We start from the raw sequence: 144179 nt of genomic DNA, 5'->3' as shown, positions 1-144179 counted from the left end.
ATCATTTTTACCTTTTTTTTCACTTTTGCTTATGCTTTGGTGAGCTTTGTGATTTGCTTGTCAAGTTATTGTATCCGTCACCAACTAAGCTATCTCTTTCTATATTTTCAGTTTTTAGAACAATCATTTCACTTGCATCCAAAAGTCTTTTACCCAAACCTTGCTCGTAGGTAATGAGTGAGCCAATCAAATTATCAATAGAATAATCATTCAAATCTTTTGATTCATAAATAGCAACTACTTTGGCATTAAACTAATCCAGTAGACAACGAAGAATTTTGTTAACTTTCTCGAAATTTAAAAATTCTTTTCCTAAAGCATGCAATGAGTTTACAATTTGAATGAATCTGGTATACATGTCTAAGATCATTTCATAAGGTTTCATGAAAAATAATTCAAAATCATACATTAACAAATTCAACTTGCATTTCTTGATTTCATTAGTGCCTTTGTATATGGTATGTAGTTTATACCAAACTTCATTACCAGTAGTGCAAGTAGATATTAACATGAAATCTTTAGAATTTAAAGCACAGAAAAAACAATTTAAAGATTTTGTATTCAGTTGAGCATACAGTTGTTCTTCCTTTTTCCATTAATTAAAAGGAATATCAGTTTTAACTCCATTAATAATATGAGACGGTGATGAAAAACCAGTTAAAATCATATGCCACATGCAAAAATCAATCGATTGCAAGAAAGTAGTCATGCAAATTTTCCAAAAATCAAAATGAATATTTTCAAATAAAGATGGTCTCGTGATTGAATAACCTTCCGCAATAGTATGATTTGAAAAATTAGTCATGGATCAAAATTCAAAAAGTTTTAAAACTTAATTTTATGAATCCAGCTCTAATACCACTTGAAAGTTCGTTAGGGATGTTAAGCCCTATAGAACTTGCCCAAGGCTAAATAAAGAGAGCGGTGAATTGGTAAAGAAGCAACTTTAAGCAAAGTACAAACCAAAATCACCACAAATAAAACAAATGTGGAAATAAAATGCGGAAGCAAATAATAAGAAAGAACACACCAAATTTATAGTGGTTCGGTCAAACCTTGACCTACGTCCACTCCTTGCAGGCACCCTCCAAGTATTGCACTAAAATAAGTGTCTCTCCTTTAGCCCCCACAGCTAGGCGGATAAGCCTTTACAAAATAACTTCCACCTTCCCCGGTGTGGCGAAGTTGCAAGGTCCTTTGACACCAAAGTGAACTTCTTCTTTGGTGAACTTCCCTCGAGACAAGCCTTGAATCTGACTGTATTAAGATGCAAGCCTGTCGGAGCAACCGTGTGGAATCCCCCTCCACACTTCCTTGAGTCCCCCCTCACAGGATCTTCTCCCTCTCTCAGACTTCACCCGTTCCTCACTCCCTTTCATGCTTTCTCTTCAAGTTTGCCCCATAAGAATGAAGCTATAATGGCTGTCAAAGACACTTACAAAGTGCCTTATCATAGCTTAAATAGAAGAGCTAAAAACGAGCTCATTAATGCAAGTTGCCAACTTTATCGTTTAGGATGATAGACATATCGTCCTGGCCAATTAGTTCAAATATGAAAACAATCGTCCTGAATATCGCCCTGAAATGAAGCTGGCCGATGTCTAATCGGCCCGGACGATCTTGCGATCGGCCCGGATGAAATCACCATTAATTGCTTTCCAAAATTGCCAGAGAAATTTTGATAAAATTTTCATAGATCGTCCTGGCCGATATTTTATAGTCCGGGCCAATCCACCAGGCCGATATCCAAAAATAAGAATTTCCTAAGTAGATCTGGCGGTAGATTCTTTCTGAATTGAGCCTATCGTCCTGGCCGATACAAAATCTTCTAGGACGATGTGTTTTGCATAAAGATGGCTGCTTTAATGAGGATGCCATAATTAGAGTTTCTGCTTTTAGACAAATCGTCCAGGCCAATATAAATATCGTCCTGGATAATGTTACCAAAAATAGTAAACTCTAGGAAACAGTTAGAAAATTTTCCAAGTTACAAAACATCAAGAGCCACACCAAATACAATAGACTCAAGAAAAGAAAAAGTGTACAAACTGACTCAGACCTAGTCTACCCAATCTTGAGCTAGTTCCAAATTGCAGTCCAATCGTGTGAACCTGAAATGTCAGTACATAAGGCAGTCGTGGAGAAATAAGAATGTTTGCTATCATCAAAATCATAAACCATTGATCTGCAATAAAATTCATTTGTGAGGAAGGAACGAACCCTAGGACCTTCAGTGGATAGCCCAATATAGTGGGCGATGTCGGCTCTAGTGATTTCTATGTTTTGACGACAAACAAATGAGTGAAAAGTTGTATTGTCGATAGTGTATGTGAGATTTGCTAGAAATTCTAATAAAAGTTTGGAGTTGTAGGGAAAGGCCAGGGTGAGGAGGAACTGAAAGGTGGTGGAAGCAAAGAGGTTCAATACCTTGAAATTCAGGGCAGCCTGATTGAGCATTTTGGAAGGGATAATTTTGTAGGCTTTATACTTATGGTAGGCTTCCTCATTTTTAGCACTCAGGAATCGAGCACTGTGACGGCTAGAAGAAGATGAACTTCCAGTTGCCAATTGACCTCTCTTGATGGAGCTAGACATCATGTAGATACTGAGTGAAATGTGAGAAGGACTAGGTGTGAGTGAAGTGAGGAAGGTGTGAGTGAAAACAACTGCCTAGCCGGGCAATTTATAGAGTTTTCCCAACATCGTATAGTACGATCATGTTTCATTCAGTACGATATGGTATTAATTGTTCTAACGGATCGTTTTGGGAAAAGGTGGTGAAAGCGTAATGTACGATAGATATCGTACAATACGATCAGAAGAATATCGATCGTCCCGAGGGTCGTCAGTACGACTTTTGACCAAAAATTCGTACTGTACGAACAGGTGTATCGTACAGTACGAATGACATTTATATCATACCAGACTCCTTTATGTCATTCTTATTCGTTTGCTGAGGTGGATCGTACCGTACGATATGTAGGTATCGTACAGTACGAACAACAATAATGTCATACCAAATCGAGTTACGTCATCCCAATCCGTTCGCGACGTGGCTTGTACAGTACGAAGTGTAGGTATCATACCGTACAAAGCTCAATAATGTCATGCCAGACGAACTTGAATGACTGCTAGCTGTATCGTATAGTACGATCAACAGAGGCGAAATTAGCTTATGGTTATTTTTGTTCAGATTTAGATGTATCATACAGTACGATAGTGAATCGTACAGTACGATGATTCAATGTAAAATTTGGTTGTTCTGTGTGGTGAGTGAGTGTGTGATGATCAAGAGCAACCCCTTTTTTTCATACATTAATGTCAATGACACCTAGTCTAGTTCTCAATATGATGAAGGTGTTAAATGCTAGTGGTTTTGTGAATATGTCAGCCAATTGATCATCTGTAGTGATATGATGCAATTCTATATCTCCCTTAGTAACATTATATCTTATGAAATGGTGTCTAATCTCAATGTGTTTCGTTCGAGAGTGTTGTATTGGGTTCTTAGAGATGCAAATTGCACTTGTATTGTCACACATGATTGAAATGGTTCCTACAGGTAGGCCAAGATCAAGAATTTGTTATTTTAACCATAGTACTTGTGAAACGCAACTTCTTACTGCAATATATTCTGCCTTGGCTGTGGAAAGGGCTACTGAGTTTTGCTTCCTACTGAACCAAGACACTAATGATTATCCTATGAATTGGCAGGTACCAAAGGTGTTTTTTCTATCTATCCTACATCCTACAAAATCAGAATCTGAGTACCCTAAGATTTCAAAGGATGTGCTGTGCCTATGATACCAAATTCCTAAGTTTGGGGTGCCTAGATATCTAAGAATTCTCTTGACAGTAGTTAAGTGAGACCCTTTAGGATCGGCTTGAAACGGGCACAGAGGCACACACTAAATATTATGTCCGGTCTACTGACAGTTAGGTAAAGAAGTGATCCAATCATTCCTCTATACTTTTTTTGATCTATAGACTTTCCACTGGGATCTTTGTCTAATTGAATTATTGAAATCATTGGGGTGTTTAGGGGTTTTGCATTATCCATTTTGTATTTTTTCAAAATATCTTTAATGTACATTGCCTAGCTAAGAAATGTTCATTTCTCCATTTGTTTTACATAAAATCCAAGAAAGTAATTTAGTTCTCACATTATGCTCATTTCAAACTCATTACTCATTATTTTTGAAAATTCATCACACAAGTTTTTATCCAAAGATCCAAACAAGATGTCATCCACGTAAATTTGAATAATGAGAATTTCTTCTTTAATTTTTTGTAGAAAGAATGTAGTGTCTACACTACCTTTTAGTAATCCTCTATCCAGTAAAAATGAGCTAAGTCTTTCATACCAGGCTCTAGGTGCTTGCTTTAATCCATGAAGTGCCTTTTTTAATTTGAAAACATGATTTAGAAATATTGAACTTTCAAATCATGAGGGTTATTCAATAATAAACATCTTCCTTAATTACCCCGTTCAGAAACGCACTCTTTACATCCATTTGATATAATTTAAAGTTCTTGAAGCAAGCAAAAGCTAAGAGCACTCTTATGGCTTCTAGTCTAGCAACAGGGGCAAAGGTTTCTTCAAAGTCTATTCTCTCAATTTGGTTGTACCCCTTAGCTACTAATATGGCTTTATTCCTTATTATTGTTCCTGAATCATTCACCTTATTCTTGAAAAGCCATTTTGTTCCAACAACACTTTGTTCTTTAGGTCTCTTGACTAACCCAAACATCATTCCTGGTGAATTGGTTCAGCTCTTCTTGTATTGCTAAAATCCAGAATTCATCTCCTAAGGCTTGATCTATACTTGTAGGTTCCATCATAGAGATAAATGCTGAATGACTAACCTCCTTCCTAAGTCCATGCCTAAGTCTTGCACCTTCTGAAGGGTCTCCTAAAATTAACTCTTTAGGATGACTAGAAGAATATCTCCATTCTCTAGGCAAGTTTTCCTGAGGTTCTACTCTTTCTCCTAAGGTTATAGTCTCTACTCATTGAATTACCTCTATTTCATCATCTTCAATTTTATATTCTGAGGGCTTATCTGATTCATAAAATACTACATGGGTGGACTCTTATACTACTAGGGTTCTCTTATTAAAGATTCTATAGGCCTTACCTACATATGAATAACTTAAGAAGACACCCTCATCAGACATGGGATCGAATTTTCCTAAGGGATGTTTATCATTATTCAAGACGAAGCACTTGCACCCAAATACATGTAAGTGTGAAAGGTTTGGTGTCCTACCCTTAAGGAGTTCATAAGGAGTTTTGTACAGCTTTAATCTAATATTCACCCTATTCAAAATATAGCACGCTATGTTGACTGCTTCTGCCTAAAAGTATCTAGGAAGGGTGTACTCTGCTAACATTTCTCTAGCAGCTTCTACCAAGGTTCTATTCTTCCTTTCTGCTATACTATTTTGTTGAGTTATTCTAGGGGCTGATAAATTATGTTCTATTCCTATCTCTTGATAGAATGATTCAAATTTATCATTTTGAAACTCTCCACCATGATCAATATGGATTGTTGAGATCTCACAACCTAATTTTTGTTGAATCCATATGGAGAATACCTTAAATTTCTCAAAAGACTCATTCTTATGTGCTAGGAATCTTACCCAAGTGAAGCTAGTGAAGTCATCTACAATCACAAATCCATAATTTTTTTCACATAGGCTGGCTGTACTAACGGGTCCAAATAGGTCCATGTGTAGGATTTCTAATGGCCTAGAGGTGATCACATCTCTGATTGAATGAAAGGATGATTTGACTTATTTTCCTAGTTGGCAAGCATCACATAAATGGTCCTTTGTGAAATCTAACATAGGTACGCCTCTAACTAGATTTTTCTGAGTGATGTTTCTAAGAGTTTTCATACTAGCATGGCATAGTCTCCTATGCCATAGCCATGAGTCATCAACTATTATTTTCAAACAAAATGAATTTGAACTATCAATGCAATCAAGATCTAACATGTAAACATTGTTCATTCATTTTCCTTCTAAAATTAGTTTATTATTTAAACTAATCATGCATTTATCAGATAAAAATTTAATATCAAAACCTTTGTCACACAGTTGACTAATGCTAAGTAAGTTATGCTTCAAACCATCAACTAATAAAACTATTTCAATTAAAAAAATTTTAGCATTACCAATAGTACCTGAGCCTATCACTTTCCTGATAGTGTTGTCTCCCAACGTTACTTTGCCTCTAGTTCTGGTCTCTAGTAGGATGAACTTCTCCATATCTCTAGTCATGTGTTGCGAGCAGTCACTATCCAGGTATCACATACTCTCACTAGGTCTTTTGTGAGAGCATCCATACAATTTCATTCAGAGGTTAGATTTGGGAACCCAAGTGAGTTTGGGTTCCTCCTTATGCTTGCATGAATGAGATGTATGCATGTTATGCTATGATGGATACAGTTTAGGTCTCCATATTAAGTGTGTCCTATGGTGAATTGTGCATGTGCGGGCTATGTGACCTAGCATGCCACAAGAGAAGCACCTAACACTAGAAAATGGGTTTACTAATCTATGTAGGTGGTGGTGCCTCTTCCTAAAATTATGTGATGCATACTGTATTGGGGTTGACTAGGTTGGGCTGATGTGAGTGATGCAATTTCTTTTTCTAATTCTTTGATTCTTTATTAAAAAGTGTTGTTTTTGATATGTCAATCCAAAAACTTATATTTTTAATAAATGCTCAATGTGATCTACTTCTAATGCAAGTTTGTCTAATCTATGAAAAGCCTCTTCTAATTCAACATGAGTGGTTTTCAAGGTTTCATGTGTTTCAGTTAGTTCAATATGCTTCGTATTTAATGCATCTTACTCATCAAGAAGTAGCATATGATCATGATCTAAATCGGAATTTTCTTTAAACAACTTAGCATGCTTGATTTGTAAGGAACTAAATTCAATATTAAGCTTGACATGCATCTTTTTCAACTTCCTATACGAGTCATGGATATTCTCAGAAATAAGTAACAATTCTTCATATGAAATTGACATACCTCATCTTGATCCAGTTGATCAAGTTTATCATTAGTCATAAGACACAAATTTGTTACCTCCTCCTCTACTTCTTCTTCTGACGATTCTGAGGCAGAGTCGGCTCAAAAAGCTTTTTGTGTCTTCATCTTTCCTTTCTTGTATTTGGCTTTATCATCACCTTTCTCCTTAACTGGTTGGCTCTTTAGATTGGGGCAATCGGCTCGAAGGTGACCTGGCTTCCTGCACTCAAAATAGATTGTATCAGATAAAGCTTTATTAGACTTCAAGCTTTTACCTTTATTCCAGCTGTTCTGATGACGCTTTTATTTTCTTTTCAGGAAGTTCTTAAACTGTCGGGTCATCAGTGCTATCTCATCCTCTTCCTCCCCTACAAAGCTTTCACATTCTGAGTTGTTTACTTTTAATGCTACCGTTCGCTCCTTTTTCTTTTCACCTGCATCACTTTGTCTCTGACTCACTCCTTGCTCGTATGCAATGAGTAACCTAAGGAGATTATCAATAGAATAAATGTTAAGGTATTTAGATTCAGTGATAGCAGTTATCTTTGCATCATAGAAACTAGGTAAGCATCTAAGAATTTTATTAACTTTCTCAGAATTTGAAATCTCTCTACCTAATGCATGCAAGGATGTCACGATTTGGGTAAACCTAGTGTACATGTTAGATATTGTTTCGCTAGGTTTCATACGGAAGAGTTCATAATCGTGTAATAAAATGTTAAGCCTAGACTGTTTTACTTCACTTAATCCTTCGTATGTAATGCACAGTCTATCCCAAATCTTCTTACCAGTGGCACAGGTAGAAACTCTCATATAATCTTCAGACTTTAATGCATAGAAAGAGTAATTTAAGCACTTAGCATTCAATTGGGCTAATTCCCTATCCTCATTGCTCCATTCATTAAAAGGTACAGGAGTTTTCAATCCATTGACAGTTTTAAAAGGTGCAACATATCCATCATTCACTAACATCCACATGCGGTAATCAATAGACTGTAAAAAAGTAGACATTCAAATTTTTAAGAAATAAAATAGAATGTTATCAAAAAGTGGTGGACGGGTTATTGAATAACCCTCCGTGGTGTTACGATTACCAAAATGAAAAATGCACGCAAGAATAAAAATGATAAGGAAAATGGACACCGGATTTTTATAGTGGTTCGGTCAAACCATGACCTACGACCACTCCCCGGAGTCCTTCTCTCCAGGAATTTCACTTCAAGCAATAGCTCTCCTTTTTCCCCCCTTGGCAAGGCAGAGAAGCCATTACAATACTCCCTTTCACCAACTCGGCATGGCGAAGTGTCAAACTCTATTTTCACCCTCCTGGAAACGGTAAAGAACCTTCTTGTTTTTCTCCCTCCTGGAGAAGGCAGAGTACCTCAAGGTCACGGATATAGAAGAGCCTTCCCCTTGGAGATCCTCTCACAAATTCTTCTAGGGTCACAGGAGGAGCAAGATGTAGTAAGCTTGGAGCAACTGTGATCTCCCTCACACCTTTTCTCACTCACAATGCTCACCTTCTCTTTCCTCTCTCAAACCCTAAAGAACTTCTCAAGAGCTCTCTCCCTTGGAATCCCTCTCTAACCACATTCTCCTCTCTGATTCACACACTAAAAACATAACTATTTTGACACCTTAAAATGGGCTCCAAAATCCCCGAAAGTTCAAAGTAGCCGTTACTATCGTACAATATGGTTTATAATCGTACAATATGATATGTATATCAAGCTTCATCCTGGTACGAAGATATACAAACAGTTCAAAATAAATTGTACAGTACGATAATGAATCGTACGGTACGCTAATCAACATTACTGATCGTACAGGACGATAGCCGGGACGATCAAATGTCATCTCTGTTCATCGTATTATACGATATTTATCATACAGTACAAATGGTCAAAAATCAAAGCATCGTCCAGGATGAATTCTGGGATGATCTAGATTCATCTCTGTTCATCATATAGTACAATCTACATCGTACTGTACGACGAGGATAAACAAATGGATCATCCAGGATGATATCCAGGACGATAAGAATTCGTCTCTATTCATCATATTGTACGAACTGGATCGTACAGTATAATATTCTATTTTAAATTGAGCCTTGGATTATTCCACTAATCATGGGTTAATTTAAGTAAGTATTAAAAATAAATCGTACAGTATGAATCACTTTGTATAGTACGAACGGCGGAGAAAATACTTAAGTTAATTTGACGGCTAGGATTTTGGATTCGAACATATCGTACAATATGATGTGTATTCGTACGGTACGATCTATTCACAGAATCGTCCTACAAGCTCAGATCGTACAGTACGAAATAAATTCGTATAGTATGATCTACAGAGAAAGAAAATCTCTAAATTTTTCTTTTAAAAAACCCTCTCCCCCTATGTGTGTGCATGGTTGCTCAGACTTTTATGCATTTTGTGGCCAGACTCAAGAAAATAAAAATGAAATAAATAAAAATACATTATTAGACTCATACTCATAATCTATCCATTCTTAAGTCTTCCTGTCGTCCTGAGTAGGTTACGATCTTCCTGAAATGTTAGTAATTGCAAATAAAATAATATTCATTGAATAGATAATTCAGACGACATTATTTGTCATCATCAAAATCTCAAACTCGGGGTCATGGGTTGCAACAAAAATGAGACCACAAAAGACAAACTTATTTCTCTTTGAAACTTTTAAAAAATTTTAGAAGAATTCATGGGTTACTTGATATCTTTTAAATGCTTGATTTTAAATTCCATGATTGAGACAAATTACTTTGGTATATTATTTTATAAGATATTTTCTCTTGAACCAAGTTTTGAACATATCTTTTTTCTTATCCAATTATTTTATTCTGAGTTAGGTCTTTTATTTTTCAAAGATGATTTTGCCCTAAAATAAGTCTGAGCTAGGGTTAACATGATTGGATATTCTACCGTTTTCAAATTTCGACATTGTTAACTTATTGGTCTTACAAATCTTTTAAATTCAATTACTTGGAGCATTTATCATAGTCATACCTTGCTAAAACTAAAAAAAAAAAAATTTTGTTTTTTTGTTTTTTGTTGTGTTTTTGTCCTTTTTTGTGTGTCCTTTTTGTTGTTGTTAATTTTCTTAGGCTTTGTCCGATCATCTCCATCCATCCTCTGATTCTCAAATTTTTGTTCACATCGTCCCAGTCAATACCCCTATCGGCCAGGACAATCCGATCAATTTACTCTGAAAACTCCCCTCTGCCAACTGATTTGATTTTCTGCTTCAGATCGGCCTGGACGATCCATAATCGGCCTGGATGATCTGATCATCTTCTATTTCATTCATTTTTTATTGGCCTGGCCGATAGGTTTTTCAGCCTGGATGATGTTCTTTTCTTTATGGAAAATCAGCCTGACTGATCCACGTGTTTGTCATGGACAATACACGTGAATATACATTTAAAATCTTTAAAATTGACTGGGATAATCCATTTTTGGAAAATGGGCCTGGACGATCCACCTGTTCAGCCCGATCGATACACGTGGCACATGATTTAAATGTTTTAAATTTAGCTGGTATGATCCACCGAAGTGTCCTAGACGATCTGCTTTTTCATCGGTCGTCCGGCTTGACTCCTCGGGATGATCGCCTGTGTCTAATCATCCCGGCCAATATCTGATCGGACCACCTTTTTGACCAATCGGCCTGTACATAATTATTGAACCTTATCGACTTGGATGATCCTACGATCGGCCTGGCCAATAAGGTCGATCCTTTAAATTCAGAGCCTTCCAGCCATTTTTCTTCACTCAAGCTTTCTCAAACTCCTTGTATTCTTGCTCTAGTGCTCTATTCTCTGATAATGGTAGGAGGGAAGCGCTCACGTCATCCTTCTAGCAGTTCCTCGAGGGCCACTCTAGACCCTCAATTTTTGGAGGCGGATGCTCAAGCTGCCTACCAGCACTATAAGGAGGCTGGAATCACAGTCTCTTGGACTGTTAATTCAGATTATCTCTCTTATCTGGTACTTGACTTATTTGCCCATACCTCCTTGTGCTTTCTTTTGACTCTAGTTGTCCCCTTTAATTTTGAACTTTTGTTTAAATTCTTTGTAAGCCTTAGAATTAATTCTTCCTACACTGCTCTTACCTCATATATGAATCGACGCACCATCGAGATCACATATCAGGATTGCCAAGAACTTCTACAACTTTCCACTATAGGGGGCAAACTCCATACCCTGTGTCATGATCCTTATTATGACTGAGCTCCGGCCTATCACTTCCTTCGGAACACCACAGCCCACTTTCATGTTAAAGAGACTAGCTCTTTACTCAAAGATGCTAGGACTGTTCAATATGTCCTTCGCACCTCTATAATCCCAAAGGCTAGTGATCGTTTTCATATTACTCATCTTCTTTCGATCACCACTTTTTTACATTTTAGCCCATCATGAATTTGTTAAGAGAGTTGTTATTTGCATGCTTTACATTCTTGCAACTTCTATAGTTTTGATGATTTCAAATATTATTGTTTTATGTATAGTTATCTCCTAACACTTTTTAGAAAAGTCATTTTTGCTCTTGTGTGTACTAACATTTCGAGAAAATCAAACTCCAGACTACAAAGACTTCAAATCAAATTCAGCATGAGATACTTTGTGGATTTAAAACTTCTATTTTTTCTTTGAATTAAGTTTTCAAAAGGAGTGATTGTAATTGAGTGAATACACACACACACTTAAGGAGATCTTGAGAAATTTGTACTGATCGTACGGGACAAACATAATTCGTGCAGGACGATCAAGTCAGTTATCTATTCATAAGAGCAATGGAATCAGTAGGAGTCAAAGGAAATTTTTCTAAGTTCTGATTATCCAGGACAAAGTGTATTCGTCACAGGACGAAATATTCTCTAGAAAATTATTGTTCAAAAATGAAGTGTATTTGTTCCAAGACGAGTTGCTCTCTGGATTGCTATCGTTCAGGATGAAGTGTATTCGTCACAAGATAATTTTTTCTTTGTAAAACTTTCATCTGGAGGAACCTTAACTTTGTACCAGGATGAAGTGAACCGACTCTAAAAATTAAGTGTCGTTCTACAGCTTTTGGGAACCGACATATGGAATAACCGTTCGTACGGGATGATGTGTGTGTACAAAATTATTTTGTACCCATATAGATTAGGTTCGTTTCCAATGCACTTAAGTAAAATCGTCCAAGATGATCCACGATCGTACAGGACGATCCAATTCGTATTAACTTGAAAATTTGAAATTTTTTGACAGTGTTTTGTATCTTTCCTATAAATAGTCCAAACTAAACTGGCACATAATCCTTTTGCCCATTGAACTTCATGCCTATTGAAAGAAGAGTCAATGAGAGAGTGTGAGAGAGCATTCGAAAGAAGATTCTTACTACTGGAGCGAGAAGGCTTCACTTGGTGATTAAAGGTAAGAGTCTATACTTTTGATTTGAAATTATTTCACTCTTTTTTTTCTTCCTTCTAGATTTCTTGTGAGAAGATCTGTCAAGGAGATCCGGCTCTCTACCGACACTAGGAGAGTGTAAACAGCCGAAGGGTTCTCTGCCGACACTAGTAGAGTGTGAACAGCCTAAGGGTTCTCTGCCTATATTAGGAGAGTGTGAATAGCCGAAGAGTTCTCTGCCCACACTAGGAGAGTGTGAAAGAAAGGATGGTTCTCTGCCAACATTGGGGAGAGTGTAAAAGGATGACGGTACTCTGCCGCACCGGGTAGTGGTGGAAAGAGTTTTTGTAAGGCTTATCTGCCTTGCTATGGGTGCAAAAGGAGAGTCACTATTGGTATTAGTGCAATACTCGGAGGGTGCCTCCGGGGAGTGGATTTATGTCTGGTTTTGACTGAACCACTATAAATTTAGTGTTCTTTATTTTTTCACTGTTTTTATTTTAACGTTTACAACTTGTGGTTGAAAAATCTATTTCTATAAAACTCACTAAAGTTAGTTTTCATTTCCAAATTTTAAGATGGTAAAAAAATTTTTAATTACCAATTCACCCCCTCTCTTGGTTAGCCGTGGGACATAAGCTTAGGTTTAACAAACTAATTCTTAGTGAACGAGTTTCAACAAGTGGTATCAGAGCTTTGTTTCAAAATTATAAGTTTAGACTACTTTTTGATTAACGTAGATAGCTACATTAGGAAACTGAAATACACATGAGGGTTACTCTTTAACTAGACCTCAACTTTTCAACAATATACCTTTTAATTTTTTGAAAACACGCATGTCTATATTTTTACAATCACTAATTATCGTAGGTAGAACTTAGTTCAAGAAGGGTATAGAAAACCAACTAGATTAGTTGATGGACTTAGAGTTGAAACCCCTTTTACAGACTGGACAGTATAAGAACGTGACTTAGCACAACTAAATGTCAAATGCTTGAATAGTTTCTTTTGTGCTTTAAAATTAGAAGACTACATGCGGGTTTTCACTTACAAAAGTGGGAATGACATATGAGATAGACTTTTTATAATTTATGAGGGGACTAATGAGGTTAAGCAATTTAGTATAACTTTATATAATTGTTTCACATGAAACCAAATGAATCCATTTCTGATATATACACAAGATTCACACAAATAGTTAACTCTTTGCTTGCACTAGATAGGGAACTAACGAATACTGAAATAGTTAACAAAATTCTTCATTGTTTGCCTACTACTTATGATGCTAAAATTACTGCAATTACAGAGTCTAAAAATCTAAACATTTACTCTATTGACAATCTTCTTGGTTCGCTAATTGCTTACAAGCAAGGAGTTAGCAAAAAAAAGATTGATGTAGGTGAACCACGAAGGGAGAAGAACATAGAACTAAATATGGAAGAGTCTGAGAGTGAACACTCACAACCTGAGGATGAAGACGACATCACATTGATGACTAGATAATTCCGAAACTTCCTAAAGAGGAAGCAGAAGAGACGCCAGCATTGGAATAGAGGTAAATTTAATAGAAATGCCAAAGTTTCAAATGAAGTGATTTGCTATGAGTGCAGAAAACCTGGTCATATCAAGACTGATTGCCCCAAACTCAAAGCCACTCACAGCAATGAGAAGGTTGAGGAGAAACCAATTGTAAAGAAGGGCAAGAAGAAGTTTCAAAGAGCTTTCTGGGCGGATTCAGCTTCAGATTCATCATAGACTGAGAAGGAAGAGGAAGTCACAAATATGTGCTTAATGGCCAATAATCTTGGTCAGTCAGATCAAGAAGAGGTATGTGACTTAACCTATGATGAACTTTTTAAAGTTTTTGAACACATGCATGATGCATATAGGAAAATGAAGAAAATGCATGCTAGTCTAAGTGTAGAATTTGAAGAATTACAAAAGAAACATGAAATCCTTAGGAAAGATCATGCTTTAATTGATTACAACTACATAAAATTATTTGATGAATTTGATGACTTGAATAAAAAATATAAAAATTTAAAATCATCCTATGCTGAACTTGAAAAAGATTTTAAAAATTTTAAGGATGAATCAGAGAGCAAAATTTATAGATCAAATTATACAAATCAAATTTTGGAAGATATGAATTCATTTTATAAATTAACAATAAAAGCTCTTAAGGATAATAGGATACCCCTAAACTTGAAGATTTTACTAATCCTATTATGTATCCTAAATTTATGCAATCCCTGACTAGACGGATGAATGGTAGAAGACTTAGGAAACTATTTCCAAAAATAAAATGTAAATGGATTGTTTGGACATATAGAACACACCTGTACTTTGAAGATAAAAACTTATTTGGTGTGAAAATCTAAGATGCATAAACCTCGACATATCATACATGCATCTTATTATAAATTGCCAAAAGGTGAACCCAAACTTGTTTGGGTTCTCAGGTCTAACGTTTGATATTTTTGCAGGGACGCTCTCACATAAGACCTCGTGAGAGCATATGGTACCTGAACAGCGGATGTTCAAAGCATATGACTGGAGATACCATATAATTCATATCGCTGGAAGCCAAGAGTAGAGGCAAGGTTACACTTGGAGATAACACCACAAGGAAGGTGGTTGGATCAGGTATGATTGGAAATCTTAATAAATATTATATTGAGAATGTGTTATTATTAGAAGGCTTAAAGCATAACCTGTTAAGTATAAGCGAGCTATGTGATAAAGGATATTGTGTGAAATTTTTTCCTACTAGCTGCATATTAAGCCAAAAAGGTCAAGATGTTTTGAATGGTAAAAGAGTAAATAATGTGTATATGCTAGACTTGAATCATATTCAATCTCCTTCTACTTTTTGTTTGAAAACTGTAACTGATGAGTCATGGCTTTGGCATAGGAGACTTTGTCATTCTAGCATGAAAAACCTTAGAAGGATTACCCAAAAGAATTTAGTTAGAGGAATACCAAAACTAGACTTTACTAAGGACCACATTTGTGATGCATGTCAATTAGAAAAGCAAGTGAAGTCCTCTTTTCAGTCCAATAAGGATCTTAGAACTAGTAAACCTTTAGAGATTTTTCATATGGATCTTTTTGGACCTGTTGGTACTGTGAGTTTAGGAGGGAAGGTATACGAATTTGTGATTGTGGATGATTACTCAAGATTCACATGGGTTAGATTTTTATTTCATAAGAGTTAATCATTTGAGGAATTTAGAAATTTTTTGACTTGGATTCAAAGAAAACTAGGGTGTGAAATTATTTATATACAAAGTGATCATGGAGGAGAATTTGAGAATGAAAAATTTGAGGAATTTTGTAAGGAGAAAGGAATTTTTCACAACTTTTCTGCACCTAGAATCCCTCAACAGAATGGGATAGTCGAAAGAAAAAATAGAACATTAATAGAAGCCGCTCGAGCAATGTTGACAGAATACTCACTTCCTAAATATTTTTGGGCTGAGCCGGTTAGCACTGCATGTTATATTCTGAATAGGGTGAATATGAGACTAAAATTAAATAAAATACCCTATGAGTTGCTAAAAGGAAGAACACCTAATTTATCATATTTGCATATTTTTGGTTGCAATGTGTTCATTCATAACAATGGAAAATCTACCTTAAGAAAATTTGATCCAAAATCTGATAAAGGAATTTTTGTTGGATACTCAAGTGTTGGAAAATCTTATAGAGTATTCAATAGAAGAACTTTGATAATTGAGAAGACCACACATATTGTATTTGATGAATCTGGAAATATAGAATAGCCAAATGTTGAAGAAGATGAAATTGAGATTAACTTCCAAAAGATTGATAAAATGAATTTGGAAGAAAATTTGAAAGAAAACCCTTTTCCTAGAGATTTGAGATTTTCTAAAAACCACCCAAGGGAATTGATTATAGGTGAACCAAGTGACGGTGTAAGGACTAGGCGTGGATTAAACAAAGAAGTTAATCATTCAGCCTTCGTTTCAACTATAGAACCCATTAATATTGATCAAGCACTTTTTGATGAATTTTGGATTTTGGCCATGCAAGAAGAGGTGAATCAATTTGTAAGAAATAAAGTTTGGGAATTAACTACAAGGCCAAATAATCAAAGTGTGGTTGGAACTAAGTGGGTATTTAAAAACAAAATGAATGACTCAGGTGTAGTCATTCGAAATCAGGGTAGATTAATTACTAAGGGGTATAATCAGATTGAAGTGATTGATTTTGAGGAGACTTTTGCCCCTATAGCTAGACTTGAAGCAATTAGGGTTTTGCTAGCCTTTGCCTGTTTTAGAGGATTCAAATTATATCAAATGGATGTCAAAAGTATCTTTTTAAATGGGATAATTCAAGAGGATATTTTCGTAGAATAACTTCTAGGTTTTGAAAATTCTAAATATCTAAATCATATTTTCAAGTTAAAAAAGGCATTATATAGATTGAAACAGACACCTAGGGCATGGTATGTGAGGTTGAGCACCTTCCTACTTGAAAGATCTTTTGTAAAAGGAAGTATGAATACAACTCTTTTTTTGAAGAAATGTTGAAATGATATACTCATTGTTCAAATTTATATAGATAATATCATTTTTGGATCTTCAAATAAAAATCTTTATGATGATTTTTCTAAAATAATGAGTAGTGAATTTGATATGAGTTTAATGGGAGATTTGAGTTACATTTCTTAGTTAGTCAAATTATGTTAAGGATATTCTTAAAAAGTATGAAATGAACAATGCTAAACCTGTTAGTACACCAATGAGTTCCTCAGTTCAGTTGGATAAGGACCCTAAGGGAAAATATGTTGATCAAAAGAAATTTAGAGGGATAATTGGATCTTTGTTTTACTTGACACCTAGCCGCCCCGATATCATGTTTAGTGTCTGTTTGTGTGCTAGATTTCAATCAGATTCAAAAGAATCACATTTGACAGTAGTGAAAAGGATTTTAAGATATCTGTTAGGAACTCAGAACTTATGAATCTGGTACCCTAAGTTTAGCTCTTCATTTGAAATAATTTGTTATTCAGATTCTGACTTTGCAGGTTGTATGGTGGATAGAAAGAGCACTTCTGGAACTTGTCAATTTATTGGAAATTCACTAGTCTCTTAGTCCAGTAGAAAATAAAATTCAGTAGCCCTATCTACTATAGAAGCTGAATACATTGCATTAGGAAGTTGTGTGGCATAAATACTTTGGCTAAAACAATAGTTGATTGATTTAGGATTGACAATAGGCACTATTCCAATTTATTATGATAACACTAGTGCTATTTGTATTTCTAAAAATCCTATTCAACATTCAAGAATCAAACATATAGACATAAGGCATCATTTCATAAGAAATCATTTATTCAAAGTAGAAATTGAACTCACTCATATTTCTACTGAAAATCAACTTGCAGACATTTTTACAAAACCTTTAGCCTTTAATACTTTCAGTGCATTCAGAATAAGGCTTGGTGTGATTGATTTGAATACTTAAATAAAAATATTTTTACAACATTGATGTTTGTTTACTAGTTAAATGTGTTTGTGTTTTTATGTGTTCATGAACTTGTTTGTGCGATTTTTTTTTATTTGGAGTTTGTGTTTTTAGTGTGTTTGTGTTTATGTTTTTTGATTGAGAACAAAAATTTGAAAATTTTGAGTGACAATCATCCAGGATGAAATGTTTTCGTACGGGACGATGTATGTAATGTGACAAACTATCGGATTTTGAACCGTTTGAGTGCAGTTTTCAGTGTTTTATTATCACTTCGTCTGTACGATCGTCACGATCGTTCGGGATGAAATATTTTTTAAATGACGGGATGAATGAATAAAGAAGTTGAATGGATAAGGTTGTTTTTAATACGAACTTCGTACGTACAAACTTTTGGTTCGTCTGGACGAACACATGTCGGTTCTATGTAGGGGACGATTTCAACTGCCATTAAAACGATATAAGTTCTGATCGTCCCAAGACGAACACGTGTTCATCTGTACGATCAGACTAGTCAAAAGTCTGTATGAAAGGACACTTCGTAAGTTATGTTGATTACGAAAACTCGTCTTATTTTGACGCTTTGGATCGTCCAAACAAAATTTTTTTGTACAGGACGAATTAAAAATTTTGTACGGGACGATATGTTTTCGTCTGGTACGAACGTATCGTTTTCAATAAATAGAACAGATTTTAAACTTAATAGTCACACTCAAAACTTCACTTTCAATCTCTTTCGTACTCTAGATCCTCTTCGAAATGGCGAGTTCAAGCAAGAGATAAAAGATTCTGGCAAAGAAACCACATCGAAATTCCTCTAAAAATTTCATTTCTAAAGCAAATGATGAATCTTTTCCTAGGTTTGCCTCTGCAAAGATCATACCCTCAAGAATCCTAATCCAAGAAAAACTTACCTTTTAGGTAATGAACTTATTTGCCTCAACACAGTTTGATTTTATCCTTACCCTCGTTCATCTCTACAATAAGGAAACCTTCCACTTCTTCCTTGCCAACATGTCTTTTAATTCTGACCACTCTATAATCTGTTCCTTTGTCTTCAAATAAAAAGTTGAAATCACCAAGCAAGACTTAGGAGTCTTTTTGAATTTAAGGATAGAGGGAGCCAGAGCCCATCACTTGATCAACACTCATGATTATTCATGGTTTGAAATTAATAATTTGATGAGAGAGAACAATGTGAATGAGTATGTGGCTAAAGTATCCAGTCTAGTTTGTAATGCATGAATCATCCAGCATGTCCTTAGAACTTCCATAATTCCTAAAGCTGGTGATAAGATCAACATTACCCCTCTTCTTACTATGGTGACTTTCTTGATCATGACTAAAGAACCTATAGATGAAGCCCAACTTATCCTTGACTATCTTTATGGGTTGTTTGAAATTGGACATATATAGCATAAGAGAAACAAGAACATCGCCTTAGGACATCTTGTTTCCTATATTCTGGAGAAGAAATAAAATTTAGTTCATACTGATCAAGAGTTTGAAGAATCGCTCTACTACAATGATGGATCATTTAGAGCAATCTTCAAATAATAACCAAGTAAAACTCTTGTCATTAGTGATACAGAGGAAGAACCAGAAGCTGCACCTGCACCTGCTAATCAACCAAATTAGCAGGATTTGGTTCAAAGATTTGATCAATTAGAGACTCATTTTGATCAACGCTTTGATCAAATTGAGACTCATCTTCAGCAGTAGGCCGCACAGTATCAGCATGACATGAATTTTATGAGAGATCAGATGAATGATATCAGTACCAATATGCTTATGATGAGTACTTACTTTAATATCTTTGGTGCTACACCTCCTCCTCCTCCACCAGATCAGGGTCCTTCTCAGTGATTGTAGCACTTAGTTTTATGTATTTTCTCTAGTTTATTTTTTAGATGTGTTTTCAGTAAGTTTGTTGTATTTTCTTTTCTTTAACTATTTTGTTTATGTATTGATATCCTAACCGTAAATTGTAATATCTTCATAGTGATATCAATTTATGTTCATGTGTTTTGGATTTAATTGTAATGAAATGTGTGTTAGCCTTTATGACAATCATTAGATTTTTTAATCTAAATAGTGTTATACTTTGAAGTGCAAGTCTAAATTAAATTCATTCGAAAATCAATTTTTTTCTAAATTTAAGTTCTGCATATAACTTGATATAATTAAAATTCTCAATTTCATGTCTCTTATTTAGACTACATTAATTCTAATATTATTATTGCAAATATGATATTTTCTTATTTTATATTTCACTATCAATAAATATTTATGCACTTATACAAATTTAAAAATTTTTATTATTGATTTTAGAAATATCAAAATTACTCTTGAAAAATTGTACAAATGTACAAAAATTAAAAGAAATGTGCAATGGTTCACACGTAGAAAAAAAGGTACAAAATAAGCCCAAAAATAAAAAGATGCATAAAAATGTGCCAATAATTTGAAAAAGATGTGCAAAGTGCCACATGTAGTAATTATTTCTTTTCATTATCTTTTAATCTCTTAATTCAAATTGATCTATTTTATATTTATATTATGTATTGACATTTGAAATATACAAATTTTTGTATTCATCCTATTTGCAATAATTTTCTTTATCTTAGTGTCTAAATTGACTCATGCTTTTGATATATTCTTTCTATTATCAATGTTATATCTTTTCTTAAATTCTATGAATTAATATGATTTGTCTAATGTTTTAATTTTATTTACATAACATATTTTAATCCCTTTCAAGATTGACTTATCAAATATCTGCTTGCATTTCAAGTATCTGCTTACATTTCAAGTCTTTTTCTTCTTTACTTTTTGATGTTGTCAAAAAGGGACAGAAATTGTTTGTATCATGGTTTTTGGTTTTGTTGATTCATATTATATGTGTGTGTGTCTGTTTTTTATTTTATTTAGGGTTTTGTGTATGTTGTATTTTTGTTATTGTGTGTCGATTTTTTTATTTTGTTTAGGATTTTGTGTATGTTGTATTTTTGTGTATGTTGTATGTTGTATTTTTATTATTTATTTCTAGAAAAAATGCCTCCTTATTTACACGTGTTCATCAATTTAGGGGGAGTTTAGGAGATTTTTTAAATTTGAAAATTATACAAATAATAATTATTTTGTCATAAAAAAAGGGGGAGATTGTTAAGAGAGTTGTTATTTGCATGTTTTACATTCTTGCAACTTTTATAGTTTTGATGATTTCAAATATTATTGTTTTATGTATAGTTATCTCCTAACATTTTTTGAAAAAGTTATTTTTGCTCTTGTGTGTACTAACATTTCAAGAAAATCAAACTCCAGACTACAAAGACTTCAAATCAAATTCAGCATGAGATACTTTGTGGATTTAAAACTTCTATTTTTTCTTTGAATTAAGTTTTAAACGGGAGTGATTGTAATTGAGTGAATACACACACACACACACACTTAAGGAGATCTTCAAAAATTTGTACTGATTGTACAGGACGAACATAGTTTGTACGGGACGATCAAGTCAGTTACCTCCTCATAAGAGCAATGGAACAAGTAGGAGTCGAAGGAAATTTTTCTAAGTCCTGATCGTCCAGGATGAAGTGTATTCGTCCCAGGACGAAATGTTCTCTGGAAAATTATCATTCAAAAACAAAGTGTATTCGTTCCAGGATGAGTTGCTCTCTGGATTTCTATCGTCCAGGATGAAGTGTATTCATCCTAGGACGATTTGTTTTCTGTAAAAATTTCGTTCTGATGAACCTTAACTTCGTACCAGGACGAAGTGAACTGACTCTGAAAATTAAGTGTCGTTCTACAGTTTTTGGGAACCAACCTATGGAATAACCATTCGTACCGGACGAACCTAGTTCGTACGGGATGATGTGTGTGTATAAAATCATTTCGTACCCATATACATTAGGTTCGTTTCCAACGCATTTAAGTAAAATCGTCCAGGACGATCCACGATCGTACGGGACGATCCAACTCGTATTGACTTAAAAATTTGCAGTTTTTGGACGGTTTTTTGTGTCTTTCCTATAAATAGTCAAAACTAAACTGCCACATAATCTTTTTGCACATTTATCTTCGTGCCTATTGAAAGAAGAGTCAATGAGAGAGTGTGAGAGAGCATTCGTAAGAAGATTCTTGCTACTGCAGCGAGAAGGCTTCACTTGGTGGTTAAAGGTAAGAGTCTATACTTTTGATTTGGAATTATTTCACTTTTTTCTTTCTTCCTTCTAAATTTCTTGTGAGAAGATATGTCAAGGAGATCCGGTTCTCTGCCGACACTAGGAGAGTGTGAACAGCAGAAGGGTTCTTTGACCATACTAGGAGAGTGTGAACAGCAGAAGGGTTCTCTACCCACACTAGGAGAGTGTGAAAGAAAGGACGGTTCTCTGCCAACACTAAGGATAGTGTAAAAGGACGATGGTTCTCTACCACACTGGGTAGTGGTGGAAAGAGTTTTTGTAAAGGCTTCTCCGCCTTGCTGTAGGTGCAAAAAGAGAGTCAGTATTTGTATTAGTGCAATACTCGGAGGGTGCCTCCAGGGAGTGGATGTAGGTCTGATTTTGACTGAACCACTATAAATTTGGTATTCTTTATTTTTCCGCTTGTTTTATTTTAAAGTTTAAGACTTGTGGTTGAAAAATCTATTTCTATAAAACTCACTTAAGTTATTTTTCATTTCTAATTTTTAAGAGGGTAACAATTTTTTTAATTACCAATTCCCCCCCCCCCCCCCGTCTTGGTTAGTCGTGGGACATAAGCTTTGGTTTAACAACATAATTCTTAGTGAACGAGTTTCAACAGAATTTAATGTAACTGACCTGATCTTTTGCTATATCGATCACTTGACTACAATTCGAGATGCAGGTCATAGGAGAAAATGAAATCTTGCCCTAGGATATCTCATTGCATATGTTCTAGAAACAAAATATAACCTCCAATATCCTGCTCCACCATATCTCCCCACTACTTTCTACTTAAACATTTCCTTTCAAACTCTTCATGGTACTCATCTCCACTGGGGGATGGGGAAGCTCATGCCGAGGAGAAAGATCCCGCTCCTGTTCCTGAACCTGTCCCGCTCCACCAGAACTCTCAGCTGCATCTGTTGGTGGAGCGATTCGACCAGTGGGAACTTCTCTTTGAGGGATACGTTGCTGCACATGAGCAGCAACATGCTGAAGACTTAACCCATTTTGACGCCTATATTGCACATCAGCAGCAGCAACAAGACCAGGATATGGCTTGATTTGGATCTCAGTTTGCCGTGATGACTAGTTACTTTCAGCAACCTCCACCACCACCACCTCCACCTTCAGATGATCAGGGCCCATCATTTTTCTAGTCTTTCTTTTGTTGTAGTTTATTTCTATTTTTATGTTGGTAGTTTTTATTTTCTATTTTACTTTTCCCCCTCCTTTTTGTGATGTTAAAAACGGGAGTGATTTGTTGTACTACTAGTTGCTTTGTACTTTGTACTTTGATAATTGACTTGTGTTCTTTTCCTTCACACTATCTTTAGTAAACTAACTGAACTCCTTAGATTTTTTCTTGTGTGTTTTCCATCATCAAAAGGGGGAGATTATTAGGTATCTATTTTTTAGAAATAGAATTTTGATGATTGCAAACACTTCTATTTTACTTTGACTACCTTGCCTACTGACATTTCAGGACCACAAGATCAGAGGGCAATCAAAACCAGCTCAATATTGGGTAGACTAGGTCTGAGTCATTTATAATATACTTTTTCCCTTTCTTGAGTCAATTGTAATCTTTGAAGTGTCTGATGCTAAGTAATCCTACACACACACACACACACTTGAGTGATTTTTTCAGTCTGAATTTAGAGTTTTTTTATTTTTCTCACATCGACTAGAATGATATTTATATTGGCCTGAACGATCAGTTCAAAAATAAAAACCCTAATCAGGGCATCATGGTTAAGGCAATCGTTATTAAGGCGATTGGCCTAGATGATATTGTATCAACTGGGATGATATGATCAAATCAGAAAGAATCAACTGCCACGATCTATTTAGGAATTATTTATTTTAGGACATCGGCCAGGATGATATCCTATTGTCCTAGACGATGCAGCACAATTATGCCTAAATTAATTAGGTAATTATGGAAAGCAATTAAGGCTAATTGCACAATCACATCGGCCGGGATGATGGCATGGACGATTGACATTGGACTACTTCAATTCAGGGCAATGTCCAGGATGATTTGGCTCGGATTTAAACTAATCAGCCAGGATGATATCCTATCGGCCTGGACAATGTAAACAAAATTACTCTAATCATCCCAAATAGACTGGGCTGATTGAGTGAAATTTACGCTAATCGGCTAGGCTGATACCTCTATCGGCATAGACAATAAAGTCGATTTGTATAAAATAAGAGATATTCTGAAGCTCTTATATTTAAGATCTCTTATTCTACCTTATAGGAGATCTTTTGCTGTTATCTTGACCTGAGAAAGCCTAGAGGAGAGGGAGAGAGAGGGAGAGAGAGAGGATTTTGTGAGGGGGAGCTTGTGAGGGGGATTCACAAGGGTTGCTCTAAGCATTGTTCCATTTCTTCTTCCACTAGAGTCTCTTATCCTTATAAGGGTTGAGAGAGGTGAGCTTAAGCAATCGATCAAGGTTCTTTGCCTACTTCAAGAGGAAGCAAAAGGAGTTAGGTTCTCTTCCTCGCTGGGGTTGGTGGAAAGGAGTTTTTGTGAGGGCTTCTACGTCTTGCTGTGGGAGCAAAAGAAGAGTCACTTTTGTAGTGCAATACTTAGAGGGTGTCTCCAGGGAGTGGACGTAGGTCGAGTTGATCGAACCACTATAAATTCTTGTATTTTTTTTCTACTTCTTCTGCATTTAATTTTCTGCACTTTGATTTACGTTGTGGTGAATCTTGGTTTGAGTTTTGTGTTTTAATTGTAAGAATTTTTAAAATACCAAAGAAATTTTTAAAAACCCAATTCCCCCCCCCCCCCCCCCCTCTTGATTAGTCTTGGGCCAGTTCATAGGGCTTAACATCCCTAACGAACTTTCAATAAGGTTGGAGTAACTCTAGTGGAAGATAAGATTAGAGAGAGTCTCTTTACATGGTTTTGTCACATTAAACAGAGGCCTTTTGATGACCTGGTAAGGAAAGTTGAGGTATTAGATTTGACTTATGTTAAGAAAGGTAGAGATAGACCTAAGCATCCTCATCTCTACAACACTTAACTCCTTTCTTTTCAAGAACTCTCCATAGCACTTCTATTGGAACTTTATCATATGCTTTCTCTAAATCAATAAATATCATATGAGATGGTTGTGAGACCTACAATGCATTCCAATTCAAGTAAAGCACACTTGTTCGAAAGTATAGCACGTACAGTTGTTAAGGGTGCATATCTTCTAATAATTGTTTTTATAATTATGTAGGGGAAAGTTTGCTTCAACGTCCAAATGACTATCCAAGAAGAGAGATATTGGATGTATAACAGATTATTACCGAGTCGAAAAGGATTGATAGATGAATTTATACAGGGAGTTGAGACTTTAATTCAAGTTGCATCTCAATTGTCATCATTTAAGTTTGATAAAATGTTTAGAAGTCCATATTCGAAATATAAAAATCAAGCATTCTCAAGCCTGATGATGTGAAGCTTGATTTATATCATAGGGGATTTCTTCCATACTACTGAATTTGGACATCACATAGCGAGTACGAGCCACACAGAGAAACTCATGCCGGTTCATCCACAGTTTATGAAATATTTAATGAAGATCAAATGAGTAGACCGTATGAATAACTTATTTTTTGATGTAGCATGTCCTAACTTAAGGGCTAGTGTGGAAGAGTCATCAAATGCAAAAATTCAAAAATTATTTGAGTTACTACATGTAGCTCAAAAACCAATTTGGGACGGTTGCAATACTCATTCAGAATTGTCGATTACAATGAGGATGATAAGTATTAAAACTAAGTATAACATTCCTTATGAATATTTCAAAGACTTCATTGGTCTTCTCATGGAAACTAATCCAACGGATAATTTAATTCCCTCAGATTTATACCGAACGAAAAAATTAGTATCCAAGTTGGGTCTCACTGCTACAAAAATTGATTGTTGTATCAATAAATATATGTTATACTACAAGGATGATGCAACAGAAGTTTATTGTCGCACCTACAATGCTCCTTGGTTTAAGCCAAACTCGGGAAAACAACCTCATCAAAAGAAAGATGTTTCATATTCTCATTTATTTTATTTACTGATTATTTCAAGACTTCAGCGACTCTATGCATCAATAAGTTCAGCAGGCCATATGAGATGGCATAAGAAGAAATTAGCAAAAAATAGTATTTTTTCCTCAATCATCATATACTAAAGCATGGAAATATTTTGATCGAGTGCATGCTTCATTTGCTGTTGAACCCCGCAACATAATACTAGGATTATGTGCTGTTGATTTTATCCCATATAGTCAAGCAGCTACATCGTACTCTGGTTGGCTAGTTATATTAACACCATACAACCTTCCACCAGACATGGACGGAGGGAAGGGGAAGCAAGCGAGGGCACGTGTCCCCCCCCCCCTAAAAAAAATTAGAGATAAAATCAAGTTGGAAACTTCAAAAATTAAATCGGAGACCATTTGAACTCCGATTTCAACAAACTTACAATCGTACTAAACGTCTCAAAAATTCAAACCCAACGACACCAAATTCGACTCAATCCGAACCCAAATGACTCAAAATCAAAGACTCGAAGCATATTTGGAAGGTTTAAACTATAATTTGGATTAATAAATGATTTCTAAACATATAATGCTTATAGTCGAATTGAGCGGCTAGACAAGACAAATCTAATGAACCCAGGATTGTTGAATTATGATATCACTAAGACATTTAAATGCCTAATAAATGATCCACGATCAAGAGATTTAACATTGGTCGTCCATTCAAATCACTCTAAGTTTAATTTTCTATTCATTTACATTTTTTTCTTGGTTGATATTAGCTTAATCCTGTATTGATTAGATCTTAAAGAGATTTTATGATATATTTTTCTATAATGAGATTTTTAATATCACGTATTTAGTTAATATATTGAATCTGTTCTAGTAGTAATCAAGTGATTTAATGATTATAAGTCATTTTGTGAAGAAAAAAAATAAACTAATTCACTATCAAAGTTTTATCATTTTTAAAATTGACTATATTCGTCCAAGGCCGGATGTAAAAAGTTGAAGAAAATTTTTTTATAAAAAATTAGGCCCCCCTAAAAAAATTTTCTAGCTCCGCCACTATCATCAGAGATGTATATGACTACTCTGTACATGTTCTTAACTCTTATAATACATGGACCACATAATTCAAATGCAAAAATTGATATTTTTTTGCAACCATTAATTGATGATCTCAAGTTATTATGGGAAGGAGTTCTCACATATGACATATCAACAAAATAAATTTTTTTTCTTTCGAACTACATTGTTGTGGATCATTAGTGATTTTTCAGCTTATGGTATCTTGTCTGGTTAGAGCACATCAGAAAAATTTGCTTGTCCTTACTACATGGAGAATACTAAGGCTTTCACACTAAAACATAGAGGGAAAAATATTTGATTTGATTGTCATCGTATGTTTCTACCTGCTGATCATATATTTTGGAGGAATAAAGAAGCATTCGTTAAAAATAGAGTTGAGAGATCGCATTTTCCACACATATTAAGTGGTAATGATGTACTACAGAGACTTTCTAACTTTCCAATAATTTTTGAATTTCCAATGTTATCAGAGTCTAAATATCCGGGATATGGTATTCAATATAATTAGATTAAAAAAAGTATTTTCTGGACATTACCATATTGGAGAACTAATTTGATAAGGCATAATCTGGATGTTATGTACATTGAGAAGAACTTTATGCATAATATTTTTAATACAATTATAAATGTTAAAGGTAAGAGTAAAGATAATGTCAAAGCAATGATGGACATTAAAGCGTACTGCCGACAAAAAAATTTGGAGTTAGTAACAACAACCGACGACAAAAGAATGAAGCCCAAAGCACCTTACTCTTTCACGTTAGAGTAAAAAAAAAATATGTCAGTAGTTTAAAGGTTTAAAAATGTCTGATGGCTATGGATCAAATATAAGCCGATATTTTGACTTGAAATCTACGAGATTATTTTGACTAAAAAGTCATGATTATCACATAATTATGGAGGTTCTTCTTTTGATCATATTATATATGTTACCAAATTATATATCAAATTCGTTGACTGAGCTTAGCATTTTCTTCAAAGACCTATGTTCATCTAAACTAAGCAAAGATGCTTTACGGAGGAGCGAGGATAACATACCAATCATCCTCTACAGGTTAGAAAAGAATCTTCTAGTTCATCTACCTTACGAAGCTAGAGTTAGTAGACCTGTACAATATTATTGGATGTATCCTTTCGAGAGGTAAAACATATTTTTATTAAGTCTCTAATATTTTTGAATAAGTTGAGAGAACATATGTTTATTAACTTGATATTTGTAATTGTTTAATAGATATTTAAATAAGTTGAATAAATATGTTAAGAATAAATATAATGTTCCTTACATATCATGGAAGAAGATCCCAAAGGAAATTAGGGATATGTGGTTTGGAGAATTTCAGGTAAACTTATTTGGCATGAATTCAAATATTTGATTTAATTTGTATTAATATTTTTTTGTTATGCCTATATTTTTTTACAGAAAAAATTTAGGTGGTACACTGAGCATAACACGTTGATCAGAACAAATTTTGAGAGAAGAGGAGCGACCCGTCTTAGGGACATTTCATGAATATTAAAAAGTCCAGGCAGCATCCAATATGGATTGGAGAGGGCGTATGGGTAGATCTGAGTAGAGCTTGGGTGACTCTTAAGCTTACAAAAATAATAGAGCAAAATAAGCAGAACAGAGCATCTGATTGTGGGGGTTTAGGAAGCTCTCTTCATACTGATGGATCTATTCCTCATACGAAACATAGACGATGACTGGTAAAATCTTTAAATTAGTTTATTAAATATATTTACTTTATTATAACTATATCTTATATTTTCAAAAAGAATTTCTTGGTCGGGAGCCAACACCGCTGGAGTTGCATATGAGAACTCATCAACATCAAGCTGATCATAAATGGGTTGATGAAAAGGCTAAAAAGGCTCATGTGAGTATAATTTTTTAGAGTTTGGGAAGAGAAATTTATTATAATAAAACTAATTCTAGTTTCAATATATTTTATGGATTTATTCTCGCAGGATGATTTTGTACGAGCTCGGGAAAGTTGTCAGTCCACTGGTTAAGGATCATCTTCAAGATCAACCCAGATTTTTAAATATCATACATGGTCAGATATTGTTGGAGGAAGGCAGAGGGGAAGGGTATATGGCTTGGGTTCGCAAGGATATGCTTATGAGGGCAGTACATCCACCTCAGCATTTTATGATCCTAGTGGAGTCGAAAAAAGTGTAAGCTAGAGGGTTGTAGCGCTGACAAGAGAGATAGAAGAGATGAGAAAGGTTCAAAATGAGATGCAGGCAGAGCTGTGAACATACGAGATGAAAATCAAAAGAAGAAAGAGTAAGAGCAAGAGCAACCACATGTATCACCAGGCAGCGAGGATATGGATGAGGATTAGTACTCTTTTTTGTTCGATGAACTTATGATGAAGTTATTATAAACTTATTTGGTTTCTTCTTAGTTATGAATTTATTTGGTTGAACTTATGAATTTAGTTATGAAATAGTTTGATTTCACTTATTGTTTTATTTTAATGAATATCTTTGTGATAATTATTGTGATTGACTATAGTGATGTGTTACCCAAAATTGCGAACATTGCTGTATTTTTTGTGCAGGTTTAGAGTTTATGGTGAAAATCCCTCAAATAGAGGAGTGGTTGTCAATTTTTATTTTCAAATGCTACAGGTTTCTGTCAGCTAACCGACGATTTGGCTACTAGAAACTTCAGTATCTGACGACAAATTAACACTATCAGAAAACTTTTAACCGGCGGTCGCACCAACGGCTTTGCTGCCGGTGTTAACCGTCGGTAAAAAAATCGGCGGTCACCGGCGCTTAGAAAGCCGGAAGCTAACTGGCAGTTGACTGGCCGGTGCGCCGTCGGTAATAAAACTGGCGGTCACCGGCGCTTTGACCGACGGAATATAGTCAGCGATATTAACCGCCGGTAACACACCACAGAAAAGGTTTTTGGTGCCATTTTTCCAGCAGTTTTTGAACAAATGAGAAGCCATCGATTTTTTACCAAACCATTGGAAAATAAGTAGTAACTGCCGGTAATGAGTGAATTTCCTGTAGTGAGTATACTTATCTATATTGCAGCCACCAATCAATGTCGTCTTCATTATCATCATAATTGGCAACATCATCGACGTTTATATGTGTCACCATATAAACAACATTCATATTTATGGCATTATTTATTTCTTTTATTCCTTCTTTCATTTATTCTTCCCCTTCTATATATTATTCTTCTACATTTCCTTCTTCTTCTTCTATGTTTTCTTCCCTTCCCCTTTGAGTACTTGGATCTCCGAGTGGCAATGCCACTGAATCTCTGGTTCTTTATTAGGCAAGGGGATTTCTTTGACCAGTGGACTGCAGTCGAAGTTAGTCTCTTCCTTTAGAGGGGATGGCGAGTGATGAGATTCCATAGAGGATTCTCTAAGGTGTCGACCGTCTAGAGGGGTGTCGTCGTATGTCTTCTTTGGGACTCATTTCTGGCGTTCTTTGTAGATGGGGGTGGATCTCTAGAAAACTATACTGGATGTCACACCCAAATCAGTTCTTCTATCCCTTCTATCTTCTCTGCGAGGCTTTGCCCTCTAGATTCGCTTTCCTTTCCATCGGGACCTTTCAATGGCAGATCCCTAAACCTAAGGTTCAGGTGTCATGCCCTGATGCTCATCGTGCTAGACATATTTTCTTTCCTTTCTCTCCATCTCAATAGATAACCATTCACTTGGTGGTGTCCTATTTTTGACCACCAATGGTCATTAGAACTTCTTCTTTTTTAGTCATTTCTCCTTCACAGTCTTCAAGACTCTATAAACTCTGGTCGATAATGTATCAGGCTCCTTCTTCAAAGGGATTGGGGCTTTGGGTCGTTGATCCCAGAATGACTTCTTTAGCTCCCCAATAGAGCTATTTCTTTTAACCCATTTCAGGTTTGTGAATCCATTCCTGGTAGGAATATTAGCTTCATGCTCTAGAGGAGGCTGGTTCGATGGATGGATTGGAAATTGTTATTGAGCCTGAAGTTCAGCATTTTTCTTTCTTCTCTGCCTTTTGGTAAGCCTTCCTCCATGAGGAGGCCTCAGCATCATTCCTACTAGGTGGAGTAATCTCTCTAGGTAGGGTGGTGTTATTATCAGTCACCATAGAGATTCCTCCATCAACCACAATCCTCTTGGTGGATGGGGTCCCAGGCTGTGATAGCCTTTTGAAAATAAAATTCTGTTTATGAGGATTCTCAGCAACAGGTCGTGGTGCTGGCAGATGCACACTACGGGTAGGGGCTTTAGTATAGTGGGGCCTAGTGGTGTAAATTAGTTGAGTCGAGTCGAGTATTTTCCTTATCAATCTTGGCTCATTAAATCCTTAATGAGCTTGAGCTCGAGCTCGAGCTCGAGTTCGAGCTCGATTGGTGGGCTCGAGATCGACTCATTTAGAATATATCAAGCTCGAGCTCGACTCGAAAGCTCGAACTCATTTGAAAAGCTCGAGCTCATTTGAAAAGCTCGAGCTCAAGATCGAGCTCGTTTGATATTAGAAAAAAATAAACTATCAAATATTCTAAATATATATAGATTTCGTCCTCATTTTGCGAGGACTTTATGATATGATTTCTGGTTTACTATAGGCGCAAACCCCTATAGTTAATTACCCCTCCTGATAACGAGAGAGAACTTTCGATTAAGTCTAGTCATCAATAAAATATGCAGAGATATGTAGTATCTGGCATATAGTAGATGCAATGGGCATTTAAAATTTAAAGGGTTCGATATTTAAAATGAAAATTTCACCATCTTGTACTTAAAGTGGATAGTAGGGGATTGGATGATGGACCGGATCAAGATCCTATGGTTCCGTCATCCTGGGTAATCGTGTTCCCTTGTCTACTTAGTCATAGGAGGTAGTCGACCCAACCTGATAAAAGGATCCTTGTCGGCAGCCATGGGTTGCTTTGTCCAAGGGGACCTTGAAGACCCAGGGTGAGTGTTTATCAAAGGGGGAAAATTTGAATCTACCTTAGCTAATAGAGGGATTTGTGCCCTATCTATCATATCATATTGATTCATATCTCAAGAATTTGATGTCACTAAGGAACATATTGGCTCTATCCATAAACGGTATTTTGTGGTGCTATTTGGCGGTCAAACCACACGGTTCAGAGGGCCCGGGTCATAACTGTTTATCTTATGGTGTCATTTAACGGCAAAACCTCTTGTTAGAGGACACATACTATGTCTTTATTAGCAAGAGATTATTTGAGAATGAATCATAGTGATATTTTTGACTATGCATTAACTCCATGTGAGTTGAAGTAAATTTTAATTTGTCTACCTCAGCAAACTGTTGGGTGGGATGAATGGATTTTATTTTAAGTGTTGATGGATTTATTTCAATTTTAAATATTTTTTTTGAATTTTGGGATTTCTGGTATTTTAGATTTTCAAGAATTTGAGTGGCATTTGAAAGTATTTGAAATTAACCCCTCCGGTTGAGATTCACATTCAACATAGCCATCATCGGGATAACTTTTAGGTCACTTTAAAATATTTAAATTTTGTAGAAGTTTGAGAGCATTTTGAAATATTTGGAATTAACCCCTCTCGTTGAGATCTGCCTTCAACACAACCATCATCGAGGTGATGGGGTCTTTTCTATTTGTAGATTGAACCTTGTCGACTCCGTCAAGTTATCAACAGAGCATGGTTTAAAATTACGCAATATGAGGCTCGCCTTGAGGCCCATCTTTGCATAATTCCAGTAAAAAATGCCTCGATGCTTATGCCTCGAATTTTTTTAAGAGGTTTGCGTCTCAACTTAGTTGAGACCTGCCTTGAGGCCTGCCTCGCCTCACTGGCATGAGACTTACACCTCACGCTATATATATTCAAACTTACATAAATCTTAAAGTAAATGCCTGACATTGGACTCTATAGGAGAGGAGGAAGGGGAGAAAGCAGTTCATCATAATGATGATTCAAATGAAGAACCACTAAGTGATGACAGTGCTGATGACTTATGAGTTCTTATGTGATATGTCATTGCTATTTATTTTTGGAAATTGGAATTTTATGTTAATGAAAAGAATACTGGAAATTTGAAAAGATAGAATTTTGAGTTGAACTATATTTCATGTTGTCTTATTATTGAGATATTTTGATTTCACTTCATATCTTATGATTTTTAATGTTTTATATTATTGACTCATTAGTATATAAAAAATTATCATTTTATGTTTACGCAATCTTTTGATTTTGAGGCTTACGCCTCACCTCACGAATGAAAAATGCCTCAACACCGAAGACGCAATTTTAAACATTGCAACAGAGGATCGGGTTCGTGATCTTTATGTATTTATTAGTGAATTATCATTGATATAGGCCTTAAAGGCGTAATATGAATGTATTAAGACAAATATACCAGTTGTCGCAATTGAATATTTATTTGATGGTTTGAACCCTTTCAATTCCTATTGATCTGCATAGAATGATTGGATTCAAACTTGAATTCACTTATTGACTCGCGCACATCTTTAGATATCACGTGTGTATTTATAACACATTTGTCGGGGCCCATGTGGGTACTTAATTGTATAACCCCTTTTGTGTACCTATGTCTATATAAATTATGTTGCATGTGTGGGAGTATTTTAAGATATTTATAAGCACTTTCTGTCTGCTTCTATTAATATTGCGGATCCGATGGCATAGTATAACAGCTTCTGGATTGAGTTATTTGCTGCTTTATATAGGTAGACTGTTGTACGCTACTTATTTCTTTCTGTAGGTGGATCATAGTACACTAACAAATCTCCTGCTTTCACCAGTAGGTTTTTCTATCTACTGTAATTCCCATGCATTCTTCTTATAGATGGAATGTTAAGTGCATAATGGAGTTCCTACATAAGCTCATAGGCACTTGCATTTGTCGCATTCTTTTCGTGTTTTTCTTTTTGATAATATCCTGGATGTTTATCCATGTTCACCCTTTTATCGGTATTTGTAGCCGGTATATATTCTCCAGTGCAACTCCTTTATTTGTATTAGTGGGAGCTTCTTCATGCTTAACTCATATTGTTTTTGGCCACTTATAGAAGTTTGAGATGTTGTTACACTCATTCTCTCTCTTTCTTTTGTGTGTTGATTGGTGAATCACTACATTTGTATGTCGATCATCATCGCTTGCAAATGATACGTTGTTGCATTCACCAATATTCTCTTTGTGCATATTAGCTAGCAGATTGTCGTGCACCTCCTACACTATTTTTCAGTTCTTATAGGAAGTTGTAGCTTTCATTTGCTAACTAACTAATGTTGGTTGACGATGTGTCATAATACTCACTACATGTCGACTCCCTTCTCCTGCAGAAAATTTGCGCTTTTGCTAAATACCTTATTGGCAAGGATGTCTTTGCGATCACTACGAACTTACTATCATCATTTGCAAGAGCTCAGTGCATTTATATATATATCTAAGTGGTATCATCCGTTTGTAGACTATTACATTTGCTGCACATCACAGAAGATCAATGCATTTTCTTGTATATCAACCTTCATTGTTTGTGGGGAATTATACATTGTCGCTTATTTGAATTTCCTACAAAAGTTCCTTACGCATTCTATTGTCACTAAATTTCTAAGTTCAAGCTCTTTATGCTTGTAGGGTATAGGAATGTATGCTTGCCACGATGGTCACAAGTGATATGGACAATCACTGTAGGCTTTTATGTTCACCATACCCATTATAGAGATGTTATTAGATCTCTAAATTTTTTTTATGAGTGTATCACTTCGCTACTCATGGAGGAATCATTGCATGCACTTGAGAATCTTGCTCTCACTTTACATTTGCATACTGTATGTGAAATCTCACAGTTCAGCTTACAAGTTCAAAACTTGAGTTTCTTATGATCATCAATATTTAGTCAAACTTAAGTTTCATGTGATTTGTGTATTTGTTAAATCAAAGTTTGATTCCATGTTGTCCATGCAAGTCCAAGCCTGAGTTCAAAGTAGACTCAAATAAAATCTTCACTTGAGTCTAAATCGTTCAAATCATGTTCAAATTATGCTTGATTAGTGTACAAATTAGTCTCAAGTTAATGTTCAAATTTGAGTTCACCGTCAACTTAGATTAAATTTACGATCGTGTTCAAGTTCTTTATGATCCTCTGCATTGCTCTTTCAAGCTCAAATCAAGTCCAAATCAAAGTCTTTATTTGATGTTATAGTCTTGTTCAAGTCCCCAGCTGTTCACAATTGATTCAAGCCTTTGTGATCATTTTAAGCTCAACTTTTCTTCGCCGGATTTGATTTAAGCCTTTTGCTTGTTTATTAGAGTTTAGTTCATTTTATTGTCCAAATCACTGTTCAAATAAAGTCCAAGTCCTTTGCATCTTCAGGCAAAATTTCGACAACCTCCGACGTCTCCCTCATTTAGGGAAAAAATCAAGAGGCAGCCTTCCCCTCCACGCTACATGAGCACTTCAGGTAGATGTCAGGGGACATCATCGCTGTACTTTTTTCAATCCCTACTATGCTACATGAGCGCGTATGGGTCTTTGGCATCTGTTGAAAAGAGTATTGATTTCCCCACGTAAGATACTTATTTTTTTTGTCCCCCTTAAGCTACATGAGCGTTCCAGGGATTACCCGCCTCGTCCCAAGCATCGCACTGGCTTCCCTTCCTACTACACTACGTGAGCGCATAAAGGGTTTGCCGGCTCGTCACAAATGTCGAGTGCAAGATTTAAGTTAGACATTTATACATTCGCAAATGGATCAGCGATGAAGTTGGCACATATATCAAGGGAAGATCTTTGCTTTTTTAATTAACTACAATTGATTACATTTAATAATAATAAATTATAATTTAAAAATAATTATTTATAATCACAATGATTAACCACAATCAGTTACAATCAATAATAATTAGTTAAAATTAAATAGCTAATTTTAATTAATTTTTATTTAATTATAGTTAATTATTGATAATAATAATTAACCTTAATTAAAAAAATTAATTACAACTAATTTTAATGAATTATAACTAATTATTATTAATAACATTCAAATATAATTAAAACACTTAATTATAATTAATTTTAATTAATTAATAGTAATAATAATCGACTGTAATTAAAAATAATTAAATTTAATTAATAAAATACAAAGAATTTATGCAGGATTAGTAGGATTTAAGCAGGATTTAACCAACTATTTAATGTCACAGTGAGCTAAATCCAACCTTTCCTTCTCTTCTCTGTTCGGCGGTTTTATGTGATTTGGCGAAAAAAAGCCACGAAAGGATGGTTACCTTTGAAACGAGCGAGCTCGCATTTTACTTCCCATCAAAATGTCGTGACTTCCGAATCTAAAGGGAGGGAAGGTTGTGGAAGGAGGAGGAGAAGGGTTTCGGTACAGGTAGGTAGAAATGGCTTTTATCTCTCTCTCTCTCTCTCTCTCGACCAAAAGGATTAGAATGCTAGGGCGGCAAAGATCAGCTACAGATGAGTGGCAGGAAATGGAGTGAGTTGGGTTCGGCCGTGAGGTGGTTCCGATAGGTTGGGATTTTGGTTTGAGATTCCGATTGTAAGGTGAGGAGGAGGCGTCGGAGGCTTTGGCAGTCGGATATGTCGGGGGATGGGAAGGTGGAGTCGTCTGCAGGATGGAGGTCGGGTCAAGGAAGAGGGGGATACGGGTGGCTACAAGGATTCGGTTCCAGGGGCTAAGTGCGATTGGAGCGAGAGGTTCTGGAGGCAAGTGGATCACTCCGCTTCGGGAGCTTTCGCGAGTGGGGAGGATTCAAAGAAGAAATGTAGTGGGAGTTTGGCCGTGGGAAGTAGCAAACGAGAGAAGGAAGTTTCGCTCTCGTTTTAACGACGCGAGGGGAGGGGAGGTTCGTATCCAAGCATGCGCGAATGGACGTCTTCGGCGCTGTTTGCAGAGGTATGGGGCAATTGTCGCAAGATTTGGGCAGCAGGATTTGCGGCAAAGCTTCTCACGGGTAATCTTTTTTTTTTTGCCTTTTTTTATTTCTTTTGTCTATTCTCCTTTGGTTGTAGAGTGGAGGTCAAAAGAATTATATTATTTCTCCTATGCATAGGAAGATAATCCAAAAGCATATCACTTAATTTACATGGTTGTTTGCTAAATCAAACTGCTTACATGTTGGTGATGCGGTGCAGTCAAACTATAGGAATAAGTGATAACTTACACCTCTTGCACATGCCACTAGCAAGCTATCACTATCAGACTGTTATTCCCACTATGATGCCAGTTTTTATCATTATTAGTACTTATGCACTTTTTTACCATAGGTTTTAGTTTAATTACAATACTACCAGCACTATATGAATGATGTTCTTTTTGGAAAACAACGGAAAAGAAATAGAAACAGAGCTCAATTTTCTACTGTTCCATTGCTTGTTTGCCTTGGCTGCCGGTTTCTTTGCAGGTTCTGTGCTGGAGTCACACCAGTTGGTATTAGAGCCACACCTGGGCCGGTGTTGATGGCAGAATGTAACCGACGAGCTGCTTTTGACAATGATCAAAGCTTAGACGCACTATGGGCGTAGCTAACCATAATTTCCAATCAGCTCACTACTCTGACCTCTAACCGCCAACATTAAACAACTCGCTTTGGAAGTCCTAAGAGACCGTCCAAATCGAGAGGTTGATCCGAACCTGCTGCGAGCACCAGTGGAGCTCCATTTGGGACGGATGAGTGGCGATGCTGAACATATGGGGTGGAGGAACACAGCTGCGGTACCTGATTTTTCCGATTCATAAGATGAGCACACTCAGCAGCGACCAATCACACGGTCCGATTCAAAGGAAGGCGAACTCAGATATCCTTATCAAATCAGACGAGGAAGATATCCGCACCCCCAACCTCATCAAGAGTTTCACTTTAAACTTGATATTCCTTTCTTTGAGGGGCGCTTGCACATTGAAGACTACTTGGATTGGGAACGATCGGTTGAGACTTTTTTTGATTATATGGACATCAGTCCAAGAAACCAAGTGAAGTATGTTGCATGCAGACTTAAGGGAGGAGCGAGCGCGTGGTGGATGCAAGTTATGCAAAACAGGCGGCGAGAGGGAAAAGGAGTCATTCGCAACTGGGCCAAATTGAAACAGATGATGAGATCGCATATCCTCCCGACCGATTATGAGCAGCTCCTTTATGTTAGGTATCAACACTGTACTCAAGGCCATAGAATTGTCAATGAGTACACTGAAGAGTTCTATAAACTCAGTGCACGTAACAAATTATACGAGTCGGAGACTCAACTCATTGTCTGCTATATCAGAGGCTTGAGGGAAGCTATACAGGACAAACTGAAACTCCATTCCGTTTGGACGCTATCACAAGCGGTCAATTTCGCCCTTAAGGCAGAACTTCAGTTGAATCGTCCATCTCGTAGCTCCAATTATCAGAGACATTCATTTGAACAACAGTCAGAATGTGAAGACAAGTCCGGCTCAATCTTCAGCGACGAACACCAGCATCGAAAATGCATTTGATCCTAAGTTACCATCCAAGCCCAAATTGCCCGTCAAAGAAAACCCGTATATGAGTCCTTCTACCTTGAAATGTTTCCGATATTTCCAAATAGGTCACAAATCCAACGAATGTCCTACCCGACCTCAAGTTCAAATTATCGAAGGGGAAGCGAAAGAGAAGGCTGTGGAACAAATGGGAGATATGGATCAAGAAACAGAGGACTTAGTGGCAGATGAGGGGGAACTTGTTTTATGTGTTATGGAGAGCCTATTGTTAGCTCCAAGGATGTCTAACACTTCCCAACGCAATGCAATTTTTCGTACCAGATGCACCATTAACGGCAAGGTTTGCGACCTGCTCATAGATAACAGGTGTACGAAAAACATTGTGTCTCGCTCATTGGTGCATGAACTTCAATTAAAGACAACTAGAAATCCGCATCCCTACAAATTAAGCTGGGTGAAGAAAGGGACTGAGGTGTTAGTAACTGAAATGTGCAGGGTCGTATTCTCCATTGGCAAGAACTACACGTGTGAAATTCTCTGTGATGTCCTCGAGATGGACGTATGCCATGTCATTCTAGGTCGGCCTTGGCAATATGATAATGGGGTTGTCTATGATGGGCGCCTCAACACCTATTCGCTCGACTAGAAAGGAAGGAGGCTGCGATTGTTACCACACCATAACTCAAGTGCCATTCAGTCTAATAAGGATAAAGCAGTATTTCACCTTGTGACGAGTACTGTCCTGTTGGCACAAAGAGCTAAAAATGAGCTTTATGCCATAGTGATGAATCACATTCCAGCACAGGCCGTTGATACCATTCTACCGAACACTATTGTTTCCGTGCTCAAACAATTTGCATATTTACTGCCCACCGAACACCCTTCCGGCTTGCCCAAGGTCCGTAGTATCCAACACCAGATAGATTTGGCTCCGGGAATCAATCTACCAAATCTACCGCATTACAAGATGAGCCCAAAGGAGCACGAGATCCTACAAGAAATGGTTCAAGAGATTTTAGATAAACAACTCATCCAGCCCCTGCTTGAGCCCCTGTGCCATTCCGATGCTACTTGTTCCTAAAAAAGATAACAGATGAAGGATGTGCATAGACAGTTGAGCTATCAATAAAATCACAACCAAATTTTGTTTTCCTATCCCGCGCCTGGAAGAGCTGCAGGACAAGCTGGCGGGTGACAAGTATTTCTCCAAATTGGACCTACGCAACGAGTATCATCAAATTCGAGTCAGGCCTGGCGATGAATGGAAGACCACCTTTAAAACTAGCTCTGGTTTATACGAATGGCGTGTAATGCCATTTGGCCACTGCAATGCCCCGGTGACGTTCATGTGCATGATGAATGAGGTACTCAAACATTATTTTAACAACTTTTGTGTTGTTTATTTCGATGACATCTTAATTTATAGCAAATCCCTGGAAGAACATACACAACACCTCACTTTGATTTTGCAAACTCTCCAAGACAACCAATTATTCCTGAATCCTGGTAAATGTGAATTTGCTTCTACCAAAGTTTATTTTTTGGTATTTATCATTTCGGCTGAGGGCATCAAAACAGATCCGCATAAGGTGGAAGCCGTAATAAATTGGTCGCAGCCACGTTCATTGTTTGATGTTAGAAGCTTTCATGGCCTTGTAAATTTTTATCGTCGCTTTATCCGTGGCTTTAGTATCTTGATGGAACCTCTCACGGACTACTTGAAGGCCAAACACTTTTCATGGGATGACAACAAATAGAGAAGCTGGGACTCCATCAAGCAAGCCCTCACCACGGCACCTGTTCTAGCATTGCCGAACTTTGATGTCCCTTTCAAGTGGATTCAGATGCCTCCGCAATTGGCGTCGGAGTAGTATTATCGCAACTAGACAAGCCCGTGGAATACTTTAGTGAGAAATTAAGTCTAGCTCGACAGTGATGGATCGTTTACGAGCAGGAGTAATATGCCGTAGTCTGAGCTCTCAAGCATTGGGAGCACTACTTGTTGCATAGAGATTTTGTACTCTGCAACGATCATAGAGCCTTACAATTTATCAACACACAGAAAACTATCAATCGTATGCATGTAAGGTGGGTGCCCTTTCTTCAAAAGTTTACTTTTGTTCTAAAGCACAAGTCCTGCAGTCAAAATCGTGTTGCCGACGCACTCAGCCGGCGGACAGCATTGCTCACCCAGCTACAAACAGAAATCACCAGACTCGAATCCCTACATGAGCTTTATCCCACTGACCCCGATTTTGCAAGGATTTGGAAGGCTTGTTCTGAAGGCCAATCTCAATGTGATTACTCTTCGCCATGGATATATGTTCAAAAACAACACACTTTGCATTCCTTCATCATTATGGAGACATCAATTGATACTTGAAGCTCATTATGGGGGCTTGGAAGCAAATCTTAGTCATGATAAGAACTTAAGCCAACTTTATAGTCTTTTTTTTTTTGCCAAAGCTCCATCGCGACGTCTGCCGATTAGTCGAATGATGTTCGGTCTGCCAAGAGTATAAAGGCATTCAGCATAACACGAGGCTATATACACCTCTGCCCATTCATGAGTCTATATGGGAAGATATCAGCATTGATTTCATCTTAGGGCTTCCGCAAACAAAACGGGGTTGCGATTCCATTACGGTTGTGATGGATCATTTTTAAAAAATGGCACATTTTGTCGTCTGAAAAAAAAAAATTTCTTGATGTTGTACACATCGCTCGTTTGTTCTTCCATCAAGTAGTCCGCCTCCATGGACTACCCTGGAGCATCACGTCCGATCGTGACGTAAAGTTTATAAGCCATTTCTGGCGAGAACTATGGAAGCGTCTCCATACAGCTATTAACCTTAGCTTGGCCTATCACCCGTAGTCTGACGGCCAAACTGAGGTTGTCAACCATACTTTGGGCAACATGCTACGCTGCTTAGTCCAAGGCCATCCGAAGCAATGGGAAGATTTCTTGGGGCAGGCGGAGTTCGCTTACAACTCTATGCCTAACCGTTCTACAGGTAAATGCCCTTTTCAAATCGTATATACTAAAAGCCCTAATCATCTCTTTGATATCGTTGTGATGCTCAAGTGTTCGAACAAAACAACAACTCAACTATCGGACCAATACCACGATGTGCTAACGGAAGTTTGCAACAAATTGGTCACTTTCAATGCATATTACAAAGCCGTCACTGATCTTCACCGCCGTCAGCAAGTGTTCCAACCAGGTGATTTAGTCATGGTCCATGTGCGTAAAGAGCGCTTCACCTCTGATACATATTCTAAATTCAGTACCCATAAAATAGGGTTGGTTTCCATTGTTCAACGTATTAACGATAATGCATACATTATCAAATTTCTACCTCATATCCATACTTCTGCAACTTTTAATGTTGCGGATATTGCTTATCATCCACCGAACGACGCCAATATTCATGTGGACGCTGAAATTTTCAGGAGCAGGAGGGAACTGATGAGGTGCAGTCACACTATAAGAATAATGGATAACTTACACCTACATGCCACTAGCAAGCTATCACTATCAAACTGTTAGTCCCATTATGCTGTCAGTTTTTATCATTATTATTACTTATGCTCTTTTACCATAGGTATTTATTTTAATTACAATACTACCAGCACTATATGAACGATGTTCTTTTTGAAAAACATCAGAAAAGAAAAAGAAACATAGCTCAATTTTCTACTGTTCCATTGCTTGTTTGCCTTGGCTGCCGGTTTCTTTGCAAGTTGTGTGCTGGAGTCACACCAGTACCCCTCACAATTCTCTTCATGGAATTTTGATGTTAGAAAAATGAAAATTTTTCTTATTTAAAATAATTAACACATTTAAGGTGAGGGAGATTTAAAACTTCTTTTTGAATTTTTTTATTATTTTATCCATTAAAAGCTCATGTATTAATGCAATTTTATCACATATGACCCAATAAGTTTGACGTCATTATAAGTCTCATGTCATTTCTACTAGTTCAAACTAATGCAAGCTTATATAACTTGTTATGGTGGAAGTCAGCCAATGACAAACCACTCCTTAGAGTGGAAACAAAAGTGATGGCCAAATCATCCCTTATGATAGAAGCTAGAGTAGATGGCGTATCACCCTTTAAAAGGAACCAAAAGTTGACAGACACCCCTTAAAATTGAAGCCAAAAGTTGACAGACACCCCTTCATTAAACTAGAAGCTCAATTAATGAGAGCAGCCTTTGACGATATATTATCCTTACAGGTGAAAGTTGAAGATAAAAATGCATCACCTTTATGGTAGAAACTGAAGTTGATACCATATCACCCCTTAGACTGAGGCCAAAACCAAAATAATTTATTAACCCATGCAATCTTGTCTCAACAGATTATTTTGTCCTTACATAGTGTAAGGAGGTCATAACAAGCTGGGCAGCTGAAATGAACGATAGCAATGTATTAAAAATAGATAATATTAAATATTAAATAGCACTAAAAAAAACATTAAATAGCAATTTTTTAGCCATTCATATTGAATAAAATGCTTATTGTTCCCATGATTGTTAGGACACATTTATCGGTAGTGGAGTTATAGGAAAAGAAACATGTCACAACCAAGCTTTTCATAAATTATTTGAGCTGATCATTTGATGACTAGCACAAAAAACAATTAACATCTATTATAGACTAGAAGTAAAAGCTAAAGCTTTCAGAATCCAATACATAATTATTGATTTAAAAAAATAGAAAGCCGATTAGCCGTATCCATTGAAGCTGAAGTACCCCAGCTTCACTTTAAGGCATTGACTTCGAAATGTAAGTAACCACTATAAGAAAAGTAGCATGATTTGAATGCTAAAATTACAATTGAATTCATATTTTTTTACTTCGCCAACTATCATGCAGTTGTTACAGAAGATAGGGAGCAAAATATTTCAAAACCTCCTCATACACAGGTTTCTTGAAGCCCACTGCCTGTTAATATAACAATAGGCAAGAAGTATTAATTACTTTTTAAACAGAATGAGTGTTAAGATCACTTACTAATTCAATCACTTGTTTTGGAGTCATCCATGACCATTCACCAAACTCTGGTTTCTCAGTTCCATTCCAGCTAAGATTTATCTCCTCCTCCCTCCCAACGAATCTAAAACAAAACCTACATTTTATATCTGCATCCATCAGCAACTAACACATTCCATTGGTTAATCAGTTACAGTTAATATCTCGCTATTTTGATTGGCTAAAATATTTCAGCACAAAAAATATGAAACCGACACCACCACTTAAATCCAAGGCCATCAGATAGCAAAGAAATAAATAAAAATAATAAAGAAAAAAGCTGGTCAATTAGAATTGATGTTCTCTTTAGTTTGAAAAAAATTTAAAACTGATGGTATAAAAAAGGAGATAGCTACTGAATAAAAATATTATAAATTTCACCCAAGTAGTGGTAGAGGTGCTAGCTTTCGTCTTACTTTATTTGGACATTTGTATACAACTCATTCGAGTTTTTTTTTTTTTTCCTTTTTTTTAATGAAAAAGGATGATAGTTTTAAAATATATATGATTTTTATGTGAGAATTTTTTCATAAAAGCACAATATGGAAAGTATATTTTTTCTCAAGAAAATAAATATATTTAAATAAAAAGTAACTATTGATCTATTGATAATAAAATTATTTTAAATTAAAAATTCAAAAAATTTAAGTTGACAATTTAATATAATAAATTATTTAAATTCATTTCTATGAAAAACATGTAAAAAATTGTATTATTAATGCTTTATAAATATTAAATTTTCAATCAAACAATATATAACTAATAAGAAAATTATAATGTTTTGAAATATGTCTACTGTATTAAAGGATTCTTGTCATAATTATTCCACAAGTTTTACACTAAATGTCGGCTACCTAACGTATCCCACTACTTTTATCTTCAAGTACTAGGGATTTGGCAACGACAATATTAAAAATGGTGTATTTTATGGTGCTGAATGTTGACCATTAAAAGAGAACCATAAAATTAAGTTAAGTGTTGCATAGATGATGCTTAATGGATGAGTGGCTTTACTCTTAGAGACAGAATGTGAAATGAGCATACACATGAAAAGGTTGGAGTAGCTCCAATGGCAGATAAGATTAGAGAGAGTCACCTTAGATGGTTTGGTCACATATAACGTTGGTGTTCCGAAGATCCGATTAGGAGAGTAGATGTATTATATTTGACCTATGTTAAGAAAGCTAAACGTAGACTTAAAATGACTTGGTTAGAAAATATTAGAATTGATAATTTTTTATTAGATTTAAATAAGAATTTGACTCTTAACAGGACACAATGTAGAAAAAGGATTCATATAGTCAATCCTGCGTAGTAGAATAAAGGCATGATATTGTTGTTGTCATTGAAATACATCTAATATTTTATTCATCAAGTGTTTAAATTTGAGACAATAAATGATTAATCCCAAGGATGCATAAATCTAGAAAAAAATTGCTTAGAAACATGGGAACAATAAAGTAGACAAGCAGAAAAATGCCAATGAAGTTATTATGTCAATCATCTCCAAGCCCATCAAACCGGCCATCTAACATTCATCTATTTCCATATTAAAATAAATATACAAAAAACATATCATGCATTAGTTCATTTAAACCAAAAAAAATTTGAATTGAATCAAAACAAACAAATTTAATTTATTTGGTTTTGAATTTTGGTTTGGAAGCAAGGTTCTTCGGATTTCAATTATTGGTTTGATTTAAGAAAAAATTTGGTTCGACCAAAAACTGAAATATAATGAATAAATAGCAAATATCATTAAAATATAACTATAAAATCAATACTTTTTTAAATTAAATTTTCTTTGAGCTTAGATTTCAAAATTCGATTGAATCAAAAATCGTAACAAATAAACTAAATCATATTGCGCTTCAGCTTATTGATTCTACTCATAATTTGGTCGGTTCATTTTATTCTTATAATTTATTTCAGCTTAACTTGGTTTAATGAATTTGTCAACCGGTTCATCTGAACTGACTGAATGCACACAACTAATTAGGTCTATTCCAAATTTTTTTTATTAATTTTATTCAATTTAAAAAATAAAAAATCAGATCTATTTTTATTTTTTGGCCCTAAAAAAATTAAATCAAGAAAGATCTTTAATTCGTAAGCAATTTGTAAGATGTCCATTGCTATGTCATTAATCTAAGAGTGAAGGGGATGCTACCCCATTATTGCTACAGCTGCCATGCCATCTTTCGCAGCCCATCAACTATAAGTGCTCTTTAAAATCAACCTTTAGGTAGCCCGACGTTAGTCATCCACTCAAATACCATCAATATGAATTATTTCTATTATGATCCAAGAAGAGAAGATAGCCTCTTTAGCACTGCCCCTCAAGGTGATTTGTACCCATCCAACAACGAAGCTTATCGCTCAATTTTTTAAATATGAATCTAGCCAATCTTTTATTCAGAATTTTGACAATTTGACTTAAGGGGAAATAAATCTCTCTCTTTATTCCAGTTTTGATCTATCTCCACATATTTAGCACGATCATGATGAACAGGATTGTGTGATATAATAACATCTTTACCATCACAATATAATATTATAGGAGTCTCTTGAGTTACCTAAATTTCTTCTAGAGTTGTTTAAGCCAGATTAATTCATTGATACCACTAGCCAAAGTATATAAATTCTAATGCACAACTCCATTTCACCACATTTTAGTTTATGTTTCTCTAAGCTTAAAGGTTCCCCAAGCATATATGCGATATGAAGAATTGAAACTTTCTTTTTTTTGACAATGTGTTCAACACTGTTATGAAGAATTGAAACTTCTATCAAATATAAACCAAGCCCAACCAACATCAATATAAACTTCTGTATTTGTGGATTCTCCTTTTTAAAATTAAAATCCTCTCCTAAGGCTTCCTTTTAAGTAGTTCAGAATTCTAGTTATAGCATTCATGAACTGACTTACCAAACTAACAGAAAAGACTATATCCAAATCGATGAGTTTCACCACCAAGCTTTGATATTTTTTTTATCCATTAGAATATTGGTGTTAACATCATTATCTTATTATCAACTAGAGTGTCAACTAGCTTGCTTCCAATGAAGCAAATTTCTTTTTAAGACATCTATAACATATTATCTTTGAGAGATGATGACATCATATTTATTCCAAGAGATTTCTATAAAGAGAGAAAACCTGAGATACCTAAGTTTTTTTATTTCCAACTCTTCTCTCAATTTTTTCTTTAGGGTAATTATCTCCAAATCTTGATCTCCTATAATGATAATGTCATCACCATATACAATTAATATGGACTTACCATTCTTTTGTTTGTAGAGCACGGTGTGTGTTGACCTTCATATCAAACAAAAGTTTATCTTCCCTCGTTGAATGCTTTTTTTTTTTTTACTATTGTCTTGTTTATTAAAGTATTAATAACTACTGCTTGCAAAACACATATATATAATACAATAACAGTACATAATTACAAAGTTTGTAGCATATCTCCAGCATTCGAAATATATGATCTTAAGAGCAAGATATGGAAGAAGAGAGATGTTTGGGATAATGAATTCTTTTTCAAGATAGAAGGATACAATGAATTCTTTTTCAACGCATATGCAGGTGATTTTTCCGAAAGTTTGGGACACAACCTTCTCCAACATACAAAGTTTTTAAAGGTCAGAAAAGAAACTTTTGTGACTACACACTCCAACAAGTTTAAGCAGAATAGCTTGAAGTCTTTCAACAGCATGAAGTTTAAGGTCCGAATGGGTATAAGAGGACGGATTCAACAAGCCCAAATATGACCAAATCGTTGGCTGCTCTGTCTACTCAACATGCCACAAAAAGGTCATAGTAACGGAACCCTCACTTCGTCAACCCGTTAGTATGGACTTTAAGAAGCACGAAGGGTAACTCGACTCAACAAGTTCAAATAGTCGTAGACCATAAGATTCTTCTAATTAACTAGAGAATCAAAAGTTCAAGTGGAAAGGAGTCACGAGAAACTACCGGATGTGCGTAGGCTACAAATCTTCAACCACAAAGGATGATCGCAAATCTATCAACTTCAGTAAAATCAACATTGGGATGCGCATTTCCCATAACTCAAGTATGAAGTTTGAATGAGTGTAAAAGGCCGGATCTAACACGCCCAAATACTACCGGATCGCCGGTAGCACCATCTACTAAACACGCCATAAGAAAGGCTGCACTAGAGGAACTCTCATTTTAGCAACCAGAGGATGAAAAACTGTCAAATCTAAGCTCACATAATCCGAAGAACTCAAGTGACTCGGATTGAGTCTCCTCAACTTGTTAAGGATTAAGATACTATCTATATTTGGTATTATCCACTAAATCTGAAACCTGCAAATCCTTCAACAAATCCACAAAGCATCAAACGCGGATCAAAGAAATTTTTCCTCAATAAGTTCGCAAAAGTATAAAGCAAAGGATCGAAGAAAAAATCCCAAAGTTTATATAAGAGAATTTCATCATCAACAAGTCTGTTATGCACAAAGCTCTAGATGATGATGACTCACCACCGATCTGATATAAACCTAAAAGATTATAGTTCATTGGCATTTACTCCTTCATCAAGTCCACCAAAGCAATAAGCATAGAGCTAAAGTGTTGACCTGCACTGGGTAGTGTCTTATCTACAAACCCATCTGCCTTCCAAAATTTACCTCGGAACTTAGTTCGTTAAAACTCCCTCGTCAAATAAGAAGAAAGAGCGAGCGGAGGCCGGGGCCGAATTTTCGGAGCCCACATAAAGGTACACAAATCTTCTGATAAGTCGGTAGTGGCAAATCAGATAATCATTCACCTATGTCCGCAGCACTAAGCATAGAGCAGAAGGAACCAAAATCTTAAGACCCAAGCTAAAGCTACGAAAAGAAGCATCCTAAATGACATCTACAAATGTCCCTAAAGATTGGGAGCATTTTAAATATGTATTTGGGTCAACATCACATCGCATGCCAAGATCCCAATAAATATTTAAAATTTCTTACCAAAATGCAGCTAAAGGAGGGAAAATGAAATATCATTAGTAAACTGAATGTACCATCAACAAAAAGTATAATTTGAGCAAGATAGAATCAGTACAAGAGACAACAAAGTCCCAACAGCTGATGAATCTGCAAAATTCAGATAAATCTTGAACAATATCAGCAATACACAACAGAAATATTACATCTATACATGATTGCGATAGAGAAAGATGTTGAGCTGTTATTAAAATACTAGAAACTAAGGTGACAGTGGTGTCGAAAAAGAACAAGTGGCAATGCTATTTACTATCGTCTATCAACAAAGTAACACTCTAGGGATCTGATTGTGAAGTGCTATGCTACCATCCTATGGATCTCTACTTGATTAAATTCAACATGTCAATCAAATAATTGACTATGAGTGCATTCAAAGATCTATGAAAACACTGATATAGACTCTTGGAGATCTACATGATGAAAATCTTAACGTGACATCCAAACAAGCTTATGAAAATCTGTAAAATAAAGCTGTTAGCGTGACATCCAAACAAGCTTTTGAAGATTCGCAAAATAAAAACCTTTGTGTGACATCCAATGCAAATATCAGGAAATCCTCAGGGTCAAGCAGCATGCAACAAACGTGATTCGCTCTAGACGCGTATCACATTTGTTGGTGGGCATTTACTAACCTTCATATCCGACAAAAGTATCTTCCCTCAATGTTAAATTCTTTTTTTTTTCTACTATTGTCTTGTTTATTAAAGTATTAATAACTACTGCTTGAAAAAAACATATATATAATACAATAACAATACATAATTACAAAGTTTGTAGCATATCTCCAGCATTTGAAATATCTGATCTTAAGAGGAAGATATGGAAGAAGAGAGACATTTGTTTTGTTGGAGAGTATGGGATTCAAGACAGGTTAACCTGTTGTTGAAGATTTGGAAGACCTTTATTTTGGCTGTTGTTGACCTCCATATCAAACAAAAAGCAAACTATAACAACAACAACATCAAGCCTTTATCCCATTGCATGGGGTCGGGGTCGTCTACATAAATCCTTTTTCTCCATTATGTCTTATTAAAAATCAAATTCTCGTTTAAATCTTATAAAGAAAGGTCATTCATAATATTTTATAACCAAGTCTTTTTAGGTCTACCTCTACCTTTCTTAACATAAATCAAATCTAATACCTCTACTCTCCTAACCGGGTCATCAAAAGGCCGCCGTTTTATGTGACCAAATCATCTAAGGCAACTCTCTCTAATCTTATCTTCTACTGGAACTACTCCAACCTTTTCACGTATATGCTCATTTTGTATCCTATCTCTAAGGATAAAGCCACTCATCCACCTGAGCATTCTCATCTCTGTCACACTTAACTTAGTAATATGCTTCTCTTTTAATGGCCAATATTTGGCACCATAAAGCATTGCAGGCCTCACTACCATCTTATAGAATTTTCCCTTAAGTTTGAAGGGTACTTTTCTATCACATAACAAGCCCGATGCATTCCTCCACTTCAACCATCCAACTTGAATTCTGTTGATAATATTTTCATTTATTTCACTATCACTCTGAACAATATATCCAATATATCTAAAACGTGTACTCTTATTAATGACTTGATCGCCCAAAGTCACAATCCCCTCACTAGGTCAAATACTACTAAAATTACACTCCATATATTCCGTTTAGATTCTAAGGTTGACCTCCATAATTCAAGTTTACCTTCAACTCCCTCTCTAGTCTTATCAATAAGAAGCAACCATTAAAAAAGCAGACAAGGCATCCGCATTGAGTCGTGCCTCAAGTCGAGGTGGAAGTCATGCGTATCGGGGCTTACGCCTCAAACCATCCAGCAAAGTCTACGATTTTTTCGCACGAGGTGTACACATCAAAGCGTAACGCCTCGAGGCAGTACGAGGCACGGCTTCAAAATTTTTTCTTCGATATATATGTAAATACGATGCAGCTGATTCATGTTCGCGTATTCGTGTATAGGATTAGGGCTTCCTGTGAGAATTGAAAGGCGAACTGGAGGCAAAGCTGTGAGGGAAAGAGACGAAGTCGTGAGGGAAGGAGACGAAGCCGTGAGTGCAGGAGACGAAGTCGGAAGGAGACGACGCAGGAAACGAAGCCGAAAGCAATAACGGTTACGAAAGCAGGAAACAAAGCCGAAGTTGTGAGTGCAAGAAACGTTCAGGCCCCAATTAGGTCGGAAGAGCAAGTGAGCGGTGTTGTGGGCCTTGATTTTGACGTGTAGTAACGAAAGCTTGAATAACTCCTGATTCGACTTTCTTTCATTCGTCCGCTCAGTACATGCTCGATACTGCTAGGTATCGCTAGGTACCGAGCAAGTATATGCTCAATACTGAACGGTACATGCTCGGTACCACTAGGTACATGCTCGGTACCGAGCCAGTATCGCTCGGTACCGAGCAAGTATATGCTCGGTACTAAGCGGTACATGCTCGGTACCACTAGGTACATGCTCGGTACCGAGCCAGTATCGCTCGATACCGAGCAGTATATGCTCGGTACCGATCGATACATGCTCAGTACCGTTAGGTACATGCTCGACACCGCTCGGTATCTTTCCATACAAACAATTTATGAACTTTAAAAACAAGTAGAATTTCAAAATTACCCTGGCAGGTCGAACCCCGCCAGGGGGCAGCGCCCCTTGGACCCCCGGCAGACCGGTATATTATTGTATTCATGTTGTCCCATTGTTGATTTTTTTGTTGATTATTTAATATTTCTATAAATTATTAGCATGACTAGTGGCACAAGAAGGAAAGATCCTGTATGGAAATATGGAACTCAAGTTGAAGTGTCCAAGAAGGGATATGTTTACATAAAAAGTAATTTCTATGAGAAACGCATAACTTGTGGAGTCAAGAGGTTGAAAGATCATCTAACCTGCACTCATGTCAATGTGGGACCATGTGCAAAAGTATACGATGAGTGAAAAAGGAATGTACAGATTATTTAAAGAAGTTTACCACCATAAAGGAGGTCACACAAAGAAATATGGAAGAGATGATACGAAACTCTTCTTACTATGGATCACAGCATGAAGGTTCCAGTATTGGAAGCCATCTAGTTTCTTCTGACCGAGGCAGACGGGGGCCCATGGATAGATTTATGCTAAATATTAATAACGAGAAAAACATAAATACTCAGTATATTCAGCCTCCTACAGCTATAAAAGAACTTAGGAACAGAGTTTGTTTGGATATCACCAGATTCATTTATGAAAATGGGATTCCATTTAATGTTGTTAGGAGTCCATCATGGATCAATATGTTACGATCTGTTGGAAGCTATGGAAGAGGACTACAACTTCCAAACATGTATGAGCTGAGGACTTGGATGCTGAATGAGGAGGTTAAGACAACTTCAAAAAAAGTAGATGATGTTAAGAAGACTTAGATTGAGACAGGAGTGACAAAAATATCAGATGGTTTGTCAGATATTCGACATAGAAGTATTATTAATTTGTTGGTCAACAATCCATATGGAATAGTTTTTCTCAAATCAGTAGATGCTTCAAGTTTTGTAAAGGATGCACAATTATTATTTGAAATGTTAGATGAAGTTGTGAAGGAAGTGGGAGATGCCTTAGTAGTACAGGTTGTTACTGATAATGCAAGTGCATACAAAGTTGCATGGAGAATGTCACTGGAGAAGAGGCCTCACCTTTACTGGACTCCTTGTGATGAGTATTGACTTGATGCTTGAGAGGTTGGGACAGTTGCCTCAACATAAATCAGCCATATTGAAGGACAAATTCGTTAGTAAGTTTATATACAATCATTCTTGGGTACTCACCTTGATGAGAAAATTCACTGACAAGAAAATTATTAGACATGTTGTTACAAGATTTGTTACTGTATATTTAACATTACAAAGATTCAATGAGTTAAGACAACCTTAGGAAGCAATATTTGTTTCTGAAGAGTGGGATAAAAGTTCATGGGCCAAAAAACAATAAGGAAAACAAGTTAAAAAGCTTGTTATGAAAGACGGTTCATTTTGGCGCAGTACAAATTATGCTTTGAAAACAACATGACCATTAGTAAAGGTGCTTAGAATGGTTGATTGTGAGAGGGCCCGGCTATGGGATTTATTTATGAAGTAATGAATAAGGCTAAAGAAGACATTGCAAAAGAATTGCGAGGTCAAGAGAGTGCCTACAAAGAAATATGAGATAATATAGATGAAAAGTGGGATCGGCAATTACACCAACACTTACATGCTGATGCGTACTATTTAAACCCCCAATTTCATTATGATAAGGATTTTCATGTTGACAAAGAGGTGAAAATTGATTTGTATGCATGTATGGACAAACCCATTTCTGAAGAAGACTGCCTCAAAGTGAATGATCAACTTGAGAATTTTCATTTGAAGAAGGGAATGTTTGGATTTAGAGCAACACAAGCATGCTACAAAACACGATCTCCTGATATGTTTATAGTTTATATATTTATAATTTTAATGTTAATATTTATGTTCAAGTCTTCTACTTCAACCAATATTCATAAAATATTATGTTTGTCTTCATGTAGAACGTTGGTGGACTCAGTTTGGAGATGATGATCCTGAATTGAAAGCTTTTGCAGTTAAAGTTCTTAGCCTAACGTGTTCGGCTTCTGCATGCGAGCGTAATTGGAGCATCTTCAATCAAATTCATACAAAGAGAAGAAATCGATTGGCGGCAGATCGAATGAACAAACTAGTTTATGTTATGTTTAATAAAAAACTGAGAGATAGACATCTCAAATTGCAGAATCAAGGAAATATTGAGAATGAAATTGACCATTTGCTTGTTGATGAGTTACAATATGATAATGAATGGGTTACTCCTAAGAATGCTTATGTTTTTGAAGTTAAAGCAGAAGGAGAAACTCATGCCAATGAAGAAGACAATGAAGAAATTACCCAAGTATATAAAAGAAAGAAACAAAGTGAGATTGGAGCTTCAAAAAAATTCAAAAATATTCTTAAATATAATGAAATATTTTGTATCTTACTATTGTTTCATTTTAGAGCTAATGAAATATTAACTGATATATGAGATAAATGAAAAAATGTTATAGATAAAGATGAGTTTGAGGATGACTTTGACATTAATTATGAAGAATCTTCTGAAGACAATCAAAGTGATGATGAGACTACTTTCGGTCTTGATCTTAAGGGGATGTTTTATTTTTAAGTGAGTTTATTTTAAATCTTATATTCTAGTAATATTATCTTGAAATAAATCTTCAAATTCATAGTTGACATAATATTTTATTATTTTTTATCTTTATTTATAATTTTAAATTAATTTATTTTAATCATTTTGAGGCTTACGCCTCGATCCGCCTCGAGGTTTACGCCTCGCCTCGCTTAGAAAAAATGCCTCGATTCCTGATTTCGCCTTTTAAAACCTTGACAAGAAGAATATCATCAGCAAAAAGTATACACCAAGGTACATCCTCTTGCAAATGTCTAGTGAGAACATCCATGACTAAAGCAAAAAGATATGGTCTTAAGGATGATCCTTGATGTAACCCAACCGAAATAGGGAAATACTTGGTCAAACCACCTTGTGTTTGAACACAAGTAATAGCTCCTGCATACATATCTTTAATGATTTGAATATAAACATTATTGACTCCTTTCTTTTCAAGAACTCTCCATAACACTTCTCTTGGAACTTTATCATATGCTTTTTCTAAATCAATAAATATCATAGGTAGATTCTCCTTATTTTCTCTATATTTCTCCATCAAACCTCTTAATAAATGTATGGCTTCCATAGTCGACCTACCCGGTGTGAATCCAAATTGATTAATATGTTAAAAAATTGTTTAGTTTAGTTAAGGTATTGGTTGGAGAGAGAAAAAATTGTGAATCAAACAAAAAGCAAAGAATAAAAAAATGGTACAAGCCTGGTTAAAATCTCTATCAAATCCCCAATAAAAGGGTTGCACAGCTGTTGACCTTTAAAGCCACAACCAAATTGAAACGGGCAAGAGAAATAAAAAAATATATGCAAAATCATTACCTGTAGCCGACGACCCATCCCGTATCTAGCCAGAAATCCCGCAATAGTGCCTTATCCGCTGCGATTCGGCGCCGAAATGTCCCGTCTCACATCTTCTCACAAGAGTTCTGCTCAGATCGTGTGCCTCTATTCTTATTATAAGAAGAAGAGCAGAGGAGGCATTCGTCTTGGACACACGCAAAAGCTCTACAGCCGCTCCAAATCCCCTTACTCAACCTCTTCTTCTTCGTCTCCCCACGCACGAGCCCCTTCCCATTCGCAATCTCCCTCACGACCGAAACCCTCAGCTCCCTTCTTCCTCCATACCGCAAGCTTCCAAGCCCTCACCTCCACCCCAACACTAGTTCCAGTCCAAACCAAAGCTCCGACTCCTGCTTCCTTTAAGCCGAAGCAAGCCCCAAGCTCCCACCTTGCCATCTCCCTCTCTAACCTGCTACGACCAAGACCCGATCTCTTTGGTCGGAGAGAAATAGAGAGAGAGAGAGAGAGAGAGAGAGAGAGAGAGAGAGAGCTCCTACCTGGCCAATCTCTTCAAGCTGATGCCCCAGCCGAAGCCTCTCCGATTTCTATTCGCAAGCTTCGAACACCTCTTCCTCTATCAATCGCAAGAAGAACCCATTCCTCTGTTGAAACCCGTCGACCCCATTAACATGACCTAATCTAACTCTTCTTCACGTCTGAGCCAAACCAACCCATCTAAACCCTTTTCAAAACTCAAACCAGCCACCACTCAACTCAACCTAAAATCCAAACAATAGGTAATACTACTGTCTTTATTATCATTCTTGTTGATTAGTGATTAACTAATTATTGATATAATTGATAATTTAGTTTATCATTTATTATAACTATAATAATATATATGTTATTATTATTAGTTATAATAATAATAATAAATTATTATTATCAGTTATAATTATTATTATTATTATTATTTTAAAAAAAAGATTTTAAGAAAAAAAGAAAATTTTTGTGCACTTTGTTGTCACCCCTTCGGCCCCCGCGCAAAAGCATAATCTCTAAACTCAGATTTTCATTCTCGTCATTGGTGCCGAACTAGCAAACCCCCTACGCGCTCACATAGCTTTGTGGGGAGGGAAGCTAGTGCGACGCCAACGACGAGGCGGGAAATCGCCTAAAATTCTTCTTCAATGCTAGCGACGGGCTGGCAAACCCCCTATGCGCTCACGTAGCATTGTAGGGAGAGAAGCCGACGCAGTACTTGCGTCGAGGGGATAAAAAAATATATATATGATAAGTTCCTCCGAACGCTCATGTAGTATAGAGGGGAGAAATTTGTGCTCTTTAATAAAAAAAACTAATAAACCCTTAAACCCACATGTAGCGAGCGGGGACAAAATAAAAAATATGCAACCGCGGTGTCAATTTGACACCTATCTGAAGCGCTCACGTAGCGTCGAGGGGAAGGTTTCCTCTTCATTTTTCCCCTAAACGGGGGAGATGCCGGGAGGTTACCAAAATTTTCATTAAAACAAAGGACTTAAATAAAAAATGAACTTGGACTCACACTTAAACTTGATTGAATAATTTAAATGAACTCAAACTCAAGATGGACTTGAACTTGAACAATTTGGATATGAAATTGAACTTGCAAGGACAACAAGGGACTTGAGCAGAAGAGACTCATATTGAGCCTGAACTTTATTTGAACATGTTTTGGACTTGAGCTTATGCTTTGAACTAAACTACATGGGACCTTGATTTGGACACTAAATGAAGTGAACTCAAATGAGCTTAAACTTGAACAAAAATGAAGATGACTCAAGTGACCATGACTTGAACAATCTAGACTCAAGCAAAGCTTAACTTGGATCATGAAAGACTTGAATATGATGTGGAACTTAACTTGAATTTGGACATAAATAGAATCAACAATCAAATGAAAGACTTGTGAATTTCAACATAACTTGCTTGAAAATCATAACACAAAGACTTTCTCAATGCTATAACTCATTCATAACGATTATGTCACTTGAAGTACAAATGCTAAGAGGCATAACTCACCCACAAGCATGTGTAAGGAATGCATGGAGAGCATTCAAGTGGCAAATGATCAAGATGAGTTTGCAAATGAAGGCCAATGATTTATAATGAACTTGGGCATCCTCAAGTGCATGAATGAAGCATGTAATAAATGTAATGATCTCTTCACTGTATCAATTTGCAAATGCTACAGAGAAGGAATTCTCGATGAGTGTACTTGTTCATTAAAGATATGTCAATTTGAAAGTTAAAAGTGATCCTCTTACAGTCAACGCAAGTTGATACATAAGTAATCATAATCAATGATATGGAATGTTGTATGAGACATGATTGGCCGGAACTCAACTTCAAGAAAAATATATAAAATCCTGAATGAACATTTCACAGACGAATGGTGACAATCGATACACAACACTTATAATACCTATGCTTTTTGAAGGAATAAGGCAGTTACAACAAGTACATTAATACACTCATGAATAGAGTACGAAAGATATACATCAATGTAACAAAGAGATACAACCATAGGAGCTCCTACGAGTTACTATAGAAAAACCCCTGTGCATCTAACATGCTATCCACAAGCAACCCCAAAGGAGTTCTAATGACAAATTACTCACTGGTGATGATTTGGAAAGTGCAGTAATATGCATGTAAGAAAAGACATGATGATACAACAGTCGCAACAACCCTCCCATAGCTGACATTAGTTCATAAAAAAAAATTAAATACACCGATCTACTACAAGTGGAGATGAAGATCTGCAGTACTTACAATCTATCTATGAATACAAGATGTACGTGCCACATGATACTGATGGGTAGATACATAAAGACTTCAGTAAATGCAGTATCTTGTAGTCAATTTCAGTCTGCAAATGAATATATCTACCTACAGCATTAGTGGATATGTTGTAAAAACCAAAACAACAATGAAATGTACAAAGAATGCAATGAATGCAAGTTCATACAAACTTCTGCAAAAGCAGGAGATTCGTTAGTGCACTACGATCCACCTACAAAAAGCAAAATGTAGTACACGACAGTCTATCTGTACAAAGCAGCAAACAACTCAATCCACAAGCTGCTACGCCATGCCACCAAATCTATAATACACATGCAAGCAGATAGAATGCGTCTACAAGTTACAACGCTACACCACCGGATCCACAACATCTATGCAAGTGGACAGAAGGTGTTTACAAGTATTTCAAAACACCCGCACATGCACTGTAGTTTGTATGCACATAGGTACACCAAAGGGGTAAAAACACTCACAACCCGTATGGGCCCCGTCGAGTGTGTTATCGGTACACACGTGACGTCTAGGGATGCTACGCGGGTTATTAAATTTGAACCCGATCCTCTTAAGCAAGTAAAAAGGAGTAGATATGATATAATTATAAAATGTCCCCAAACACCTACATGGGCCCCGAAGAGCATGTTATGAGTATACACGTGACTTCTAGGGATATTGCGCTAGTCAATAAGTGAATTCAAGTTCGAAACGAATCCTTCTATGCGGATAAATAGGAGTCCACAGGGTTCGATCCATCAAACAAATATACAGTTACGACGACCGATATACTTGTTTTAATACATTCATATTAGCCATTCAAGGCTTATAACAATGAGAATTCACTAAAAAAGGCATAAAGCCTACGAAACTCAATCCCCTATCGGCAAATTGATAGGGTCGACAAGGTTCAAGCTTTAAATGGAAATAACCCCAAACACCCCGATGATGGTCGTGTTGAATGTAAATCTCAACCGAAGGGATCCATTCCAAATATTTTCAAATGATATCCCAAATTTCACAAAAATCCAATAAAATCTCAAAATCCCAAAATCCAGAATATTTAAAATTGAAACAACACTATCAACCACTTAAAGCAAAATCCATCAATCCTTCGCAATACTTTGCCGAGATAGATAAATTGAAATTTACTTCAGCTTACATAGAGTTAATGTCTAATCAAAAATATCACTATGATCCATTCTCAAACAATCTGCTACCAATAAGGACGTGATACGTGTCCTCTAACTGACGCTTTTGTCGACAAATTGCACCGCAGGATAAACGGTTATGACCTGGGGCCTTCTGAACCGAGTGGTTTTGCTGCCAAATGGTACCACAAAATACCGGTTATGGCCAGAGCCAATACATTCCTTAGTGGCATCAAATTCTTGAGATATGAATCAATAGGATATCATCGATATGGCACAAAGCCCTCTGTTAGCTAAGGTGGATTCAAATTTATCCCCTTAGGTAAATATTCATCCCAGGTCTACGAGGTTCCCTTGGATGAAGCAACACATGGTTGCCGACAAGGATCCTTCTGTCAGGTTGGGTCGACTACCTCCTCTGACTAAGTAAACTAGGGACCATGATGGCCCTGGATGACAGAACCATGGAATCTTGATCGGGTCCATTCATTCCCCCACCATCCGCTTTAAGTGCAAAATGGTGCAATTTCCAATTTTAAATATCAAACCATTCAAATTTCCTAAGCCTATGATGCTACTATATGCCAGATGCATGTATCTCTACATATCTGATTGATGACTAGCCTTAATCGAAAGTTCTCTCTCATGATGGAGAGGGATAATTAATTATAGGGGCTTGCGCCTATAGGAAACTAGAACTCAGATAATAAAGTCCTCGCAAAATGAGGGCGAAATCTCTAGGTAGTGTCATATCTACAAACCCATCTTCCTTCCAAAATTTACCTCGGAACTTAATCCGTTAACACTCCCTCACCGAAGAAAAAACAATTAGTGTCAAGCGGAGGTCGGGGCCAAATTTTCAGAGCCCACAACAGCAGCTACCCATCTCCTTATCCCGCTGCTCTATCCTACTGCCAAAAAGCCTGCTTAAATCCTACACAGACGACTAAATTCTCTACCAAATCCTCATCCATCAGCCTATCTACCTCCATCATTTCAGAATAATGAATTTTAATCATCCCAAGTCTGAAGCCAACAAAATTCTACTTCTCCTGGTCTCTCTACAAACTCCCACTCCAAGCCACAACTTCCTCTCACATAAAACTTGCTCTTTTTGTTAACTTTCAAAACAAAACAAAAAAAAACCCATCAAACTCCCTTTCCTCCATTCCCTGTTCGAAGCTTCCAAGTGCTACAACAGCTCTCATTTGACCCCACGTAAGCTCCCTCTCACCCGTCTCCAATAGCCCTCTACCTCCACTCATCTTCACCTACCCAACCCAACCACCAACTGCACCAAAACAGCCAACATCCAACCCCCTGCTACAACCATCTCACTCATACCAACAGCTCATAGGCAACCTCTCTTCACTCCAAATGCAGTAGCCTGCTTAACAGCCACCTTGCTCTTCATTGAAACCCACAAAACCTTCAACCAACATCAACTACAGCTGCTACCAAATACCAACTCTTCCTCTACAGCAACCCAACACCTATCTCTCATATACACACATCTCAGCCCACTTCCAAAAAGCTCTCCTCTCCGCGACAGCCACTCACCTAAATAGCACTCCATAGGCCAGCAGCTATTGTTTACAATCCTGTAGCCATACCTCATTATCATACCAACCTCCAGTACAAATCAAACTACAGCCCATTCAACCTCAGCCTACTAAACAAACGGCTGTATGTTTGTGCCACCTGCTGCTCTTGACTTGCAACAGATTATCAGCCAACTCGAGCCCCCACTTCCCTTCAGCTCTACACAAAACCTCAACCCAAATAGCCTACCTAGGGACTCATCTTACTAGTTAGCTGCTGCAGTAAACCACTCAGCTATCCGTATTACCTTCCTGCATAGCGACCACCTTCCCATTCCTCTTCAAGCAAACCCAACCACACAACCTGTTGCATCCACTGTTCAATATTCCTTAAAACCGACAACCATTCCACAACTTCACAAACAGTTTACAGCCCACTTCCAAAAGCCCACACCCTTCTTCAAACTTGTTGTAGCAAATCACCTCACCTCCTCACTATCACTAACAGCCCAAACAACCTATTCACACCAAAGCAACCAGCCCACCTATACTCCCAAATAAGCCCAAAAACCCACAAACAGTAAGCTATTTCTTTTTTATTATTATTATATACAATTGATATTAATTATCATCATTAAAATTAACATCATTACTAGTGTTATTTAGTTAATATTATGAGTCATTTGATCTTTGTTGTTATTAAATTCAAGCATGTACATGTGTGTTTAAAAAATAAAGAAATGCAAAAAAAAAAAAAAGAGAAAAAAAAGTTTCAAGAAAAAAGAAAGAAAAAGGGTTCAAAAAAAAGAAGGAAAATAAAAAAAGAGACTAAAGGATATAGTGTGTTTCAATTTGTGTGCCACCCGTCGCCGACTCAAACCATCGCGCAAGTGTAAAAATTTCTAACTTAAAAATCCTTCTCTCGACGTTTCCAACAAGCCGGCAAATCACCCTATGCGCTCACGTAGCGTAACGAGGTGGGTAAGCCTCGGAGCGCTCATGTAGCGTAACGAGGACAAAAAAAAATTAAACCGTTAACAATCATATAGCGCCGCGGAGGAAAGAAAAAATTGTGCCGTCTTTTAAACAGGTACATGAAAACCTTAAGTGCTCATGTAGTGTAGCAGGGATTGAAGAAAATACACCCGCGGTGTCATCCGACGCCTACCTGAAGCAATCATGTAGCGTGGAAGGGAAGGCTAGTCTCCTAAAATTTCCTCTAAGCAGAGAAGATGCCGAGAGGCTGCAGAAATTTTCGGTGAAAATAAAGGACTTGGACTTGAATTTGATTTGAACAAAACAAGGAATTGAACTTGTAGACTTTTGAATGACAGGAACCAGACAAAAGAAAATGCATAATATCAATTAAAATGCAAATTATGAATTAATAAGTTTAAATGTAAATGTTGAATGGATCCAATCATCTAAATGAAAATTGCTATCAAAATGATTTAATCCATGCAATCAAATAACAAATGGTTATCATGATCAATTCATAAGGGGTCTGCGATATGCAAGCATTAAGTGACAATTATGATTATTCAATCAAAAATCGAATGAAGGACTTGTGGCAGGCAAAACATCAATACAACTTGCTCATATCATATAAGATAAGGAAGTTGAAGGAAAATGTACAACTTAATTGCAACCAAAAGAATAGAACCTCGGATGTATATTATAGCTCACCCACGAACATACAGCGGCCAACAATTCCCTTGCTAGTTAACTTACCGATATAAAGGGATGAGTGTAATGAATGATATGGTATATTCCTAAACTACATACATAGAAGATGTGCAATGGATATGCCACCATGCATTCAACATCAAAATACAAAAAAAAGATGCATCCACCTGCAGGCACTGAAGGAAGCTCGTAGTGCCATATAAATACCAACGACAACCGCCAAAAATATTGAAAGGCGTGGATAGTGAATGCAACAACTCACCAGTTCGCAAGCATGAAGGAATTAATGGTGAATGCAGCCCCATGAGTAATTGATAGCAATTCATAGATGAATACACCTACTTCCTTGCAAATGACGACAATCAACATGTATGAAGAAACATATAGATGAATGTAGTCAATATCAATACTTACAAGCAGCAAAGAGGTTCAATATATAATGAACTATTGATGAAAGCTATATTCAAAAGGTCAAAGCAAAATGCAACCAACATCACTTGATTCCGATGTATGGGATTTATACACAAATCATGCAAAAGGAAGTTGAAGTCCCTGTGACCGATTTCAACTATTATGCAGATGCCTACGAGTCGCTGTAGAAGACTCCTTATTTAAACATAAGTCCCCTGCAGATGAAAGAACTTGACATGCAGCGAATGTAACAAGTTGCAATGCTCGCGACACAACATATAAAGAAAGAGATTTTTACATTTGCAATGCATACAACATCCTTACAAGAACCACTAGAAGAGTTGCGATGAATATCAGGCACCTGCGAGCTCTTGTAGCAAGAATATTGTAGCATCCACACAGTCAACATCAAGATACAAATACGCACACTAGTCTGCATGCAAGTATTCATAAGAAATGAAGGCATAGGCTTCTGATCCATGCAATACTTCATCTACAAGCAAGAATAACATACATGTAATAGGCACAAGCTTATACGAGCCACCGTAAAAGACCCATCATACACCCAATGTGTTGACCACAAACAAAATGTCAAATAACTGCAACAAATACAAATGTTTATGGGCAACACCAGAAGATTTGCACTCAATAGTAACATACAAACAAGCACATTGAATCATGCAAGTAATGACAAGCAAAGTGTATATATATGCTATGTATATACAAGACATCGACACACCTACAAGGTATCGTAGCATAAGGCAACAAATGCTACGACACCTTTACGATCAGTCACCGCTTAATGTTGAGCAAATAGATTGATCCATTGCAAGCAAATGCCGCATGATATGCAACAAATGCAAATGCCTACGAACCCTTGCAGGAGACCTGTTATACATGCTAAATGTCACCTATGAGCGAAATGCCAAAGAATCACAACAAATGCATATGAGTACGAGCTGCTGCAAACATAGGCAGAAATACAAATGTAAACTCCTACTGATCGTCAAAGAAAATCCGTCAAATATCCAAAAATGTCCCCACATGTGCATTGCAATTTGTATACACAAACACCACAAAATGCACGTACAATCATAACCCCGCATGGGCCCTGGAGAGCGTGTTATGGGTACACACGTGACGTCTAGGGATGCTATGCAGATCAATAAATGAACCTAAGTTCAAGCCCAATCCTTCTATATGGATAGATAGGACTCGACACGACTCGAATTATCAAACAGATATACAGTCAATATGTCGATCGAAATATCTGTTTTATATATTCATATAAGACCTTCAAGGTCTATTAAAAGAACAATTCAACAACAAAGGCACGAAGCCTATGACGAACCCGATCCTCTGTCGGTATGTTGATATAGTCGATAAGGTTCAGTCCACAAATAAAAATGCCCGTTAATCACCCCGATGATGGCCCTGTTGAATGTAAATCTAAACCAGAAGGGTCAATTCCAAAGATCTAAAATACCACACAAATGCCCATAAAATCCAAAATCCAAAATCCAAAAAATCAATTTTCCAAAATTCCAAAATAAAAAAATATTTAAATTTTAAATCAAACATCCAATTGCTTAAAGCAAAATTCATCCACCCTCCGCAATAATTTGCCAAGGTTGACAAATTAAAATTGACTTCAGCTCACAAAGAGTTAATGTCTGGTCGAGAATATCACTAAGATTCATTCTCAAATAATCTTCAGTCAATAAGGACGGGGCATGTGTCCCCTAACCGACAGTTTTGCTGCAAAATGACATCACATGTAAACAGTTATGACAGGGTCCCTCTGAACTGGGTGGTTTGCCGCCAAATAGCACCACTAAATTACGATTAAGGCCAAAGCCCGTATGCTCTCCAATGACATCAAATTCTTGAGATATGAATGAATAGGATATAATCGATAGGGAAAAAAGCTCTCTGTTAGCTAAGGTGGATTTAAATTCGTCTCCTTAGACAAATACTCACCCAAGGTCTATAAGGTAACCTTGGCTGCCGACAAAGATCATTCTGTCAGGTTGGGTCGACCATATCCTCTAAGTAGATCAGGGACCAAGATGGTCAGGGATAACAGAACCATGGGATCTTGATCGAGTCCATCATCCATTCCCCCACCATCTGCTTTAAGTATAAGATGGTGCAATTTCTAATTTTAAATATTAAACTTCTAAAACCAACCCATACTGCTACTATATGCCAGATAACATCTATTTCTACGTATTTGATTGACAACAAGCCTTAATCGAAAGTTCTTTCTTGTTATCAGGAGGGGTAATTAAAGATAGAGGCTTGCGCCTATAGGAAACGAGAACTCAGATCATAAGGTCCTTGCTAAATGAAGGCAAAATCTCTGGATAGTGTCTTATCTACAAACTCATCTGCATTCTCAAAATTTACCTTGAAACTTAATCCGTTAAAACTCCCCCGAAAATGCAATAGGAGGCTGGGGCCGAATTTTCGAAGCCCACAGTGTGATTAGAGTGAGCCTATTTGAACCTCTAGTGACATAAAGCTTTTGAGAACCTTTTAAATCAAGCTAGAAATGATTGTTTAAGCCTATAAATGGATTCCTTCAACATGAAAACTAAATTTATTTTCCCAGAGTCAATGATTTATGAAGGAGGATCGATATAGAGTTCCTCATTCCCAAGTCACTATTCAGAAATACATTCTTAGCATTTAGTCGATGAAGTGGCCAATCAAGGTTAACTGCCATTGAAATAAGGAACCCAATGGTGAGCAAATATTTCAAAATAACTGATCACATAAGTTTAGGTGATCTTTTTGCAACCATCAAAACATTATATCTTTCGATGGATCCCTCGAATCAATATTTACAATGATAACCCATTTAGATCCATTTAGATCCCACAAGGATGGCATCTTTGGATCTTTGAATAACTTCTCATATTTTACTTTTTTTCAATAGCTTTCATCTCCTCTTTAATGGCTTCTCTCAATTTTATTATTAAGGGCCTCTTCTATTGTTTTTAGAATTCCAAATTCTTTAAGTTTAGAGACCAATTTTTTTTCCCCAAGAATAGAAGGTCATATCCCACCATATTTGCTATGGAATGCTACGTACAATCACAAAAAAGAGTTAAAATTTTATCAAGTTTGGGCAGTATTCATGATAGCTTCAAAAGATAGAATGGTTTTACTTCTTTGTAAATTCTTTCACAGAGAGGAAACACATAGTTCAATGGGATGTTTTGGTGTCAATGAAGGTTTTTGGTATTAGTGGGCTAGAGAATTTCAAGGAAAATAATATTAAAAATTTCATCATCTTTATCTTTTACTAGAGGGAATTTTTTTGGAATAAACGTTTAGTCTCAATGAAGGTGACATTCATGGATATACAAATATTTTATTTTATCGAGGGAGTAACATTATAACCCTTTTGATTTGCCCCATACCTGAGAAAGATACACTTAAGGGTATTGAGATCATGTTATTTCAATTAAGTTCATTATTGTAGAAAAATATAGTGCACCCAAAAAATTTAAGAAATTATAAATTATATGAGTATCAGGAAAGCATTTGGTTAGTACATCAATTATAATTTTAAATTCAAGTACATTCGTCAAGAGTCGATTTATAATATATAAAGCAATGAGAATGTCATCACCCAAATAATATTTAGGGTATTAGTAGTGAAAATAATAGATTTAGCAAACCCAAATAGATGCTTATTTTTTAGTGGGGAAATTTGGGGCAATAACTTCATGGATAATATCATTTTGTCTTTGGTAACCGTTGACCTCTAACTACCTTAACTACATAATTGGCTCCACACAAGTCTACGTTCGCCAAACGGCACACTTCATCGTTCCTCAACTGCAAGCAAAGCAATTGCAAGGGATAGATACATTCGAAACCAATTCATTCCACACATACCTCAAACGACAGAAACCGCACAAGATCCCTCTCAATCGTCTCCTCCAGCCGCAAGACAAAATCGAAACCCTCTTCCACACCTTTGAATCGACTCTGGACATAAGTTTGATCCCGATTTGCTTGCTCGAGATTCCGCCTCTGCCTCCACTTCCGCAAAGCCACTTTCAATCCTTCCTGCGTCCAGCAAATCGACCTGCACTGATTATTCAAGTCGTTCTTATCAGCAGTCGAAGCCACTCATGTCGAAGCTCACCACCCTCAATTTAATCTACTCCGTGTTGACCTCCCTTCAGCTACCTGCGAACCTGATGCTATCCCTAGCTTTGACTCCTACCTTCGAAGCCCTAGTTGGCCCAACACCGTCCAATTTCTTCCTCCCTCTTTGCTTAACATACATAATATAATATAATAAAAATAAAAAATAAAGGGAGAAAGAAAAAGAGAACATGTAATCGCCGATTTCACAGACCTACACCATTGATCTTAGATTTGTCCAGGAATGTGCAAATTGAAGCCCCCACGCCATAGATCTTTAATCTTGATGGGATGATTGTCAATTTGAAGACACCAGGTTGGTGTATCTTAGAAACGGCCGGGAATGTCACAACCCAATCCAATTAGGACATGTCCTATGATGTTGAGCTGTGCAAAACAAATCTCAAGATTTAGTTTTTGAATTATTTCAAATTTTATGTTAATATTCATTTAAATAAATTACAGACTACAGAGCTACTAAAACATATAAATATTAAAAATAAATTCATCCACCAGCTTTCTTTCATTTCATCAAAATAAATATCTACACTATAGTACATGGCTACATGCAAGAACTACAAAATTGAAAATTTAACTAGCTATGACTGTACAAAATAATTAAAATAGTAAAATAAAAATGACCTCAGATATGATCATGAACTAGTCCACAATCTATTTCCCCTCTCCAGATCCTAAAAAGCAGAAGCAATATCACAATGAACTACAACAGCTCAGAAAGTCACACAAACCAATCTAAATTTTCAAATATTTTTTATCAAATATTTTGTTAAATATTTAAAAGCTGTTGAATATAATTTCAATAAATAAATTACTATACTAAGAGACGTAATAAATGCATAACAGTTATTTCCTGATTTAAATAACTATACTAAACAAGTAAATAAATTGAAATTCATATCACAAATTAGTTCATATCACATTTCTCGGACCCAGATAGAACCTCACAGGATTCTGATGACTTAAGACTCCCTTTTTGTTTGTGCTTATAGCACCAGAACATATTACATATCCAAGTCTTAGACAGAATCTTAAAAGATTCTGGCCCCTTATAACTCAAAACATTTCCCTGACACAGATAGAATTTAAAAGTATTCTAACCCCTTATGGCTCCTAACATATATAATTTAATCACATATGTACATATATCATCACATTATAATAATTAAAAAGTAATTGAGCATGTATCAAAATTTTACAATATTGTATAAAGATAGACAATAGAAAATTCAACTAAACAAAAAAAACACATTTTCAAAAAATTATCAAATTACCAGAGATCGAGTAAAATGATGTTTTAAGACTTATTATATTACACAACTATTTTTCAATATCCAGATAATTTTCCATTTAATAAAAATCTCGTAAATTTCAAAACGCTTGTAAATTTTTTAGAAAATATTCAAAATGTTCATAATCGTAATCTCTATAGTATATAAAAAATTACACAATAAAAATTTTACCTGTGCAAAGTTATCCACATTTTTTTCTAACGATACAAAATTTTAATCGTAAAATTTGCCAAAATTTACAAATTTTTTAAAATTGAGATAGGCATAGTGTGACTTACCTCGAGATGAAAAAGTTTTTAATCTAGGCCGACGGACGAAAACGACCCAAAGTAGTCCAAAATCTAGTTTTTCTCTTTCTCTCTCCTCTCTTCTCTTAACTTTTTTAAAAAGCTCTCTGTCAAATAATTTTTTCATATAAAATGAAAATTAATCATTTAATAACATATAGTGGATTTAGATATTATTTTAAAATATTAATTATTCTAATTATTTAACATTCAAATATTAATTTTATCTAAATTGATTTATATTTTAAATCCAAAAATCTAAAAATTACAAAAAAAAAATCATAAATTAACTTATTTTATTTAAAACATTCTTGTGAAATCGATTTGCAAAACGAATACATTTTAGAAAATTTTAAATTGAAAGATCAATTTTAGAATATTTAAAATTTGAATCATTAAATGATCATTTTGGAAAATCCTGAAATTTCAGTCCATGTTGCTTTAACTGCTACAATAGTACTGAGATGACTAGCCAAAGATGGAAAGAGAAATCAATCTCTAGTTGAGTAGTCAAAAATCCGTGGGCTCCGAAAATTTGGTCCCGGCCTCCACCCGCTTTGTTTTTCTCTTAAGGAGATTTAATGGAATTAAGTTTCGGGATAAATTTTGGGAAGGCAAATGGGTTTGTAGGTAACACACTACCCAGAGATTTCACCCTCACTTTGCGAGGGCTTTATGATCTGAGTTCTGGTTTCCTATAGGCGTAAGCCCCTATAGTTAATTACCCCTTATGATTATGAGAGAGAACTTTCGATTAAGGCTAATTGTCAATCAGATACGTAAAGATACACGTTATCCGGCATATAGTAGCAGTATGGGCTTAAGGAATTTTGTAATCTGATAATTTTGATATTTAAAATAAAAATTTCACCATCTAGCACTTAAAGATGATGGTGGGGGAATGGATAATGGACCCAATCAAGATCCCATAGTTCCGTCATCTCGGGCCATCGTGGTCCCTTGTCTACTTACTAAGAGGAGTTAATCGACCCAACCTGATAGAAAGATCCTTGTCAGCAACCATGGGTTGCTTCATCCAATGGTACCTTGTAGACCTGGGGTGAATAATTGCCTAAGGGAATAAATTTGAATCCACCTTAGCTGACATAGGGCTTTATGCCCTATCGATTATATCATATTGATTCATATCTGAAAGATTTGATGCCACTAAGGAACGTATTGACTCTAACCATAACTGTTATCTCGTTGTGTCATTTGGCAGCAAAACAACTAGATCCAGAGAGCTCTGGGTTATATCCGCTTATCCTACGGTGCCATTTGGCGATAAAACTATGAGTCAGAGGACATGTTAAGATTATTTGCAAATGGATCCTATTAGTATTTTCGACTATGCATTAGCTCCATGTGAGTTGAAATAAATTTCAATTTATAATACCCCGACAAAATGTGACGGAGGTGGATGGATTTTGCTTTAAGTGGTTTGATGATTGAATTTAAATTTTAAATCTTTGGATTTGGAATTTTTGAATTTTGGACTTTGCGGGTATTTGGAATGACATTTTAAAATATTTGGAATTAACTCCTTTTGAGATCTGCATTCAACACGGTTATCATCGAGGTGTGTGATCATTTCTATTTGTGGATTTAACCTTGTCGACTCTGTCGATGTAACGACAGAGGATCGAGTTTCATAGGCTTTATCCATTTGTAAATGAATTTTTTTGTTAGAGGCCTTGAAGGCTTTATATGAACATATAAAACATATATTCTGGTTGACACCATGACCATATATCTGTTTGATAGTTTGAGTCGTGTCAACTCTTATCTACCTATATAGAAGGATCGGACTCGCACTACATCCATTTATTGTCCCGCGCAGCATCCCTAGATGACATGTGTGTACCTATAGCATGCTCGTCGGGGCTCATGCGAGTTTTATGATTGCACTTACCCTTTTTGTGAACCTATATATACATATTATGGTGCATGTGCGGGTCATTTTGGCCCTTACAATACATCCACTACTGTTGCAAGTAGATGTATTCATTCGCAGACTAGAATTGACTACATGATATTGCATTTACTCAAGTCTTTTTGCATCTACCCATAGGTAGCATGTTATACATACATCTGTATTCGTAAAGAGATTGTATGTATTGCAGATCTTTAATCCTTGCTTGCAGAGGGTTCAATGTAATTAGTGCATTTGTTGGCTACTTGCTTATTGTTAACTGTATGAACACCCTGCATATATTGCATGTTTATTCCATATGGATTATCCTCATCTGTAAAGGTTCAACATTTTCATTATATATCATTTTCTTCTCACTTGCAGGTGTTTAATGAATTCACTTGCAAGTTGGCATTGATTGCAAAAAGGGTCGTTACATTCAAAATCTATATGTTATCCTACACCACTTGTAGATAACTCATTGTATGTATTTGGAAGTCTTTTATCTATCTGATATAGCTATTGCAAGGTTTTCATAGGCATCATCATATGGATTGCAACCTATTGGAATATCTTTGTGCATATACTTGTGGCTAAGTCCCACATTCTTATTGCTCATAATTTGCATTTCAACTGTTGATGATTCCTTTGATATCTATCGTGCGTCTTGCATTATTGCTTGCAAACAACTTCAGTAGGTTCTTGAAAGTTGATTTTTGGCATTCGTAGATAACTATCGTATTCATTTACGAGTTAGTTGTCATTGATTGGAGAGAATTCATAATGCTCGTTGCATGTGGTATGGTGTATACTTATGAATAACTTCTTATATACACCTTGACAAATCAAGTCATTGATAAGTTACTTCATGATATATTTATGATTAGACCACATCTCTTCCTTGATTGTGTTCACAACTTCATGAATCTTTCGTTGTCATGTGAACATGATTCAAATCTTGTATAGCGAACTTGTTTGATAATATTTGCACCCATTGATATCTCATTAAAATTTTGTGTTTTGATTGCAATCATATCATTGCACTCTCCAATTAGCCTTTGTTTGTGAATAGACTGTTGTATTCGTGAGGATTCTCAAACATGATTTGTTTGCGGATAAATCATTGTATTATGAGTTCTTACCCTCTAATATTATGAATAAGTCATTTGGTGGCATGAAATTTCACTATTTCTTGCTAATGAGTTGTGATTGCATAAGTTTAACATATCATCTTGCAAATCCATGCCTGAAGAAAAGTTCTTTGCTGCCTTTGAGAACAATCTATAGCATGTATACTGGACATGGGAATATCTATGTTGATGCTTGCTTGCAAACCCACCATTATGCATATTAACTTCTTTTATTTGCAAGAGGGGAGGCAATCGTGTTTGCTCATATGATTGATATGTGCATCAATCATCATCATCTTTATATGGTTCATAAGATGTTCTCTTGGATGCATGTGAATACTTATGATTTTTGACATCTTCGTCTAGGTCTTGCATTTGTCGAGTTAAGGCCAAGCTCTTTATCATTATGAGTTCAATTCCATGTAATACAAGTTTAGTAGCTTGTTCAGATGGTTTGAGTTCTACTTCAATTTGAGTTCGGTCTGAGTTCCTTGCTGTTCAATTCAGATTCAAGTTCAAAATAGGTTCAATCTTGAGTTCCAAGTTCTAGCCCAAGTTTGAGTAAAAGTTCATGTTCGAGTCAAAACTCCTAGCATCAAGTTCATTTGGGTTCAAGTTCTGTCTTGAGTTCAATATGACGGTTCAATTTAAGTCCAAGATGAGTCCGACTTTGAATTCAAGTTCATTTCATATCCATTGTACCCTTGGTCAAAGTCAAGTTCAAATTCATTTAGGTCTTGATTTTTTCATTGTTCATTATGACCAATTCATGCTTAAGTTAATGTCCAATTTTGTTTCATTTGAGTTCAAATTCAGTTCAAGTTTGAGTCTAAGTTCATTTGAATCCAAATCGGGTCCTTGTTTCGGTTCCTTTCAACCCCATTTGATTAAGTTTAATTAAGTTCGATTTTCTGCTTGAATTATATTCAAATTAAAATCTGAAATTTTTATACAGTCCCCTGTATTTTCAGTCCAAATTTCGGCAACCTCCCGTCACCTCCCCCGTTTAGGGGTAAAACAAGGAGGCAGTCTTCCCCTCCATACAACATGAGCGCTTCAAGTAGATGTCGGGGGACATCGTGGTTGTACTTTCTTCCATCCCCGCTACGCTACATGAGCGTTTAAGGGTCTTCGAGCACTTGTTAAAAAGAGCAGTTATTTCCCCACGTATGAGTAATAATTTTTCGTCCCCCTCACACTATATGAGCGCTACGGGGATTACCCATCATGTTGCGAGCGTCGCACCGGTTTCCCTGCCCCCGTGCTATGTGAGCAAGTAGGAAGGTTTGTCGGCTTATCGCTAGCATCGAGAGAAGGATTTAAGTTAGAAATTTATACCTTTGAGAATGGCGACGAAGATGATGGCGTAGGTATGCAGATTGAGGCAAGAGACATATACCCCACTTTTTAGCATTAATCATAATTAATTATGATTAATAGACATTATTTATAAATAATTATAATTAAAAAGGTTATGATTAATATTGTTGCAACCTGGAATATTCGTGGCGGTAGAGAAATATATTATTTTATGTCTTAGCGTTATATGAAGATCCAGCACACAAGCGTCAAGGGATTATTTTGATCATTTTTTCAATAACTTAATTAATATTCAGATCAAGTTATTCATTTTTGTCAATACATCTCTTTTGTTTCTTAATGTCAGAGGTGGCTGATATTGGCAGCAATTTGATGAAGATTTGGTGATGGGCTCTTTTTGATGATCATATCTTCCCCTTTTCCTTCATGAATTTATCTTTGTAACCAATTTGCTATGACATCCCAACCCAATATAGCCCCTGCACCATAGTGGATCACACAAAGCCAGGGTGTGGTGGATGAGATCATTTCTATCATTCAATGTGCATCAGATTCATATCTTTATAATTTTGCTCTCCTCAAAAGCTAGGATCATTAGAGATGATCATTTTTCCAATCATATTCACAGAACCACTAAATCTATTGCATAATAATATTATTAATATACAAGTGATAATGAACCATATGCTTGCATTTACATGTTTGCAATGCTACAACCGAAAAGAATAAATAAAAAATATCATGATCATATAGTATTAAACCTCATTTATCTGTCAGGATTACAAAAGAGGACATCATCCAAAGCACTTAAATTCTATGCATGATTACCTATTCTATTGGCTCCTCACTCTTACTTGAAACCAACAACACATGTAGGTGCAATAAAGTGAGCATAAAGTTTGATATGCCATAGAGATTCTACAATAGAATTTAATACACTCAAACAAGAAAATGAATGATATAAATGCTTGCAATATCAGTAGATCTATGCATTCCATTTTAAGTCATATTCATACATGCGAAGTCACATAAAAAGGTTTATCGTGCTCTCTGCCAACTCATATACACTAAATCATACGAATTTGATGTATCTTAAGCTTACAATGACTTGAACTGAAGATGCCATATTATGCTGTCTTGTATGACCCCATCTATAATACTAGGAACATATACAGAGGGTCTAATTGTATTGTGTACACATAGATCATCCCATATTAGTCACTTAATAAATTAGGTGTGCATTTTGGATCATCATATGTATAAAATGAGCATGCGAACATTCATGTGCAAATGAGTATGCACATATGAAAACATTAGTATCATTAATACATGGTATCAGCATTTGGTATGTGGTGGGGGAAAAAAATATAGGGGAGCCTATACCCCTCGCCCGCACAAGAGAGATGGGACGACACAAAAAAAAAGAGACACGACTTGAGACGAAATTCAAGATGAGAAGAGAGAAGAGAACAAACTCTTACATTTCAAATTTGACATAAATAAAAACTTACAAACTAGACTCCAAATAAAATGACGACACCCTAAAGTTGCTGCACTTAGAGAAGAAGGATACAGGTGGAGCGGCACTTGCGGAGAGACGAAAGAGGTTAGAAGCCCGAGAAGAAAGAGTGGAAAGAGCCCGCAGGATTTCCGGAGGGGATGAGAAAGAAGGGTGGAAAGAGCCCGCAGGATTTCCAAAGCAAACCCGCAGGTTAAAGCTTTTCCAAAAATCACATTTTCATTACTTCATATTTCAAACATAAACAATCCCCCATATATATAGGTATGAAAGGGAATACAAAGAGACACTAACATTAAATTCCCATAGGAATTCTAAACAACACAATTAATTAAAACACTAATGCTTTGCACGAAAAAACATCCCAAACCCAAGAACCGAAGTGGTAGCCGCGGGAGCCAAGGAGGCCGCACGGGAACCAAGGGGCCACGGTCACGGGAGGGAGCTCAGGCACGGAAATCCAGCAGCCGGCAGGAATCCAAGGGGGCAAAAAGCAATAAAAAGCCATGGTGGAATCCAAAGAGCCACCATTGGAAAACCAAACAACTTCTTGGGATTCCAAAAGCCCTTTTTGGAAACCCAAGAGACAACTTTAAGACATTAAAAACTATAATAAAAATGCATTAAATAAAAGATAAATATGAGCTAAAATCATAGCTAATAATGAGCTAACCCTTAGTTCAATAAGTGAACTAAAGACCAGCTCATAAATGAGCTAAAATTTCAGCTCAATTTTGATTGAGCTAGTAGACTCAAGGGAAGCCAAAATTCATATTATTTTGGATATGGGTTGACCCCCCCCCCTTGTCTACATCGTATGTTATCGCTAGAATCATTAGTGGATGAACGATTTGATATCTCATCAGAAGATGAATCATCATTATTATCATTAGCATTCCATATCTTATTAGAAATTGACTCGTTATTCGATATCTCATCATGAAGTAGCATTGACAAGGAAAAGAGTGTCAAGAATTAGCTATATGTGGTTTCTCATCTGGGCCTATGCATTACTAGCATGAATTACCTCTTATTAATGTTTTAGTGTATGGCATTAGTTTTTGCTTTTTCAACTACCACTACATTTCTTTTCTTGGATTAGGGATTAGGGAACGAATAATTCCTATGGAAGCATTTGAGGGGTTGATGATTAGCAGCCTATCTAAAGGCTGATTTCGAAGAGCAGTTGTAGCTCGTAGGTAGCCAAAGATGGCATGTTAGCTGCAAAAGTAATGGGGGAGGATCCACTTGGCCTTGGATTGGTGACATGACAATGCATTACTGATTTGGAGCATACGACCTCTACCGATTTAGTACCTTTTTAATTTAATTTACGCAATAGTATTTTTTTTCCTTTCTCACTTTGGTGCGATTTATTTCTTCTAAGAGGGAGTTGTTTAGGAAGTTTCTTAATCAAGGGGGAGTTATTTATAAGAAAATTTCTTAATTGTGTTTATGCTATTTAGGAAGTATTTAATTGTTTAGGAATGTTTCTTAAAATATGTTTAATTGTTTAGAAAAGTTTCCTAAAATATGTTTAATTGTTTAGGAAAGTTTCCTAAATCATGTTTGGTTGTTTAGGAAGATTTTCTAAATTATGTTTACCATTAAATTACAAACAATAAGTTGATTTGAGCAAGATTTTTGTGTAAACATCGTGCCAAATAGCAAAAATCACAACTTTAAAGGGTTGTTTGGTTGGCTAAGAAAGAAATGCATTGTAAAAGAAATGCAGTGTAAATGGAATATAGTGTAAAAAAAATACTTTAGAATTATTTGAATCAGCATAAAATGAATGCAAGAGATTTCTTTTTTTTTTTTGGGTTGAAGTAAAATGTGAGAAATGTGAAGTACAAAGAGGTTGGTGGTCAATGGCGGTAGCGATGGTGGGTGGCCACGGCCAGTGATAGTGGTCTACAGCAGCGGTGTTAGCCATCACCGGTCAGAGGTAGGCAATGGCCAGCGACAGGTTGCGGCTGTCACACCCCTTTTTAGCCTACCCCCTAACGATCAATCTGGAGTATAACAAAGAAGGAAAACCTAAACCGATTCCTTCTTACTAACACCAATTTTGAGCCACTACTTTCAAAATAGAGTAAATAAAAAGAAATCTATTTAAACTCTCCTAACATGCCAACCTATCAAATTCCATAATTAATAAAGGGAAGCATATAATGTCTCTTAATGAACATCAAATATAATTGAAATAAATAGAGAGCTCTACTAAAACTTTTAAAATTTACTACATATCAAAAAATCTGTACATCTAACATTCAGATCTCATTTTAAATCTCTTTGTGCACCCAAAACGTATTTACACCAAAAGAACAGTCACCTCTTTTTACTGTCCCAAGGGCTCCTTCCCTTTTCCTGCAATACAACCATTGCTATGAGCTAGGCTCAATGAAATATACAAAAAATTTATAATAAATAATTAAGAAAAACTTAACAATGCTAACATAATTAAAACACATATTGAAATGTCATATTGAGCTTAAAAACTAAAAAGTGCTTAGCAGTATTTTCATCTTGCCAAAACTGTTGAATACATTTAAATAAGTTATATAATGGCTATAAGCTTTTGCACTTTTTCAGCTTTCCAATTCAATGTTGGGTCCAACTTCTCAACTTTTAGAATGGAAGTTGTTCTCTCATTCAGGATTGAGTCCAATTTCCCAACTTCTAGAATTAAGAGTGTTGTAGGCTAACCTCGTCGGATCTTTTGCTTTTACTTGTACGGGAATATCCCCCATATATAACTTTTCACTTTCCATATAGTCATCCTGTTTAGCCCTAATGACATATGCTTTGATGACATAGCTATGCTTTAGCTGCGCTTTAGCTGCCTTTAGTAGCCCTTTTGTTGACCTTTAGTTGCCCTTTTACTATCATTTTGATGCTGCCCTTTTGCTGATCTTTTTACTGTTACGCTTTAGCTGCCCTTTAGCTATAATTTCCTACGCTTTTTGCTCATTCATTAGTTTATGATTATTTATCCTTTTATGTTTACAAAATCGTTAACATTAATAAAGATTACTCTCTGCATAAATAATTTTATACATATTTGTCCATGTTTATACAAAATCAACTTAAATAAACAGAAATACATATAGTCATAAGCATAATAAAGATGAAGTGTAATAATAGAACATTTACTAATTCTTATAATCTCGTTTGGGTATCTTATCTAACTAAGAATTTGTTCTCCTAAATTTTATCTTCTTTTCCTCTTGTATACAATCTCAATTGCACTCTTTCACATTCCATAAAATCTTTTTCCTTTTCTTTAAAGTCCTCTTCTTTAACGTTTTCTACTACCACTTTAGCCTTAACCTGTTTTTAACTACCATCAACAAACAAAAGTACTTCCCCTATTGTTTCTTAAATTTGCAGGAACTAAAAGCAATAGCCCTACTTAGATTAAAAAGCAAACTGCACTTGGTTTCAGCCAAATAAAAATTTCAACCACTAAGTAAAGCATTTGCCTAATTTACCTTACATTAATTTGCTGAAAAAATATTTCTGAAATTCTTCCCAAAGCATTCCACGACCTGCAGCTCCTTCGCACACTAAGTCAGCTGATGGAAAATGGGAGAAGAATACTAATATTGCATAATTGAGAGAAATTTCATCCCACTCTAGGATTAATCTTTTATTCATATTACTTTATATTATAATCTCTAGTGTTTTTCCCACTACAAGCTTCCCAAAAATTTTCAGTCGTAGTATTTAATCCAGCTAATGCATGGCTTGGTTAGTGGAATGTAGAAGCTCTAGTGAAAATAAAGAACTGTGACATATGTAACAGTTATACTTGTACTAGTTATGCAGATACAATTGACTTCATAAGTAGCATATGCTTCAATTAACATATAAAGAAAATTTATACTTGTCTTGACTTGAATATTTTGGGTATTATAATCCACCCCTCCTTGTTTAAATTTTGATCTCGAAATTCAGTTCCTTAGTGGTCATCAAACAAATGAGGGAATCTCAATTTAATGTCTTTCTCTCTTTCCCAGATTGCTTTTTTTTCTGGTCTGTATTTCCATTTTATTTTAACATATGGAATTTACCGATTTCTGATTTGTTTAGTATCGAAATCTAGTATTACTTCTGGTTCTTCAGTATAAGCCAGATTTTTCTGTAGAACAATTTCATCATGTGAAATTCTCTGGTGGGCATCTGTAACTCATTTTTTTAGCAATGACATGAAAAATATTATGAATATCTGACATGTCTGCTGGAAGAGCAAGTCTATGAGCAACCTTTCCAATTCTTTCAGTAATTTCAAAATGTCCTATATATCTAGGATTTAATTTGCCTCCCTAACCAAATCTAGTTGTACCTTTTATAAGCTTAACCTTCAAGAATACAAAATCACCCATTTCAAACTCTATTGATCTATGCTTGGGGTCATAATACTTTTGCTAGCGATCTTGGGCAGCTTTTAATCTGTCTCTGATTAATCTGATTTTCTCTGCTGCTTCATCAACTAATTCTGGAACCATCAGTTGTCTTTCTCCTACCTCAACCCAAATTAAAGGAGTTATGCATTTTTTCTACTATAAAGTACTTTATATGGTGCCATTTGTATACTTGCTTGATAGCTATTGTTGTAAGCAAATTCGATCAATTGTATGTGATCCTCCCAACTACCTCTAAAATCTAAAACACATAATCTTAGCAGGTCTTCTAGTACCAAAATGGTTCCTTCAGATTAACCATCAGTTTGAGGATGAAAAGTTGTGCTGAAGTGCAGATTTGTACCCAAGTTTTCATGAATATTTTTCCACAGTCTAGAGTAAATCTACCATCTTTATCATAGACAATAACCTTTGGAATACGGTGCAATCTGACAATTTCTTTCACATGCAGGCGTGCTAATTTGTCTACCGAATCAGTTTGCTTGATAGGCAAAAAGTGAGCAGATTTTGTTAGTCTATCAATAATCACCCAAATGTTGTCATGACCCTATTTAGATTTGGAAAATCCCATAACAAAATCCATTACAATTTATTCCCACCTCCACTCAAGGATAGATAGTGATTGCAGTAATTCACTAGGTCGTTGATGTTCAGCTTTCACTATTTGACACGCTTCACATCTAGCTACGTATTCAGCAACGTCTCTCTTCATACCTGGCCACATGAATATTACTTTCAAGTCTTTATACATCTTGGTACTGCCTGAATGAATTATGTATCTAGCATGACGAGCTTCTTACAAAATTTTCCTTCGTAAATCCGGATCACTGGGTACCCACAATTGTATTTTATGTCTAATAACTTCATCAACATCCGCAGAATAATCTGACATTTTTTCGTGACTGGGCTTGATCCAACAATTTAGAATATTGATTACTAAGTTTTTGAGTTTCTTTAATACTAGCACTTAGAGTGGGCTTTACTATCATATAGTGCAAATATTCCACATTCTTAAAACCTCTAATTTCCAATTGCAACTTTTTCATTTCTTTAATCAATTAAACCACTTGAGTAATCATCTAGTTCATCATTCATGTAAATTTGCGACTCAACGCATCAGCCACAATATTGGCTTTTCCCGGACAATACTAAAAATCCAAATCATAGTCTTTAATGAGCTATAACCATCTTCTCGATCTCAATTTGAGTTCTTTCTGTGAAAATATATATTTTAATCTCTGATGATTTGAGAAAATTTCACATCTTATCACATATAGGTAATACCTCGAAATCTTCAAACAAAATACTATTGCAGCCAGCTCTAAATCATGAGGGATAATTTTTTTCATAAGGCTTCAACTGTCTCGATGCATATGCAACCACCTGTCTATTCTGTACTAGAACACGTCCAAAACCTTTCAAAGATGCATGACTATAAATTTAAAATCCTTCTATTCCTGAGGGAAGTGTCAATACTGGTGTTGTAGTCAGATGCTCTTTTAATGCTTGAAAGCTCATCTCACATTCAATTGTCCATTCAAATTTTACCTTTCCTCATTAGTTTGGACAAAGGCATAGCAATCTATGATAATCCTTTAATAAACCTTCTGTAATATCCTGCTAATCCAAGAAAGCTACGAAACTCTGTAACATTCTTTGGTGTAGGTCATTCCATAATTGCTTTCACTTTCTGTGGATCTACTGAAATTCCTTCCCCTTTGATAATATATCCCAAAAATGAAATACTTCTTAGCCAAAATTCACATTTTGAATATTTTACATACAATTGATTTTTTCTCAATATCTCTAAAGCTATTCTTAAATGTTCAGCATGCTTCTCATCAGTTTTTGAGTATATTAAGATGTCATCAATGAAAATAATCATAAATTTATCTATATAGTCTTTAAAAATTTGGTTCATCATATCCATAAAGATAGTAGGACCATTTGTTAACCTAAATGGCATGACTCTAAACTCAAAATGACTATATCTAGTCCCAAAAGTTGTCTTACTGACATCTGCTTATTTAACTCTCACTTGATGATATCATGATTTTAAATCAATTCTGAAAAATATTGTAGCACCAACTAATTGATCAAATAAGTCATCTATTCGTGGTAATGGATATTTATTCTTGATAATTATTTTGCTCAATTCTCTAAAAGCAATACATATTCTCATGGATCCATCATTCTTCTTAACAAAAAGTACATATGCACTCCAAGGGGAATGACTAGCCTTGATAAATCCCTTATCCATTAAGTCCTGTAACTGAGTTTTTAACTCCTGCAATTCTTTTGGGGCCATCCTATAAGGAGATTTATAAATTATTGATATTCCTTACTGCAATTTTATGACAAATTCAACTTCTCTTTCAGTTAGTAATCTAGGTAATTCTTCAGGAAACACATCTAAAAATCCAAAGACAACTAGAACATTCTGCAATGTTTGAATATCTTTATTTAAGACCTCCATTTTAGCTAAGAACACTAGCTCACCCCTCAAGTATTTACTCATCTTTATTGCACTAACAAGAGAGGATGTTGCATTTTTCTCATAGGAAAAATAAAAGATCTTCTCATTTAGTAAATTAAATTTTATTCTTTTCTTCCAACAATGAACTGGTGGTTTTCCTTGTACTGCTGGCCTTCCTTGGAACTGAATTTTTCCTATTTGATTGCCTCCTTTCAAATATCTCCTATGTGGTACATGTTCTTGATATCTTTGTGGCCTGATATTGTTTCTTTTCTCTTGAGGGTAATCCATCTTCCGATAACCCATCTCACCACATTTAAAACATCTTCCTAATCTCACCAAATACTAGCCAAAATGCTGCTTCCCACACTGCTCACATAAAGATTTTTCAAGCTGACTCTGCTTTTATTTATCATCAAACTTTGGTTTCTTGTTTCTGAATCGATCAACCCTTTCAAACATTTTCCTTTTTCTTGGTTGTTGTTGCTCTGAATTACACTTGGAAAAATTCAGCTCATTTTCAATCTTTCTGGCTCTCTCCACTAAGACTAAGAAGTCACTGAAATCAAAAGGTGTCAATGCTAATCGCAGTTAATATCTGAGTCCTCTCAAAAATCTATGGCACTTCTTCTCCTGGATGCTGACATAAGGAGGTGCATAGCGAGACAAAGAAGTGAACTCAGCTTCATATTGCATAACTGTCTTTGAATCTTGAGTCAGATAGAATAATTTGTCTTGTAGAGCTAATCTGGTTGAAGGAGGAATAAACCAATCTCTGAAGATTTTCACAAAATCATCACACAGTATGTTAGTAATAGGCATCTGTCCAAATTTTTCTCTCTGTTGTGCTTTCAACCATCTTTCTGCTTCTCCTTCTAACACATGTAGCTAATGGTACTTTTCTACTTTCAGGACAGATCATGCCATCTAAAATCTTTCCCCTCTTTAACAATCAGTCTTCCATTATGATTGGATCACTTGCACCCTTAAATACTGATGGTTTAAAAGTCTGAAATAATTTTAAATGTTGATCCACTTCACTATCACTTTCATATATAGATTCATCGCTATTAGAAGATTTCGCCATAGATCTCATTTTATCTACCACTTATGATATCAAATGCACAATATGTTGAAGTTCTTTAGACTTATTTCTCTCATTCATTCTTATTTTTGTATCCGGCCTAGATGGCAGACCAGTCATTCTTTCTGGCAACTTCTCAGAATAACTATTTATATGCATATAGATAATTCACATAATACATGTACTCATAGTAATAAACATGATCATTCAAAGCATTAAATAAGCAAGTATGTTATTGTACTAAAATGAATGCACAATTCCATTAAAACTTAATTCCATTAAAGCTTGATTCAACCTATAGCTCTATATACATCATATTCATTATATCTCATCCTACTTCCTCTTCTAAATCCAATTATGCTTCCACTTTATCTTAATTTGGCTCTGATACCAATTTCTGTCACACGCCAGTTTGGCCAACCTAACGATCAATCTAGAGTATAACATAGATGGAAAATCTAAACTGGTTCCTTCTTACTAGCACCCATTCTGAGTCAATACTTTCATAATAGAGCGAGTAAAAAAAATCTATTTAGACTCTCCTAACTTGCCAACCTATCAAATTTCATAATTAATAATGGGAAGCATATGATATCCCTTAATTAACATCAAATATAATTGAAGTAAATATAGAGCCTACTAAAACTTTAAAAATTTACTCACATACCAAAAAGTCTACATATCTAACATTCATATCACATTTTAGAGCTCTTTGTACAGCCAAAGCATATTTACACCAAAAGAACGGCACCTCTTTTTCTTGTCCCAAGGGTTCCTTCCACTTTCCTACAGTACAACCACTACTAATGAGCTAGGCTCAATGAAATACAAATAATAATAAACAATTAAAAAATGCTTAACAATGCTAACATAGTTAAAACACATTGAAATATCATATTGAGCTTAAAAAATGCCTAGCAGTATTATTCATCTTACCAAAATTGTTCAACAAATTTAAACAAGTCATATAATGGCTACAAGCTTTTGCACACTTTCAGTTTTCCAATATAAGGTCGGGTCTAACTTCCCAACTTTTAGAATAGAAGTTATTCTCTCATTCCGGGTTGAGTCCAATTTCCTAACTTTTAGAATTGAGAGTGTAAGCTTACATCGTCTGGTCTTTTGACTTTATTTGTGTGGGTTTATTCCCCATATATATCTTATTTCACTTTCTATATAGTCATCTTTTTTACCCCTAATGACATATGCTTTGATGACATAACTACGCTTTAGCTACGCTCTAGCTGCCCTTCTGTTGTCTTTTAACTGCCCTTTTGCTACTGCACATTCACTGGCCTTTTTGCTGCTGCCCTTTTGCTACCCTTTCTGCTGTTGCGCTTTTGCTGTGTTTTAGCTGCCCTTTTGCTTCCCTTTTTGTTGCTGCGATTTAGCTTCCCTTTTGTTGTCCTGTGCTTTAGTTTATGACTATTTTTACTTTAATGTTTACGAAACTATTAACATTGATAAATATTACTCTCTGCATAAATAATTTCATACATATTCATCCATGTTCATACAAAATAAACTAAAATTCATGCGATCACAAGCATAATAATGATGAATTGCAATAATAAAATATTTATTAATTCTTATAACCTCGTTTGGGTATCTCACCTTGTTAGGAACTTGTTCTCCTAAACTTCGTCTTCCTTTCCTCTTGTATATAATCTCAATTGCACTTTTTCTCATTCCATAAAATCATTTTCCTTTCCTTCTAAATCCTCTTCTTTAATGTTTTTTGCTACCACTTCAGCCTTAACCTATTTTTAACTACCATTAGAAAACAACAGTACTTCCCCTATTGTTTCTTGAATTTGCAACAACTAAAAGCAGTAGCCCAACTTAGATTAAACAGCAAATTGCACATGGTTTCAGTTAAATAAAATTTTCAACCACTAACTAAAATATTTGCCTAATTACCTTGCCTTAATTTGCTGAAAAATATTTCTGGAATTCTTCCCATAGCATTCCACGGCCTGCAACTCCTTCGCACACTAAGTCAGCTGATGGAAAATGGGAGAAGAATACTAATGTTGCATAAATTCCAGCCCATTATAGGTTTTTTATTTAGATTACTTTATATTATAATCTCTAATTTTTTTCGCACTATAGGCTTCCCAAAAATTTCCATCCATTCGATCTTATCCAGCCAATGCATGAATTGGTTAGTGGAATATAGAAGCTCTAGTAGAAATAAAGAACTATGACATATGTAATAGTTATTCTTATAATAGTTATACATATACAATTGACTTCATAAGTAACATATGATTCAATTAACATATAAAGAAAATTTACACCGCAGCCGGTGGAGGGTGATGGCAACCAGTGACAATGGCAGCAGATGGCTGCAAAGGCGATGAATTTTCTCCAGATAAGAGAACAGTTATGCGCAAAACTGAGAGCATCAAGATAAAAAATGCCCAAACCTCCAACCTCTTTAGGCTTACAAACTTTATCCCAAGCAATAATATGGATTTTCCTACTAGTAGGATCACCCTGAAAAAAAAAATAAACTTTTCTAATAAATTTAAAACAATACTTGGGCAATGCAATACCCCTGATGCAATACAAAATAACATTGAAAATAGTGAAATTCGGAAATTGAACTCTCCTGGCAAAATAGAGTAATTTAGCTTTCCAACCGGCCAACAAAATAGTTATCTTACTAAATAAAGGCTGAAAAAAGTAATTTTTAATTTCTTACTAGAGAGGGGCAAAGCCTAAATATTTAATAGTATTATAAGCAGTTCTAATGCCAAGAATGAAGCTAAAAGTATATTCTAAATGACAATCTTTAGAAATAATAAGAGAGCTACCATGATTAAACAGTAAGCCACAGGCAGCCGCAAAATAGTCCAAAATATTATTAAGTTTTCCAGCATTCTCTAAGGTAACTTTCCCGAAAATGATAACATCATCCGCATAAAGAAGATGAGAAATAGTATTATCATCAGCTTTAATCCCCTCAAAGCCATTATTTTGAGAATCATCCTCCAAAATATTTAACAAAGCATTCTAATAATAAAAAAAGGATAAGGAGAAAGCGGACATCCTTGCCGAATACCCAAAATAGAATTAAAAAATCCATGCATAGAACCATTAAAAATAATAAAAAAAATGCACATCTTCTATACAACCTTTTACCCAAATAATGAAAATCTTCGAAAAAACTTTTTGACATCCTACAGATTAAGAAATCTCTAGATACCGTACCAAATGTCTTATGAATGTCAATTTTGGCACAAAAAAACTTTTCTCCAAGACAATGATTAAAATCTCTAAAAAGCTCAGCAGCAAGAATAATATTATCCGTAGATATCCTTTTCTTTATAAACCCAGATTTGCTTTTATGAATAATAAAAGACATTACACTCTGCATTCTGTTAGCAAGAATTTTAGCCACAATTTTATAAAAAATATTTCATAAAAAGATGGGCCTAAAATCCGAAACATTAGAAGAATTATTCATTTTGGGAATAAGAGAAATGGCAGACGCCTTTGCAGCTTTAGGCATAAAACTAGAATTGAAATAATAAAAAACAGCTTTACATAAAGTATGACCCATAACCTCCCAAGTATACTTAAAATTTCAAAAGTGTAGTCATCTGGACCAGGGGCAGAGTTCTTAGGATTCTTAAAAACAACCTTTCTAATTTCATCAATTGAAACCGAGCTAACCAAAGCAACTTTTAAATTATCCGGAATAGCATTTCCAACCGGTATATTGAAAGAAGAATTAGCTAGCACAAGAGAATTAAAAATTAATTTAAAATGATTTACAAAAGAATTAGCAATTTTAATAGGATCTGTAATAATCCCTTGACCAGTAGAAATACCATGAATCTTATTGTAATTCTACCTGCGTTTGATTTTGGAATAAAGAAACCCTAAATCATCTTCTTCATGAGTCATACATTTTTTCTTAGCCCTATGAGAAACCCAAGAAGACCAAAGCAAAATTTGATCTTTATAAAGAAAATTTACATTAATAAGAGATAAATTGAGATTCTCATTCATCGGGTCCTTTTGAATAACACTGCAAAGATCACAACGCTGCTTCTTAATATTATCAATAGCAGAGAAAAGATGCTCACATGAAGCCCAAACTTGCCTCTTAATTAAGACTTTAAGAAGCCTAAGCTTAGTACAAAGATTGTTGATAGGATTACCAACATAAGCTTTAGAAAAAAACCCCAATAAGCAATTCCTAGAAACTATCATATTTGCACCAATAATTTTTAAACAAAAATCTATAATTAGAAGAAGAACAGTTATTGCTACAAACAATTAAAGGCCAATGATCGGAGCAAAGAGGACTATCCACAATATAAAATGAAGAAGGAAAAGCATTCAACCAATAGTTATTAACAAAAACTCTATCTAATTTAATATGAATAAGGTTCTTACTCTGCTAATTGAACCAGGTATAAAAATTACCAATATTCAAAAGTTCCAAAAGTCCAGAATTAAAAATACAATGATTGAAGGCTCCCAAATTATTATTAGAAATAGCATCACCACCAAATTTTTCATTAAAAAAATGGCCGCAATTAAAATCTCCCAACAAAATCCACGGATCAGTAATGTTAGTAGAAAGATGAAGAATATCATTCCAAAGATTAATTATATCCGTAACAAAATTAGAAGCATAGATAGCCATAATAAAAAAGGAATTTGAGCCAAATTTAATAACCCCATGAATAAGCTGACTAGAAACAAGAATAGGATTGAATGAAATACAAGAAGTATTCCACTTTAATCAAATTCTACCAACACAAGAAAGATTAAAATTATTACAACTACCTTTTTGCTGAAAAATTCTATGTCTAGCCTCAAACCAAGAATTACGAAGAAGATCAATATTAATTTTAGCTTCAAGAATGCAACAAAAATCAGCCTTAAACTTGTTAACAAGATTAGCATAAGCCTTAACTTTATCTAAACAGTTAAAGCCTCTCACATTCTAGAAAATTATATTCGGCAAAGACATTAATGTTTAATATTCAAATTGTTGGCCTTCCTGACAGCTTTTGATCTAGTAGATTTACTAGTAGTCATAGCGATTTTATTACCAGACTGATCTAGAATAGTATTAACCGATGAAGAGATCTCCAGTAAAGTATTATTCGTATCCAAAGAAGCATCATTAATGAGGGAATCCAACACATGAAACTTATTATGTGAATCAGAAATATCTAATGAAGATTTCAGCATAAAAGGATCATTAGAAATACCCAAAATATCATTTAAATTGAGATTAGTGATGACCTATTCAGTAGACAGATTTAAATTGGGTAAAATCTCATTAGAAGAAGATATAGCCAATCTCTCATATTTTTCAACCGAATTAACCGCTACCTCCAAATTTTCATAAACAGGATTTAAATTTTCCTGAGAACTACAAGAAGCTAAATTAGTATTAGAATTTTTAAACTCATTTAAAGAAACCTCTTTAGAGTTTAATAAAGAATCAGAAAGAATATGTGTATCAGAAGGATCTTGATCTTTCTTTTTAAAAACTTCTGAGGCTATTTAAAAGAAGATCTTATTCAACCTGAAGTAGCATTCCAAACCTTTCTGTTTTTACTTCTTCCCCTATGGGGTTTCTAAAAGCCTTCATGTTGCTCCCAAACCGATTTATCACTAGCCTCCTTCAATTGCGGAGGCTGAGTCAGACACAACGCAGACGGATGAACAATTGAACAACAACCTTGACAGGGAGTAGGCTTCCAATCGTAAACAACTTTTACAGAAAAAATGTTACCAGGAATAAAGATATTAACTTCATCTGGAATGATAGAATCCTTAGAAACTAAAATATAAACCCTAGCGAAAGTGAGTCTCATTTGCTCTGCAGTTAAAGAATCAACTGCAATAGGAACCCCTATTAAACTAGCAATCCTAGAAATGCCTTCCGGTATCCAGCAAACTAAAGGTAAATCAAGAAATTTGACCCATAAAGGTATGGGCGTAAACTCTTCACGCTTAGGACGAAAAAGAGGTGACCATTTCTGGATAACAAAGGCTTTACCAAAGAAAAACCAAGGTCCACCAGACCATACAAATTCATAATCTTCCAGATAAGAAAACTTCATCAAAAAAACCCTCATTCAAAGCAAGAAGGGTAAAGCTACCTTTCAGTTACCAGACCTTATGCATGATAGATTTAAAGCTTCAAAATAAGGCCTCTTACCCAACGAGTATCAAACAAGCGTAAGGCCCCATTTAACCGAAGCAACAGAGACATCACCTTCACAGAACAAAGCAAGATTATCAGAAGAAGGTAAAAAAGAAACAGAGAAAGGTTTGGATGAAGATTGACCAGAAGTCAATACTCCATTCCACGCTTTAATTCCCTTTAGGAACATCGGAAACTACAGAAGAATTCAGATCTGATTTTAAAGGAGGAAAATCATATAGAATCCATGAAACAAACAAAGAAAACAACTGCAAATAATAAAAAGCGAAAACCCTAAGAGAAACCACCAAGAAGGTGGAAAAAATCAAAAAAGGAATAAAGAAAAACAGGTTAGCGAAATCGAAGAACCCTCATCCAAAAAAAATCTGGGATTCAACTCGAGGATCAGCAATCAAGAACGAAGGGGGAATTTGTTTCCTACAGGAAACCCACTTTCGCTTCCTCCAACGCTTATTCAGCCTCTATCCCCGTGCCCTCTCAAGCTCTGTGAATAGGTTCTTACTACCAAATATTTCTAAAACTAAGCACACACAAGATGTAGGATTCTTATTGAGTGTAGTATAATGAAAATTCCCTCAAGTGAAAGAATTTATGTGCCATACATCATTTCTCATGAATGGCATCAATAGCATGTGCTATTTTACACATATCTTCCACGCCAAGCAAATAGCATTGTACGTACGCAGTTTGTAAACAGTGTGCGCCAACTTGCATCATTGACATGTAATTTTTAGATGTCTATAAATCCCTCCATCTTTTACTAGCAACTAGAGTGATCCATCCAATAACTACCAAGAAGAACAAAATAGATATAGCAAGATGTTAAACCCAGTGAAGTAACTCAATAGTTCATGGATAATCTACTAGAAAATTGCATATGGTAGTAGTCACTGATATTTATGAAGATAAAGCAAACAAATGATCTTTTCAAGAAGAAATTAAATACCATATAATTCCGTTGCATTTTCAAGTAAAGGAATTTTTAAGTGCCTAATGATAACATAACACTTCATAAAGCAAGCAAACAACCTTTTCAAGATGAAATTAAATACCATATAATGCCAAAAAATTGCATTTTCAAGTAAAAGAACATTTTTAGTGTCGCATGATACCATACCACTTCTGTGCTTGACCTTTCCAATCTGTTCCCAATTGCTTATTCAATTTCTCTCTAACTTCAGGAGGAAAATCATAGGTCAACCAATAAGGAACCTGTAACAAATTGCAAGTAAGGCACGGAAGGTTGTCAGTTTAATCACCAACGCACATGTAATTATGAAAAGCTGAAATCTGGAATGATCAAAATTTCATATATGTAAATGTAGCCAAAACCAAATTGGTAAATATCATGATTCAGTATAAAATCCAAACAACGGTCAAAATGCATCTGATTGTAGCTTTTGCGAAAGGTGCTAATAGGGAAACTCTACTTGTGGTAAGTTATACAGGACCCTTTTTGTTTTCCTTTTTGTCATGGATTTCCAAGGGTCCCTACTGAGAGCGAGAGAATGAGAAGTCTGTCAGATATCCACTAAAGCACCGCAACAACGCACATTGCAATACAAAGCAGATTATGTGCACACAAATCATCTAAATGATGAACATTACGCATTTGAAATTGCGTACCAAACCTCTGCAAGGATCTCTGCAGATGAAACTCCAGTTTCTTCCATTAGTTCTCTAATTGCAGCATCCCTGGGGTCTTCTCCTTCATCAACACCGCCCTGTAAATGCATTTAAAGAAGAATAACGGTAGATAAGAGTGAAAGTAATTGATTAAAAGCATAAGGCACAAAAACAGCACATTTACAAATCCAAAACTTTTTGGACAAATATTCTGCAATTTTGAAAGAACATAAGCAGGCTATCCATTAGCAGTTCAGCTTTTTCTTTTTAAAATAGAAGTTAGTAAAATGAATAAAATGATCTAATGATACAAAAGAGTCATTTTTTGGCCTTTCTATTCTAACCATATCATTAGAGGTACGGGTCCACTAGCTGAGATTGGCACGCATGTTTCAAGAAGCACCAAAAAATATCATGAGCAAATTTATGGCATGTAAAAGTCTGATGGTAAGATCAAGAAATAATCCAATATTAAGGTAGTCCTGCAGCTAATAAAGAAGCAAACCTAAAGAACAACTATAATAGCGAACAAGCTAACTGGGAATTAATTTCTAAGAGTACAACATATAAGGGAAAAAACAAAACAAAATATTACTTCATCATCCCACCCAATGACCAATCCTTTTCTTTAAGCATAATTAAGTTCAACTGAAAGGGTTGAACACCAAAAAATATAAAAGCATACACCATATTTGCGAAAAACACTAAATGAAGCAAGCGCAGAACAAATGAATATAGTTCGACAATAAAGATTAGAGTTGATAAGTTATATATCTGAAAAGGTATGTGTTGAGAATCAATGAGTATGCATCCACATTAGCTAATAAATTTAAAAAGACCTATCCATAAAGGAGGAGACCATCATCAAAAAGCAAATCAATAGGGCTACAACTAAAAATCTCAAGGGACAATTTGGTTGGAATACAAAGTGGTGTAAAGTTTTTCAAATACATTGATTTTGAAAATATTGATGTTTGGTTACATGAAAAAGGAATGCTAAGTAAATATATTGTAAATAATTATAGTTCATTTTTGAAGTAAACCAAACTCGGCCAATTTTGAGCGAGAACTGTTTACCCCATAAGCAAGCTTGACCGCCATCCACCACTGCCGCCACCCTCAACACACCACCACCGCCGGCCACCACCCACCGCCGGCCACCTCCACCTATTGTTGGTCACCTCTGGCCACCATCAGCCACTACCACCACCACCGCCGACCACTACCATCTTTGGACTTTACACTACATTCATTACTTCTAACCAAACCAAAAAAATATTCACCTGCATTTACTTTACATTTATCCAAACAACTCTAAAGTATTTCATTTACATTGCATTCATTTTACATTGCATTGCATTCATTTTTAGCTAACCAAACAGCCCCTAAGAAACAAAAAGGAAGCCACCACCCAATGTTAAAATTGCGTATTCGGGTATTGAGGCGTTTTTCATTCGTGAGGCGAGGCGTAAGCCTCAAGGCGTTTTGAGGCGTAAGCCTCAAGGCGTTTTGAGGCGTAAGCCTCAAGGCGTTTTGAGGCGTAAGCCTCAAAATCAAAAGATTGCGTAAACATAAAATGATAAATTTTTTATATACTAATGAGTGAATAATATACTAAAGTCTTTATGAACTGCTTTACCAAAAATCAAGAAAATTCTGAAGAAATACAGCGGCTGGACAGGGCAGAATGTGAATAAACAGAAATCTTCTTTGATTTTTGGTAAAGCAGTTCATAAAGACAGATCTAGAATTCTGTCCAAATTATTTGGATTCAAAGTTGTTAGTGAAATGAACTATCTTGGCAGGCTTACCGCCTCTGACTTCCAAGATGTATTGGAAAAAGCATTTGATAAACTCAATGTTTGGGGTAATTTATCTCTCACTTTAGCTGGTAAAATTCAGTTGATTAAAACAGCTCTTTTATCCATTCCTATTTTCGTTTCTACACATTCTCTTGTGCCAATGGGTGTATTGAGAGACCTTGACAAGTTGTGTAGGGAGTTTCTCTGGATGAAACAGAACAAGAGTAAAGGAATTCATTGTGGAATGGAAAATACTTTGTAAGCAGATTAAATTTGGAGGGCAAGGTATTATGTTGGCTGCAGAGAAAATGGGGTCATGTAGAGCCAAACTCGCTTGGAGTTTGTTTTCTAAGCCCTCATCTCTTTTGAATAGAATTATGATTGCAAAATATGGTAAAAATTTATGTTTTACTGAAGCTAGAGTTGGTAGTTCACCAACTTGAAAAATTATTAATTCTGGAGGAAAATTTCTGCAGCAAATCACTAGATGGAAAGTCTTTAATGGTGAACTCATTAACACTACTAAGGATATTTGGATCCTTGATAAGTGTTTAGAAAAATGGCCTACGTTTGTGACCAACCTCCATGAAGATCAATGTTGCTTGAAGTATTTTATTGAAGACGGGAACTGGAACATCAACAGATTGCATGAGGCTTTCGGTAAGGAGCTAATAGAATTGATATCTTTGGTTCCTTTGAATATGGGAACTCATGAAGATGAAGTGGAAATTATGTATAAGTATTCTGGGAAATCAATTGCTGCTTTGATTTCAAAGCAAAACAACTTAAATGGGGAAGAGGATGCTAATTGGAGATGGCTTAAAAAATTGAAATTGAGGCCAAGAGTTAATATCTTTTGGTGGAAATTGATTCACAAGGCAATTCCAACCAATGATTTTTAATGTATAGAAGGATTATCAATTACAATGGATGCCCAAGAGGATGTGCTGATGTTGAGGATGCTAATCATCTAACTGCTAAATGCTCCTTCATGAATAAGATCATTATCTTATTAAATAGCTGGGGTTATGATATCCCAGTTCTCTCCAATCTAGAGAGTTGCTTTAATTGGCTTTCTAAGCTATCTAGCTTCAAACCTTTTATAGCCAATGTTTACTGTTCTGCAGTTTTTTTCTCCTGGAAGAGTAGAAACAAATGGGTGCATGGTTTGGTTGAGGACAGTATATCTTCTATTGCAGCAAATGCAGTTAGTTTTGCTTCTTTATCATTCAGCCAGGATCTTAATTCGGTCAACTGGATTTCTAATCAGCAATTGCTGTTTCAAAACACTTGGAAACCCCTCCAACCGAATGGATCAAACTGAATGTGGATGCTTCTTTCGACAGCAATTATTCTGTAAGATTTGGTGGAGTAATTAGAGATTGCAAAGGTAGATTTTTATTTGCCTTTGGGTTCAAAACCTTACACTGGGATATTTCAGCTCTTGAATTGAAAGCTTTGTTGGCTGTTAAGAAGATTACTCAAGAATGGATATATGAAGCAAAAGGCATCATTATAGAAGGAGACAACTACAATGTTATGAAGCACATCCAAGACATTTTCAAAAACGGACCAGCTGTAAGTAATCATCCTAAATTACTTGAATTCTTCTTTCTTAGAAGTTTCAATCAAGTCATTTTTCAATTTGTAAAGAGAGGTTGTAATAAGTTAGCCGATTATTGTGCTAACCATGCTAGGTTGGGTGATTATACTTGGAATAACTTGATTATCAATAGCGTTCCTCCCATGTTCTTCAAATTATTGAAGGAGGAATGTGATAATCTTAACCTTGTTTAGGTTGTTGTTTTTTTCTTTTTCAATAATATTGCTCTTTGCATCTTCTCAAAAAAAAAAAGAGTGAATAATATAAAACATAAAAAGGTATAAAAGAATTGAAATCAAAATATCCCAATAATAAGCAACATGAAATATAGTTCAACTCAAAATTCTATCTTTCCCAAATCCTGGTATTCTTTTCATTAACATATAATTCCAATTTCCAAAAAAAATAGCAATGATATATCACATAAGAACTCATAAGTCATCAACACAGTCATCACTAAGAGGTTCTTCATTTGAATCATCATTATGATGAACTGTTCTCTCCCCTTCCTCCTCTCCTATAGAGTCCAATGTCGGGCATTTACTTCAAGATTTATGTAAGTTTTAATATATATAGCATGAGACGTAAGCCTCACGACAGTGAGGCGAGGCGGGCCTCAACCAAGTTGAGGCGCAAGCTTCATAAAAAAAACTCAAGGCGTAAGCATCGAGGCATTTTTTATTGGAATTGTGCAAAGGCGGGCCTCAAGGCAAGCCTCATATTGCGCAATTTTAAACCATGCCACCACCAAAGCAATGCAAAGAAATCTAGTTGGACACCAAATCAATTTGCCACCTCAAGCAGATGAGGTCAAAAATAATGTCAGTGATAGGTCACAACAACAATAGGATAAAGAAAACAATCTGAGTATGACTCTCATCAATAGGATAAAAATTTAGGAGTATTACTCTCATCATTATATTGATGACAATTATTTATGTAAGATGAAGATGAATGAAATAAATAATGAAAAAGCATATTGGGAGGCTTGGACTTCACAGGATGAGGAAGAGGAAATACTTATTTGGGATGGCAATGATTCCAATAAAACCCCTCACTGAAGACCGTGCAGATGATTTTTGAGTTGTTAACAACTATTTTATCTTTTTTTAAGAATTAATTGTAGGTAAGGAAGTGAGAAAGAAGGAATTTAAAGTTAAACTTGATATTATATGATACTTTTAAGCAATTCTTATATTTTATGTTGTTTTGTTCTTGAATTTCAATCCTATTTCATGGCAATTTATCACTTGTCACTTTACATCATGTGCAATATATTTTCATATGTATGTCAATTTGTTACGTGATAGTTCAATAAATAGCTAATATGTCATTCTTTAAAATATTATTTGGGTATTATATAAAAAATCACTTTCAAGCTTTATTCACCTCATGCAATTACTGGATTTTGAGGCTTGTGCCTCGCCTCACGAAGGGAAAACGCCTCAATACGCAAATGCGCAATTTTAAACTTTGCTCACAGCTGTCATTTCTTTTTGAAGATCCTTCTAAAAAATTTTCCTCTCAAATTCAAGGCTATAGCTAAAGACATACGCCATTGATCCATCCAAATATGTATAACTCTGATGCAATAAAATGTTGTCTCTTCATCATAACATTCAAAGATGCCACAGAGAGGTGCTTCAACTCTCTTTCTGCAAAAAATATTTACTTTGAGTGTTCTTAATCTCTTATTGCTCCATTTCTATACCTTGAAGAGGCCTCTCAAAACTTTTCAATCTTATTCTGTGTTAGCAAGCCGAAGGTGAATGTCTTTGAGGCATACCGCCAAGTATAAAAGAGGTATGCACAATGCCAGAATGTTACTGATGGTAACAAGTTTATCATAATGTTTACCTTCATCTTAGGGATGAAGTCATAAATTTTCAAATTCTCTGTTGCTAAGAACCATCTTGTAGTTATGGAGAAGTTGCTTTAAAAAGTTGTCAACTTTGTAAATTCTGATGAGTTTATTCAAGAGACTAATATGCCTATCACTCGTCTTGATAAGAAATTCTTTAAAGAAAACCATCTGAAATTTGCCTTGGCCATGCCAAAAAAAAGTATAAGAAAGCTAACTTTGTTCAAAAGGGGCAATTCGAATAGAAGCACCAGCATCATGATCAACCAAATGTGACGTATTTTGTTTCCCACAATGAATTCATTTACCTCCTCTCACTTGTTGTCTGCCACGACGAGCCATTCAAAATAGAGATTATTTTTGGAACCATCTCCACAGAAGAATGCTAGAGAAAGGGTAAGTCTAAGTTATCTCAATGATAAACAACAATGAGAACGATACTGAAGATTATAGTCTTGAAGACTCCCCTCAAGGTATCAGCATGTCTACAAAGCCCCACCTATTTGGTTTTGGAGCAGCAGACCAGCTCATAACTAATCATATTGTATAAGCCCACCCTTAAGGCAACCTTTGATATGCTCAATTCTGCAAAGTCTAGGACAAATCAACTCTTATCAATGCTGGATCAAAGTCATGGGAATATTGACCACATGAGACCCTCAAACTCATATGCCACATTAATACTTAATAAAAACAAACGTTTAAGTAGTGCATCCGATCGTTAACAAAGTGGTTCTATAGATTAAATAAGTATTAGGTAAACAATGAACATGATGACTTATTCCACTAAGCGCTTGCAGTCATTTTAGCTTGAAATTGAGTTATAACTAGTTAAAAAAAAAAAAAAAACCAATTCAATGAGGCAAAGTGAAAGATTCTAAAAGATAGCTTAGCATATGTTGAGGTACTTCAAAGTATGGTTGATTTATTGCTTACGCTAAAATATCTTAAGAATAATAAACATATTAATAAAATTGATTTAAATTATATGTTTATATTTCTAAGAGACCCCACTTAGTGGGATAAAGACTTGTTATTCTTGTTGTTTATATTTCTAAGAGTACACGTTTTAGATATCTCGGATCAATTATTTAAAGTGATGGTGAAATCAATGGGGATATTATTAATAGAATTCAAGTTGGATGGTTGAAATGGAGAAATGCATCGAGTCGATTGTGTGATAAAAAAGTACACCTTAAACTTATGGGAAAATTCTATAAGATGGTGGTGAGACCTGCAATGTTTTATGGAGCAGAATGTTGGTTATTAAAAGAGAAGCATAAAATTAAGTTAAGTGTTGCAAAGATGAGTATATACATGAAAACGGTTGGAGTACCTCCAGTGGCAAATAAGATTAGAAAGAATCACCTTAGATGGTTCGATCACATAAAATGTTGGCCTTTGGATGACCCAATTAAGAGTAGATGTATTAGATTTGTTCAATGTTAAGAAAGGAAGAGGTAAACCTAAAAATACTTAGGAAGGATTATGAATGATCTATTTTTATTAGATTTAAATGAGAATTTGACTTTTAATAGGATACAATGACGAAAAGAATTCATGTAGCCGACCCCACATAGTGGGATTAAGAATTGTTTTTGTTATTGTCTATATTATTCTAAATTTATTTATATTTTAAATATTTTATTGGATTATTTTCTATTTCCTTGATTTATAAGTAATTATTATTTACATAAATTATAATAAATAATAATGACGTAATAAAAATCATTTCATCTTAGAATTGATTGCTAATATTATTAATAAGTTTATTTAAGCTTATGTTTCATAAAAATGTCATTAAATTTAATATTTACATCCTAATCATGCTTAATTATATTAAATGAGGATGGTTATGTATATATCTTATGAAATTTCATTCAGATTCAGCTTTTTAAATTTTGCTTGAAATTTTTAAGTTACTAATATATAATTATTCCAACAAGTTTTTTTGGAGCTAATTGGACATATTTAAAAATTCATATAATTGCATAATAATTCACATTATTCAATAAAGTATGTTATAATTAATGAATTGTGTTTAAATCCTATTAAATTTGATTCATTGAATTATGATGTGCAACTTTCAATTAGAAATAAATTTATTATAATTTTCCAAAACATTAGCTGCCTCCTATTTAGTTGTTGAAATAGCTAGCTAATTATATAGCGTTAGGGAATTGATTGTAGCCAAATTTGGTTATTTAGAGGGCTGATTTTGGGTAGCTTTTAATTTCTTAATTATCATATATACCACAATTCTTCTACTCTAATAGATTGATGGTTTCATTTATATTTGTATATAGCAAAGTAAAGGTGATGTTAGTCATAATAATACAATTAAACTATGTAGTACTTAATAATAACCTTTGCAACCACCATATTGAAACACTATGGAAGGTGTTACTTGGAGTATTTGTTGGGCATAGCTTAGGGTGGTTCCCTTGCCCATAATTAAGGAGTGTACTCTCGTGCATTGATTCCTCTTTTCAAAAATAAATCTAATGAATTATAGAGGAATTAAGTCAATGTGTCATACATTAAAATTATGGAAGAGAATAATTGAGCATAGGCTACAACGCGATACTAATGTTCTTAAAAATCAGTATAGATTCATGGTGGGTAGGTCTACCAAGGAAACTATATATTTGTTAAGAGGTTCGACGGAGAAGTATAGCAATAGTAAAGAGGATCCACATATGATATTTATTGATTCAAAGAAAGCATATGATAAAGTTTCAACTTTCAAGATAAATACTCTATAATGTTCTAAAAATTAAAGGTTAACCATAATTATCTTTAAGTCATTAAGGATATGTATAAAATAATTATTACTTGTGTTCAAACACAAGATGGTTTGATCAACTATATTTCAGTTGGATTACATTAAGGATCAACTTTAAGCCCATATCATTTTGCTTTAGACATGAACATTCTTACTAAACATTTGCAAGAGGATGTACCTTAGTGTATGTTTTTGTTGATTATATTCTTCCTGTTGATAAGACTAGAGAGAGAGTTGATGAAAAACTTGAATTGTGCAATTCATCCTTAAACTCAATGGTTTTCGTTTGAGTAGATTTAAAACCAACTACATGGAGTGTAATTTTAATAATAATGGATCTAATGATGGGATTGTGACATTGGGTGATCAAGTCATCAAAAAGAATGCATGTTTTAAAAATTTTGGGTTTATTGTTTAAAGCAATAATGAAATAATTATTATTATTAGAATTTAGGTTGGATGGTTGAAGTGGAGGAATGTACCAGGCTTGTTGTGTGAAAGTACCCATCAAACTCAAAGGAATATTTTATAAGATGATGGAGGGACCTGCAATACTTTATGGCGTGAAATTTTAGCTATTAAAAGAGAAGAATAAAATTAAATGTTTCAGAGATGAGGATGCCCATGTGGATGGGTGGCTTTACACTCAAGGGATAGAATGCAAAACGAGTATACATGAAAAGGTTGGAGGAGCTCCAGTGGCAGATAGGATTAGAGTCACATTAGATGATTTTGTCACATAAAATGTCGGCCTTCCGATAATCCTATAAGAAGAGTAGATATATTATATCCGGCTTATGTTAAAGCAGAGGTAGACCTAAAAAGATTTTATTAAAAATATTAAAAATAACTTTTTTATTAGATCTAAATGAGAAATTGACTCTTAATAGGACACAACGAAGAAAAAAGATTCATGTGGCCACCCCCATGTAGTGAAATTAAGACTTATTGATGTTTTTGTTTGTACTCTTGCCTTGAAAGAAGAAGTGAATGAAGTTATTTGATCTATACCTCTAGTACAAGCATCCCTTGAAGCTTTGTCAAGGCATACTTCATCTACTGGGTGATTGCCTATCCACCAATAAGATCTTTGGAAGCAATGTTAAGGGCAAGGGACCCCATGACTTCAACCTTCTATGTTTTGTTTCCTTCTTCCTCATCCATCTCCTCAACCTCTTAATTAACGTTGTTCCTAATATTCTCCCTCTTAGGCTTGTCCTCCTCAAGGGGAATATCATCATCGTCCAACTACAGCTAAGCAACATATCCAGCTTACCACTGCTGTGGTGAATCAAACAAAGGGGTTAGTCTCCTCTGCATGCAGGACTTTCAATATTTTTTTCCACACAAGGAATCTCGTTGCCTCTGGCACTTCCATGAACATGGAAACTTCAACATGCTCCAGATCCTTTGCTTCCGCTTTAAGACTTACAGCTATGAAAGTGGGGACAAAAATTGCTCATTGGCAAACTTAGCAGCAATCAAAGCAATAATAGTTGCATTGTCCTTCGTGTTGTCATGCTTCTACGCTTACCAATAGTCAAACATACTTGCTTTAAGCATTTCATGCAACTAGAGGCAAAAGAAAGAAATAGGTGCAACTTAAGGTTTAAAAAACTCGGGGATGAAAAAGGCACATTTTGAAGCCTTATGTGCTAACTTATAGCAACTCAGAATTGAGGAAAACCATATATTTAAAAGATAACTCAAAGATTTGATGCAATCTACACCAACCATGAGTCCACAGCAATTAGAATTAATTTGAACCTACCAGTAGCGCGACCACACCATTTCAACAAGAATCTTTTCCAAGTTCTTATATTCCAAAAAGTTTTGAAGCCTTACGTGCTACACTTATAGTAACTCAAATTTGAGGAAACCTATATATTTAAAAGATAAATCAAAGAATTGATGCAATCAACGCCAACCATGGTCCACAACAATAATGACTAATTGGAACCTAACATTAGCTTGACCACACCAGTTCAACAACAAATTTTTCCAAAAAGTTCATACATTTCAAAGGCCCTCTCAACAATTCTTTTAGGGAGCTTCTCTCAAAAATTCTTTTAAGAAGCATCTCTCAAGAATTCTTCTCGTGAACACCCCTTGTAATTCTTCGCAGAAGTACCTTTTAGAAGTTTTTTCTCCGAAAATCTTCTCAGCAATCTCAACAACCTCTACTTCATCTAGGGAATCTCACAAAACATGAATCTTCTCAGCAATCTCAAAACCTCAACTTCATCTAGATACTCTCCCAAGAAGAATCTTTTTTAAGGAGGCTTTAAGCTTGTTGCGTCCTAGAATATTCGCAGCGGTACAGAAATATAAAGTTTAATGTCTTAGATTTGTACGAAGATCCAGCTCAAAATCGGATAATAGAGAGGGTGTAGCATTCATAAAAGACATCAAGATTTTACGTGAAAAACCCTAAAAAGTTGAAAAACCACGAGGCCTAGCCCAGTTTAAATGAATCCAGTAGTATTTGTAGTTGATAACAAATTAGGCCCTTCATTGAAAGGAATGTGTTAGGCCGGCCCCTCCTAGGCCGGGTGGACCGGTCAAAATTTGGACCGTTCATCACTTATTCCAGGCGGGCCCCACATGGGGCGGACATGGGGAAGGAGGGGCGAATGCCTTGTGAGCCCATGCTTGGGTTTAACTCAAGTGTGGGAGGAAAAGTTTGAATGGAAGGGGGAAATTTGAATAAAAGGGTTGTTTCAAGATTTTGTATGGGGAAAAGAGTTTATGGGGATAAAACCCTAAATCCCCTTTTCAGCAGAGATTTTGGAGAGTTATCTTCCTCTTGAATTGAAGAATCTTGTATGGTTATTGTTTTCTTTCACCTACTAGTGGAATGCAAGTGGTTGGCTTGATTTTTTTCAGATTCCTACTCAATTTCTTGTTGTTTTCACTGTTTGGGGTTGTTTAACTACTGTAAACAGAAGTTTTGCTGCTGTTTGCTCACCAATTTGGGATAGGGTTGCTTGCGAACTCAAGTTTTACTTTAGGGTTACTTGCGAACTCAAGTATTTCCTACCATAATGCCTTGGCTTGATGTAATAAATATGCATCATACAAAGTGTGTTACATGATGGAAACATGAAGAATCACTGTTGGCGTGTTCATTTGGTCAGAAGGACCATAGCAGACAGGTGACGGAGGTCAAAAAGAACATTGTCTGATGACGGAGGTCGGAAGGATCGTAGTTGACGGGCGACGGAGGTCGTAAGGACCGTTGTCTAATGATGAATGTCAGAAGGACCATAGTCGGCGGGCAAAGGAGGATGGAAGGACCATAGTCAACGGGCGACGGAGGTCGAAAAGATTGTTGTCTAGTGAAAGAGGTCAAAAGGACCATTAACGGGCGGGAGTCCAATGTCGGGTAGAAATCCGGCAACGAGCGAAAGTTCGACATCAGGTCGAACCCCGCTAGGGGGCAGCGCCCCCTTGGACCCCGGCATAGGCGCAACATATCTACACTTTTAATTAAAAATTTTCAGGTTTCAAATTCATGTGGATTAATTTGTGTCGATCATTTGTATGATAATGAGCTCTAGTGGTGTAGGAATTGGGTCTAATGATAGTCCATCAGACATCAATATTGAAGATAACAAACCTCTATAGGGTTATGTGACAAAAATAGGTAAAACGTCAGAAGGGGGTGGCAATATTGCATTAAAATGTAATTTTTGTAATGCCACGTACAAATGATCATATTATAGAGTGAAAGCTCATTTGTTGAAGATTAGTGGTAACGGAATTAAAATATGCCCGAATATATGCTCATCACAAATGGCTAAATTGCAAACAAAAATCAGTGAAGCTAAGCAAAAGAGAAAAAAAGAGCTTCCAAAATGTATTCCACTTCCAAGCACTAATGTTTCATATCCTTCATCATCTTCTTCGATTAGAAGTGATAACAATACAGTTAAAAATGGGCCTTTTCGGATGGAGGGATTTGAACCAAAAAGAAGAAAACATATTGTAGATAGTGCTTTGGAGAAAGCATTTAATTTACAAATGAAAAAAAAAAACTAGATGGGGAAATAGCTATAATGTTTTACTCAGTTGGTCTTCCTTTTAACCTAGCAAGGAATCTACATTACAATAATGCATTTACCTATGCATGCAATAATAATCTTGCAGGATACGTGCCACCTGAATATAATATCATTAGAACAAAGTTGTTGCAAAAAGAGGGATAATATTGAGAAGTTGCTCGAGCCTACTAGAGGAGTTTGGAAGAAAAAAGGTGTTACTTTGGTTTGTGATGGGTGGACAGATCCACAAAGAAGACCACTTATCAACTTCATGGCTGTAACAGAGAGATATCCTATGTTTATCAAAGTTGTAAACTGTGAAGGACAGTACAAGGATAAGTTCTTCAATTTTAATTTAATCAAAGAAGTTATCATGATGGTGGGGCCTTCAAACACATCCAGGTCATTACTGATAATACACCTGTTTGTAGAGCTACAGGTCTACATGTATAGCAAGTCTATCAGAGCAAGTCTATCCTCATATTTTTTGGACACCATGTGTTGTGCATATGCTTAATCTTGCCTTGAAGAACATTTGTGCAACTAAGAATACCGAGGCAAACGAAATCACCTATAATGAATGTCATTGGATAACAGTAATTGCTGGAGATGCAGTTGTAATTAGGAATTTTATTATGAATCACTCAATGAGACTCTCTATGTTCAATGACTTCTCTAATTTGAAGATGCTTACAGTTGCTAAAACTCGATTTGTCTCGGTTATAGTGATGTTGAGAAGATTCAAAAAAATAAAAAATGCTCTTCAAGCTATGGTGATCAGTGACAAATGGTCCTGTTATAGGAAAGATGATGTTGGAAAGGCTAGATATATAAAGGAGAAACTTTTAGATGATTTATGGTGGGATGAAATTGAATACATCATAAATTTCACATATCCAATTTATGAGATATTGAGAGTAGCTAATATGGATAAGACTTGTTTACATCTCATTTATGAGATGTGGGATTCAATGCTTGCCAAAGTAAATGAAATTATATATAGATATGAGATGAAGACACTTCATGAAGACTCAAGCTTCTAGGATGTTATTTATGCTATTCTAGAAGATATGTGGAGCAAAAGTAATACACATTTACATTGCTTGGCTCACTCACTAAATCTCAGGTAAATTTCAATATTTTTCATTATTAATTTACAATTTATTGTTTAGTAATTTCAACATTTTTTAATTATTTCATTTTAATATTTTTTGAAGATATTCAACTAAAGAATGGCTTCAAGAGGATCCTCAAAGAGTTTCTCCACATAAAGATTTAGAAATTTCAAATATGAGGAAGACATGTTTGAAGCGTTATTTTCCAAATGAAGAGGAGAGAAGTGTCAATATTGAGCTTGCTAAATTTTTTGGTTATTTAGAAGACTTTGGTGACCAAGAGTCATTAGGCGATAGGTGGAGAATTGATCCGAAAATGTGGTGGATTATAAATGGAGCTTCAGCGCCTCTACTTCAAACAACAACAACAAGCCTTTATCCCACTACGTGGGGTCGGCTACATGACTCTTTTTTCTCCATTGTGTTTTATTAAAAGTCAAATTTTCGTTTAAATCTAATAAAGAAATGTCATTCCTAATATTTTCTAACCAAGTCTTTTTAGGTCTACCCCTACCTTTCTTAACATAAGTCAAATCTAATACCTCTACTCTCCTAACCGGGTCATCAGAAGGCCGCCGTTTTATGTGACCAAACCATCTAAGGCGACTCTCTCTAATCTTATCTTCTACAGCGCCTCTACTTCAAACAATCGCCATAAAATTGCTTGGCCAAGTTTCATCCTCATCTTGTTATGAAAGAAATTGAAGTACATACGTGTTCATCCATCAATAAAGAGAAATAAAATTACTCCACAACGGGCTGAAGATTAAGTTTATATTCATACAAACATTCGACTTCTCTCAAGGAAAACTCCAACTTATATGGAAGGAGACAACAGGATGTGGGATGTTGCTGGAGATGGATTTGAATCTCTTGAGGATATGGGAATATTAGAAATTGTTAATCTGTCACTTGATGAGCCTGAATTAGAAGCTATGATATTTATTGAAGATGATATAAAAACTCAAAGACAAACCATTGAAAAAGCTAATCCTATCATTCATTATATTGAATAGTTGAAATTTCATGTGCTGGACAATTTATCTTCTTGTTTTTGTTGTTGTACTAGACATTTAAATATTTATTACTTACTTTTATTTTTAAAAAAAATTGTCATTTCAAATATTACACTTTGATTAATTTCTTAATTTTTATGTATTATTTATATATTATAATGTTGTATCTGTGCAGTATCCCTATCCTGTATTTTAAGAATTGGCGTGTCCCGTATCCGTATCGTGTCGTATCCGTATTGCCGTATCTGTATCGGTGCAACATATTTGTTTAGTAATTTCAACATTTTTTCATTTTTTTCATTTTAATATTTTTTAAGATATTCAACTAAAGAATAGCTTCAAGAGGATCCTCAAAGAGTTTCTCCACATAAAGATTTAAAAATTTTAAATATGAGGAAGATAAGTTTGAAGCATTATTTTCCAAATGAGGAGGAGAGAAGAAGTGTCAATATTGAGCTTGTTAAATTTTTTGGTTATTTATAGGACTTTGGTGACTAAGAGTCATTGCCTAATAGGTAGAGAATTGATCCGAAAATATGGTGGATTATACATGGAGCTTTAGCGCCTCTACTTCAAACAATCGCTATAAAATTGTTTTGTCAAGTTTCATCCTCATCTTGTTGTGAAAGAAATTGGAGAACATACTCATTCATCCAATCAATGAAGAGAAATAAAATTACTCCACAATGGGCTGAAGATTTAGTTTATGTGCATACAAACCTTCGGCTTTTCTCAAGGAAAACTCCAACTTATACGGAAGGAGACAACAGGATGTGGGATGTTGCTGGAGATGGATTTGAATCTAGAAATTGCTAATCTTTCACTTGATGAGCCTGAATTAGAAGCCATGATATTTATTGAAGATGATATAGAAACTCAAAGACAAACCACTGAAGAAGCTAATTCTATCATTCCTTCTATTGAATAGTTGAAATTTCATGTGCTGAACAATTTATCTTCTTGTTTTTGTTGTTGTACTAGACATTTAAATATTTAATGCTTACTTTTATTTCAAATTTTTTGTCATTTCAAATATTACATTTTGATTACTTTCTTAATTTTTATGTATTATTTATATATTATAATGTCATATCCACGCCGTATCTGTATCCTTTATTTTTTAGAATTGGCGTGTCTCGTATCCGTATTGTGTCATATCCGTATCGCCGTATCCATATCGGTGCAACATAGTGTGGCTCCCATCAGCTTCATGCCCTACCGATATTCCCAATTTTAGAAGAATGAAATTGAGAAACTGATCCAGGAGATGCTGGAGGCGGGGATCATCAGGTCGGGTGTGAGTCCCTTCTCTAATACAGTCCTCTTGGTCAAGAAGAAGGATGGGAACTGATGATTGTGTGGAATATATAGTTTTAAACAAGGAGACAATGCCGGATAAGTTCCCTATTACTGTGATTGATGAGCTTTTGGATGAACTGAATGGGGCAGTGATGTTCTCTACACTGGATTTGAAGTCAGGATACCACCAGATTAGAATGAGGGAGGCAGATATCTCTAAGACAGCTTTCAGGACACATGAGGGGTATTATGAGTTTTTGGTAATGCCGTTTGGGCTTACCAACGCCCCTACTATTTTCCAGTCACTGATGAACAGGGTGTTCAGGTAGTACCTCCGGAAGTTTGTTTTGGTGTTTTTTAATAATATACTAGTGTACCACAAAACTGAGGGAGAGCATCTGGAGCACTTGAAGACGGTCTTGGGAGTCCTATAGGAACATCAGCTAAAGGTTGATCTAAAGATGTGTTGTTTTGCCCAGACCAGTGTAGAATATCTGAAGCATTGTGTCCACAGAAGGGGTGGCAGTAGATCAGTCAAAGATTGAGGCTATACTGAGGTGGCCCTTACTTAAGAATCTGAAGGAGTTGAGAGGATTCTTAGGACTGACGGGATACTACAAGAGGTTTGTCAAAGGGCATGGCACTATAGCTTGGCCACTAACAGAGCAGCTGAAGAAAGATGAGTTTGTATGGGGATAAGCGGCCACAACAACATTTGAGAGACTAAAGAAGGCGATGACTATTATACCAGTCTTAGCTTTACCAGACTTCACTCAGGCATTCATATTAGAGACAGATGCTTCAGTTTACAGATTGAGGGAAGTACTCATGTAGAATCGTCGACCCATTACCTACTTCAGCTAGGCGTTGACAGCCAGAGCTAGGCTGAAATCCATCTATGAGCGGGAGTTGATGGCCATCATCTTAGCCATCCAGAAGTGGCGACCCTACCTGTTAGGTCAGCATTTCATTGTCAGAACTCATAACCGATCAAAGAAGCCTGAATTACTTGTTGGAGTAACGGATAGTGACCGAGGAGCATCAGAGGTGGCTGTCCAAATTGTTGGGATATGATTTCGAGATCCAGTACAGGCCATGAGTGGAGAACAAGGAAGCAGATGCCTTGTCTAAATGTGTGGGGGAGCTGCAGAAGATGGCAGTATCGATTCCTATGATGCTAGATTAGGAGGCCATCAGGGAGGAGAGTGCTCAGGATTAGGAGTTTGGAAAAATTATGACAAATTTTTATTGAGGGAAGGGGGTAGCCATCAAGGTACTCACTGGATGAGGAGAGACTTCTATATCAGGGGAGATTTGTGATGCCTAGGACATTAGTCCACATTCCACACTTACTGGAGGAGTTTCATGAGAGTGCAGTTGGGGGTCACTCCGGGGTGTAGAAGACCTACAGGAGGCTAACCTCGAAGCTGTACTGGACGGTGATGCATAAAGATGTGAAGGAGATGGTGGCCATATGTGAAGTCTGTCAGAAGAACAAGTATTTAGCCATGTCACCATAAGGGCTACTACAGCCATTGGCTTTACCAGAACGCATATGGGAGGAGGTATCTATGGACTTCATAGATGGGTTGCCCCGTTCAGAAGGTTTCATAGTGATCTTGGAAGTAGCGGATAGATTGAACAAGTATGCTCACTTCATTCCCTTACAACATCCCTACACGACAGTAACAGTAGCATCAACCTTCATCAAAGAGGTAGTTAGACTGCATGGGGTACCAGAGGCAATAGTATCCGACAGGGATAAGGTTTCCTAGACCATTTTTGAAAAGAACAATTAAGATTGCAGGGAACCGTTTTGAAAAGGAGCACCGCCTACCACCCATAGACAAATGGCCAAACAAAATTGGTCAACAGAAGCTTAGAGACCTACCTCAGATGCTTTGTGTAGGAGACACCCAGGTTTTGGGTCAAGTGACTATCATGGGCTGAGTATTGCTACAACACCTCTTATCATTCTGCTTCTCAAATGACCCCATTCAAGGTGTTGTATAGAAGAGATCCTGCTCAATTGGTACACTTTGGGAATAGCAGCACTCCAATTTCTTCAGTAGAGGAGTACTTAGAGAAGAGGGGCAGAGTGTTAGAAGAATTGAAATGGCATTTGCTGAGAGCTCAGCAAATCATGAAGAAACAGATTGACGGGCATAAAAGAGACATCCAGTTTAAGGTAGAGGAAAATGTGTTTTTGAAGCTCAGACCGTATAGGTAGAAATAAGTCGCTAGCAGAAGAAATGAAAAGCTTACCCCAAGATACTTTGGGTCATATGAAGTATTGGAGAAGATTAGAGCAATTGCATATCGCCTGAAGCTACCATCGATGGCAACTATACACTATGTTTTTCATGTATCCCCATTAAAAAGGGCAATTTGAGATTATGCAGCTAGCTCGGAGTTACCGGTGACACTCATGGAGGAGTTAGAGATGATTTTGGAACCCTTACAACTGGCCAGAGGGAGGATGGAGCTAAAGAAGTACTGATCAAGTAGAAAATCCTTCCGGACTACGATGCCACCTGGGAACCTGATGAGAGGATGAAACATCAGTTTCCTAGTTTTCACCTTAAGACAAGGTGGTTCTTTGGGAGCGGGGTATTGTTACGAGGGTTATCCCCAAACCAACCAAACCGGCCCAAGAGAGGCCGGTTCAGTTTTACAGGAAGCGGGCTAAGATGCCTCCTTAAGTTCGCCCAAGGCTGTGGGCCCCCTAGGCCAGCAAGTAGAGAGAGAGAGTGCGGCTAATGCATAAGAGAATTTGAATTTGGTTTATGTTAGGAAGTTTTTTATTAGAAAAAAATTGTATTTAAAGAACATGAGAAGCTAGAGTTAGGGCATGCATGATTTGAGTTTGTTCTCTTGGAGCCTTCTTGGTGTCTTAGGCTCTAGATCCACAATCTAGAGATTGAGCGAGACAATCCTCTCGAATTGAGGATCAATTGTATCTTGCTTGGAGTTTATTTTGCATTGATTCTACTATTGCAATCTATCATTCTTAGATTGATTTCATCCCGATTTTTCTTATTTTCTCGCTATTTTGACCAATTATTGCTATAGTTGCTTGCGAACTAAGTATTTCCTCTTGGATTACTTGTGAACTCAAGTATTTCCTTTCACGATGTTGGCTACATAAACTCACTTGGAATAATGTTACAATCTTTACAATTTAAATGATTTATTTTTCTTATAAGAAAATAATCAATCTGAATTTTACTATATTCATTCTTATAAGTGATAAAATGCTCATCTATTTTCTTAAATGTATTAGCAATTACAAAATCATAAGTTAGAGCAAAATCTAATATAGTATTACCACCTTCATTGGTCACTCCAAACCCATAGCCACTATGAATACTTTTAAAATTATCAACGTCTCTATCAACATGTCCATTTAAATCTACTCCAATAAAAAAATCTTTTAAGAGGAATCTTTTGAATTAATTTTTCTAAGTCATTCCAAAATTTTAATTTTAAACACATTCAAACATACTTTAGGAGCATAAGCACTTATAATATTAATAATCTTAGCATCAATAATAATCTTCAAATTAATAATTTTATCTCTAATTCTATCAATTTTTATAATATTATCTTCAAAACTCTTATATATAATCACATCTACATCATTTTTAGTATGAATTCTAATAAAATACAAAAGTTTAAACCCTAAACTATCAATCTCCTTAGCCTTTTCTCCCACCCATTTAGTTTCCTAAATGCATAGAATATTTATCTCCTATGAATCATAATATCAATTAATTCAATTAATTTGCCTGTAAGGGAACCTACATTCCACAGTCCTAACCTAATTTTAGTTTTATAGACTAATTTCTTTGCCCACATCCACCCATGATGTGGGAACCCTTGTCTTTTTAACACTACATCCGGGCATCAATACAGCAGCCCTTGCACACTTCTCACTGTATTCAGGCCATATAGCGCGTCGCTTCCAGGGAACGCCCTAACATTAACACAATTTATTAAAATATTCATGTCATGATTATTCGACAAATTTTATGCTAGCTGTCGACAACCTAACGCAACCCTCCACTTTTTTATCCAGGGCTTGGGACCTAACAAGGGCAGTGCTACCCATTTGAACTCTGCCTTATAAAATTGAAATCTAAGTAATCTTTAGCAAGTTTTGGTGTAAGTTTTGGCAAGTCAATAATATCCTTGGGAATTTTTTGAGATTATTAGCAGGGAATGTTCATAATTTCAATTCCCAAGCTTCCTCTTGACTTAGCAAAACTTATGTGTATAAGCTAAAGCCAACAACTTCAATCAGGAAAAAAAAAAGTAATTTAGTGTCAAGCAACTTCCACAATATCTTCCAAAAAATAAAAGACAATCTCACATCCCTATTTGAGACAATTGTGAATTATAGGCCACACAATTTCACTTCCTCCCTAAAGAAATAACCTGGTCACATGTGATGTATTATTTGTCCCTAAGCAAGACAAGAAATGGGTCATCTTTGACAATCAACCTACCACCACAAATATACTATCATGCCCTCTTGTATCCTTGGTAATCCTAGTATAAAATCCATTGATAATCCTCCCAATATCTACAATAAATGGCCAATGCAATGTATCTCTCAGACCCTTGTTTAGCTGTTTTAGCTTGTTTGTAAGTGTAATGATTGGCCATTAGCTTTGGGAAATCCCTATTCAATGAGAGCCGATAAAATCTAGTCTTGATCAATCATATGGTCGTGTCCTTACTAAAGTGGCACGCTATGCCGCCAGAATGTAGCTCAGAGATGACAAAATTCTCCAAGGAATGATCTAAAGATGCATAGTTGATTTCCTAATGCTAGAGGTTTGAAAATTTGTCAAGATGCACAAGATAGATAGCATGAAATCAGGGCATATAGAGTAATCTTCATTAGTTATATCGAAACCCCGTATTGATGCTCTAAAGAATACAATACTAATGTCATACTAGAAAAAGCAGCAGCAGGTTCATTCTCTTTTCTAGGCTTAGGTTTTAGGACATATTAATAACCTTGTAAGAATTCCATCTGCTTGGCATGTACGTGATTAAGCTTCCTTTAGTTGTTTATAAACCTTAAGGCACCTTTCTCTAAGTTAAGACAAACACCTTATGTAATAGATAACACCTCAATGCTTTAATGATTGAGTAAGGACATAGAATTATTTGTCATAAGTAGAATACTTTTATTTTGCATCATTCAATTTCTCACTAAACAAGGCGACAGGATGATTTTCTTGGCTTAGGATACCATCTATACAAACCCCTGATGCATCACAAAGGACTTTTCCTTTTTAAAATCAAGAACCTTAAGCATTAGTACAGATGTCATAAGGAACTTAACCTATCCTAAAGCATTTTATGTAGTAGGAATCCAAAAAAAACTTCTCCTACTTCGAGATGTCTATAATAGGACTAACAATAGTACTAAAATTCTAAATAAACTCATTCCCTCTATCAACTCTACAACCAAATATTTTTTTTTTTGGCTATTTGTCCATTATTGTCAGTACATGTTATCATGGATGTTAAGTCCCCAAAAGTGCTAAGGTACTAGTGACCTAAATAGCTCCTTGCCTATAGGTTAGTGATTGTTCATGTAATTTCATATCATGACGTCAAAAAGACAATACTTAACCCTAAGCATCTCCTCTATCTGCTCAAGTGAGATTGGCTCTTAGTCTTTGCAACTTTGCCAAAATATTAATCCAAATCATTGCATGACCAACTAATTTCATCTTAGCAAAGATGAAACCTTTGATAGTCATCCAGCCTATTATCAACTAAATAACTCAACCAATTGTACTACCCAATCCAAAGATTTATTAGGATCATACACACCATCACAAGAAGGTGCTTCAACTTTAATCCTCCTTGCAGGAACAGTAAATTTTTCAGCATACTTATTAAGGTGTTCTCCTCTACCGTCATTCATTTTAAAAGATGGCCTTCCAAGGGGCTATTCTTTCATAAGATTTACGCAAGGATCATCATACTTTGAATTAGGGTGAATAGATTATGCAAGTACAAGAGGTGGTTGGTTGGCTTTTGTGTTTGCATCGCCAAAACATTCACACGAGTTCCCAACTCCTGTATTCTGTCTCTAATATCATATAATTGGGCTCGAACCTACTCTACAAATTCTTCGTATCTTAAATCACTCTCATAGAACAAAGTATTCATAACATCTACCATCATAGTGATTCCTTCAACTTAATCCATTGAGATTAACTTGGGTATCATGAATTACAAGAAACATGCTCACAAGATGCTAAAAAATTTATCCTTTTTTCAAAGATTCAATCAAAAGACATTTTAAATGCATGCCAAGTTTAGTTTATGCAAAGGTGTATGGCATAAATGTCAACATAATTTTTAAGTCGTTTGCACTTTAACATAAAATTCTTGCAATGTAAGCCTCCTACAATAAATTACAAATTAATACAAAATAATATAAAATAGGCTTTTATGTGTCACGACCCGGCCCGGTTAGCTCGTAAGTGCAAGGCGGGAACGGAGATCGAACAGTAGGAAATAAAAACTTTCGCATTTCAATATATAAAACATCTTTAAATCATAAGAAAGAGCCACTAAAATAAAACCAAGAGGAAATTTTTTTCTTTCTTTCTATTCATTCAACAACACATCAACATAGTAATTCAAACATAAGGTTTCCAAAATATGAAAGGTGTCCAAAAGCATTTCCTTACATATCATCTCTAATCCTTCTATCACAGAACATCAAAAATAAAAAGACAAAACATGTCGTAAGTTGTCTCCCTACGACGGTACGTAAGGGGAGGTCTATCTGCTCTCCTAAAATTGTGTCTCATAAGTAGGGTGAGTCACAACTCAGTAGATGTAAATGACATTCAAATAAATTTAGATACAAGGGAAGAAACTACAACATGTTTTTATATCTCAATAAAAGAATAATCAATATATTACAACATTTGTCTAAGGTGAAACATGTCTTTACTTCAACCTTTAAGTTCTCATTCTTTGCATAACCTTTCAATTCTTCCCCTTTAATCATTCATACCTCAAATGAAAACCTCATATGCATATAACATAAAGATGTTATAATATCTTAATATGTAACACTTGTCTCGGAAGTATCATTTGTACTAATCAGGTACATAAAAATTGGACATTCCTTTACCATTTGGTTCAAAAGAACCTCATTTACCATTTGGCTCAAAAGAGCCCCATTACTATTGCTCAAAAGAGCTCTTTTACCATTGATACTTCCGCGTCAACATGCACATGCACATAATTCTTACATATTCATAAAAGAGGCTTATGTAAACTATTCAAGCGTATATTTTCATATGGAAATACATATTTGCTATACTCAAATGTATATTTGCATGTAAAGAGAGGCATGTGTAGTACATGTAAAGGATGAAGCATGAGATTCATCATTGAATTCTAATATTACATAAAAAGGACTTTGCTTTTACATCAAGTGATCATGAGCTTTTATAAAGAAACATGCTAGTCATAATGATATCATAAAAAGCATAAAAAGAAATATCATTTCTAAGTATTTGCATGTAAAAAGATTTTCTAAATTTAAAAGAAGTCAATTTCACCTACCTCATCAACAATGCGATCTGTCAAAAGTCCTTACGACCCTTTCCTCTTACACAATCAAAATCTTCAAAAGACAAACATAAGATGCAAACATAATTTTTCTCCCTCTCAAACCTTTAAAAAACCCTAGATTATAAACATGTAACTATTTCATACACCAAGCTTTGATTTTCTATAAAACCCCTCTCTCAAACTATGTTAATTTCATTTTTTACACACTCAAAAGGGTTTTCATTATTTTGGATAACCCTAACTATTTGAGCATGAAAAATGTCTCCTAAAATAATCTAGCTTCACAAAAAAACTTCATAACATGAATTAAAAACTTTCCTACAAAGACATTTTGAAAGAAAATCAAAATCGGATAAAACCCTAAATTTTAAAACCCACATGTTTCATGAAATCAGCTCATATTTGGGTTTAAAAACATCCCCCTACCCTCCCCTATCTTTATCTTAAAGAAAACTTGCATTTTCTCAAAACCCTAGTTTTCTTCCGTTAAAGAAAACTCAAAGAAAAGAAGTGGAAACTCTTGCAAACAACTTACCTTAGCCTTCCCTTAGTTTTCCCTACAAGTTCCTCCACGAATGGCCCCTGGAAACCGCCGCCCGAAGCCTCCCCGCCTCCTTGCCCGTTCGCCCTTTCTTTCTCTCTCGGTTTTAGGTTTCGGCCGAACGAACAAATGGGGACCGAATGAACGAACAAATAGGGATCGAATTTCTAAGAGGGATGAGGGCTAGTTTTAATTACATAATGACATAAATGCCCTCACTTAAACCATATTTTCTTTAGTATTGACTAAGGGTATTTTAGGTATTATCTCTCAAATTAAGAGAAATTAAATATAAGTTTTATATATCAATTCACTCCAAATTTTGTACACAATTTTATAAAATTTATTGCGTCGAATTCCGACGACTTTGAATTTTTCACTTAAAACTCGTCGCGACGCATCGAAAAGCGTGCAGGGTCTCAAGTGACAGTTCGCGGGTTTTACATTATGTATAGGCTAACATTCAAAATGGGTTTCTATGTTGAATGTGGAGCATACCCTTACCAATGTTTTCTCTCAATATAGGGTTACAATATATATTCTCATATAGGAAATTGGCAAAACTTTATAATTGGAGGCTTTTTATTTTTTTAAAGTAGTTGGAAGCAATAAGTTGGAGATAATGACACATATCATAGGCTTACCAACAATATGTATTAATATCCTATTTTCTTTTTTATTTTACTAAATCATAATAAAAGAAATTAACCAAGATCAAAAGTTAAAAATTACCCAATACTACAGATAAAAAATACCAATGGTTCAAGCTCCAAAGCTCCTTGCACTATCTTGCCATAGTCCAAGTTTTTTCTCTGATACTAGAATTGACAGCCTCAGAATGTTGATGATAAAAAGGCTCTAGATTGTTGTGGTGCGATGTTTCCAATGTTGTCAAACCCCTTGGTGTACAGATAGTGGCGTATCGGTTTCATGAAGAGAAGAAGTGGTCAATCAACCCTTAGTTGGGATCAAAATTTTAGAACACCTAGTCTTAGGTTTAAAAATTAGGATTTAGCATTATGGGTGGATTTAAGTGATGGGAAGGATTTGGGAGGTTAGATGTATGTATGGAGATTAGTTATGGAGTAAATGGAAAGATTCTCTAGCATTTGGGGGCTTAGGATTGAGATAGATAGCTTGGTCGAGAGCTCTTGAGAGGGTGGGAGTTGTGGGTTGTTTGAAAGCTATGGAAACTAGGGATGATCAGGAAGGGTGGTAGGAATGTAGGAGATGATGAAGATGAGGAGGTGATAGAGATAGGGATACAGATCAATCAGCAAAGAGGAGCAATTATCACCAAGAAGAGCCAAGGGTCAACTACCAAGCTAAAATAAAAAAAGGGGTCAACTGCCAAGCTACCTCCCCAAGATAATAACACCTCCATTTTTTTAATCAATCAAAGTTAAATTTCATTCATTCAAGCATATATTTATTATCTCGTTCATAAAATTAAAATTCAAAGAAAACAAAAAATAAAAGACAAGGGGACAAGAAGAAAGGAAGACAGGGAATTGAAATCAATCCTCCACTTCAGAAAAAAAAAACTTGAAATCAAAAATCCACTCAAGTCTTGACCAGCCATGCTATCTTTTTAATCAGTCCAACAACTATTAAAATAAAAGAAATATAAATCTAAATCTTTCCATATGGGTTAAAGTTTGAAAGTTCAAAATTTAGGCTAAATTTTTAAATCCAGCCTTTAATATAAAACTAAAATTTTCATATCAAGGTCCTTCATAGATGATTAAGATTTTTTGTAAAATGATGATCTCCTAGCCCTTGATTTCTTATATGTTTGATCCATTGATCATAATCCTGATATTCTACATCAATGACTTCATTGAGCCCCTTCAAAGCTCATCAAAGTTCTTACCAAATATTCGACCAACATTTGCCAGAAAAGCTAAGTCTCACCGTTATTTTCTCTTCTTCTCTTCATCCCACCTTATGTAATTAATTAACTCAAAATTTTCATCCTGGATGTAACATCTGATTGTATTTGACCCCTCTTTATTTCCTTTCTACTCAACACTCTCAAGAATGCTCCCTGAAGACTGTATGATACCTCCATTGTATTCAAATAACAATCTAAAGCATATTGCCACTATGTTGCCTTGAACATGGATGCAGGTCTAAATACTGAATCACAATAAATCATTGCCTCATCTTCACATATTGTTTTCTTTCTAGGTCTCCTAGTAGAATAGCCACAATGTAATATTTTCTCCTTATCTCAAATGAACCTCTAGTCTTGTTTTGATTCTCTTGAGAAAGCAAGTTTCCACTATTAACACCATCCATATATGATTATTGAGAGAAATTTTTCAATTATAAAAGCAGGGGGAATTATAATATATTATTTTGGAAGTCATCTTCAATAATTTTATGAGCTCTTTGATTGTTGAAGCTCGTAAGGAATCTAAGAAAACTATTTGTGATGCAAAAAGATTAGCTTTTAATGATTTATATAATAGATTAAATACTAAGGAGGAAGAAAGATATATGTATAAGTTAGTCAAATAAAGAGATACGAGTACTAAAAATTTAGTTCAAGCGAAGTGTTTTAAGGATGAAAATCAAAAAGTACTTTTCTTAGAAGATGATATTCAACAAAGGTGGATGAAAAATTTTGCTAAACTTTTTAATGAAGATTGTGAAAATACGATTGACTTTAGTGACTTTATCACCCTAAATGAAAATAAAGTTTTTTATTTTTATCGGCGTATTAGTAAAATCAAAGTTAGAGAGACTTTAAAGAATATGAAGTGTGGAAAAGCTCTTGGACCTGATGATATTCCAATAGATGTGGAAATGCTTAGGAGATGAAGAAATTTCTTGGCATACTAAATTTTTTAATACTATTTTGAAAACTAAAAAGATGTCAGATGAGTGGAGAATGAGCGTGTTAATTCCTATTTTTAAGAATAAAGGTGATGCACAGGAGTGTGCGAATTATAGAGGAATTAAGTTAATGTGTCATACTTTAAAACTATGGGAGCGAGTTATAGAGCGTAGGTTAAGATGTAATACTAATGTTTCTCAAAATCAAATTGGATTCATGTCGGGTAGGTCTACTATGGAAGTCATACATTTATTGAGAGGTTTGATGGAGAAATATAGAGAAAATAAGGAGGATCTGCATATGATATTTATTGATTTAGAGAAAGCATATGATAAAGTTTCAAGAGAAGTGCTATGGAGAGTCCTTGAAAAGAAAGGAGTTAATAACGCTTATATTCAAATCATTAAAAATATGTATGCATGAGCTATTACTTGTGTTCAAACACAATGTGGTTTGACTAAGTATTTTCCTATTTCAGTTGGATTACATCAAGGATCAGCCTTAAGTTTGTCTTTTTGCTTTAGTCATGGATGTTCTCACTAGACATTTGCAAGAGGATGTACCTTGGTGTATACTTTTTGCTGATGATATTCTTCTTGTCGATAAGACTAGAGATGGAGTTGAAGATAAACTTGAATTATGGAGGTCAACCTTAGAGTCTAAAGGTTTTCGCTTGAGTAAATCTAAAACTGAATATATTGAGTGTAATTTTAGTAGCAATAGACCTAGTGAGGGGATTGTGACTTTGTGCGTTCATGTCATTAATAAGAGTACATGTTTTAGATATCTTGGATCTATTGTTCACAGTGATGGTTAAATAGATAGGGATATTATCAGCAGAATTCAAGTTGGATGGTTGAAGTGGAGGAATGCTTCGGGCTTGTTGTGTGATAGAAAAATCCCCCTCAAACTTAAGGGAAAATTCTATAAGATGGTGGTGAGACCTGCAATGCTTTATGGTGACGAATGTTGGCCATTAAAAGAGATGCATAATACTAAGTTAAGTGTTGCAGAGATGAGGATGCTTAGGTGGATGAGTGGTTTTACCCTTAGACATAGGATAACAAAATGAGCATATACGTGAAAAGGTTGGAGTAGCTCCAATGGAAGATAAGATTAGAGATAGTAGCCTTAGATGGTTTGGCCACATTAAAAGGAGGCCTTCCGACGACCCTGTTAGGAAAGTCGATATATTAGATTTGACTTATGTTAAGAAAGGTAGAGGTAGACCTAAAAATACTTGGTTAGAATATATTAGAAATGATCTTTCTTCATTAGATTTAAATGAGAATTTGACTTTTAACATGACACAATGGCGAAAAAGGATTCATGTAGCCGACCCCATCTAGTGGGACAAAGGCTTCATGTTGTTGTTGTTTGATTGTTGAAGCATAACAATCATGGTCCTCCTTGGCCTATGCATTCACCATTGCAAAGCTTCACATCCATGAGCTCGGCTCCATTTACCTCCATCACTTATAAAGACACCCCCAATTCACGACCACAGCTCTCCAAATAAGTCCAACCAAGAATAGTTTATATTAACAAAATTAAAGTCAAATGGTGGATAGAGGACATGCTCTGACAATTATAAAACTCATCACACTATCAAAAAATATCATTATTGAAGGGCATCTAACTTGCATATTCAACAAGAATATGTAGTCTTGACATCAGTATTTAATATATTACGAATTTATCTAAACATTGGTTGTGAGATTCATAGAAGGATGGTGATCATAAGAGTAAGTGACAAAACAAGTATAGTACACTCAATTGAAAAACCTTTATTTCTTCTTATATTTGACCTAATAAAATAATTATATTGGGAGCTCTTAACTTTGGATGTTTGGCTCCTAGGCATTGCTCTCTTAATGGCGGCTGGGATTCCTAGGTTACAAAAAGTCCTGATTGTAAAGGTAGGTGTGCTCCATAACACAATGAAGGCATTAGATCATGAAGGGTTTGAACGCTTCTCCCCAAAACTTCACCTCTCAGGTAATAATAGATTGGTAGATGATTAGGTGTGCCTGCTCATTATTGAATGTAAAGGCACAAAATGGAGGTGATTGTATAGTACTAGCAGAATGACTATCAAGGCAAAGTGGGTGTCAATTGGCTAAGGTTGTAGTGGCAAAAAGAAGAGTAATTATTGTACTTCTTCTCTATTAGCAAGGCATGGCCATGTGTCAATCATTGGTAGTCCTACAGCCATTCCCAAACAATGATCTGAAAGAACTACGGACAGAGTAGTTCTAAAAGGATGCAAAAAAATTGTACAGCACGGTTATTTAAAAGAAGACAGCACATATCACTCTCCATGGAATAGTCAGAGACTCTTGTTGGCATTGGTCCTCACTTTCATGTATCGGTTTCTTGGACGCCATTACCGTGACATTCTTGATTATTAGATCCATGTGCTCTCCAGATTTTCCCTTTCAGGCGGTGTCGGACTCTAACCCCTTTAGACCCGATTTGCAGTCTGAGGCCGCCTACATCCTCCTCATACTGATGTGCTAATAGGATCAGTAAATAGGCACATTTACATGGAGATTGATGCATCTCGAAAGGAGGCTTACAGCTTACATGTTGTTGCCCTCGACCCAAAGAGAAATCATTCAACCTTTATACAGATGCCCAGCTAAATTTCAGTAATATACAATTACCCTACCGCCATAATGAAAATGCCAAATAGCCCACTCCATTTTAAAGAAAAGATAATATTAGAACTAAGACAAGGTCAGATAACAACTGGAAAAATCGCATAAAAATCATAAATAGGGTAGTGTTAAAGACTTAGACCAGGAGGAAAAAATAAAAACCTGAGGCATTTGCCAAGAATCAGGGATATCAAGCCGTGAAGCTGAAAAGATCTGCACAAAAACATTTGCCGAAATTAGATAGAAACATAAAGATGAGGTATTGAAGTGGAGGAAAACTTAGCGACAATCATCAGACCTTCTTAGACGAATTTATGAGACATATGCCAACGTTCTTTCGGTAGCCCGCGGGAGGTGCTTCCATGGAAGAGTAGAAGAGAAGATGAAATTGCTTCTGTGGAGTTGGCAAACGGAGGAGGATTGACAGGGCAGTGTAGCACGTATTTACTCAGAGTCGGATAGCTGGACAGACGGAATGGCAAGGGACGACACAAATAGATCATCGATCCCTTTAAGCGACGCCGGCTTCTTGAATAGAAATTATTACTTCAGAGTTTTGAATGCATATCCTAAATGTACTAGTATAATTTTTTTGACATTAAATGCATGCGGATAAAAATTTAAAATTAAAAATTTATATTATGAATATTTTAATAAAATTATTATTCTAAAAAATATTAAATTTATCAATATTTTTTAATTTACTTAAGATTTAGATATTTCTGTTAAAATCATACTAGAGAAAATATATTAACAATTCAATTTTAAAAAATATATATATTTTCTCTATAGAATTAATAATACAATAAAATCAATCATTTAATATTTAGATAAAAAAGCTCAATATAAATATGATATTATAGTATTATATTGATATATTAAACTAAAACGATTAAATAGATAAAAAATTTATCTTAAAATTATATGTGCAGCAATAATTTTTAAAGTTAGAAAGAAAATAATAAAAATGCACAATCACTAAGTCCACCATTTTAGGATTTTACAATATAATCAAATTTGGTAAAAATTCAAAATTAATAACTAATATAATATAATTATATTTATAATATATGAAATATGGAAAGAATAGAATCCAAATTATAATTAGCAATAGTACCAAACAAAAATTTGCTAGAATTTGCTAAAATTTGTGATATAAAAATAATCTTTAGAAGATAAAAATAATATCTTAAATAGTATTTGTTGCGTCAAGGAATATTCGCGACAATAGAGAAAAATAAAATTTAGCGTCTTAGCATTGTACGAAGATCCAGCACGCAAGCAGAAAGAGAGAGATTAAGACACCCGATCTTTTTTACGTGGAAAACCCGAAGAGGGAAAAATCACGGGGCCTCTCCCAGGTGAAAATATTCCACTAAATTTGAGTGAATTACAAGGGTTGACCCATCCCTCGATTTAGAGGTGGTCAAATTATAGTAATTTGAAGAGCTAGTCAAAGGACCGATGACAGTCAGACAAAAATTTGATGGGTTTTACGCAAAAGTTTGGCTGATAAGAAACGATTCGATGAAGGTCTGAAGGTGAACGGCGGCCGAGCGATGGCCCGGCGATGACCGGCTGATGCCCAACGACGGTTGGCGGTCGGACGGTGGTTAGGCGATGGTCGGCAGCCGGGCGGTGGTCCGATGAAGGTCGGGAAGAAGTCCGGTGGCGGTCGGGCGGTAGTCTGGCGGTGGCGGCGTCCGGGTGGTGGTTCGACAAAGGTCAGGCTGAAGTCCGGATGCGGTTGGCGATCGGGCTGAAGTCCGACGGCTGTCGGCGACCGAGCGGTGGTCCGGTGGCGGTCGGCAGCCGGGCGATGGTCTGACGAAGGTCGACTAAAGTCCGGCAACAGTCGAGGGCCGGGCAGTGGTCCGACGAAGGTCGGGCAGAAGTCCGGTGGCAGTCGGTCGGTGGTCTGGCGATGGTCGGTGGCCAGGCAGTCGTCCGACGAAGGTCGAGCTAAAGTACAACTACGGTCGGCGGCGGGCAGTGGTCCGACGGCGATCGGCAGCCGAGCAGTGGTCCGATGAAGGTCGGGCTGAAGTCTAGCAGTGGTAGGCGGCCAGGCTGAAGTTGGGCGGCAGTCGGCGACCGGGCGGTGGTCCGACGAAGGTCGCGTTGAAGTCCGGCGGCTATCGGCGGCCGGGAGGTGGTCCAGCGGTGGTCGGCAGCCGGGCAATGGTCCGATGTAGGTCGGGCTAAAGTATGACTGCAGTCGGCGGCCAGGCGGTGGTCCGACGAAGGCTGTCGGCGGCCAGACGGTGTGCTAGAGCGCTTGAAGCTTCAGAGCTTTCCCTAATCTCCAGCCAAGGTTCCTCTCATGTAGAGAGTGGGGGTCTATTTATAGATTTTCATGAGTGGCACACCCCGTAAATCTAGAGAAGATCCGGGTCAGGTTCAGAGTGCTCCATCGGATGGCTCGTATTGATTCCCCCGATCGTAGAGAGTTTTCAACTGTTTAAGTTCCTTAACAGTGTCGGAATCAGAGATCTTGGGCTCGTTGGATTCGTCTCGTCAAGACGCTCGATTTGACTATAAGCATGCCATATTTGGATATCATTTCATTATCCAAATAATGCTTTAACCCTTCCAAATGTGGTTCAGGCCCCCGATTCGGACCCATTTGGGCTTGGGTTGGACCAATTTTTGTGTTATTTGGTTCGTCCCTTTGAGATGTTCAATTTGATTATAATTTTGCTGAAATTTGAATCTAGATTATCCCAAATCTGATTTTGAAAATTTCCAATTTGAATATGCCTCGAGATTCGTGCTCAATCAAGACAATTTTTGATGACGTATCAATATTCAACATGTGTACAAATGAAAAATATGAATTTATAAATCCAATGAAAAGAGAATGATGTAGAATCTAGTGCCAAAAGGTTCGAATGATTTTAACAACACTATTTCCACTACAAAATTACATGAATTAAATTTGGATCAAATTACTAATTGTGAAAGAATCAAGTCATAAATTATAAAACACCCAACCTTCGTAACCTTTCTAAGCAAATTCCTATTGTGAATCCCTCATGAATATCCATAACCTGAAAATAATTGAATATTCTTACTAATTAAAAACCATAATCACATTAAGTCATTATTTTTAATATAATAGTTCAAGCACTTACCAAAAATATAGTAATCTCATTGAGTGCCTTTTTTATGAACCCATGGCATACCATAACATCCATTGAGATTACCTGAAATAGCATAACAATAAATAAGGAACAAATCATAAACTATAAAGTTGGAATTCATGTTGGACCTACAAATCAATCTTTACCTATACACTTGCCACTCAAATGGAGGGCCAAAATTGCAGCCTTTGCTATCATGATGCTCAAACTTCAAGGCTACCTATAAATGATAAACAAAAATTAAAAACAACAATTTATAAACCTTGATTGATTAATAATCTTAAGGTTCAATAATTTACTTTGAAGGCATATGGTCCTATTTTTTCTATCCCATCGAATATTCTTCTACCAACATAAATCAAGTCAAATCCAACTTTGTTCAGCTTCTTTTCTATTTTGTATACGAGAGAGTTAATAATTTGTACCTATAAAAATCAAAATTATGAGATAGAGTTTTGATTTACCATAACCATTTGCGAAAATCCTTCTATTATTATAATCGATGTTAAACAATCATATTGCATATATGAACCTGCTTGTATAGGTTAGCTGAATAAATTGGATTTAGAAGAAAGAAAAGGAAATTATTTACCAACTTATCTTATATGGTAGTTAGAGACTTAGAATTGTATTCAGTCTTAAATTAGTTTTGACGCAGAAATGCATGTAAACTTCTACCAGGAGAATTAAAGTTTCTCAATCTCTACTACTGTAATTTAAGGTAAAATTATGTAATATCAAGCTTACATGGGTGTTATGACCTTCTCAATGGATGTATTCAAGACATGATGTTGCAAAAAATGCACTTACTGGAGAAAATCTAACAAATTTTAAATTGAAAAAGAATCTAAGAAAATTGAGCACAAGGAAAAGATAGATTTAGAGTTTCATGCCTTAATTAGTCCAAACAATTCATCTTAGGCACAATTGTATACAACAAAAATAATGTACGTTGATGATATCATATGTAAAGTAGAATTAAAGGATAAGAATTGCAAATTAAATAGTGAAAGTTTGATGCAGGATGTTAAGCCTTGTTAAACTACCCCTAGGCACACCAACAAGGGGGGGGGGGGGGGGGGAACAAGGGGGGGGGGGGGGGGGGGGTGAATTTGTTGTTTAAAAAAGTTAACACAAAATATTTTTTTGAGATTTTTTTAATAACTTAAAACAAATAATGTTATCACTCAAAATGGGGTAAAATTAATGAAACAAACTTATAACTATAGTGATGATGAGTTACTAAAAGTAATATATCATAAAACATAAAATTTTCTAACATGCAATTTTCAGAAAAATAAAGCATACAAAAGTAAATTGCATAAAGCAAAACTTAGAATGAACACACCAAAATTTTATAATTATTTAGTCAAACAATGACCTACATTCACTCCTTGGAGTCCTCTCCGAGTATTGCACTAAAACTTTAGTGTCTCTCGTTTAACCCCCACAGTTAGACGGAGAAGCCCTTATAATATTTAACCAACCTTGTGCGGCATAGAACATTGACCTCTTTTTCACCCTCCTGGTGAAGATAAAGAATCTAACAATCCTTGTTCACACTCTTGGTGAAGGCAAAGAACCTAGACGGTCTTCAGGCTAACATTCTTCTTCCCAGAGCTACCTAAGAAACCAAGCAAGACATTGAATGTTCGTGAAGGTTGTTAGACCTTATATAATCAGCCCGAGGCTAACCAAAAATTGGGTGAATTTGTGATTTAAAAATTTCTTTAAATAAAAAAACTCCCTTTTAAAGCTTTTTCAACATCTAAAATAGATAATTTTATCCCTTGATGCGGAAGCAAAGTAATTTCACAATAATAGAAAATAAGAGATTTCTAACCATGTATTTATCAAAAAAATAAATGCAAAAAATTAAGTGCAAAAAAATAATAAGAACAAACATATCAGATTTTCTAGTGGTTCGGTCAACCTGACCTACGTCCACTCCCCGGAGTCACCCACTCTAGGTATTGTACTAAACCTTTAGTAACTCTCCTTTAGCCCCCACAACTAGGCAGAGAAGCCCTTACAAACTCTCTTCCACCAACCTGATGTTGTAGAGGATCGTACTCCTTTCATAGCCAGAGAACCTTGACTCCTTTTCACCCTCCTAGTGCGGCAGAGAACATAGACTCCTTTTCACCCTCCTAGTGAGACAGAGAATCTTGAATAGCTTTCATCTTCACCAGTGCAGCAGAGTATTCTGGTCTTTTGACACTAAAAAGATCGTATTCTTCCCAAAATTTCTCTTAAGACAGACCTTGAATTTGATGGTACTAAGATGCAAGCTTGTCGGAGCAACCATGTGAAACCCCCTCCATACTTCCTTTAAACTCACAAAGATCTTCTCCCTCTCAAACTACACCCTTTCTTCTCTCCCTTTCAAGGCTCTCTTCAAGTTTTCTCCAAAAGAATGGAGACTTAATGCATGCCAAAGATACTTACAATGTCTTTAGAGAAAACTTAAATAGAGGGCTTTGAAAAACCCTAGAAACTCAATTCTACTGCCAAAGATCATACAATACGATGTGTAGAATTTGACCTAATAGTACTGTATAATCACTATATATTATAGTACGATCAATTCAAACTTATATTGATCCTCTCGTATGATATTGGGGATCATCCTGGCAGGTTAGATGAACAATTATTATATTTCATCTTGGACGATGCTGGATCATCACATGAAATATCAAAGACCGTCCAGTATAATCATCGTATATCACCCTATACAATCTGATCGAGAAATCTAACCATAATTAGTCCCCTAATCAATGGATTAATTTATGTATCATTGTCATAGATCATCCATTACGATGTATATTGTCTTAGACGATTAGAACAAATTTTGAATCTTAAAATCTTATCTAAATTATGATTGATTGATATTTTTCATGAACATAACTTATCGTCATGTACGATCTAATTGATCTAGTATAATTAGTTAGATGAGCTGATCATACAGTACGATATAAATCATACAATACGATTAGTTCAAAATTTAAACTTCTGGTTTTGACTCAATCTCACTCCCCCTGACTATGTGTGTGCATAATCACCACGCTAACATACATCCTTATAGAACTTGACTCAAAAAATTAAATATACATCAATGAATATTATAAAAAATTTTACAGCATAACCTATTATACCCAATCTTGAGCCCTGAATCTTTATTGGATGGTGCATTGTGTTTCTAAAATATTAGTACACACACAAACAAATATACATTTCAAATACAAGTAGACATAATAAGGATGTGAGCCACAATATTTGTTATAATAAAAAATATAAACTTATGAGCTCGAGTTGCAACTTACATTTGGAGGAAACAAGGCAAAAGCTTGCTTGGAGCAAGCATGTGAAAACCCCTCACACTTCTTCTCCCTCACGCATAAACTCTTCTTTCTACTTCCCAAAGGCCAGATCTCTTCTAAGAGCTTTCTCTCCAGAAAGCCGAACAGCTAAAGGCTTAAAACAAGTCAATTAAGAGAGCTTAAATATAAGGCTTCATAAAAAAACCATAATAATTCAATTCAGTAGAGATTAATCGTATATTTTGATAGAAAATCGTACAGTACGATTAGTTCAAATAGCCCTGTTAGTACTGTACGAAGAATAAGTCGTTGTATGATCTATTCAAATATTTGAGTTGGTCATCAAGTACGTTATATGAAATTGTTCAGTATGATTAGTTTAATAGAATTAGATTATCGTCCAATATGAATGGTTGTGATCAATTATTATCTCATGTAGAGATTGGGTCATACAATATGATTGGTCTAATCGTACATCACGATCTAACTGGAATAATTAATCCATATTTGATCCCTTAATTACATGATTAGATCATGCAATATTTGATTATATCGTATAGTACAATGTTTATCGTCCGGTCTGATTAGTATAAATTTTGAAATTCAAAATCTTGCCTAAAATATGACATTACAAAAAAAATAACTTTTAATGACATATTTATTAAGACACTTTTATTTAAGTGTCTTTAAAAATATATATTAAGGCATATTCTAATTTGGCGGGATTTGACGCTAAAAGAGCGATTTGGCGCAATGAGGCATCATGCGAAATTGCGAATAGGTTTTCATTCTCGCTTCTTGTTCTTTCATCCAACGCATATTTAGGCATCTAATTGAGGCGGTGTGCATTATCTTCATCTACCGTTCCTAGTCGATCGGCAGGAGTTTGCTGCTCTTCCTCTTCAAAGATCTCTTAAAATCTTTTCCCCTCTTTTCTAGGGTTTCAGTCGGGAGCTTTATAACTTGCTTCGGATCATCGGCGTCAGAGGAATAGGAGAATGGCGAGAAGGAATGACACGATTCATGCGGAAATTGGGACTTTCTATTATGTGAATCCTATAAAGCAAGAATAGAACCAAGGTCAGAAACTGCTCATTCAATCTTTTCGTATATTTCTTCTTCGTCTTAGCTCATTTTTTAGGAGTCGAGAGCCGAGCTCTTTTTGTCTCGCATATATTTTCGAACAGGGAAGGGGTATCGACACCGAGGGAAATGAGGAAATTCGATCCATGGTCGATATTCTTCCGCAAGGAATGGAACAGGAACTGGCCTTTCCTCACTGGCTTTTCCATTACTGGAACGATTATCATCAAGATGACTGTCGGCTTAACCGAGGAGGATTTCAAGAATTCCCCCTTTGCTCAAGCGCATAAAAGGAAGTAAAATTCTGAACGTCTATGATTTGATTGTTCTGAACATGTTTCAGGAATGCAGCCTTATTCTTTTTTTTTTTAATTTCTTCAGACAACTTTGCTTGTAATCCTACTTTTTTATATCGCAAAAACTAAAATAAGGTCTGATCAACTCCAATTTGAGAATATCTTCTATTTGACTATCTGATGATGATTTAAGAGATACATCGTTGCTTCTTTAAAAAAAAAATTAAATCTATACGTCTCTTTCTTCTTTTCATTGTCTAGGGTTCTTGAGGTTTTTCTCAATTTTCGAACGATCAATCCTTTACTCTCATCGAACGCAGGTACATTGCCGAAAGGTAAATCTTCCACTAATATTGAAGTTCATTTTATTGTTTGAGTCGTCACTTGATTCTGAACGTTGGTTTGATCATAGTTCAATTCATCACTTTTTCTTGTTTATATCGGAAAGACTCCCTGCTATTTGAGAGTTTATATTTTGCTTTAGTTGACTTATTTCAGTTTTAACAACATTGCATTAATTTTTTTTTCAGATGTTTTGATATTAACAATCTATGCATTTAAAATACAAATTTCTTCCTTGCAACTAAAATTTGTTAGGGAATAATGAACCAAAATACCATCACAACCGAATTTTGTTTTGGGGATTATGCCCCTGAAGACCCCCGCAATGGCGCTGCCCCTTGACCCTGCGAACTCTTCAAGGTAAAGGTGCTACGGCCAAAATTGTTGGGCTTTGTCTTCGACAAGGTAAAATCCCATAAACTTAGGAAACCTAGGTCTCAAAGCCCTTATTGGATGTGTGGTTGATGCTCCCAAACCCTTAGGTCCTTAGAAACCCCGCTTTACAGTTTTCTAAACCCAAAAAAACACTCTCTGTTGTCCTCTCCGCAAAATGGTGATTTTGATTTGTTTGGTCTCACATGAGAGCCCGAGGTAGATGTCAATACGCGTAGGGCCGCTTGACTTATGTCAACGGTCATCCAATGCATGAATATCACATTCTTAAATTGGCATTCTCCAAACCATAGAATATCACATCGTCCAAACCAAAGAACGAACTGCTGAATTATTCTAAGAACTCTGAAAAATGCATCCATGAGAACTTTCCTCTTTACGAACTTCAATGGCATTCTCCAATTGGCAACAATTATGCATTATGAATAGCGAAAGCCATAACCCATGCATCACTTTGCAAGGAAAAAAAAAAGCTTGTATTCATGTTGTTGTTAGCTGGCTACGTCAATTTATATTGGTCTCCACTTAAAATCATTCAAGATGCAGCTTCTTAATATTGTCTTACATTTATCTTAACACCTACCTTAAATTTTTTTAATGTTTGACATGCTTAATATATTACTTGCAAGATGCAGCTTATTTTCACGGTAAGTATTTTTTCACCTATGATTGTGCAGTGGCACTTGTGCCGAGTTAAGTTGCGTTAAACTGTTTAGTTGTTGTGAGATGTGGTGATTGATTCCTTAGAATGCAAACCATGCTTTGATTTTTTTTGAAACAGTGGCAAATATACAGTCTTAATGCACCAATGATTGATTGCATGGATGTTGTTTGTAACATGATTTACCTGGGAAGAAAAGCTTTCATGCATGTAGATAGACCTTACAGAATATGTTGAGAAACATAAAGCCAACATGTTTTACTTATGGACAAACATGTAAGTACTTATGTTTGAGATTTGATGATTTTTTTTAATTTACAAATTTAACGTTTTTTTGCGGTTGCAATTTTACTTCATGCTGCTTGCCTAGTTTTCTTCATATACTGCACAAAAAATTTTCTATATTATTTTGCGCTCAATTCCTAGGCACAAGCTTAGAAAATATAAGCTAAATGCTAGATATCTTTTTTATTTATAGTGAATTAATTCTATTAATGCTAGCTTGAAGCAACACTACAATTTCAGTCTTTGGTATCTACTGGGCATTGTTGGATCCAAAAAGATCAGGAGAGCATGAAAACGCTGAAATTGAATAAAATCATAAGGAAAAGAAATGAAATTGAACATGGAGAAAATTGGCATCACATCTTTGATGAAAACTATTTTTCTGCCGTAATTGTGAGGTAGGTACGGTTACTTCATGCTGATATAGTTTATCTATATATTAAAGTTCTTTTGTTTGTTTAAAATTTTCAAGTTACGCGTGTTTTTCTTGAAAAAGGCCGATCATTTTAAGATTAGAATAGCTATGTATCACCAATGTTACTTGAATTGTTTCTTATCATCTGTATGAATGAAACACAAATTATTTTCAAGCTTATACACTACAACAATTGTCTTCCATACATTGTTTTTTCATCATGATGTCATTGTTTTTTTTTTAATTTAAAATATACCTATTTAAAATATTTTTAAAATTCGTTTTGCTTTCCAAATAATTTAATTCTTCATAATATGCATAATAGTTTTGCATCTTTAAAATTATCTATCTTGAACGATAAGATATGTCATGTCATGCATATAAACTACTGCTGAAGTTTTTAATCATTGATTACAGTATATGGACGAGTGGAATGATATATTCAAGCAAACTCAAAAGTAGAAAAGCAAGGCGCAATTGATGATCGTGATATGTACTTTCCTCCAGTGGATGACAATGAAGTGTAGAAATAGAAATCCCAAGACTTCGTTGCTACAGTGTAAAGAAATCATGATAAGGGCCATTTTAAATCATGATTCAGAATTGATATATCATCAAAAATTTATCTTGACCGGGCACTAATCTCGAGACAACTATCACCATGAATATTCCAGGACGCAACAAGAATAGATTTTAACAAGATGTAAAAAAAACACAAAACATGGACTCAAATTTTATTGCAATATACAGACTAAATAAATAGTCTAAGATAAAAAATGGAGATATATATATATATATATATATATATATATATGTATATGTATATGAGATTTTTAGAAATTTGGTTGGAGATTAATTATTTGCAATTGAAATATTATGATTCAACATTATTAATTGATAATTGAATATAATTTATATTAGATATAGCATATATCGAGGCACAAAATAATGTCATTTTATTAAAATTATTTTATTAAATTCAAGTGTTGGGAAATCATATATTTTAGGACAACTTAAATGTGACTTATTATTAAACATATTTCATCAAATAAATGTGTTAGGAAAGTTAACCTATTATGACAAATAATATTTGTTATATGTATTAATAAATTTCATTATATAAATGTGTTGGAAAAGTTGGTCTATTAGGACACATTATAGGTGTCATTGAAGAGACTATGGCATCAAAATTATATGTCATAAAAGTTTAGTTTTTAGGGTGCAAAAAGATGCCCTTAACCCTATGCCAACGGCCACCTAAGTGACACAATTGTTTGATGCCTTAATATATCATGTGCCTTAATAGATACATATTATGACACTTTAAAGTGCCCTCATAGCCATTATTTTTTGTAGTGTGATTAATGGCTGAGATCATGATTTTTACTTATCGTCTTGTACAATATGGATCGTATAGTACGATGAGTAAAAAGAACTTTAATTATGGAATTTAATCGTTTCAATTCGAAAGACTGATCATATTTGGTATGAATTGTACAGTTCTATTGTTGAATATATTCAATCATACTGAAAAAATGTAAATAAATTCAAATTATCGTCAGTCCTATACATATTTCTGGTATACATATTGGTATTACCAGCAATATGAAATTAAAATATATTAGGGGTCATTTAGTTTCTTGTAGATAAAAAGAATATTTTGCAAAAGTAATGATTCAAAAGACAATTCTAATGTTCAGTTTTTTGCAAGGATTATCTGGCAACAAATGCGCAATAGTAATAATCTCTTTTGTGGTAAATGCGATTAAAACATTTTCGATCATTTCATTTCACCTTTTGAAGACTTATCAAGTAAATAAAAATTCTTTTGTTTAAAATAAACACATTGCAACTACTAAGCTTTACGTTTAAATAGATATATAAAAGTGGTTCTCATTTAACTTCATAAATTTCATTTAAATGAATATTTCATAATAAAAAATTTGTTCTCAAATGCTTAGCATATGATAATAATAAATTTTCCCACTTTATTTATAAATTTATTTTTGATATAATTATTGTAATAATATTTATAAACATTTATGAAATTAGTTACTAACATTCATGAGCAAGTTGGCAACCTATTTTCATCGGTCACTAAATAAAAATCAAATTGAATTTAGTACACTAATCATATTAAAATAAATAAATAAATCAATCAATAAGTTAAGGAAAGATAAGTCATTTAAAAGGCACGCTAGTAATAAATAGTTATAAAAATATCAACACTTCGTGGTTTCTTATTACTAAAATTTAAAATATTATTTTCATTTGCACTCATTTGTTTTATTATTTTTAATTTGATTTTGAAAACATTTTATATTAATTTTAAAATTTTCTTAACATACACAAATATATATATTAATAAGAGCCATTTGTTGGAATGCAAAAAATTTTAATTGCATTTGTTTCTATATTCAAATACAATTAATTAATACATTTATATCCATTATAATTTTAACTTATACATATCTTAGCAATTAATAATATAATTCATTAATTAATATTCATTCATTAATAACTATTAAAATTTTGTAATTTTAATTATTCATAAATTTTAAAATAAAAAATGTAAAGTATAAACTTAATTAATTATTTCATTAAAAAATCTTGCCATTTTAGAATTATGAAATTGTGTATAACAGAATTTGAAAATCCACATATTTAAAGTAATAACTATTATTTAATTAATTATTTACAAATTAACTAATTAATTAATTTTTAATCATTAATAATTTTTACATATTATATGGCTATGAATAAAATAAGTAAATTAAAATAAATCTATCATATATACCATTATTATAAAAGTGTTTTGAGTTTTTTCCAATTTGAAATTTTAACCATTCATTTAACTCTTACTATTTTAAATCTCAACCATTTAAATTTATTGTCTTTTATCTATAATGAAAGTTCGTTAGATATCACTAGAAAGTGCTCTGATACCACTTGAGAGTTCACTAGGGATGTTAAGCCCTATAGAACTGGCCCAAGGCTAAATAAAGTGAGTGGTGAATTGGTAAAGAAGAAACTTTAAGCAAAGTACAAACCAAAATCACCACAATAAAAACCAATGCAGAAGCAAATAATAAGAAAGAACACACCGGATTTATAGTGGTTCGGTCAATCATTGACCTACGTCCACTCCTTAGAGGCACCCTCCAAGTATTGCACTAAAACAAGTGCCTCTCCTTTAGCCCCCACAGCTAGGCGGAGAAGCCCTTACAAATTTACTTCCACCTTCCCCGGTGCGGCGGAGTTGCCGGGTCCTTTGAGATTAAAGTGAACTTCTTCTTTGATGAACTTCCCTCGAGACAAGCCTTGAATCCGATGGTATTAAGATGCAAGCCTGCCAGAGCAACCGTGTGGAATCCCCCTCCACACTCCTTTGAGTCCCCCCTCACACGATCTTCTCCCTCTCACACTCGAGCCAGAGCCCGAACTCCTCCTCTCTGTCTTTCTTTGGGTATGAGAAGCAAGGGGGCCATAACCTCTTTCATTTCTTCTAGTTTGCGAACCTCAAATGGAGCCGACCTCCAATCTCCTTTCCTCTCTCCCGGGGCTGCTGCTCGTGAGCCCTAAAGAAGACCGACGCCAGCCTCCTCCGTCACCTTTGGTTTGGACAAGGTCGACTCCCTGCTCCTGTCAAGCTATAGCCCTCGTCTGTCCCTAGTGACTGAAGCTTCTTCGCTGATCCTTCTTCCCGTAGGCAATCACTTCCCCATTTTCTTGTTCTTCTTCACCTTTCCTTTCTCTCATTTCTCTTTTTCAATTTCTTCTTCATGAAGTAGGAAACTATAGAAGTAATGTTTGTTTCTCTAAGTAGTTGGTTCATGTGTAAACAAAGTAAATGATTCATTTGTAAATGTTTCAAATGTTGATATAGATTATTTAGAAATGAGCAGTTGGTACATGGAGTTGGTATTTTGCTTATGATTCATATCATGAAACTCAAAGTTTTATGTATAGGTTGTGAAAAATAAGGAGAAGTCAAGTTATTCTTTGTTAAAAAAAAATATATGCATTCAAAGTGTTTGTATTTTTGTTTCTTTGGAAATGGCATAAATATTTGATCAAACAATAACTATTGGAAAACATATTTATACCTTAATATGATGTGAAGACTATGAATATTTTCGTGATAACAATTTGTGTATGATATTCATAAGCATTCTCGAATTGCAAAAATACTATTTATATTTTATTATGAGATTTAGTTTTCGTTTATAATAGAGTTATAGTTTTATATTTCATGAAGCATGTTTTAGATCAACACGTTGTATCTACACTTTGGTCGCATGCTTGGCTTAATTATTTAAACGAATACCTTTGCTTTGGATGAATTATTTCATGAGATGAATGGAAAGCTTAGGTTGATTTATATCGTTTGGGAATAAACTTTTGATATGTCAGATTTGTTTTATGAGTGGATTGTAAAATTTTGTTAGAAGATGTGTTATCCTCTAAAAGAAAAAGGGTGCGTGCAAAATACTTATGATAATGTCTATTTAAAAAAAGGGGATTGATGGAAGATAGTTAGCATAATCTAAAGGTTTGGGTAAAGTGAAAAGCTCTTTCATTCATGTAAGTTACAAGTGATCGCTATATACAAAGCATGCACATAAGTTGACTCATATGAACTTCACGGAGAATTAGAGAAAGTTAGAGAAGAGAAGTCATATGCTTGTTCACTGATTTTAAATCAAGTTGTTATGTTTGACTTTGAGATTATTTATGTATAGATAAAATGATTTCAAGCATGTATTCCTGTGATATTGAGGACGTGTTCTTCTTTTTTTATAAGCCTTGTTGCTTAGCTTGGTTATGTCACTTGTTTATTAGTCGATGAAAAATTTTATGTTTATTACGTTGTGGTCATCTACTTGTTGGATGATATGTGTTTTGGAAAAGCCATTGGCCACTAGATTCGGTTATATTTGGTTCATACTCTACTATAATGATGAAATATTGAGGATAGAATGTGTTCTGTGGTAAAGTTTGGGTTGTAAAGAGTTATTTTTCCATTTACTAAAGTACGCATGTAAACCATTTGTGATAATGCCTCTTGGAGGAGATACATGTTTAGATATAAAGATAATGGAGATTTGAGATTATATTTTGATTTGATATATGATAAATCTTGTGAAAAAAACTTATCATATTAGTATGTATACATTTCACTTGTCCTTTGTGGTGACAAGCATGTTAAGTATTGAGAAAATACATTCATGCCATAATGATTGTTGATGAGAATTGTTATCATGATTTCTTGTATAAACTTTTCATAAAAACAAAAATGTCATGTGATGTAGAGATTGTAAGTCATGCTAATGAGCTTCCATGTTCTTCGTATCCTAGTTGTGATTCATATGTTTATAATATTTCAATAGAAATAGGTATATTTGTTGGAAAGGTTTACACTAGCAAATGCTTTGTATGCACTTGTCCTTTCATGCCTTATACTTAAATGAAAAGAAATTTCTATATGGTGGGGCTCTTGAGAATCCCTATCATGAGCATTGAGAATATTTTTGTTGCCTGCATCTAGCTTTGGAGAATTATGCTTAATGATGAGAAGCTTTCATGCTTTCTTGAGTTTTGACTTTTTCTTTATCTGTATGAGTCTTATGTTGAAAGTTATAGTTGTTTTGCTTATCTTAAAGCTCTATATAATGATCTCCTTCATAAAAAAGTTTCCCCAATGTGTTGTTCAGAAATTTATCAACAAAAATAAGTTTAGTTATTTAATGAAATATGTGTGGGATTGAAGGTCATTCCTTCATGAATCATGTTTCTTTTATTCAATACTCGTGGATGGAACTTATTCTCTCGAAAAGAGAAGAAGTAAAAAAATGTGGAGAGACTTTCTTCTTTAAATTCATGTTGCATTAGATATCTTTACGCATTATTTTATATAAGGCAACAAAGTGGAGGTTATTTGGAATAATTTATCTACTTGGGCGAACATCTTGCTACTTGAATTATGCATATAACACTATGTCAATCTTTACCCCTTTGTAGTCTTTACATGCGTGATCTTTTAAGACTTTTGTTGGAAAGAATTGATGTTTATTTTGACACATGAGATGTATAAATTCTTGCATTAAATTGAGTAATATATATATATATATATATATATATATATATATAACGATGATTTATGTTGGAAGGTATTTATGATTCTTTTTATATTAGAGAATTTTATGGCTTGTTGGAAGATTTCTTTGAATGGCCCTATTATTGAAAACTTTATGAAAAGCTTTGCGAGTTGTTTTTGCATCGAAAAGTTTTATGATAAGTTTCAAGGATTATTTTATGCTAAGAAATTTTGAGTTGTGTCTTGTGAATATTTCATGATGGAAGGCTTCTCAATGCCTTCTCATTGGGAAACTTTCACAAATGTATCCCATGCCAAATATAAGAGCACTCGATTGTTTTGTGTCAGAATGAGTTTTGATGGATTATTTGTGTAGGGATTTTATGTGTCGTTTGATTTGGAAGTTTTTCATAAGATTTTTTGGGATCGAAAATTTTATAAATGGCTTTGTGTTAGAGAGTTCTTTATATCTTTTTGGAACAAAATGATATTTCATATGTGAGTTATTTTTCTTCTCTTTGTGTTTGCTTCTAGAGTTGAATTTGGATAAATGTGGAGTAAAAGTTTGTTTGAGTTTTAGTTTTGGGAGTTTGTTTTCCCTTTTTCACATTAAGTTTTATTTAGATAATAGTATAGGTAATTGAGTTATATTTTTCGAGTGCTTTATTTAGAATGTGGGAACAGTGAAGGGTATCAAAAAACTTCTTTGCTCCTATTCATATTATATTGAATTGGGATGAAGGGCATTTTAGAGGTATGCTTGACTTCAAAGAGGTATGCCCAACAATAATATGCCTGCATTCCTTTATTATTTTGTTTTCTTCATTCTTTCCTTTCTTTTTTGGCATTTTGTTGTCTTCCTCTTTACTTCTTATCTTTCTACTACTTTTCTACTTATTATCTTATTTTATTAATAGATCCCTAAGCTTATTAATATATGTGTGACTGTCCTAAGAGTTAGTAATGAAACTTCATTTTGTCTCATAACTTTAGTGACACTTAAAGATAAAAATTAAGGGCCGAGTCTTAGATAACATAGATTTAGGGTGCATGCTCCTTATAGGATAGAGACATCAAAACAAAAACTTAGTGACACATTTTCCTAGGTTTAGTGCTCCTTAATCTACTAATAATCAACTAATCAATCATATCTAATTCTTAAAAATATATTAAAAATATTTAATTCTTAATTAAATTATACTTAACATATATAATCATTAAATTGCAAATCTAAAATGCAACACCTAAATCAAATTCAATCAATCTAATAATCAACTTCTAACAAACTTCAAGTTTAAAAGATGTAGATTAAATTCAGAGGGCAAACCTAAACTAAAACTCATTAAGATAAAATACTTCTAAAATTTAAAACCAAACCAAACCTTAAGCAAGTCTTTTAAAACCAATCAACAAACCCCTTAATACATAACAACCACTCCAAAGATAAAGTTTATTGGATGGACTTCTCCGGGCTGGGGGCTAAGTGTCCTAAGGAGGCCTGGTTTCTTGAGCTTGGTGGCACAACGCCACGAATGGACTCAATGGAATGTTAGAACTTAATTGATTATTAATGATTTAAATCAAATCTTAATTGATAATAAATCACATAATTCATTTTTTTATAATTTATAACCAACTAAAATAATTTAATAAAATTAGTTACCACTAGGTAACCCAGGCCTCGAGGCTATTACGTTAGCCCCAAAGAGGGTGAAATAAACCTCACGACCTCTGTGAGAAACAAAGGTAGCAATCAACTAAACACTAAAACAAAATTCTTAAAATCAATCTTAAGACATTGATATTTAAACTCAAACTAAAATTTCTCTTTTGGTATTTTAACAAATAAAAAAAATGCAAGAAACCTTAACTAAATCATCCTACATAGGACATATCCAAAACTACACAGCATATTACATACACACCTAGACTTATTTGTTAGGATACGACTTCTAGCTCTAGATTAGGCCGGTGTTTTATTTTGTTATTCATTGTCAATTACTCTTGCTAAATTAGAGAACTATCACATTGTTTTATATTATAGCAATAACATACACATGCTTTATAAATGCTAATCTTAAAATTTCTATTAGTTATATTTTTATTTACATGTATTTCTTTTTGGAATGGTATATACGCTCACCTACATATTTATCTTTTATCTTATCTTGTGAGGTACATCGGGTCTAGCATGATCAAGAATCAAATGAGATCATTTGCTTAGGAGCTTTTGAGTGGCCATGCCACGGTTAGGTATAATCCCTACAACTTGTAAAGAAAACTCCTAATTATATATCAAAACTACTACACATCACACACATCTTGTTAATATCTTTTAGTTTAAGAAATATTCTACATGTTTAGGTAGCTAGCCATAAGTTAGTGCACTAACAAATCTTTTGCCCTATAGGCCAAAGCTTGCCCCCTTCTGTGAGCCCTAGAGACCCTTATGGTCACCTTAGGCATGTAGTGTAAACCCACCTATTTGTGCTACATGCATCGCTAATTTTCTCACACGAAGTGGGCACCGCTAGGATGTTCTATTTTCTTCCGATTTTATGTATGATACTCTCCCACCTTCTGTGAATCCTAGAGATAATTAGGGTCATTTAGACCTGTAGTGTAGGCCACCTATTTGTGTAATATGCATCGCTATTTTCCCAAATGAAGTGGACATCATTAGGATGGTTTTCTATTATGATGTGATGCGGGTACCTTGCCTGGAGGGTATCCTTGGTGTTTTATTTATTTTTTCTATACTATGGATGTCATTCTTGCATTTTTTATATACTTTGCTTCACAGTGCACCTTACTTACATGCATGCATTACATTAGCATTTCTGAAGTGAAAATGTCACCTTATCTTTCAGTAGACATAATGATATTTTTACTTATGTATCTGGTTCATGCATCATATATGGCGCTAGATATATTCTTTTGCATATCATAGAGTCCCTGATTTAAATCTTTTTGAACTACAAATTCTTAATTCCTTAGGATAAAGCCTTCATATCTTGTATACATATAGGGTAATTGATTATATTTAGAATGTTAGCTGGCAGCTCACTCTAAGCAAGCATAAGCCCAGGTTGTACAACCCATAGTGTATCTATTTTCATCTTTGATGAATTTTGAGTCCGTTATTTCTCCTAGGTTAGTAATCCGATCTTTGATCTTTTAAATGCAAAATTTTAATCATATCTTTATTTATTAAAAAAAAGTCTAATCATCATTAAGGAAAAAAAGAATACTTTATTTTCTTCATAATAGAACTTAGAAACTTTCTCTGCGCACCAAATTAATAAGAAAATAATATAATACCTTTAATTGAGAGTTTTCCTAAGTTAAGGCTTAGGATGTAATTAACCACGGGGGCTTGCGCCCATGGGAGACTGATCTCCACATCAAATAAATCTCATTCGAGCTGATGTATCGAATGGGGGAAATCTCGTGATGTTTTTGGGTTATATATATTATTATCCATCGAGGTGTGTAGGCGAAAACCTCTATCATTCATGGCTAATCATATGTATAACTATATCTGCTCTTCCATTGGCCTGCTTGAGTAGAGTATAAAGGCCTATGATCGTTTTGTCCTACGGGACAGTGCGATCATACCCTTTGCATTATGTTCCCTGTGAGCAGAATCCTTTCGAAGACCCACAGATTTCTGGCGACCACGATGAGACATGTTTTTCTCTCCATCTTTGGATGTTGTATTATTCACTTTTGTTGGTATTCATAGTTTGGTGCCTAGTTTGAGTTCCCATTTTTTACTCCACTCTCTTCTCTTAATCCTTAATGAGAATTAGACTTTTTTAATGTATAAAGATTTAATTAAGATTTTGAGTTTATTAGATCCCTATCTTAAATTCTCAAATTCAAATTCATATCAATCTATTTCATTTTTTTTGCTCAAATTAAAATTTCAATATCTATCAATCCCTAGCTAGAATTTTTTTTAAACTTAATCTCAACTTATATCATTTCAAATGAAAGTTTATATTCTATCTTTGATTGCATGATTCATATATTTGGCATAAATTCTAGTCTTTATCATTCCTCTTAATTAAGATCCTTTAGACTAGATTTTGATTCATATCAGTCCAAATAAAATTGAAATAATATTTTCAATGAAATGGTCCATATAATTTACATATGCAAATTTTTTAAAAGAAAAGTTAACTTGCGAAAGGTTTGAGAGTTTAAAATATAGTATAAACTTTTGAAGAATTTTTCTTTAGAGAGTAAGTGACTTATCTTTCTTAATGAAAATTTACCTCCATTTTTATTTAAAATATAAAGTAATTGTTGGTTGACTCCTCTTAACACTTAAAGAAGAATATTTATGATTATCATTAAAAAGAGTATGTCCTCTCCCTCCCATCTTTCGTGTAGGGTGATTTCTTTTTTGAACTAAAAATCTATATCAAATTATAATTGGGATTAGAAATAAAAATTTTCTTCATTATCTTACAAGTTTCTATCTCATAGACTTCTTTTGCATGGTGATGAATATAGTTCATAATTTTCTTAATTAAGTTATTCATTCTTATCATTGGATCGGGTTTATTTTGTAGGCCAGTCTTTCTTATATAAGAGAGTAAGTGTTCTTCTCTTATATTTGGAAGATGACATTACAACAGAGAAAAAATATATTTTTTAAAAGATTTAGAAAGGAAGTCAATTACAAAAGAAAAGAGAGGCGCAATGTTTGTCAAAATATGAAAGATGCATAAAGTGTATCAAAAATAAAAAGATGCGCAAAATACACAAAAAAAAGAGAAGCATAATGTTCACCAAAATTATTAAAAGGGGCATAAAGTGAACCCAAAATGAATAAGTAAATGACTTCCCTTTCTTGTAAACCTTTAAATCTCAGAAAACCTATGTCCTTTGATTTATTTGATGCTTGAATTTGAAAATTATGATTTTTGAATTCATTATTATGCATTGATATTCTATTAGATATAAAAGTATTCTTCATGCAAGAAGACTAAAGAAGATTTTCAATTTCTTTCTCTAATTTAAATTTTTTTGGAATTAGATTTTAATTTTAAAAATACATATCTTAGGGAGAGAGCCCAGTTTAACTTGTAGGAAGCTTGACTTGGTTTAGCAAATTTTAAATCCCTAACCTTTTTGGGTTTAGATGGAGTCGACCCACCTATTACTGATTTTTTAAATTTGGTCCCATATGTCATTTTGACTGGATCAAAATATTTAAGAGGTAAATGTTTCATTCTTAAAAATAATCCTCTTACTCTTTGATAAAATTTCCACTCTTTGAAAATATATGAATTAAAATTTTCTCAATTAATTGGTGGGTGTTTATCATTTCTTAGTGTCACCACTATTGAGTATGCTTGAATGTTCACCTTGTTCTTTTGAAAATTCATGCATAAAAATTTTTGAACCCCAACATTTGATTATATCTTATTCTTTTGGACTAATGTGATCCTTTCCTTGATTGTACTCTCATTTTCTTTTTAGTCTTGGTTATTTTAAGTTATGGTTGTTTTGCTTAGAAATAACCATTTGGTGTGCATTTTTTATATTAATATCTTATATGCCACCATTCCTTGTTTGGGAGCCACTCTCCCATTCAAGTCATTGATTTTGCTCACTTATTTGGGAGCCACTCTCCCATTCAGGTTGTTGTTTTGCTCAGTTATTTGGGAGCCACTCTCCCATTCAAGTGATTGATTTTGTTCACTTGTTTGGGAGCCACTCTCCCATTCAAGTCGTTGATTTTACTCACTGTTTTGGGAGCCCTCTCTCATTCAGGTTGTTGTTTTGCTCACTTATTTGGGAGACTCTCCCATTCAGGTTGTTATTTTGCTCACTTATTTGGGAGCCACTCTCTCATTCAAGTGGCTAATTTTGTTCATTTGCTTGGGAGCCACTAACCCATCCAAGTTGATTATTTGATTCCCTTGTTTGGGAGGCACTCTCCTATTCAAGTTGTTGATCTGTTCATTTGCTTGGGAGCCGCTATCCCATTCAAGTTATTGTTGTTTCTCATTTGTTTTGGAAGTCACTCTTCCATTTAAGTCCTTATTCCATTTCTCAGTTGGGTTCATCCCCTTGGGTTTTTCTATGTATGATTATTCTGTCATATTCTTCTCATATTAATTTCATGATAGCTTTGTCTTGATTTTGCATGAGTGTATTCACATTTCTTCCATGTCGTTCCTCCTCTACAAACAGACCCGTAGGAGAGATTTTCCATTCGATATTTATAATGTATTCTTATATTCAAGAGATCCCTTTTGTCACTTTGTGTCTCTTTCACTTTTTGTTTTGTCGTTTCGAATATGTTCAGGTGAATATTGAGTAGTCCTTATTTACCATTTCGAATATGGTCAGGTGGATGTTGGATCCATTTTCTTCTTTTGTCTTGCCATTTCAGATATGGTCAGGAAGACATTAGACTCTTGGGGTAAGCTCTTTATTTGCTATTGTGAATATGGTCAAGTAGATACTGAGCTGTTCTCATTCTCCATTACGAATATAGTCAAGCGAATGTTGAACCCCTTTTCTTTTACCCATTGTCTCGCTGTTGTGAATGTGATCAGGTAGACATTGGATAGTCCTTATTCACTGTTGTGAATATGATCAAGTAAATTCTGGACTTTCTTCTTTTGTCCCACCATTTTGAATATGGTCAGGTGGACATTAGACTTTCGGGATGGCTCTTTATTCAATGCTGCGAATATGATCAGATTGATATCGAGCCATTCTCATTCGCCTATGCAAATATGGTCAGGCGAATATTGAACTCCCCTTTCTAGTTGGGTGCCCGACAGAGTCCCTGGAAGTTATACTTCACCACATCTTCATTCCCCTTATTTTTATTTCCTATTTGGGGGTTGTTGAGTTTTCTAGCGACTCTTGGTTTCGTCGTTTTGAATAAGGTCAAGCAAACATTGAGTCGCCTCATTCACTGTTGCGAATATAATCAAGTGAATATTGGATTTTCTCTTTTGTCCCGTTGTTGCAAATATGGTCAAGTGGACATTAGACTTCGGAGAAGCTATTTATTCGCTGTTGAGAATATGGTCAAGTGGATATTGAGTTGTTCTTATTCGTTGTTGCAAATAAGGTCAGGCGAATGTTGAACTCCCCTTTTCTTTGACCATTTATTTTATCTTTTCGAACACTATGGGAAAACACACGATTACCGTCGGATAAATTTGCGTCAGTATAAATGGCGAATGTAACGGCGCATAGTGTGACGGAAAATTTATGACGTCTTTTCTGGCGCATATGACGCCAGAATGTTTTCGGTGTTATATGCGCTGGTAAGTACGTCAGAATAAACAAGCATTTTACTGGTTCCGGTGCATTTTACGACGACAAATAGCCGGCGCCAGTACCGGCGGAAAAGCGCCGGTGTTTTTAAACTCAACGACTTAATTCCAGCGCATTATGCGCCAAAATTTTTTCTGGCGTCTTTGACACTGGAAAATCCGCCGACGAAAGCCCTATTTTTGAACCCGAACCCCTCTGGCCGCTCATTTCTTTCATTTATTTCTCTCACATTTGCGCTATTTCCCTCGTCGCCCTCCATCGCTCGCCGTAGATCGAGGTAACCGACGGTCACCAGACATCATTGATGGTCACCGGACATCGACTGACAATCACCGGATGTCGCCGATGGTCATAGTATTCATTGCCGGTGAGAGGTTCAGTTTCGACCGCAAGTTTTCGCCGTCCGCCTCTCGTCGATTACCCGTTGATTGTAGGTTTTTTTTTCTTTTAATTTATTTGGATTCATGCTGAGTTAGTCTGTTATGGAAGTTATACATTTTTGAGAGTTTTGATGGACACATATAGAGAGAGTAAGGAGGATCTACATATATTGTGTTTAAACACAATGCATGTGCTTTGACCAAATATTTTCTATTTCAATTGGATTACATCAAGGATCATAGCCAAAATAAAGGTATAAAAATCTAGATTGAAGCTCTAGCAAATAATGTTGTACAAGATGTAAATAAAAACCTAGATTGTTAACTCAAATGGATAAATTCTTTGACTATCATAAAATGGATGAATTTTAAGGAATTGCTTTTGCTAAGATGAATTAAGTAGGATATGATCAAATTTATTGGATAACCACCCTATCCAAAGAAAAGAGATTAGAAAGAACCAATCTCTCTTTAAAAAATGAAGAAAATATTAAGAACAAAATATTTTTCTTAGCATCATGATAGGATATTATATGGATAACTATTTACATTGAGACAAAATAGTCTCGTAATTGCTAAATATCGGTCTTGGTGTCCATAAGATACATCAGCTTTAGTAAGCGTGCATCTAACTTTGTTGGCTTTAGTGAGCGACGACCTTGTTGGAGTGAGCATTGGAGTCAAAGTTAAGTGATTAACCTTGGTGGCATCACCGAGCATCACCATTGGTTTTGACAATAGACAGCGACTTTATTGATGTTGGGGGTGTTGGGTGCTTGAATATAAAGCTATGAGTTCTCTCCTTTAGAATCCTTCTAATGGCCTCATCTTATCTCCTCAAATGACTAGAATTATGTCAATCTATAAATTTTTGTGGAGGGGAATTTTGGTTTATCTTGATTTTAAATCACAACTCCCTATCCAATGGTATGTGTTGATCTCCTTAATAATATTAAATTAATTGGGCATTTGAATGTCTTAATGATTTTAGAATTGAGTAATATTAAGTTTGTAGGATTCTTCTCATTGAGATAATTATTTTGACTATAAGCACACACTATTCAAATACCACCTGATTCATTAATTGGAGTTGTAAATATTGACCTTGATTTTGCCCAAACCTGGGCCTAATGGATTGAATTGACCAGGTCAACTGTTGACTTGGTCAACCTGAGTCTTAATGGGTCAAATTTGACACATTAAGCCCATTAAGAGCCCAAATCAATTCAAATCCAATTCAAACCCTTTGATGGCCCAAAATCCCATCCCCTTTGGCTCTCTTGACTAATTTGACCAAGTTAAACTTTGACATGGTCAAATCAAGTCTTAAATAGGTCATAAACACCTATTTGGGCGGAATTAAGAGCCATTGAATGCAATTAAAGCCTCCATTCATTTTGAA

The 144179-nt window shown here is 35.2% G+C and overlaps 3 protein-coding genes across 14 annotated transcripts; 2 read left to right on the top strand and 1 right to left on the bottom strand.

Moving 5' to 3' along the window:
* The first annotated feature begins 36508 nt into the window (after positions 1-36508).
* Positions 36509-42452, top strand: LOC110099206. Its single transcript, XM_020826290.2, has 2 exons — positions 36509-37238; positions 42200-42452. Exons 1-2 carry the CDS (start codon positions 36900-36902, stop codon positions 42248-42250), a joined length of 390 nt encoding a protein of 129 aa, XP_020681949.1. The 5' UTR covers positions 36509-36899; the 3' UTR covers positions 42251-42452.
* Positions 42453-42706: 254 nt separating this feature from the next.
* Positions 42707-119589, bottom strand: LOC110099205 (nudix hydrolase 26, chloroplastic). Of its 12 annotated transcripts, XM_028696624.1 has the most exons (10): positions 119347-119586; positions 119211-119261; positions 89862-89959; positions 89666-89729; positions 89353-89447; positions 84463-84532; positions 84332-84381; positions 76382-76416; positions 43767-43894; positions 43329-43697 (listed from the first exon to the last, which is right to left on the bottom strand). In XM_028696624.1, exons 1-10 carry the CDS (start codon positions 119410-119412, stop codon positions 43632-43634), a joined length of 723 nt encoding a protein of 240 aa, XP_028552457.1. In that variant the 5' UTR covers positions 119413-119586; the 3' UTR covers positions 43329-43631. The 12 variants fall into 12 exon arrangements, 10 of the variants coding, with proteins under 10 accessions (XP_028552455.1, XP_028552457.1, XP_028552452.1 ...); XR_003701413.1 differs by lacking the exon at positions 43329-43697 and adding an exon at positions 42707-43158 and having other exon boundaries at positions 43767-43881; positions 84332-84532; positions 119347-119588; XM_028696622.1 differs by lacking the exon at positions 43329-43697 and adding an exon at positions 42707-43158 and having other exon boundaries at positions 84332-84532; positions 119347-119589.
* Positions 119590-126638: 7049 nt separating this feature from the next.
* LOC110099208 lies at positions 126639-127103 on the top strand. The gene has a single exon (XM_020826292.2). The coding sequence runs from the start codon at positions 126724-126726 to the stop codon at positions 126892-126894; it is 171 nt and encodes a 56-aa protein (XP_020681951.1). The 5' UTR covers positions 126639-126723; the 3' UTR covers positions 126895-127103.
* Positions 127104-144179: the final 17076 nt, after the last annotated feature.

Source organism: Dendrobium catenatum, unplaced genomic scaffold (assembly GCF_001605985.2).
Source record: "Dendrobium catenatum unplaced genomic scaffold, ASM160598v2 fragScaff_scaffold_789, whole genome shotgun sequence".
Classification (NCBI taxonomy): Eukaryota; Viridiplantae; Streptophyta; class Magnoliopsida; order Asparagales; family Orchidaceae; genus Dendrobium; species Dendrobium catenatum.
This window is presented reverse-complemented; position numbering and strand designations above follow the sequence as displayed.

Bases quoted from the DNA above. Each gene is read 5' to 3' on its own strand.
- LOC110099206 (XM_020826290.2), top strand. From the start codon at position 36,900: ATGGAGGTCGGGTCAAGGAAGAGGGGGATACGGGTGGCTACAAGGATT. The intron at 37,239-42,199 runs GTAATCTTTTTT...TGAAATTTTCAG, and splicing joins TGCGGCAAAGCTTCTCACGG to GAGCAGGAGGGAACTGATGA.
- LOC110099205 (XM_028696619.1), bottom strand. From the start codon at position 119,412: ATGGAAGCACCTCCCGCGGGCTACCGAAAGAACGTTGGCATATGTCTC. The intron at 89,960-119,210 runs GTTTTTATTTTT...ATGCATTTACAG, and splicing joins ATTCTTGGCAAATGCCTCAG to GGCGGTGTTGATGAAGGAGA. The intron at 89,448-89,665 runs GTAGAGTTTCCC...AATTTGTTACAG, and splicing joins TCCTGTATAACTTACCACAA to GTTCCTTATTGGTTGACCTA.
- LOC110099208 (XM_020826292.2), top strand. From the start codon at position 126,724: ATGAGGAAATTCGATCCATGGTCGATATTCTTCCGCAAGGAATGGAAC.